A 144,179-nucleotide genomic window follows, 5' to 3' on the forward strand; every position below is an offset into this window, starting at 1 on the left:
GCGGAAAAGAGGATGCTTTCAAGAGGGGGCGGGCTTTGTCGGAGTAGTTGGGGACCCATTGGGAATAGTAAGAAAATAACCCCAGGCACCTTTTCAGGGCTTTGGGAGTGTTGGGCAGGGGCAGCTCCCGCAGGGGGCGCAATCGGTCGGGGTTTGGTCCGATTTCCCCATTCTCCACCACGCTGCCCAGTATGCAGAGGCGCGTGGTGTTGAAAACGCACTTGTCCTCGTTATAGGTGAGGTTGAGTTTTTGTGCGGTTTTCAGGAACCTCTCGAGGTTCGAGTCGTGATCCTGCTGGTTGTGACCGCAGATGGTGATGTTGTCGAGGTAGGGGAAGGTTGCCTGCAAGTGGTGGTCATCGACCATGCGATCCATCTCCCTCTGAAAGACCGAGACCCCGTTCGTCACCCCAAAGGGGACTCTGAGGAATTGGTAGAGGCGTCCGTTCGCCTCGAAGGCGGTGTACGGGCGGTCCTCTGGTCTGATAGGGAGCTGGTGGTACGCTGACTTGAGGTCGATGGTGGAGAACACCCGGTATTGGGCGATTTGGTTCACCATTTCTGATATGCGGGGTAGCGGGTAGGCGTCTAGTTGGGTGTACCTGTTGATCGTTTGGCTATAGTCGATCACCATCCGTTTCTTCTCGCTACTCCTTACCACTACCACTTGGGCGCGCCACGGGCTGTTGCTGTGTTCAATAATGCGCTCTTTCAGGAGCCTGTCTACCTCGGTCGCGATAAACCGCCTGTCCTCCCAGCTGTACCTCCTGCTTTTGGTCGCTATTGGCCGGCAGTTAGGGGTAAGGTTCGCGAATAGCGAAGGCGGCTTTACCTTCAGGGTAGCCAGACCGCACACTGTGAGGGGCGGCTGGGACCCACCGTACTTGAGCGTGATGCTTTGGTGGTTGCACTGGAAATCCAAACCCAAGATCACGCTCGCACATAGATTCTTCATGATTAATACTTTAAAATTATCATACACAGTTCCGTTAACGCACAATTGTACCGTGCAGTAACCCAGAATGGTCGATGTCTGGGTTTTATCGGCCATAGAGATGGTACCCTGAGCAGGGACCACCTTTAGGGAGAGTTGTTGTGCCAGTTCAGGGTGGATAAAACTCTCCGTGCTTCCACTGTCAATTAAGCATTTAACCCGGCACCCATTTACCTCGATGTCCACCATTGATTTGGATAGCGGATGCGGCCTGGTCTGGTCCACTGTGACCGATGCCACTGTAGGGCCCTGATCGAGACAAGATGGCGTCCACGCTGTCTGCTCATAAGATGGCAGACCCCACGAGGTCGGGCAAGATGGCGTCCAAGATGGCCGCTCCCACGGCGCACACGCGGCGGTGGCGGGTTTTCCGGCGGTTGGTTTTCCGGCGGGGTTCCCTCTGCACACCTTCCCGAAGTGCCCCTTCTTACCGCACTTAAAGCAGGTGGTGCCTTTCGCCGGGCACAGGTTTCTGGTGTGCTTTGGCTGCCCGCAGAAGTAGCAGTTGGGTCCTTGACGCTTCGCGGCTGTCGTAGGGCTTCTGGGGGGAGAGCTGGGCCTCGCCGGTGTCGGGCTGCCGGGCGGGGAAGATGCCTTCCAAGATGGCGGCGCCCTCGGCGCACACGTGGCGGCGTGGGCGGCGCGGGCTGAAGAGTAGGCGTCCGAGTTTCTCTGGGCCATCTCCAGGGACCGCGCGGTGTCCGCAGCCTGTTTCAGGTCCAACTCCGTTTTTTCCAGCAATCTTTGCCGGATGTGAGTGGAGCTGAGGCCTGTGATAAAGGCATCGTGAACAAGCTCGTCGGTGTACACTGCGGCTTTTACATCTCGGCACTTACAGTCCTTGCCAAGCTTTTTCAGGATGCTTAGGAACTCCTCCACCGATTCCCCAGGTCGCTGTGCGCGAGTAGCGAGTAGATGCCTAGCATACACCTCATTCGTAGGCTGCTGGTAATGCGCCTTTAAGGTGTTGCAGGCGGCCAGGTACGTATCGGCGTCTTGGATGAGGGGGTAAACCCGGTGGCTTACCCAATTCCGTAGCATTCCGAGTCTCATCTTCGCAGTGTCCGTAACGTCTTTGACGGCTGCGGAATTGTCCAGGAAGAATTCCATACAGTCAAACCAGTGTCCGAAGCGTGCTGATGCGTCCGGAGCATGTTGATCCAAATCCAAACGTTCGGGTTTCAGGAGTTGATCCATAGTGTTGAAAATTGAGTTAATAAAATTGATGTGCCTCAATTATTCCGAGACTCGAAGTTAGCAGAACAAAAGTAAGGCTTTTATTAACTCAGAACATAACACGTAAAATAGAGAGATGTCTACCTTCAGGAGGCTGATGCCCGACTGAAGTTAGATTACAAAGGAGCCAGGTATGGGCGGAGCCCTGCACACAACCAGTTCCAGCACATTCCAATACATAATACATGAGGACTGGGGGAAGGGAAAAGACACAGAAAGCAGGCAGTTACAAGACACAGAAAACAGGCAGTGATGAATGGAATATATTTCATCACACACAGTCCCCAACCTCGAAACGTCTTTTTCGAGGTAAGATGCTGTACGTAGATTTCTTAAACTTCCAGAACTCACAGATCCTCCCTGAACTGAAGACCAGCTGCTAGAAGTGGAATATTTAGAACCTCTTTGATGTGAAGCCATTTCTTTCGGAAGCAGCCAAGAAACAAAACGTTAGCAGTCTCCACACCTTGGCAGACAATGAGATGATGGGCTATGACAGTTGTGTCTCTTTGGGCAGTTGAAGTCAAGTTGAAAAGATGCAGTGATAAAGGCAAAGTAAAACAGCTTTTATCTGTGTACCACATGAAAAAGTCGTTTTTAATGTTTCCCTTCTCCTGTCATAATCATAATCATAATCAACTTTATTGTCATTGTTAGTGCACAAGTGCAGTACAACGAAATGTAGGCTTGCGGCTCCTGAGAGTGTACATTTAGATTAAGACATTTAAACATTCAACATACATTTGGCTTGTAATACATTAACATAAACATAACCATAATAAAGTGCATTGGCAGATGTGCAGGCTTTAGAGTTTATTTGTGGAGTTCAGTAGGATGACAGCCCTGGGAAAGAAGCTGTTCCTAAATCTGGTCGTACGGGTGCGAATGCATCTGTAGCGTCTCCCAGATGGCAGGAGGGCGAACAGACTGTGGCTGGGGTGGGTAGGGTCTTTGATGATGGACCGTGACCTCCGTAAACAGCGTTTCTGGTATATGCGCTCTATGGTCAGTAGCCGGGTGCCGGTAATGCGTTGGGCAGTTTTGACTACCCGCTGCAGGGCTTTCCGGTCATAGTAGCTACAGCTGCTATACCATACTGTGATACAGTTCGTCAGGATGCTCTCTATTGTGCAGCGATAAAAGTTAGAGAGGATCAGGGGTGACAGGTTACATCCCTTCAGCCTCCTTAGGAAATATAGGCGCTGCTGGGCCTTCACCAGAGAGGAGGTATTGAGGGACCAGGAGAGGTCTTCCGTGATGTGGACTCCGAGGAATTTAAGAGAATAAGGATTCCCCCAATGTAATGACATTGTAAATGCATTTGTGGAGATTTTCTTCAGTTCAGTATTTCTAATGAAATCTTAAAAAGCTTCCAAAGAATCATAGAATCATACAGCACAGGAGGAGGCCATTTAGCCCATGGTGCCTGTGCCGGCTCTTTGAAAGAGCCCTCCAATTAGTCCCTCGCCCCTGCTCTTTCCCCATAGCCCTGCAAATTTTGCCTCTTCAAATATTTATCCAATTCCCTTTTGAAAGTTACTATTGAATCTGCTTCCACCGCCCTTTCAAGCAGCGCATTCCAGATCATAACAACTCGCTGCGTTAAAAAAAATCTTCTCATCTCTCTCCTGGTTCTTTTGCCAATTACTTTAAATCTGTATCCTCTGGTTACCGAGCCTTCACAGAATCACAAAATCACCACAGTGCAGATAGAGGCCATTTCGGCCCATCGAGCCTGCACCGACGCATATCCCACCCGATCCCCGTAACCCCTACACCAACACATATCCCACCCTATCACCGTAACCCCACGTATTTAATCCCCCTAACACTAAGGGTCAATTTATCATAGCCAATCAACCTAACCCGCACATCTTTGGACTGTGGGAGGAAACCGGAGCACCCGGAGGAAACCCACGCAAACACGGGGAGAATGTGCAAACTCCACACAGACAGTCGCCCGAGGCCGGATTCGAACCCGGGTCCCTGGCGCTGTGAGGCAACAGTGCTAACCACTATGCCACCGTGCTGCCAGTGGAGACCGTTTCTCCCTATTTACAATATCAAAACCCCTCATAATTTTGAACACCTCTATTAAATATCGCTTAACCTTCTCTGCTCTGAGGAGAACAATCCCAGCTTCTCTAGTCTCTCCACATAACTGAAGTCTCTCATTCCTGGTGTGTGATTTCACTAGAAGTATTGACCAACTCGGAGTTATGTGCACCTCTCCTCTCTCCATCATCCGTGGCAGAACCTTCAGCCAACTTAGCCCTGGAACCTTCTCCCTAAACCCCTCCACTTTGCTACCTGTCTCCCCCCCCTGACTCCTCCAAACCTGTCTCTTTGATTATCTCCCATAATTCTTCAAGTTATTGCTTCCACTCTCCCTCCCTTTTTCTTCTCCTTTGTAAAGGACCTGAGGACGTTTACTACATTAAAAGCGCTGTGGTGTGAATTTTGCAAGACGCCCAAACTGATGGGAAGGTCTTGCACACAGCTGGTGGGGACTGCGAGATCATTGGGCACTGCCCGTGATTTTCTTGACATTGATTTAGTGATCTCTGAGGCCTGACTGTGAGGCTATGTTAGTGCGCTAGAGTTTAGCGAATGTTATCCTTATGTAAATGTAAATTGCTGTTGACCACCACAACAATAACTTGCATTTATATAGCGCCTTTAATGTGGCAAAAATGTCACACGGTATTTTACAGGATCGTTATCAGAAAAATTTGACACATAAAGAGATAGTAGAACAGGTGACCAAAAGCTTGGTCAAAAAGGTAGGTTTTAAGGAGCGGCTTAAAGGAGGAGAGAGAGGTAGAGAGGCAGCGAGGTTTCAGGAGGGAATTTTTTTAAAATTCATTTATGGGATGTGGGCATCGCTGGCAAGGCCAGCATTTGCCCATCCAAGAGCTTAGGGCCTGGGCAGCTGAAGGCATGGCCGCCAATGGTGGGGCGAAGGAAATAGTGGATGCACAAGAGGCCAGAATTGGAGGAGCGCAGATATCTTGGCGGGGTTGTAGGGCTGGAGGGGGTTACAGGGATACGGAGGGGCGAGGCCATGGAGGGAACACAAGGATGCAAATTTTAAAATTGTGGCTTTGCTGGACTGAGAGCAAATGTAGGTCAGCGAGCACAGGATTAACAAAGGCAGACGTCGATGACGAAGTCCATCACCGCCTTCAGTGTGCCAGTGCAGCCTTCGGTCGCCTGAGGAAGAGAGTGTTTGAAGACCAGGACCTCAAACCCGGCACTAAGCTCATGGTCTACAGAACAGTAGTAATACCCGCCCTGCTGTATGCCTCAGAGACATGGACCATGTACAGCAGGCACCTCAAAGCACTGGAGAGGTACCACCAACGCTCCCTCCGCAAGATCCTGCAAATCCATTGGCAGGATAGGCGCACCGACGTCAGTGTTCTCGCTCAGGCCAACATCCCCAGCATCAAAGCTTTGACCACGCTCGATCAGTTCCGATGGACGGGTCACATTATCCGCATGCCCGATACAAGACTCCCAAAACAAGTGCTCTACTCGGAGCTCCGGCACGGCAAGAGAGCCCCAGGTGGGCAGAGGAAACGCTTCAAGGACACCCTCAAAGCCTCCTTGAAAAAGTGTAACATCCCCACCGACACCTGGGAATCCCTGGCCCAAGACCGCACAAAGTGGAGGAGAAGCATCTGGAAAGGCGCCAAACAGCTCGAGTCTCTTCGTCGGAAGCCAAGCGCAGGCAGCGCAAGGAGCGCACGTCAACCCAAGCACCCCACCCACCCGCCCCTTCAACCACCGTCTGCCCCACCTGTGACAGAGACTGTAGGTCCCGCATTGGACTCATCAGTCACCTGCAAACTCATTTTTAATGTGGAAGCAAGTCATCTTCGGTTCCGAGGGACTGCCTAAGAAGGAGAACATGGTAACACATGTACACAGAGAACTTTTAAAATTAAATGTTGGTGGCATGTATTTTCTTTATTTGTTGTGACCAAGCCAGAGCAGTGCTGCACACCAACAACAACACTGAGCGTTCTTAGCAGAGAGAGAAGCAGATGACTGATGTAGACTAAGGATATTAGGCTAAAAATGGCTGCTGGTGATAACAGTGGACAAATAGTCAACATTCATCTGTCCGCTATTTTAACCAACATGCCTTAAAAGAAAAGCAAAATACTGCTGATGCTGGAAATCTGAAATAAAAACACTCAGCAGGTCAGAAAGCACCTGTGGAGAGAGAAATAGAGTTAACGGGCAGGATTTTCATTGGGCCGTGGAGTCGGGATTGGAGGCGTGTGGGGGGTTAAAATCCTGAAATCAGGGGTCCCGACCCCATCCCGCACCCAAACCCGCCTCCGTGCCAGTTTCAAAGGAGGCGGGTACCCGCCCCGCATTGGGACCCGCCTACCCGAGGCGGGAAGGGATTAGTGTCAATTAACTGCCTGTTAACAGGTAGCTAACAGGAAGTTTTTAGCCTAATCCCTATTTTTAAGGTTGAAGTGTGGGATTCCCGACGGCTCCAAACAACGCCAAGTTAGAGGAGGCGGGCCGTCGGGTTGAAGGACTTGGAGGGGTCGAGATGTTGGTGTTCAGGTGAGTGATGTGTGCATGAGTGCAAAGGTAAGTGTGTTTGGTGTGTCTAAAGTGATTAAGGAAGTTTAAATGACTTTTTATTACCTTTTCAGCCTTCCTTCCTTTAGGTCCCGGGAGTCCCTCATCTCACCGGCACAGAAAGCAGAATGGCTGCGAACTGTCAAAAGTGAGCCTGCAGCTTTCTGTGCAGGAGAGATTTCTAACTGAGTCTGTGGAGAAGGACTCAGGTTAGAAGTAAGACTGTCAGTGTTTGACAGCTTCAAACAGCTTTCAAACACTGATAGTTCATCAGTCAAAACCTCTTGACAGATGAAATTTCAGTCTGTGACGTCCCCTGTTGCTGGGTGGCCCTTAATTGGCCTGCTGAGCCCGCTGGGCTGGCTCAACAAGGTCAATCAAGTTAAAATTGCATGGATTGGCCGCATCTCGATGGAGGCGGGACTACAACCCCGAAAGTTGTAGTCCCGCCTCCAACCCGACTCCTGAATGAAAATCCTGCCCCTCGTTTCAGGTCGATGACCTTTCTTAAAGCAGATTCTTTGCTTGTTTGCTTTGTCAAGTGCAGACACCAAAAAAAAATGATAGAGGAAGCTTGGGCACAATGCTATTCTGAATGGGGCCCGGGGACGGAGACAGGGATCAGGGTGGGGCGGGTGAGCACCCAATTTTTTCTCAACGTTGCAGCTACTGTGTTTTTTTAGATGCTACTTGGGAGTGGGGCAGAGGAACATTTGCTGTAATATTTCCCTCACCTGATCAGCCATCTTCATAAGATGAAAAGTTTTACAGAGAATTTACAGAGAATTAACACCTATCTTCTATAAACCTGAATTTTTTGCAGGCGGGTCGGTAACCAGAGGGCACAGATTTAAGATAGTTGGCAAAAGAACCAGGAGAGAGATGAGGAGACTTTATTTTTACGCGTCGAGTTGTTACAATCTGGAATGCACTGCCTGAAAAGCCGGTCGAAGCAGATTCAATTGTAACTGTTCAAAGGGACTTGGATATATACTAGAAAAGGAAAAATTTGCAGGGCTACGGGGAAAGAGCAAGGGAGTGGGACTAATTGAATATCTCTTTCAAAGAGCCAGTACGGACAGGATGGGCTGAATGAGCTCCTTCTGTGCTGTATGACTCTATCATTCTATGATAATAGTATGCAAATTAAATGTTGAATATTCATAAAAGGGTTTAAGTCTCCATAGGATTTCTGCATGTTCATACGACAAAAATATAACCTTTGGTGTAGTTCGGTCATGGTGCAAAATGCTACTGTAGTCCTGAAAAGATTAATATCGCCCTTCACTGCTCTCTTCATAGTGATAATAATAGACTACGGATTGTCAAATGTCTTTATTTTAATATGTTTTACACATATTTATTTCAATACAAATTGTTGGTGACATGGTTGGCTATGTGCTTAATGGCCAACATGGTTTCTTCACATGTTGGCTTGATTTGAGATTCGGGCAACAGGAAGCCATATCTGCCAGTGTCACGGAGTTCAAAGGTGAAGGAATACTTAATCCCCAGATCATAGGCCCAATCATCTGAACCTCCAGCTGCAAGATCTGCACAGAAAGACAACGCATAAAATATTAGCACTGAGATGACTCCCATCGGGTAAGTTTGCATCCCCTGTGCAGATGGACTAAATCCTCAAGTTGAAAGCAGAAATTGCTTGAAATGGACACCGGGTTAATCGGCAGCCTAATAAGTGCAAAGTTAGGTTAATGTGTCAGGTGGGAACAAAGGGGGTATTTTAAACCCCCACCCCCGCTCCCGCCGGGTGGGAATGGTGTGGCTGGGAGGTTAAGATGGCGGCGGGGGGCGGGGGTGGGGGGAGTATGTGCTGCGTTCCTGATGTATTTTCTCCCCTACTGCCTCCCACTTCATCCTGACTTACCTGAAATCAGGCACGGGAAGGCAGGCCGCCCCGGAGGATCAGTGGCCTAATTAACACGGCAAAGTCATGTCCTGGAGACGTCACTGGGACGCGACTCCGCCATTTTAATGGCAACCCGACCATGGCCTGCATGGACAGGTCTGCCAGTGAAAGCTGTCGGTAGGCAGCATCCTGCCACAGGAGGCCAAGGCAAGTGTTTTTATTATTTTTTAAAGGTTTCTTGAGAGCCAGGTGGGAAAAGTGCTTCTCCTGGCCTACAAGAATCCAACAACAACAACTTGTATTTATATAGCACCTTTAATGTAGTAAAACGTCCCAAGGCGCTTCACAGGAGTATTAAAAAACATATTAGGAGTTTGCACATTCTCCCCGTGTTTGCATGGGTTTTCTCCGGGTGCTCCGGTTTCCTCCCACAGTCCAAAGATGTGCGGGTTAGGTTGATTGGCCATGATAAAAATTGACCCTTAGTGTTAGGGGGGATTAAATACGTGGGGTTACGGGGATAGGGCTTGGGTGGGATGGCTGTCGGTGTAGGGACTGGGTGCTAGGGTTTGGATGATCAGCCATGATCTCGTTGAATGGCGGAGCAGGCTCGAAGGGCCGAATGGCCTACTCCTGCTCCTATCTTCTATGTTTCTATAAAAAAATTGACACCGAGCCACGCAAGGAGAAATTAGGGCAGGTGACCAAAAACTTGGTCAAAGAGGTAGGTTTTAAGGAGTGTCTTAAAGGAGGGGAGAGAGGTAGCGAGGCGGAGAGGTTTAGGCAGGGTGGTCCAGAGCTTAGGGCAGAGGCAACAGAAGGCACGGCCACCAATGGTTGCGTGATTATAATCAGGGATGCTGAAAAAGGCAGAATTAGAGGAGCGCCAATACCTCGGGGGGCGGGTTGTGGGGCCGGAGGAGATTACAGAGTTAGGGAGGGGTGAGGCCATGGAGGGATTTGAAAACAAGGATGAGAATTTTGAAATCAAGGCGCTGCTTAACTGGGAGCCAATGTAGTTCAACGAGCACAGGGATGCCTTGGACCTCCCCTGCCCTATGCTTTCCCTACCCTCGCTCCAAATCACGACCTATACCCATCCCACCCCCTTCCTCACTTACGTCGCTGGGGACCGTTTCCATGGTTCCCTGGTGGCGGCCTGACCTCTGCCGGTGTTGACATTGTCCCCACCAGGTTCAGGCACGAGTCCACGTCGAGACATTCAAATGAGGCCTGGGAGTTAAAATGCCCCGGGCCTCCTGCTCGGGGCAGGGGGGATGGGTGGGGCGGGGTGAGGGGGGTAGGGGCAAAGATGGATTGTGAGCATTAGACACCAAAAAACAGCTGATTCATGCTGGCTTAAGAGTTCCGTCTAACACTGCTGTTTAATGTTGGCCTATTCTAATTAGAATGGCACAATTGGCAGGTAAGGCTGGGACTCAGAACTCATTTCATTGGAGATTTCTTGCATTTCTACTTGTTCGATGTATCTCTACGACAACAACAACTTGTATTTCTATAGCACCTTCGATGTGTAAACAAGAGCACTTCACTATCAGGATAGATAGGGAAACGGAAGCTGAGCGGTGGAGGGAGAGATTAGGATGGGTGACTGGCAGCTTGGACAGAAAGCTGGGGGTTTTAACGGAGGAGGGGCAAGTAGAAAAGTGGGTAGATTTAGGCGGGGGGTTCCAGAGAGTAGGGTCGAGGCAGCTTAAAGCTCTGACACCAGTGGTAGGGTGAAAGAAAGAGGCTGCACAAATGGCCAGAGTCAGGGGATCAAAGTGTGCAGGATTGGATATTAGGCTGGAGGAGGTTGCAGCGATAGGGTGCGATGAGGCTGTGGAAGGATTTGAAGATGGGGATAGGGAGCTAATGTACGTCAGCGAAAACACAGGGTAATAGACGAGTGGGACTTTTTACTATAGCAAAATACTGTGGATGCTGGAAATCTGAAATAACAACAGAAAATGCTGGAAATACTCAGCAGGCCAGGCAGCATCCATGAAGAGAGAAAGGGGGGAAAATTCAGTTGGTAGCGCCACCCGCTAGCGCTTTAAGAGGGCGCTAAGTGGGGCGCAAACCAACTAGCGCCCGGGCGCGGCGATATCTGCGCCTCTCGCGAAATTGACCGGACATTTTGCGGCGGCACTAAATACTACCGCCACGATCTCCTGCACCGGCAGATCGTGACGTCAGTCGAGTGCGCAACGCCCCGGACTGGAAATTGAGTGGCGCCCCCTGCCTTAACGCCTGCCGTTAGCAACAACAGGTTGAGGGGAGCGTTTTGCAGTCGAGAAGGGACTGGGGGAGCGCTATTTAAAGGCGACCGCTTCCTGCCTTTTTTTGTTGGTGACATTTTTGCACCATGCATTCTGAGAGAGAGAGACTTCTGGAGAAATTCTACATTGTGTGAAGGAGTTTTGCATACTGAGCAGCACTTTGCAGGTTCATTTTGATTTGCTCTTCCTTGTATCTACAGTATTTAGAAGAGACTGTGGGGGCTGCAATCTGAGCTCTTTCCCATGGTCTCTCCATTGTTCTTTCCAGCAGAGTTGATGTACAGGTCTCTCCAGGCCGAGACTCAAGGCTGCAATGAGCAGGGTGTAGATGGAGACCAAGATAAACCCTCTCCTTTAAGATAAAAACAGAAAATGCTGGAGAAACTCAGCAAGTCAAGCAGCATCTGTGAAGAGAGAAACAGAGTTAACGTTTCAGGTCGATGACCATTCATCAGAGCTCCCCTTTAAGAACTGGCCGGCACCAGTGTGTCTGTGTTCCATTGCTGTCTGACATCACATGAGCTTCGCCAGCGCTGTGAGGTAGCGCCTCGCTCCTTGGCCTTTGCGCCTTAAGACAGATGTGAAGCACCTGATTTAGCGCTCCAATCACCTCCAGGGGCGATAAAAGCCAAGTTTGCAGTCGGAGGCGATAATTAGCGCCAGGCGCTAATCTTTGCGCCCGGCCGATAATTGCGCCCCAAATGGGGCGATACCAAATTTCTCCCCCAAAGCGTTAATGTTTTAGGTCTGAAACGTTAGCTCTGTTTCTCTCTCCACGGATGCTGCCTGGCCTGCTGAGTATTTCCAGCATTTTCTGTTGTTATTTGGGACTTTTTACTGTCTGATTCACTGTCACTTCTCTTCCTGGCATGCCACTTTTGAAGATGTTCTATCTCCTCTGGTGAAGGATCTCCCTCGAAGCATGAACCTATTTACCTATCTCAGAAATAACAACAGAAAATGCTTGAAAAACTCAGCAGGTCAGGCAACATCCGTGGAGAGAAATTTGAGTTGACGTTTCGGGTCGAACCCTTCTTCAAAACTGGAAAGAAAAGAAGATAGATCGGAGGCAGGGCTGCGATCGGACAAAAGAATAAAAGAAACAAAAGAAGTAAAAGAGACAATAAAAGGTATTAGAAGCTAGACGAGATGGTAATAGGCTGAGATTAGGTGTAAAGTGTACTGGCAGGGCAAGAGATAGCTGCCAGGTGTGAGAGAGAAACAAAAGGAAAGGGGGGGGGGGAAAGGAGTGGAAAAATTACAAGAAAAAATGAAATAGGGGCCGAGGTTATGATCTGAAATTGTTGAACTCGATATTGAGTCCGGAAGGCTGCAGAGTGCCTAATCGGGAGATGAGGTGCTGTTCCTCAAGTTTACGTTGAGCTTCCGTGGAACAGTTTTGAAGAAGGGTTCGACCCGAAACGTCAACTCAAATTTCTCTCCACGGATGTTGCCTGACCTGCTAAGTTTTTCCAGCATTTTCTGTTGTTATTTCGGATTTCCAACATCCGCAGTATTTTGCTATCGTACCTATCTCAGATACTGGCTGCCCTGCTGTGTATTTCCAACATTTCCTGTTAGCAGCAACATCTTGTATTTAGGCGCCTCCTTTAATGTAAATAAATGTCTTAAGGCGCTTCACGGGGGTGTAATTGGACAAAAATGGACACCGAGCCAAAGAAGGAGATATCGGGACGCGTGACCAAAAGCTTGCTCATAGAGGTGGGTTTTAAATAGTGCGTTAAAGGAGGAGAAGGAGGGGTTTAGGGTGGAAATTCCAGACTGTGGGGCCTAGGCGGTTGAAAGCAACCATTCATTTATATAAATGTTATTAATGTTTTATCTGCTTGTTCAAAATGGTGAATAAACATAGAAAGAAAGGCTTACATATGGTGGTAGCTCCAGGACCATAGGTGTATCGTGTTCCATACAGGCTGGCCAGAGTGCTAATTGCCTCTTCAGCAAGTTTATTCTGGAACACAGAACACCAACAGGAAATGGTTATTTGCACTTGTCATTTCTAAAGTAATCAAGCACTAAACAAAGGTCCCAAGTTTGCTTCATAAGGACCTTAGCAAAACATGAGTTCAAGTGGTGAGTAGAGAAACGTCCATCCATTACCAGTGCCAAGACCTTCTTTCTCATGAATGAGGGACATTCCCAGCATTGCCCCAGTAATCTAGACCAACTCACAGTGACGTGATCGTCAAACCATCACGTGTGGGATCTTTAACATCCAGCTGGACGGATAAGTAGGAGCTCTAGGAGCTCCTCGAGAGTGCGGTACTTCACTGAAGTACCAGCCTGGATTATGTGTTCAAGTCCTGGAATGGGGCTTGAACCCACAAATGAATGACTCAAAGGCAAGACTGCTACCAGTGAGCCTAGCTGGCAGTCAATGTTAGAGTTAAGTTCACAAAATGCCACTTTTATATGCATTTTTTAAAAAGATTTTCTTTAGTCTAATGGTCTTCTTACAGTTTTTTCCCCCATTACACTAGCTTTCCCTTATTCTTTTTGTTCCCAATTTGCTCCCCTATTTTTTTCCCTCATGTTCTGAAGGATTGTGACTCATCTTGGGCGACAGTTCCAGCCGCCATTTTGTTACCTTGACCAAGTGGTTATTCCCATCTAGCAGCCGATAGATTGCATGTTAGCAGACAACTCAAGCAGTGGGGGCATCGCAACCAAACCTGCCCTCCCTCAACATTAAAACACATTACTTTAATGTAGCGATACATATGGTGTAGAATAGAGACCAAGAATGGGACTCCTGGTTGATTTCCCTCCCCTGTCAAGACCAGAGACACTGAGGCCAACTGTAGTCCCCAATCGATGCCCCGACTGAGACCAGTTCACTCATAAAAACATTAGAAATAGGAGCAGGAGTAGGCCATACAGTCCCTCGAGCCTGCTCCGCCATTCAATAAGGTCATGGCTGATCTTCTACATCAACTTCACTTTCCCGCCCTACCCCCATATCCTTTGATTCCCCTTTGCGTTCAAAAATCTATCGATCTCAGTCATGAATATACTCAACAATTTATCATCCCCAGCCCTCTGGGGTAGGGAATTTCAAAGATTCACAACCCCCTGAGTGAAGAAACTTCTCCTCATCTCAGTCCTAAATGGCTGACCCCTTAACCTGAGACTATTACCCCTGGCTCTAGACTCTCCAGCCAGGGGGAAGAGCCTCAGTCGAGGCCAAGGACTATATTTCAAACCTTTCTGGCCTGAGTGATTCAGTACCACATCAAGTGGCGCATTGCCCCGCTGAGCCATCAGATGAGTCATTTTCCTTGACTTCCTATCTGACATTTGCAAGATTTTTCCTTCCCTCTTTATGTCCTATCCCCTTGCTACACATTGGCTGACCAAGCACCTGTTCCCAGGTGGGGCATGAACGTAGCCCTAGGTGTCTGGGCATCTGGCTTGTCCTCCTTCTGCATGGGGAGGAAGCATCTTTGCTCCTCAGATCTTCCTGATAACTGGGGGCGGGGGGGGGGGCGGGGGAGGTGGTGGCGTGGAATGCATTGTGAAAAGGGAGACGTGCACCCAAACTGAGAAGCTACCACTCCACCATCAACTGGAGCCTAATGTCACTCGGAGAATACAAGCCTAAGTTTCAAATACTTAAATACTGGCACACATAGCACAGTCTGTGAAGTACCAATGTGCTAAGACACATACCAGTTCATTGTGATTTGGCACTAAATTGTAGGTGTAGGAGTAAGGGAAGAGACACATCTGAGAGTACGAGTGTATAGTGAGGTAAGCCTTGATGCTTTCCTTGTGGAGACGGATGAAGTTTGCAACAGCCTGGACCTCCTTCTCAGATTCGATTTTAGGGCCACAGTACGTCTCAGAACACGGGTTCCTGGAGGCACCGACAGCTGCAGGACACAAATGGGACAGTTAGCAGTACATATGATGGTCCCAATTTACCCCGACTCTGTAATATAGCCCTAACACAAACAGAAAGTACTGGAAATACACAGCAGGTCAGTCAGCATCAGTAAAGAGAAGAAAGACAGGTCAACATTTCCAGCAAAACCTTTGTAGTAACCTGGGAGGTTATGAGTAACCTTATCCACCAGGTGGTGCTGTGGCAATTGCTCTCCTGAGTTAAGTCTGATCTGTACTGGTTGTACTCTTTGTTTTTGCTGCCTCATGGCAGAAGCTTTTATGTGCAAGTGTTGATTAAACCATGTTAAGGAGTTAACCTGTGTCTGTCTCCATCTATGGCCACCTCAAGATACCACATATGGCGACGAGAATAAAGGACGGAAGTGTTTTGGAGTATTCGGAAGAGGTGCTCGGGTTGGTTAGCAAACTAGTCGGAAAAGCACGAGGCTAGGCCGTGGGAGTCGAAACGGAGTTTGATTTTTTGGCTGAAGTGACCGGACTCCAAGGATGGCAGGAACGGCAGGCTCCGTGGCACCTTTTGACAGCAAGTCGCAGTCTTGGGAGGAGTATTGTGAAATACTGGGCCATTTTTTTATGGCAAACTGGGTGGACAGTGCTGAAAAGAAAAGGGCCATTTTACTGAGTTGTGTGGGAGCGCAAACCTATACACGGATGAGGAATCTGCTGAGCCCGGAGCGGCCAGGAGAAAAATCTTTTGACGAGTTGGTGAGTCTACTAAAGAATCATTTCAATCCGAAACCTAGTGAAATAGTACAGAGATGGAAATTCAATTCGAGGATTAGGAGGCCGGAAGAAAGCGTTACTGAGTATGTGGAGGAGCTTCAGAAGCTCGCACAGGACTGCAATTTTGGAAATGCGCTCAGAGTCATGTTAAGGGACAGACTAGTATGCGGAGTTAACGACGACAGTATACAGCAAAGGTTGCTGTCAGAAGAAGGATTAACGTTTGAGACAGCACTTAAAAAAGCACAAGCCATGGAGATGGCTAACAAGGACATTAAGGACTTAAACAGTATGAGCAAGGAGAAATGGAGTAAACCAGTGGGAGGAGCTGTTTTCAAGATGGAAGCTGGCGCGAAAAGTCCACCAGTCGGGGTTGGGGATTGCTACCGATGTGGCGGGACGAGCCATTATGCAAAGGACTGCAGGTTTGCAAAGACAAAGTGCCACAATTGTGGAAAAATAGGGCACTTAAAGAAAGTCTGTAAAAGGGCAGTGAGTGAGAGAAGCAGTGCTAAAGGGGCAAAGCATGCTAAAGGGGGAAGGGAGAAGTACACAAAGCGGGCAAATTACATACAAGAGGAAGAGTCTAGTGAGTCTAGTGAGGAGGTTTTCACTATATACAGTATAGACACTTCAAGGCCCAACATACCCCCTCTCACTGAGTATTTGATAGTGAACGGAGGTCAAGTAAAGTTTGAGATTGACACCGGATGTAGTGTAACCATAATGTCGCAGACTGAGTACGCCAAGCTATGGGGGGAAGCAAAAGTACCAGAGCTAGGTACATGCCCCATTAGTCTCAAAACCTACACAGGACAGAAGGTGGACATTTTGGGGGTGGCCAAAGTACAAGTGGAACACAAAGGAGTCACCAAAGAGCTTACGGTGGTAGTGGTAGCAGGGTCAGGGCCAAACCTGTTAGGGCGAGGGTGGATCAGTGAGTTGAGTGTGGACTGGCAGGCAATGAATAAAATGGAGGACAGTACAGAGGCACTGCAAGAAGTGCTGATGAAGCATGAGTTAGTGTTAAAGGACGAACTGGGCATCTTAAGGGGAGCCACAGCCAAGATTCATGTAGCCAGTGATGCCACGCCTCATTTCTTTAAACCAAGGTCGGTACCTTTTGCAATGAAAACCAAGGTTGAGGCGGAACTAGATCGCCTGCTAAAGGACAAAGTAATAGAACCAGTGAAATTTTCAGACTGGGCAGCACCAATAGTCCCGGTATTGAAGCCCGACGGTATCGTAAGGGTTTGTGGTGACTATAAGTTAACAGTGAACAGAGTATCATCACTGGAACAGTACCCCATTCCGAGAATGGAGGACATGTTAACATCGCTCGCTGGGGGAGAAAGATTCAGCAAACTGGACATGAGTCATGCGTATCAGCAGATATTGCTAGATGAAGAATCAAAAAAGTTTGTCACGGTGAACACGCACAAGGGGCTGTTCATGTATGCCAGGTTACCATTTGGTGTCAGTTCTAGCCCAGCAATATTCCAACGGACTATGAAGGGCATTCTGCAGGGCATTCCAAAGGTGGCCGTGTACTTAGATGATATTCTGCTAACAGGAAGTGACGATCAGGATCACTTAAAAACACTGGACAAAGTGCTACAGCGGCTGGAAGAGGCGGGGCTACGCCTGAAACGGAGTAAGTGTAGTTTCATGGAGAAGGAAGTTACATTCCTGGGACATCGGGTGGATGCCACAGGCCTCCATCCATTACCAGGGAAAGTGCGGGCAGTGCAGGATGCACCGGCACCCACCTCAGTGACTGAACTGAAAGCCTATCTAGGGCTCCTGAATTATTATAACCGGTTTCTTCCAAACTTATCGATGCTGCTGGCACCCCTGCACAAACTGCTGAGAAAGGAGGAGCCATGGCGTTGGGGGCCAGAGCAAGCGAAGGCGTTTCAGCAGTCAAAGGAGCTACTTCAGTCCAACAGGGTGTTAGTGCATTACGACGAGAAGAAGGAGCTGATAATGTCCTGTGACGCATCACCCTATGGAGTGGGGGCAGTGTTGGCCCACCGCATGCCAGATGGAGCGGAAAGGCCCATCGGGTTTGTTTCACGCACGCTCACAGCTGCGGAAAAGAACTATTCACAGCTTGATAAAGAGGGGTTGGCCATTATATTTGGAGTAAAGAAATTCCATAAGTACATATATGGGAGGAAGTTTGTAATCCGTACTGACCACAAGCCTCTTATTAGCTTACTGAATGAGATGAAAGCGGTGCCTCAAATGGCATCATAGAGAATAATGAGATGGGCAGTAATACTAAGAGCCTATGAATATGTGATCACGTACAGAGCCGGCAAGGAAAATGGGAACGCGGATGCTCTCAGCCGCCTGCCCCTCTCAAAATCTCCTCGCAGTACTTCCCCTGAGGAGCACGTCCTGATGCTGGATCAGGAAATCAGTCCCCTGATGACTTCAGCGCAAATCCAGGGCTGGACAGCCAAGGACCCTGTTCTGTCAAGGGTCCGTGAGTATGTGTTGAAAGACTGGCCAGATCACCGTGAGGGACCGGAGTTCGCGCCGTACAGACAGAGACAGCACGAGCTCAGTGTCCAAGATGGATGTGTGCTATGGGGAGCACGCATCATAGTCCCAGAGCGGGGACGCTCTACTTTGATGGAACAGTTGCATCAATCGCACCTAGGAATGACTAGAATGAAAGGACTGGCTAGGAGCTACCTGTGGTGGTCTAACTTGGATGCTGAAATTGAGTCAAAGGTAAAGTCATGCACTATATGTCAGGAACAGAGGAAAGCACCTGCCGGGGCACCACTCCATCCCTGGGAGTGGCCCAGCAAACCCTGGAGGAGAATTCACATAGACAATGCGGGACCTTTTATGGGCAAAATGTTTTTGGTGCTGGTTGACGCTCACTCAAAGTGGATTGACGTTTATCCAGTGAGCTCTGCAACGACTGATGCCACACTGAATTGTCTCAGGAACAGCTTCAGCACACATGGTATTCCAGAAATGATTGTATCCGACAATGCACAGTGTTTTGTAGTGAAGGGAGCAAAGAATTCATGGTAAGGAATGGAATCACACATGTTACCTCGGCTCCATGTCACCCAGCCTCAAATGGGTTAGCCGAGCGAGCCGTGCAGACTTTTAAGGAGCTCATGAGGAAGAGCTCAGGTGACACCCTGGAGACCAAGCTCAATAGAGCCTTGTTTAGTTATCGTATAACACCCCAAGCTACCACGGGGCTTTCTCTGGCTGAGTTGATGATGGGGAGAAAGTTGCGGTGCACGTTAGACCTGATACACCCAGATCTCAAAAGCAAGGTTGAGACAAAACAAACAAACCAAAAAGCGTACCATGACAAACATACTAAAGCTCGCCATTTCGCCATAGGGGACTCTGTGTACACCCGGAACTTTGGTTATGGACCTAAATGGATACCAGGACTAATCCAGGACATTACAGGACCTGTGTTGTACTCCGTGTTACTAGGGGATGGTCGAGGGGTTTGTCGGCATGTGGATCAGCTTTTCAGCCGGCAGCAGGGAGAACTGCCTCAGATGGAACAAAGGGCAGTAGAGGAGGCTGTTCCAGGACCCAGCACGGCTTATAAGGTGCCAGTGGACACTGGTACTGCCAGGCCACAGCGGGACAGAGTAAAACCAACATCAGAGACTACTCCAATCTCAAGTGCGAATGAATCTGAGAATCCACCACAAGTGGAATTAAGACGTTCACAAAGGATTCGCAAGCAACCAGAAAGACTTATACAAACCTGTTAAATTAGTCAGGGGTTAACCATGGTTAGAGCATACTGGTTAATTAAAACGTAGTACCTAGTAAGGGTTATTGTTTAAGAATTGCATACGGCAATCTTAAGGGGGGAGGAGTGTAGTAACCTGGGAGGTTATGAGTAACCTGATCCACCAGGTGGTGCTGTGGCAATTGCTCTCCTGAGTTAAGTCTGATCTGTACTGGTTGTACTCTTTGTTTTTGCTGCCTCATGGCAGAAGCTTTTATGTGCAAGTGTTGATTAAACCATGTTAAGGAGTTAACCTGTGTCTGTCTCCATCTATGGCTACCTCAAGATACCACAACCTTTCTGAAGGGTTATACCTTAAACATTAACCTGCCTTTTCACAAAACCTCTGTAATTCACTGCTGAAACATAGAAACATAGAAGATAGGAGCAGGTGTAGGCCATTCGGCCCCTCGAGCCTGCTCTGCCATTTAATGAGATCATGGCTGATCATCCAAATTCAGTACCCTGTCCCTGCTTTCTCCTCATATCCCTTGATCCCTTTAGCCTTAAGAAATATATCTAACTCCTTCTTGAATATATTTAATGAATTGGCCTCCACTGCCTTCTGTGGTAGAGAATTCCACAGGTTCACCACTCTCTGGGTGAAGAAATTCCTCCTCATCTCAGTCCTAAATGGCTTACCCCTTATCCTTAGATAGGGAAGGGAAGTATTAGTGTAAGCATAAGAACATAAGAAATAGGAGCAGGAGGAGGCCATTCGGCCCTTCGAGCCTGCTCTGCCATTCAATAAGGCCATGGCTGATCTTCTACCTCAACTCCACCTTCCAGGTTTACTGGTATAATAATGTTTTTTCTTTACAGTTTTTTTCTCCTGTTGCACTAGCTCTCTCCTAAGTAATAAGCAGAATTATGGTTGTTATAATGTACATGTTAACTCCCAGATTTCTTTACTGCCTTTTCCTTTGCTTACTTCAGTAATGATGGTTACAGAGCTCAAAAAACCTCCTATTCCCAGTGAATGCACTGGAGTAATGGCAGCTCAGGAGATCCCCTGCAGTCTCTTCACTCTCTTGGTTATTTTCACTGGTGAGATCGCAGCTTTTACTCTGTTTATGGGATGACAGTGGGAATTTTTTTTTAGTCTTTGCTTAAATATGTAGTTCCACTAAATGGGGGTGAACTTCTGTGGGGGATCTCCAACCGTTGTAACTTTGGCTGAAGAGGTGCAGGAATCCCGGGAAAACGCCTTTGAATATATTCGGTGCATTGTATTCATAGTCAAACAGGATTAGCTCAAATCGACAAAGTACGTAGGGATAGAAGTTCTTCTTGGACAGTGGAACAAAACGAGCAATATTGTATTGACCGCCTGTTATACACCCCGCCCGTTATTCAGTTCCATCGACATCAATAGAACTGACTATCAAGCGGGGCGAATAAGAGGCGGCCGAAACGATATCATCCGTTTAGCTTTACCGCTCAGGTTGAATTTCTGCCCCCTTAATCCTGATTTAAAAATTCTTACAAAAAGGTAGAGGGCATATATCTGAAATAAAAACAGAAAATGCTGGAGAATGCTCAGCAGGTCAGGCAGCATCTGTGAAGAGAGAAACAGAGTTAATGTTTCAGGTCGATGACTTTTCATCATATACCTGTTCCATGTACGCGCATGGTCGAGAATAACTCCTCTCACCCCCCTCTCCGCCCCCCTCAACCTGCAGAAACTATGAGAAAACTGCTGGCAAAGTACTTACTGCACCAGCTGGCATCCCAGTTCCTATTGGGGTCAACTCCTCGGCAATTGCTACCAGGGATCCTGGAGCGGGTCTTTCTCCACATCCGGTCCTTCAGATAAATGAATAACAAATGAGGGCATGTTATGTACACATACAGTGGATCTTCCACTGTCCACCATAATATGGGGGACTCCACGAGTGGACAATTGGATATATACTTGAAAAGGAAAAATGTGCAGGGCTATGGGGAAAGAGCGGAGGAGTGGGCCTAATTGGAGAGCTCTTTCAAAGAGCTGGCATAAGCACCGATGCCCGAATGGCCTCCATCTCTGCTGTAAGATTCATGACACTATGATAATGGGAATCGGTGGAGTCCCCAAACTATGGTCTTACCCTTGGTGTGAGAATGGAGACAAATACTTTACAAATAACAGAAACCGAATTTAATCTTTCTTGGGTGGTTTATGATTTTGGTCAGCTGACATTGACCGACGATAGTTGTGACAGATAGTGGAGGTTCCGTTGAACGTGTGGAGAGAGAGCAATTGAATCTTTCTCAAGCACAGTCATCATATATTTACTGTGAGCGTGCACAGAGAACGATGAGGACTCATATGAGGCAGTGCTTGTGTGTGCGCACACGATTGTGTGTGTGTGCGTGTGCATGTGTATGACATAGAAACATAGAAGATAGGAGCAGGAGTAGGCCATTCGGCCCCTTGAGCCTGTTCCGCCATTTAATGAAATCATGGCTGATCATCCAAATTCAGTACCCGGTCCCTGCTTTCTCCCCATATCCCTTGATCCCTTTAGCCTTAAGAAATATATCTAACTCCTTCTTGAATATATTTAATGAATTGGCCTCAACTGCCTTCTGTGGTAGAGAATTCCACAGGTTCACCACTCTCTGGGTGAAGAAATTCCTCCTCATCTCTGTCCTAAATGGCTTACCCCTTATCCTTAGACTGTGACCCCTGGTTCTGGACTCCCCCGCCATCAGGAACATCCTCCCTGCATCTAGTCTGTCTAGTCCTGTTAGAATTTACAAGTTTCAATGAGATTGACCTCCAAGATTGGGGCCAGGAAGTCCCAACTGTTCGAAAACCTGTGAAGCTACAGAAATCCCAGGGCAATAAATAAGGGGTCGACACCTGGAGCAACTGGTCTCTGCCTCTTTTTCCTGACCTTCGCTTCTGGGGAAATGAGCACTCCTGGAGGCACAGGTTAGGATGTACCCTGAGATTTTAAACCAAACCTGCTAAAATATATTTGACTGCAAAATTCTTTGCCTCCTCTCTCTCTCTTCTCCTTCCCTTGACTTGTACCCTCCCAGGAAACAAATCAAAAACAAAATCAGTGATTGACTTCTCAAGGGAAAATGGACAGAATCGTAGAATAAATCCCCAAAAGACTGGTATTAATCCTGGAAAATCCTGTAATCCCATGGAATAGTAATGGAATTATTCGGTCACCACAAGGCAATATGCCTAATTACAAATGAATGCTCAAAACACCGATTAAAAAGTCCAGAATCCCATGAATTAAAAATGGAATTTGAGTTATTCAATTGTTATAAAAGTGACCTTTAGAAGCTTCCCACAACAGCTCCACAGATACAGGAAACTCATTTGTGACTACATCTTGGAGCTGCTAAGCATTGATACACCAATACACTGACCGATCTGCTAGTGCAACAACATGCCACTCCATAGTAAGTTGTGTAGATGGGGCCAGATGCATAAACCTCTCACTCTTTTTTGAATACTGTGAACATACTAGTACAGGTACCTACATTAGACCAGGTGTAGGAGTAACCATCAACATTAATGACTGGGACAACAAGGAAGTCCATGGTATCCAGAATTTTGGTAATGGTGCGATCCGATCCATAGGTATTAACAACCTAGAGGGAAGAGGGACATGTTAGCTACACATCAAAAGCAGCTCTTACACGAAATAGAGCTTTAACTCAAGAACGTAGGATTTCAGAACTTAGTTATTTTTACACAGAAACACCTTCTGACCTCTCTCCCAATAAATCAGGATTTCATTCCAGCAGCTAATTTCCCTTTTTAAGCAAACAAATAACGTATTCTGTGAAAGAACGAGCAATTGTGCATTTTAAAATGATGCATACTTTTGAATAATGAAAAGTAAAATGTTAATCGCTCTAATTAATAATAATGGAAGTTTTAAAATGCTGTCCCACGTTGTGTCTTCAGACCCATGCATGGCAGTTACTGACCTGCTCAACCACACCCTCACCACCACCTTTGATGCCCCAGTCACGATTGAAACAATTACTCTCTCTCACCCTGGCCATTCCCCCTGGTACGGCCCTCATCTTCACTTCCTTAAGTCCAAAGGACGCAGACTTGGACTGATATGGCGGACAACTAGTTTAGTCATTCACCGCCAGATCTGGCTGGACCACATAAAGCGTTATCGGGTCCTGCTCTCGTCTGCCAAAATTGCTCACTATTCCAGAATCATTCTGGAATGCAAAGATAAACCCCGGCTTCTATTCTCCACACTAACCATCTTCTTAAACCCCTCTCCCCTGTCTCCTCCATCCTCACCTCCGACAACAAGTGTGAGGAGCTCATGGACTTCTTTATCTCTAAGATTGAGACCGTGGGTTCAGCTGCCTCTGCCACTTCCTTTCCTTCCCCTAGCCCACCAGGCCAAACTTCCTCTAAGGTTTCCCCCTGCCCTAGCCCTGAACTCACATCTTTCTCCAGTTTCTCTCTGATCTCCCCTCATGACCTCCCCGCGTTCATCTTGTCCATGAGACCCACTTCCTGCTCCCTCGGTCCTATTCCCACCAAACTGCTGACCACCCAACTTCCTTTTCTGGCTCCCATGTTAGCTGATATTGTTAACAGTTCTCTCTCCTCGGGTACTGTCCCCCTCTCCCTCAAATCTGCTGCCATCACCCTCTCCTCAAAAAACCAACCCTTGACCCCTGCGTCCTTGCAAAGTAATGCCCCATCTCCAACCTCCATTTCCTCTCCAAAGTCCTTGAACATGTTGTCGCCTCCCAAATCCGTGCCCTTCTTTCCCAGAACTCCATGTTTGAATCCCTCCAATCAGGTTTTCGCCCTTGCCACAGTACCGAAACGGCTCTCATCTAAGTCACAAGTGACATCCTTTGTGACTGTGAAAGGTAAACTATCCCTCTTCGTCCTTCTTGACTTGTCTGCAGCCTTTGACACGGTTGACCACTCCATCCTTCTCCAACGCCTCTCCACCGTCGTCCAGCTGGGTGGGACTGCACTCGCCTGGTTCCATTCTTATCTAGCTAATCGCTGCCAGAGAATCACCTGCAACGGCTTCTCTTGCCGCGCCTGCATCGTTACCTCTGGTGTCCCCCAAGGATCGATCCTCGGCCCCTCCTATATCTCATCTACATGTTGCCCCTTGGCGACATCATCCAAAAACACAGCATCAGTTTCCACATGTACGCTGATGACACCCAGCTCTACGTCACCACCACTTCTCTCGATCCCTCCACGGTCTCTAAATTGTCAGACTGCTTGTCCGACCTCCAGTTCTGGATGAGCAGAAATTTTCTCCAATTAAATATTGGGAAGACCGAAGCCATCGTTTTCGGTCCCCGTCACAAACTCCATTCCCTCGCCACTGACTCCATCCCTCTCCCTAACATCTGTCTGAGGCTGAACCATACTGTTCGCAACCTTGGTGTCATATTTAACCCTGAAATGAGCTTCCGACCACACATCCGCGGCATAACTAAGACCGCCCATTTCCACCTCCGTAACATCGCCCATCTCTGCCCTTGCCTCAGCTCATCTGCTGTTGAAACCCTCTCCATGCCTTTGTTACCTCTAGACTTGACTATTCCAACACACTCCTGGCTGGCCTCCCACATTCTGCCCTACGTAAACATGAGGTCGTCCAAAACTCGGCTGCCCGTGTCCTAACTCGCACCAAGTCCCATTCACCCATCACCCCTGTGCTCGCTGACCTACATTGGCTCCCGGTTAAGCAACGCCTCGATTTCAAAATTCTCATCCTTGTTTTCAAATCCCTCCATGGCCTCGCCCCGCCCTATCTCTGTAACCTCCTCCAGCCCCACAACCCTCCGAGATATCTGCGCTCCTCTAATTCTGCCCTCTTGTACATCCCTGATTATAATCGCTCAACCATTGGTGGCTGTGCCTTCTGTTGCCGAGGCCCTGAGCTCTGGAATTCCCTCCCTGAACCTCTCCGCCTCTCTACCTCTCCTTCCTCCTTTAAGATGCTCCTTAAAACCTACCTCTTTGACCAAGCTTTTGGTCACCTGCCCTAATTTCTCCTTATGTGCCATGGTGTCAAATTTTTTGTCTTATAATACTCTTGTGAAGCACCTTGGGATGTTTTACTACATTAAAGGCACTTTATAAATACAAGGTGTTGTTGTTGTTATAAGCCTGTCTTCAGACCCATGCACAGTAGGGTGGACAAGCATGTCTTCAGATTCATGCACAGTAGGATTGACAAGCCTGTCTTCAGATCCATGCATGGTGGGATTGACAAGCATGTCTTCAGATTCATGCACAGTAGGATTGACAAGCCTGTCTTCAGACCCATGCATGGTAGGATTGACAAGCCTGTCTTCAGATCCATGCACAGTAGGATTGACAGCCTGTCTTCAGATCCATGCACAGTAGGATTGACAAGCCTGTCTTCAGATCCATGCACAGTAGGATTGACAGCCTGTCTTCAGATCCATGCACAGTAGGATTGACAAGCCTGTCTTCAGATCCATGCATGGTAGGATTGACAAGCCTGTCTTCAGATCCATGCACAGTAGGATTGACAGCCTGTCTTCAGATCCATGCACAGTAGGGTTGACAAGCCTGTCTTCAGATCCATGCATGGTAGGATTGACAGCCTGTCTTCAGATCCATGCATGGTAGGATTGACAGCCTGTCTTCAGATCCATGCATGGTAGGATTGACAAGCCTGTCTTCAGATCCATGCACCGTAGGATTGACAAGCCTGTCTTCAGATCCATGCACAGTAGGATTGACAAGCCTGTCTTCAGATCCATGCATGGTAGGATTGACAAGCCTGTCTTCAGATCCATGCATGGTAGGATTGACAAGCCTGTCTTCAGATCCATGCACAGTAGGATTGACAAGCCTGTCTTCAGATCCATGCATGGTAGGATTGACAAGCCTGTCTTCAGATCCATGCACAGTAGGATTGACAAGCCTGTCTTCAGATCCATGCACAGTAGGATTGACAGCCTGTCTTCAGATCCATGCATGGTAGGATTGACAAGCCTGTCTTCAGATCCATGCACCGTAGGATTGACAAGCCTGTCTTCAGATCCATGCATGGTAGGATTGACAAGCCTGTCTTCAGATCCATGCATGGTAGGATTGACAAGCCTGTCTTCGGATCCATGCAGAACAACTATTGTAATCTGGAATATCATTCGAATGGAAGATTTTAAAATTCAGAATTAAAGGGGTTTCCAGGATTCTTCAGCCTTTTCAAAGACTTCATGGAAAGATCCCAATACTGCAGCCGTTGAAGTTCACGATGATGTATTTTTTGGCAGTGGGCTTTAGCTATTTATCGTTTAACCTTCTGAGGTTTGCAGCAGTAGATGTGACTGCAGTCGGATGGAAAAAAAGAACATTCCATTGAAATAACCCCTCTGATAAATATGCCAAAGTGCATCACATCCAATGAAGGTGTCACTGATCACCTTATGCTCATCTGGCTGCAGACCTGATAGAGTGTTTATTTAGCGATGCTACCACATGGCAAAGCCACATTAATATAACTTGACACAAACTGACACACTTGGAAATGTCAAGTTATATATGAGGTGTAATTCATAATCCTTTTAAAATAATCCATATTAAAATTTAAACACCTAAAAATTTTGTACTAACCTCTTGCACGAACCACTGGCAAAATGCTGGAGAAATCCACTCGCGAGCATGTATTCCACAGTCCATGAAGATCGCAGGTTTAGAGCGACCTGTTTTCGTTCCGATCTTTAACAAAGGAGTGAAATAAATAATTAAAAATCATTTGTTTTCACACCACAGGAATGTAGGAAACTAAGAGCTGGGTGTGAAAAATGGCCATTCACCCAACCCAGCTCGCTCTGCCATTTCAATCCACGCAGCAGACCTCAGATCACTTTAACCTTCCTCTTCCTTAGCTTCAAGCACATAGCCCGAAGCCCTTCTTCCTCCTGTTGTGTAAGGAGCGATTCCATTTCTTTTTCTAAAATGCTTCAGTCAAAGTTACATTCACTCTGGAACCTATTCTGTAAATTAGCCACTGTAAATCCTCAAATTGCATTTAGTTCAAGGCATCCTTTAGTTAGATCAGATACCTTAGTTCTCTTTTCCTGGTCAAGTACAGAATGAGTCCATTGATTTTCTTCATGATTTTTTTAACAGCTTAGATTATGTCTGTCTTTTTCCACCAATGAGACCAGATTAAGTTCCGTTAACCTGTTACATAAATTTTCATCTGTGAAAATACCTGACGTAAGAAAACTACTAGGCACTTGGTCTAAGCGTTAAACAAAGCTTTAATCAACTGTTTTACAACATGGAGGTCTAGTTGTGTCCTTCACTAGTTCCTGTTAAGAATGTCCTGCGCAAGCTGGGCCCGTGCCTGAGTATTTATACTCTCCCTAGACAGCGCCACCCGCAGGCCGCTCAGTATTATTTCATAAGTCTTTCTTTCATGAATGTCTGATTTATGTCAATACCCATTGAAATAATTCCAGCTACCTTGATGGCATAGATGGGCCGTCCTTCATAGCTGGTTCCAATTTCCGTAGAAGACATTAGGTTTGAGTTTCTGGCAACGGTGCTGGCAATCCAGGCATTGATCTGTTTCAGGTAAACAAATAACTTCTTAAAATGTGAAGACAACAAGTGATGATTTGGTAAGCGAGAATCCACAACACCCATCCCCCAACACCCCAAATGCCCTTCAGAACTGTACCTGTGGTGTTAGCTGTGGCTCACTGGGCAGCACTCTCTAGGTGGGAGTGGCTAGGAGTGATCAGGTGTGACTGGTTGCCTAATTGCAGCTGGGTGTTGGAAGAAGTTTTGTAAAAGGTTGGTGGAGGGTATTGGGGTGTTGTTTTCAGGTTTTAGGGCCTTTTTGGCCCACTAAAAACAGCCAGATGGCTGCTGAGGGGTCCGGAGTGCCGGGCCCCTCAGAGGACAATATACCCGAGAGGAATTTTATTAGGGAAGAAACTGTGGCAGGAAGGGGAAAAAAAAGGCCCAAAGATTTGGGCCGGGACCTCAGGAGGTTTGGTAAAGAAAATACAGTGGTGGTGCAATGTGAAGATAAGAAGATTCGAGCCTGGGATATAATCCAGGCAGTTCATGAGGACTGTGGTGAGGGAAGCTGTTTTGCCTGCCGACCAAAACCAAATGTGAGATTTGAGGTGACGGTCAGTGGCCGTGAGGAGGTGGAAAAACTGCTGCTCAGCCTGAAAGTTGGGGAGAAATTTTTGGAGGTGACCCTGCTATATTCAGAGGAGGTGGTGGTTTCATTTTTGAACTTGCCTGTGTACATCGAGGACGAAGTGCTGAGCAAAAAGTTGGAGTCGTGGGACATTAAAATTTGTTCCGAAGTAAAGAGGAAGTACTATCCGGGAACACGGGTAGCAGACGGAACCCGGTATGTAAAGGTGCGGTTCCCAGAGGGGGTGAGGTCTTTGCCTTACAGTATGAAGTTCGAGACACTGGAAGGAGTACAGTACTTTCGTGTGCTGCACGACAACCAAGTAAAGGTGTGTTACTATTGTCTGGGACATGACCATCTCGTAAGAAACTGTCCTGATTTGTATTGTTACAATTGTGGTGAGTCGGGACATATCGCACGGAGCTGCAAGGCGGAGAGCTGTGGGGTGTGTCGTAAAGGCCCCACCCACTGTGAGTGTGTGGCAGAAGGGAGCGAAATGAGTGATGAGGAGATGGGAGAAGGAGCAGGAGAGGAGTGTGGAACGGCCGGAGGTGCGGTGCAGTCGGAGGACACAGCCGGTAAAATGAAGGAAAAAGGTGCACAGGAAGAGGCAGAGGTTGGCGGAGCGGAGATCGAGATGGAGATGGAGATGGCGGAAAACACGGCGAGTGCTATGGAGGGGAACAAAGACAGCAGCGGGCAGCAAGGGTCGAGTGCAGACTCGAGCCTTAGTGCAGTTCAGCTTCCCCTGGGGAGCCTGGTGTCTGTGGGGGGAGAGGAGGCAGGAGCGGGGTGTGTGGTGGAAGTGAGTGGGGAGTCGGATATTTTGGTGAGCGGGAGGGGGCAGGGCGGGGAGAGGGTGCAAGAGGCAGGAGCCTTAAAGGGACAGCAGAATGGGATCGGCGAGATAGAGACGTCATAAGGGAACAATTTAGGTGCGCCATTGTCCCATGGAGTGAGGGAACAAGGTGCAAGAGTCAGAGGTAGAGACGTGGTTGAAGGGGGCAGCACAGTGGGAGAAACTGCGATAGCAGGAAGACTATGGGAGATGAAGTATCTGACGGGGAGCAGGATTATGTATCTGACGGGGAGCAGGCACAGGGGGTTGCAGAAGAGCTTGAGTGTGAGGAATTAGAGGGGGACAGAGACATGGAAGTTGGGGATGGGGTAGCATCATGTGGAAAGGGAAAGGTTAGTGAGGGGCAGAAGGAGGGAGAAAGGGCAGCTCCTGGGTCCAAACTTAAGGCAAGGAAGAGGCTGAAACAGCAGGGAGGGGTCAAACAGGAGGGGAAAAAGAGCCAGAGGCTGCAGGAAAAAGCAACAGCTACCCGAAAAGTTGAGAACGAGCATGAGAGGAGGGAAGAGCCTGAGATTAAATGATGGGGAGATTATTGGGCATACTTCCCTTCTTTGGAGCCATGATTACATTGGTCTCGATCAATGTGAATGGACTGAGGGGTGAGAAGAAATTGCAGCAGTTGTCGCAGGGTTTTAAAGGCACGGACTTGTTGTGTCTGCAAGAAACCTTTTGGGATGAGGATATTCTAGAAAGAGTTCAGAAGGTTTGGAAGGGAGAGGTGTTTGCAAGTTGTGCAAACAATAACCGTAGAGGGGTGGCTGTTTTGGTGAGTCCGTCCATAGAAGAGAACGTTGCCTTGGTGGACAAGGACACTGAGGGGAGATTTTTACGGCTAAGGGTAAAATTGGAGGGATTTAATTGTGATCTCTTTAATATCTATGCACCGAGCGACCATTGCAAGCGTCGTGAATTTTTTCGGGGGTTATTCACTGAAGTGGCAGAGGTGGAAAATCCTTGTATAGTGGGGGATTTTAATGTATTTTTATCTCGGATGGACATTTCTGCCCAGATGATCTTTAAGGATGATAACTCCAGAGGGATGATTATAAAAATGATGGCAAATTTAAATTTGAGAGACTTATGGAGGGACCGGAACCCCATAAAAAGGGAGTTCTCCAGAGCAGGTTGGGTGGGTGATGTTTTAAAACAGAGCCGAATAGATTTTGTGTTAATGCGGGAAGGGTTAAGTTCGGAGGTGATGGAGATTTATTATAAAAAAATATTTTTTAGTGATCACTCGGCTTTGGTTCTTAGAATTAGGAACAGCAGAGTTAAGATTGGTTCAGGGGTGTGGATTTTAAACAATCAATACCTGAAGGAAAGTGCTTATAAAGAAGGGATTATAAAAATAATAAAGAATGCTCGGAAGGAACTTTCGTTCTTGAAAGAAAGAAGAGTTTGGTGGGACAATTTCAAATATGAGGTAAAAGTTTTTTCGGTACGTTATGGGAAAAAGAGGGCGGCAGCTAACCGGCATCGAGAAGAGAATATAAACAAAAGGTTTACGGATGTCTGTAAAGCAGTTGACGGAGGGGATAAGGGAGTTGAGACTAAGTTCCGGGTGCTAAAGGAAGAGTGGGAATTATTGCAAGCTGAAAAATGCAAGGGGGCCATTCTCCGTGCAAAGGCTAGAGATGCATTGGAGGGCGAAAGATGCACTAGATATTTTCTAGAGCAAGAGAAGCTGCGACAGAGATTATCGTTAATTGAGGAGTTCAAGGTTGGGGAGAAGATCATTCATGAAAGTGAGGAGATTTTGGAGGCGGCTAGCAGCTTTTATCAAGAGCTATATACAAAAGAAGACATTTCCAATTTGGAGATGGAGAAGGTTACTGCTTTTATTGAAAAGGGTTTAAAGGAGGATGAGAGAAGCATGTGTGATAAAGAAGTAGGATTAGCGGAAATAAAAATAGCAATAAGTGGAATGAAGGGGGGGGGAAAGCCCAGGGTCCGATGGACTAAGTGCAGAATTTTATAAGGAATTTTTCGAGATTTTAAGTCCATTGCTCTTAGGAGTTTTTAAGGAAATTAAAATTGAGGGAAGCCTGGCCCCATCTATGAGGAGAGGTATCATAAGCTTAGCTTATAAAAAATAAAGGGGATAGACGGGATCTGAAGAATTGGAGGCCCATCACACTATTAAATGTGGATTATAAGATCTTGGCGAGGGTTATGGCAAATCGTTTGAAGGAGGTGTTACCGGAGATAGTTTGGCCCTCTCAGTCCTATGGAGTCATAGGCCGGGACATCGCAGACTCTGTGGTCTCAATCTGAGATGCGATAGAGCTCATGGAAGAGAGTGGGAGGGAGGCTTATGTATTAAAGATAGATCAAGAGAAAGCCTTTGATAGGGTCTCTCATGAGTTTTTATTGAAGGTTTTAGAAGCATTTGGTTTCAAGGAAAATTTCATTCAGTGGATAAGGATTTTTTATTCAAACATATTTAGCTGTGTTAAATGTAATGGTTTTTTATCTAAGTATTTTCCGATACAGAGATCAGTGAGACAGGGTTGTCCCCTGTCCCCACTGCTGTACACATTGGTAGCAGAACCATTAGGTTACATGATGCGAAAGAAACAAGGTGTAGTTGGGATTGTGGTACCCAGTTCCGGGCTGGTGTCGGTGATACACCAATATGCAGATTACACAACCTTAACATTGAGAAATGGGGAGTCAGTGAGGAAAGCTATGGAGGTAGTGGAGGAATATTGTAGAGCTTCAGGTGCCAGAGTGAATTATAGTAAGTCCCAATGCCTGGTTGCAGGGAGGGGTACGGGGGAATGGTTGGGGGAATGTCCCTTTAAGGTGGTGGAGGTTTTGGAAGTTCTGGGGGTGCATATGGGGTGCAAGAAAGACAGGGAAGAAGTGGATCGATTAAATTGGGAACCGAAGGTTATGAAAATTAAAAAGATTTTGGGAAGATGGGAAAGAAGGTGGTTGAAAGTGCAAGGAAGAGCGACAGTGGTGTCTGCTCTCCTGTTATCTAAGCTATGGCACTTATTGACAGTGGAGGATATTCCTGAGTGGGCAGAAAAGTCCATCCGAGAGGCTTGTGTGAGGTTTTTATGGGAAGGGAAACCAGCCTTGGTGGCTTACAATACCACCATTGGATGGAGAAATCAGGGAGGACTCAATTTCCCAGATATTGATTTGAAGGAAAAATCCTTTAGAATCAAATGGGTGAAGAGATTTCTTCAGAAGTCAAATACAAGTTTTTGGAAGAGTTGTTTTGAGCATTTTTTAAAACGAAGTGGGATAGGAGGGCAGGGGATATTGTATATGGAATACAATAATATGTTTCTGAAATCGATTAAGCTTCTCCCTAGGTTTTATAAGGGGGTTGTAGAGACTTGGGCTCAATTTTTAAAAAGTGTGCAGTTTACGCCCAAGTGGGCTGAGGAATTTTTAGAACAGCCCTTATTTTTGAATAGGTGGGTCAACATCGAAGGAGAGGTTTTATTTAATCAAGCTTTTATAAAAGCTGGGATTATATCGGTGAAAGATGTATTATACGAGGTGATTCCAGGTTGGTTGCCGGAAGCGATAGTGAGGGACATGGTGTGGGAGGAGGATCAGGAGGTAGAAGGAAAAGCAATAGGAATCATGTATGAGAAGATTGTGAGGGCAATGCCACAGGATTGGATGGAAGAAATAAATGCGGAAATCTCCAAAGGAAGTAAAATGCGTCCTGCTTTTCCAAGCTTTGTACTGGAGAAAGGGGGAGAGTTAGTCCAATTTGACATCTGTAATACTCGAGATTTCTATGAGGTATTCAGAGAATGGAGATTCAAGACACCTGCTGGTCAGGAGTTTTGGCAGAGTATATACCCACAGCTGGACTTCAACAGGATTTGGAAGGGAGTGTGGGCGAATTTTAAATGCCCAGAATGGATTGAACTGGATTTCAAATTGGCTCATAACCGGATTTTTACCATGACGGTCTTGTGCAAGATTGGACGAGTGGAGGGGGCAACTTGCCCAGTGTGTGGGACACGGGTTGAGACTCTGTCCCATTTACTGGTGTTATGTCCGCAGTTAAATGACTTTAAATACTATGTTCGGCAGTTGTGTGAAGCTTTTTTGCTGGGTGGGGACCGAACAGCGAGAATGGGAATCCCGTGGGACTCAATTTTGAGATGGGGATTGCAGGAGAGTCTGCCAGAGTCTAGCGGAGCAGCAATTAATTTAATGTTCAGTTTGGCTAGATTCGTGATTGTGCAAAGAAGGAATGCTCTGTTTTTTAAGGGGAGGAGAATCAATCTAAAAGAGTATTTTAAATATAAGCTAAAAGACCATTATAAGGCTCTGTGGATGTTTTATTCAGAAAGGAATTTAAGGACAGTAATTTACAACCAATTTTTAAAGTACAATCGATTAATATATGTTACAGGTGATAAATTAAACTTCAGGTTTTGATGTTAAAATGTGGTGGCGGAATGGCTGTGCAGGGCAGTGGAATTGATTTGTATCATACAATGTAATGATCACGATGTTGTAAATGTTCTTAATGTTCAATAAAGTACCATAAAAAAAAAAAGTGGGTAGCACTCTCGCTTCTGAGTCAAAAGGTTGGGGGTTCAAGTCCCACTCCATGGGACTTGAGTACAAAATCTAGGTTGACCCTCCAATGCAGCAATAGCAGATGTGGCATCTTTCAGACGAAATTTAAACTGAGGTGATATTTATTGTTACAAAAAGAAAAGACTGCAGATGCTGGAAATCTGAAATAAAAACAGAAAATGCTGGAGATACTCAGCAGGTCAGGCAGCATCTGTGAAGAGAGAAACAGAGTTAACGTTTCAGGTCGATGACCTTTCGTCAGTTAACTCTGTTTCTTGCTTCACAGATGCTGCCTGACCTGCTGAGTATCTCCAGCATTTTCTGTTGCTATTTATTGTTTCCCAATCTCACAGTGATCTATACTACTTGGAACACTGAGGGCTTGATATTACACTGCTGAATAATAGGTATGAATGCTGAGTGCATCTGAAATTCTCTGGGCATCAACTCATTTACTGTACAAGGGTCAACGCCTCTGCTGAAACAGCAGAGAGAGAAATTTCGGACAAACTCTTTGGGGGGACAAATTGGGTTGGTTTGCGCCTCTCGTTAGCGCACCCAGCGAGAGTCATGCAACTAGGCATTAAAAATCGCATCGGGGTCCTAATTATGTTGTAGGACCTCGACATTTGCCTAATTTATGAGGCCCTCAGCAGCCTGCGGAGAGTGTCTCACACACCTCCCAAAACCCGGGAGTTAAATTGGTGGTGGGCGGGAGTGCAGCGCAAAGGAGGCGGTAAGGACCCTGTCCCTATTTTAATCCCCCCTCCACACGTCCCATTCACGTTGAGCACGGGTGGTTAACATTGGGGCTTTACATTTATAGAGCACCATATCATGACCCTCCAATATGTCTCAATGTACATCACATACAGTTTCCTCCGCGGCACTGTAACCTCCAATTAAATTAGGTTGGTCTTTCCCTAATACAGGATCCAACTATCCTTGCTTTCATAAAAGCTGGTATAACAACCGCCCCCCCCCCCCCCGCTTCTCCCTATCCTAACATGCTACTGCCAAAGATATCTCTAAAGTGTCTATCGCAGCAATGGTTACACTCAACCTAGCCAAACAGGAACATGGTCGTAGAGCAGGGGGACGGTGTCTCTAGAATAGATAAGATGAAGATGTACCGTATCCATGTCATTGTACTTTATGTAACTGTGCTGAGTAGCGGAACGCTCCTTATTGTCAAGCTGTTGTTCAATCATCGCCTGAAGGTCTTCAATTAAAACTCTGGAGGCGGGGGTGGGTGGTGGGGGGGGGGGAAAAGAGAGAGAAAAAACCCAAAGTGTTACACTCATGGCTGGCTTCAGCAGCAGCACCTGAACACTAAAACACTGGTGGCTCGATAATACGTACTCATATTCTAGTCCGCTCTCCTCCAGCAGATCCTGAATCTTTGCTACGTCCTTAGCACCCACCCGGAAATCCACATCGGTGTTTACAGCCACTTGGTCAACGGAATCGGGTCGCCAGAAGTCAACCTGGATAAAAGGGGGGAGAGGGAGAGAGAGAGAGAGATGTTTAAGTCATTTTACTGGAGAAGGACCTTTGGAGATGTTCAAAGCTTGAGGGCTGATGTCGTACCTTTGCAACGTGGGCCAGACCCCTCACAAACCACACTGCCCGTTCACTCGTCGGCTTCAGGCGGAATACTTTCTCCCTTTGCGAGAAAAAAAAGCAGAGCACAAACAACAAGCAGGAACCAGTGAGTCAAACCCATTACACTTGCAAGCTTTTATCATGATACGGCACACTCAGGGGAGAGCTCTTACCCATTGAACTGCTGCGTGGCGGGATCAGCCAGGACGGCAGCAACCAGCCCGAGGAGGCAAAGCAGCTTCATCTTTCTGACCATGCCAATTGCCCTGCTACTGCCTTTTATACGCTGGAGTGGCACTATCGCTGTCAGCAGTGGCCTGACCAGGCGTGCTGTCATTTGCTGCTATAGTGGGATTTATGACTTCAATGACCTTGCGGTTGCCTTCGTTGTGAGAATTAACACCTCTAATCTTTATAATGGGACAGCAATTGGCACCTCTAGAACTACAATTTCATCAGCCAGTGACTGGGCGGCCATTCTACACACGCAAGGTGGAAATCAGGCACAGTGTCGCTTTTTAAAAATTAGTTTATGGGATGTGGGCGTCGCTGGCAAGGCCAGCATTTATTGCCCATCCCTAATTGCCCTCGAGAAGGCTCTTGTTACAAGACAGCTCCACGCACAAGTTCAGTCAAGAATTTTAGGTAGAGAAGCTGGGATCCAAATGTATCAGAATGTTAGCAAGATTTACCAGCGTTAGAAAGTGTCCCTGAATCCAACTTAAACTCTTGTAAGCCTGCTTTCAGACAACATGTTGAGAACGTTTCATAGAGTCTTACAGCACAGAAGGAGGCCATTTGGCTCTTTGAAAGAGCTCTCCAATTAGTCCCACTCATCCTGCTCTTTCCCCACAGCCCTGCAATTTTCTTTCCTTTTCAAACATTTATCCAATTCCCTTTTGAAAGTTACTATTGAATCTGCTTCCACCGCCCTTTCAGGCAGCGCGTTCCAGATCACAAAAACTCACTTAGTGAAAATATTTCTCCTCATCTCCCCTCTGGTTCTTTTGCCAATTATTTTAATCTGTGTCCTCTGGTAACCGACCCTCTCGCTGCAGTCTGTGTGGTGAAGGTACTCCCACAGTGATGTTAGGGAGGGAGTTCCACGATTTTGACCCAGCGACGATGAAGGATTGGCGATATATTTCCAAGTCAGGATGGTGTGTGACTTGGAGGGGAACTTGGAGGTGCTGATGTTCCCATGCGCCTGCTGCCCTTGTCCTTCTAGGTGCTAGAGGTCGTGGGTATGAAAGAAAAGAAAGAAAGACTTACATTTTTATAGCGCCTTTCACGACCACCGGACATCTCAAAGCGCTTTACAGCCAATGAAGTACTTTTGGAGTGTAGTCACTGTTGTAATGGGAGTTGCTGCCGAAGAAGCCTTGGCAAGTTGCCGCAGTGCATCTTGTAGATGGTACACACTGCAGCCTTGGTGCGCTGGTGGTGGTGGAGAGAGTGAATGTTTAAGGTGGTGGATGGGGGTGCCAATCAATGAAGCGGGCTGCTTTGTCCTGGATGGTGTTGAGCTTCTTGGGTGTTGTTGGAGCTGCACTCATCCAGGCAAGTGGAGAGTATTCCATCACACTCCTGACTTGTGCCTTGTAGATGGTAGAAAGGCTTTGGGTGGTGGTGAGTCACTCGCCACCCTAAGTTTGTACGTGGACAAAAGCCTCTTCTGCTATAGTTAACCATTGTGGCATTCCCGTCAGGTGACGCTAGGGGGTGGAAGAGTCGGGGCCAGAAGAGGTCCAAAGAGGTAAGTTTTTCAAACAATTTTTAACGTGGCCCTCACAGGGAAAGTTTTGGCCTTCCCAGTCCCGGGCTCCTTCCCTTCCTGATCGTGAGTTCCTCCAGAAACCTCCTCCTCATGACTGCCGGGGACCGTTCCTTTCTTCCCGGCCGGCGGCCTCCTGCCATCCAGCGTTGCGCTGTCGCTTGCTGGACAGCTGAACGTTTAGCGCGGGGGGGTGCGATCCTGGTCTGGATTCAGGCCTAAACCCGAAATGGTGCCCACAGGTGCTGTTCGGCTGCCCAGTACAGCTGATCCCCACCAGGTGTACCAACTCACGATGATCCACTGGGCATCTACTAGGCCGAGGTTATGGGAAGCCTCCAGCATTGGGATTCCCAGTCCTGGCCTCACCCCTGGCCTTGGCAGAAACAGATGGACATTTATTCCATTGCTGTTCATGGCACCTTGCTGTGTGCAAATTGGCTGCCGTGTTTCCTACGTTACAGCAGTGACTCCACTTCAAAAAGTACTTCCTTGGCTGTGAAGAGCTTTGGGATGGCCTGTGGGTGTGAAAGGCGCTATAGAAATGCAATATCTCTCTTTATATATAACACATGACTCAAGTAATGGAGGCAGTTCACAGTTATACGTAATGATAGAACATTGAAATATTTTTATTCAAGATAACTAGTGATAACAGAGGTAACACTTTATTTAAAAGCTGTGTGCTTACAAAATGCAATAGCAAACAGAACCGATACAATAAATGATCATACACACCAAGATTTTACACAAGTCGAAATATTCTACAGTTGAAAGGTTAAAAGATGACACACTGCGCTGTACTGAATAAAGTTCCATGAGGTGATTTCCCGGACGCAAGAGCAGTCACATAGTTATTGACACAATGACATGCAAATCTAGCTGTCTCCCTATCTTTCAGGGTGAGCGCAGTGATCCCGGGGTCTCAGCCGGGCGCCTTGCTCAGAGCGTATGTGGGCTGGAGAATTGACCTTTACAAGCGGCCTCCACACACAATGGGTTTGAGCGGGTAAATCGAGCGACGAGACAGGCTAATGAATTAGCTTATTGTTTGCGGTCTTTAGGGGAAGGGAAAGATCCAAGGCTTGGCTCATTTGCACTTTAACCGCATTTCACCTGCTCTCTGTTGCTAGAAGTAACACTGAGAAAAATGTTAATACTTTAAACGTGCGTCACAGAATTTCACATCGTATGAGTGAAAACACTATGGCTTGAATTTGCTCGGCTGAGCATGTCACCTAAACGCATGGTTCAGCAACTCAGGGTTAATTTGCCAAACGTATGTACCTGTTTTGCATATTGTATGCTTGTAGTATCTATTAGGTTAATAATCTAAAATAAATTGAACACAACAGCGGGGGTGGCGGGGGGGCAATGCTCAATTGCTGGATTTGCACTTGGCAGGCTGGTTTTTGATTGCGCTTCAGGAGATGTCTGAAGTTGAAACTGGGCACCAAAGACTGGGGGAGATTTCAAGGCCTCCTGCCCAGCCGAAACACAGCCGTAAAAAAACGGTGGCGATTGACTTACCGCCTTGTTCCCGCTGTGGCTGTGGCTGCGCAATCTTCCCCTGGGCCTACCGCCGGGAGGCAGGCTAGCCCGCCTGAGTCAGGGGGCAGGCCCATTTAATATACACATTGGGGGCTCATAACTTACGTAACATAACGCACTCCTGGCTGGCCTCCCACATTCCATCCTAGGTAAACTTGAGGTCATCCAAAACTCGGCTGCCCGTGTCCTAACTCGCACCAAGTCCCGTTCGCCCAACTCCCCTGTGCTCGCTGACCTACATTGGCTCCCGGTTAAGCAGCACCTCGATTTCAAAATTCTCATCCTTGTTTTCAAATTCCTCCCTACCTCTGTAATCTCCTCCAGCCCCACAACCCCCCGAGATATCTGCACTCCTCTAATTCTGCCCTCTTGAGCATCCCTGATTATAATTGCTCAACCATTGGTGGCCGTGCCTTCTGTTGCCTAGGCCCTAAGCTCTGGAATTCCCTGCCTAAACCTCTCCGCCTCACTACCTCTCTTCCCTCCTTTAAGACGCTCCTTAAAACCTACCTTTGACCAAGCTTTTGGTCATCTGCCCTAATTTATCCTTATGTGGATCGGTGTCAAATTTTTTGTCTTATAACACTCCTGTGAAGTGCCTTGGGACGTTTTACTATGTTAAAGGCGCTATATAAATACAAGTTGTTGTTGTTGTTGTAGGCCTCCATTTGCAATTGCCGGCAGTGTTGGTGATCCAGCCAGAGAGGAGACAACAAGTAAGTTTTACTTTATTATTGTGGGCCCACAGTGCTCCTCTGGGATGCACGAGACCAGCCTGGGCCTCTGCTGCACCAGATCCTCTGCCCACCAACCACCCCCATTCCCCACCCCCGAGGTCGGATCCCCCCTCCCTCGGACCTATCTTTTTCCTAGCCTGGAGGCCGGGCCGGAACGGGCTGCTTGAAGTTGCGCCGGCCCCCCGAGCTGGTGGGGTGCCCCGGGTTGGGGGGTGGTGGCGGCGGGTGGCGGGGGGAGCTCGCTTTCTGCCTGCAGTCCATTGGCTGAATGCTAATGAGGTCACTCCTCTCAAAAATGAAGTGGGATTCCCGCCAGGAGAGGGCACCCTCTGCTGACTGGCCGCCCAATGTCTCTCCGAGATCTCTGCGGCGCGTTCCTTCAATTCCGGCCTCTTGTGCATTTCTGATTTTAATCACTCCTCCATTGACGACCGTGCCTTCAGCTGCCTAGGCCCTAAACTTTGGAATTCCCTGCCTAAACCTCTCTGCCTCTTTACCTCTCTCTCCTCCTTTAAGACGCTCCTTAAAACCTACCTCTTTGACCAAGCTTTTGCTCACTTGTCCTAATATCACCTTATGTGGTCAAATTGTTTCTGATAAATGCTCTTGTGAAGCACCTGGGGATGTTTTTACTATGTTAAAGGCGCTATATAATTACAAGTTGTTGTTAGTGGTTTTAATGAATTTCATCAGCAACAAAGAAAGCATCAGAACTCAAGCCAGGTTCTCAGGCCCTGCCTTATCTCCATGCCTTGCCTGTATCCTGTCCCCTGCCTGTTTTGGATGTTGGCCAAAGGTGGAAAACTCTAAATACTTTCTCTTGTCAAATTTTATATGGAGATAGCAACACACTTTGGAAATTCAGGGGGACCAGCATTCCTGGAACCCTGCTCCACCATCAGGTCAGGTCAGTCCAGCTTACAGTGACTCTGTCTCAACTCCCTGCAGTTGGTGATTAAAATAATGTCTATCCCACAGAGGGCCAGCACCTATCCACTCTGCATGGGGGGCCAGATCTGTTCCGGCTGAAGAAAGTATTTAAAAAAAAAAGAATTGTTGCTGGTTCTTGGTTGCCACTTTCCAATCGATTGGCACTGGGAAACCAATATGGAGCCCCTACCACCATAGCGATAAAAGTAAGTCCTCCTGCTTCACTTTTCCCTTGGGTCCGAGTAAAGGTGAAACTGGTGTTTTTTTGTCGGGGCGGGGGGCGGGGGAGAGGTATTCTTGCTAGTCCCCCCTCTTTGAGTTGATGTGAAAGAGGTGATGCAAGGAACGACTTTCTGTCACAATTTGCCAACTTCAAAAAAGGGCCAGTTGACCAGTGGACTTGAGTTCTGACGAAGGGTCATCGACCTGAAACGTACACTCCGTCTCTCTCTCCACAGATGCTGCCTGACCTGCTGAGTATTTCCCAGCATTTTGTGTTTTAATTTCAGATTTCCAGCGTCTGCGGTATTTTACTTTTGGCCTGAGTCTCTCTTGTGCCCAGCCAGGCCCAGGAATTTTCGGGGCCGGCCGCGTTTTGCGGACAACATATTTTGTTTACTGCTTCTCTTCGGTTGAATTGCTGAATTCACAACGAAACGGATTGCGGTAGAAGGTTGCCGACTTTTACCTGCAGTTTTATGTAAAATACCGGCCCACGGTCCAGTCCTGACTCAAACAGAACGCATCTCGGTCGAACGTTGTCAAGCGCTGCCCATTTTTTTTTTGACCATCGAGTTACACAGGCTACTGTCTGTGGAGAAGTGTAGAGTACGTTATTATTTATAAAAAATAGATGTTGAGGTTAAAGTTATGAATTGAAATAGCGTCCCGAGGGCTCAAGTTAGCAAGTGCACCGGGCGAAACAGAGGCAGGGAGTTGCTGAGTTAGCCGGAGAGTAGACGTGTCCAAAACTGGCCCCAGCACACTTCTTCCAGGCAGGCAATAAAAAAAGATAGCCCATGTTCCCAATCCTGATTGCCATTTCATAATTCCCTGCTGGAAAGTTCATTTGTGCGGACATCGGACGAGAAACGCGTTGGGTTCTGCTGTGATGCCTCGGCATTTTGACTCACGCATGAAGACTGGCCTGTTGATCAAAGGACCGGGACCAGTACACTGCTCCGCTGGGACCCAGGGACCCCAGCAGGTAGTAGCACTTTGAGGAGAGGAAAGAAAGACTTGCATTTGTATAGCGCCTTTCACGACCACCGGACATCCCAAAGCGCTTTACAGTCAATGAAGTATTTTTGAAGTGGAGTCACTGTTGTACTGTGAGCAACGCGGCAGCCAATTTGCGCACAGCAAGCTCCCACAAACAGCAATGTGATAATGACCAGATAATCTTGTTTTTGTTATGTTGGTTGAGGGATAGTTGCAAATGGGGAGTGAATCACAGAATTACGGGGCAGATTTCAATTTTAATCTGGCGGCAGAACTTTTGGCTTTCTTGCATCACTGAAAAAGGTTGCCCTGCACTCCGTTCGAACTCGCCATCGATTGCATATATCCGTGATATTATTGTAGCACTTTTTTGGAAATCCTGATGGTCTGGTGATGATGCCCTGATAGGAAGGGCAGCTTATATCTTGCTTGAGGGGATTGACTGCTTGGACATTGCATTGAGGGAGTCTATGGTACGGTAAGATAAAGAACTCATTTTGGTCGACAGACTTGGGTGGGACCTTAACTCGGGGGGCATGCACCTCATAAGAAGGAAGAACTTTTCTCTGAAGTTGCGGCCAACTAACCCGTAGAGAATAGGGTTCAGGCAACTGTTGAAGTAAGCCACGCAGATCGTGAAGGGTATGGAAGTGTCAACAATTTCAGGAATATGGCAATTTTTGATAATGTCCAACCGGGAAAGCAAGTCCAAGAAAGTGAAAACTTGGAATGGAAGCCAGCACAAAATGAACGACACCACGACAGCCACAATCAGTTTAAATGCTTCATTACTTGCTGGCTTGCTTCTTTCAATCTGGTAGGCCTGCACCAGGCTCTTGATGATTAGGGAGTAACAGATCAAAATAATCAGCAGCGGAATTAGAAACCCTAGAAGGGTCTTCAACAAAGCCATGCCAAATATCCACTGCTTGTCTGGGTAATGAAATGCACAGATGGTTTTATTCCAGCTGTCGTAGTGAAAGACATCACGGAAAAACGTGGCAGGTAGGCTCGCTAAGCCAGCCAGTATCCAGACAAAGACGCAAACCATCCGAGCGTGGACTAAGGTGCGCCTGGCCCTCGATTTCATGGGGTGCACGATGGCGAGGTAGCGGTCGATACTGAGATAGGTGATCAGGAAGACGCTGGCGTTCATGTTCAGCAGCAGGACGGTGGCGCTCATCTTGCACAGGAAGACACCAAAGGGCCAGTGGTACTCCATGGCTGTGTAGGCCGCCCAGAATGGCAAAGTGATCACAAAGATCAGGTCGGCCAGCGCCAGGTTCAGCAGGAAGATGTTCGCAACCGTCGTCAGCTTCAGGTAGCAATAAATGATGATCACGGCCATGCTGTTTCCCAAAACTCCCACCACAAAGATGATGCTGTATATGACAGGGATCATAAGGAAGATGTAATCGTGCCTCCCACCACTTATACATTTGGTCAGGTTGGCCTCCACTGAGGCATTACCCATGGAATTGTTCGGCATGGCTTCTCCCATGTCCTGTGCAACGTCAGATGGTAAGTTGTGAAATAGGCTGGAGTTTTTGGCCATCTGCATCCAGTTCATGTCTGGGATCTATAGGTGGAAAGGGTATCATGTAAGTAAATTCATACTGGCCAATAAAATTACACTGTCTATTTCCCTACATGGCAGCTTCAGGGGAATGCATTGGTCCCAGCCACTTAACAGAGGACTATCTCCTCCCAGAAGATGAAATGCTCCAGACAGCTCAACATTGGACAGCTGTCCTCACGGAGAGTACTTTAGTCCAGTTCGTTCACCTCCAGGTTTACACGGTGCCCCATTTAAGGGAATCGAGGGATATGGGAATCGGGCGGGAAAGTGGAGTTGAGGTAGAAGATCAGCCATGATCTTATTGACTGGCGGAGCAGGCTCAAGGAGCCGAAGGGCCTTCTCCCGCTCCTAATTCTTATGTTCTTACTCTCCAGTGACTTCAGTGGAGAGTAAAGTCGGGCAGGGTGTAAAACCAGCGTTCGATCTGTTAGTTTCCCACCGGGTGAGTTCGGTTAAAATGATCACCTCATCTCCACACAGCCTCCTTCAGGAAGCTGGAGCAGACCAGATAATTCAGTTGAGGTTATTGGTGTAGATTTGGCACTCTCACCTAAGCTTCCCTGAGGCGGCCATATTAGTCCAGAGCTACAGAGGTCTCCACAATTGCCTGATAGAAGTCCTTGAAATGAGTTAGGAAATCTTGGATTGTTTTCTCTTCCTGAGGTAAAATGGAGTGCTATTGCAAGGATATTCCCCCTAATGACCTGATTGATTAGTGACAACACAACTAATGAGAGTGTTAGGTATCCCTGGGATTTGAACCTGGGGCCTTTGCTCTGTAAAACTTCCAATGTGTTCACATTTCTTGCTATGCTTGCAAACAAACCTCGCTAGTTTTAGAATTTAGTGAACAAACGGTTAGGATCATACTGGTGGATTGGTGGAAAATCCTTTTACTTCTAAAAAAAATTCCTACTTTGTTTCCTATATTCAACGATGTTAGGAATGAGAGTGGTTGAGTGTTGAATGTTGTCAATTCTCAGGACAGAATGAATCACCGGTCTAAGTGGTTATTTAGTTTTTGATCAATTTTCATCAGCTGTCAGTGAGCGCGCTGCAGTTGATGTACAATGACTTTAGGAAGGATGTCAGAATCTTGGAGAGGATGCAGAGGAGATTTACCAGAATGAAACCAGGGATGAGGGACTTCAGTTATGTGGAGAAATTAGAGAAGCTGGGATTGTTCTCCTTAGAGCAGAGAGGGTTAAGGGGAGGTTTAATAGAGGTGTTCAAAATTATGAGGGATTTTAATAGAGTAAGTAAGGAGAAACTGTTTCCACTGGCAGGAAGGTCGGTAACTAAAGGACACAGATTTAAGATAATTGCAGTGCTATGAGGAAAGAGCAGGGGAGTGGGACTATTTGGATAGCTCTTTACAAGAGCTGGCACAGGAACAATGGGCCAAATGGCCTCCATCTGTGCTGTAACAGTCTAAGGATAAGGGGTAGGCCATTTAGGACAGAAATGAGGAGGAATTTCTTTACCCAGAGAGTGGTGAACCTGTGGAATTCTCTACCACAGAAGGCAGTAGAGGCCAATACATTAAATATATTCAAGAAGGAGTTGGATATATTTCTTAAGGCTAAAGGGATCAAGGGATATGGGGAGAAGGCAGGGACCGGGTACTGAATTTGGATGATCAGCCATGATCGCATTGAATGGCGGAGCAGGCTCGAGGGGCCGAATGGCCTACTCCTGCTCCTATCTTCTATGTTTCTATGTAACATTCTCTAATTTCTATGATTTTAAGTTTATTTAGAAATAGCCTAGAAATTCACTGGCACCCCCAGTCTCGCCAGGGCGCCGGAAGTACCGCCCCCGGAAGGAGTCACGAATGCCCGCTGGAAATTCAGTTTCAGCGCCCCAGACGGAAGCACAGCGCTACTCGAGGCGCCCCGCATCCCTCTTGGGGCGCTGCAACTGAAAATTGCAGCGCAATGTGCCACAGCGCCACACGCTGTGGTACTGCAGGCCTTCCTCTCCTTCTTAAAGGGGCGGGGCCTGCTGCAGCGCAATCGGCGATCGCGAGTGCTGGCAAAAGAGCCCGGCACCGAGGAGAAGTGCCGGGCTCCTGGGACACAGCCGGCACAACGCGGGGGTGGAGGGGGGGCGGCTGGGCTCAGGAGGCCGGGGACGGTGGCGCGGAGAGGTGCTGGCAGGCTGCCAGCAAAAAAAATGGCCGCCCCGCACCTCAGCGCCTCTACCGCCGCAGGTAGGCCCCCCTGAACTGGTCGCAGATTGCGACCGGCGTTAAAGCAGGGGGCGCTACCAAATTTTGCGATTGGAGCGGTAGCGGGGTGCTGCGCACACCGATGACGTCATCGGTAGCGGCGCAGCGCTAATGGCTAGCGCCGCCATTAGCGTCCCGCTAAATTTAGCGGGAGGCATGGCCAGTGGCGTTAAACCCACTAAGTGCCCTCTTTGGCTGCTAACGGGTGGCGCAGTCCACTGAATTTTTAGGCCAATGTAAAATTGCGTCTGTGCCAGAATATAAACTTTTTAAAAAAAACTCTCTGATGTATTAATATCCTTCAGTGTTAGGATGCCTAAATGTTTACATCATATTCTAAATATGTCATTTTTAATACAACCTGTTGTCACTTATACTAATTAAATGCCCTTCAACGATATCCCAGTGCTTGAAATGCCTGGTTGATAAAAGTTTTACGCTGATCAGATACTTTCAGCAAATTGTCAACCATCATATCCAAGGCATTTTTATTTGTTGAATATAATGTTTTAATTGGAGGACAAGCAGCTCTGGGATTCAAACCCACCGCTATCTCGTTGAGAAACCAGTACCTCTCCTCACTTCTCCAAAATTACATTATAGGGCCACTTACATAGAACTCAACTTTGAATTACCAGTAAGAACTTGTCAGGCACGTCTATCTTTAAGATTAATGAAGTGGGCAGAAGGTCTACGATTAATGACAGGCTGGAGTTTTCAGTATCTCGGGAATTTTTGCGTTAAACTAGTGTCAAAATGTCACTATAATTTATAGGTGCAACTCTGTGGCATACGCGGAGTGTAAATTCCTTCCCACAAATGACCCATAAACCCAAACTGATATTATACTTAAGGGTGTAATATGTCCATAATTCAAACAAAATGCAAAGCTGATGTGAAAATAAATGAATGTTTTTCCTTTGCCGACAGGGGACTGTTAATCTGCAGTACAGCCAAGTTCAGCATTCATTTGATTTTATATGTCATTAAGGAAAGAAAATAACACCACAGACGAACAGCACAAGCACTGTACAAGTGCCTGGCAGCCCACAGCCCAAGCGTAATCCATCTTACTGATGTCTCATTCCTTCTTGCTTAATAAACACTGCAATACTATACAACTCTCTGCGGTAAATGTGTATCCACTGGGATTAGGCAAATTCAACAATGCTTATTCCAAGATCATAGATTTGAAACATGGAGGCTAACAGTGAACAACAGCCCAAAGTTTCCTACACAAAGCTAGATTGCCCCTTAGTTCATATCACAGGAAATAGTGGCGTCAAAATTTCTGGAGTCCCACACTGTATCCAAAAGTGCAGTTAGTCTGGCCCAATGGTGACGCTGTAACAAGTTCTGGGAATGGGTCATTAACATAAAATTTTTTTTGCCTGTGTCTTTTAAGGCACCCCTCGGGCATCTGTCCTGTAGGGTGCCAGGAATATCAGAGCAGCACCTCACCACTCCGTCAGGAGGCCAGGACTGTTCCATCTTCTTAGACAGCACCTCCCAAACCTGTGACTCCTACCACCTAGAAGGACAAGGGCAGCAGGCGCATGGAAACACCACCACTTGCAGGTTCCCCTCCAAGTTACACACCATCCTGACTTGGGAATATATCGCCGTTCCTTCATCGTCGCTGGGTCAAAATCCTGGAACTCCCTCCCTAATAGCACCGTGGGAGCACCTTCACCACAGGGACCGCAGCGGTTCAAGAAGGTGGCTCACCACCACCTTGTCAAGGGCAATTAGGGATGGGCAATAAATGCTGGCCTTGCCAACGATGCCCACATCCAGGAACGAATTTTTTAAAAATCCGAAGTTGATAATTGCTGCTTTCCTAATGGCAATTGATCACCTTGGAATCAGTTGCCATCATGAAACTGGCATGAAGAACTGGTTAAGTAAATGTGCCTGCTTCATGCACGTGTACTTTCCCTTGGCCTTAGTAAAGGTAGAAGTGGCAGGATTTCCAGAGTAGGGTTGTCATCCTGCCAGTCCTGCCTCTTTGAACGACAACCCGTCAGGGGGGGGATGGGCACGAGAAGCTTCCACTCTGCTGGCGTTGGACTAACCCAACTTTTAAAAAAAACAACGCCTCGCACTTATGTAGTGCCTTTGACTCTAAAAAACATCTCAAGGCGCTTCACAGAAGCATAATCAAACAAAAATGAGCACCAAGTCAAAGAAGGAGATATAAGGAAGGGTAAGCAAAAGCTTGGTTAAAGAAATGGGTTTTAGTGAGGGTCTTAAAGGAGGAGAGGGTTACAGAATGGGTGTAGACCCAGGGCTAAATTCTGGCCCTCCCGCTGGACTTAAGTCCTCCTGCCCTCCTAGACCCAGGAATTTCAGGGCCAATGACCTAAGTTTAGAATCAATGGCTGTACAATTGGTTACACAGACCTGCTATAAGTCAAACTGAAGTTGGTTGCCCCTGGAAGCATACCCCAGAAAAGAACCAGAACCTTCAGGCGAGGAGCAGAGATGAGAAGTTAAAGAAACTTTTCTTCTAAGAGATGGCGGGATGGAAGAGGAAAAATGATGTAATCGCACCCACATGGTCTTTGTGAGTGATCACAGAGTGTTGTAGCCAGAAGGACGAGAAAATAGATTGCAGCAATTGATCAGGAAACCATCAGCTAGTTGACCGAGCACAAGACTCGCCCGCCCATTATAGAAACTGTCCAATTTTTATTTCCATTGAAATCAATGGGTTGAAAATCAGACGAGTTCTAGATTGGGGCGTCAATTTACTCCTCCACATTGACACCCAGGCTGTGAAGTTGAAAATTAACCCCCAATGACACGAGAATAAAAGAAGTGCATGTATTCGTGAAAAATGATATAACTTCCGTGGCAAGAAAATTAATTACAATCGTCAGGAGCTTCCATGCTTCCTCTATTGGTTTCTTGGCAGAAGTGGGATGGGTGGAGGAGGAAAATGGGATGGAGATGCATTCCCCCATGTTTCCATCCATTCTCACACAGCTTCCAATGAAATGGCGGGTTGAATGTACTGGAATGATCTTCAAATCATAGAATCATACAGCACAGAAGGAGGCCATTTGGCCCATCGTGCCTGTGCCGGCTCTTTGAAAGAGGTTTCCAATTAGTCCCACTCCCCTGTTCCTTCTCCGTAGCCCTGCAAATGTTCTCTTTTTAATAACAGAGATACATCACCCAACGTATTTGCCTTCACTTCACTCATAACAGGGTTGGATGTGTTGACTTCAATGGGAAATGAAAATAGGACGTGTTGTAAAACAGGCCGCCGATTCGCCATCGCCTGTTTCGCGCTGTTGCCAAAGACCATTAAAAAGCAAACTCATTTCATATGAATGTGTTAAATGCCTGTGCACTAATATCTAACAGTGTCATTTCTGGGCTGCACTGTTTAAAAGAGAAAGTGGATTTTATATAACCAGTGTACATGGGGCCTCAACCCCCCATCCTCCGCACACCCTCGGAGTACTCTTTGACCTCTTGTGAAAGTGATGGACGGTGCCCTTTATGGGGCTTGGCATGATTAACGTGCTTTAGGTCTGCCTGAAACAAGTCCCCTCAGAGGTCTTGCTGCCAGTTACCTTATCTGGAAAGTTCTTCACATCAACAATGCGAAGGCTTCACACAAATGCGCCACACTGTTGGCGATAAATGCAGGAAGGTTCCTCGGGCAACGTTCAAAGGTCCAGTTATCTCAAGGGCTTTTGGTACATTATTCATGTGAATGTGCGAAAGACTGTAATGGAAAACAGCTGAATAAATGTCACGCTCCAAACAATTTGTACTTATTTAGGACTAAGCTGCCAAACACAGTGTGGAAAAATGGCTTAACTTAATAGTTCACTTATAAATGGTTCTCAATGCACCATAACGCTCTGAAAAAGTGATCACCTGTATTTCCTAATGATTAATCATAGATTCTTTTCTGTATCTCAATATGGTCTGAAAGTTATTAAAGAAAAATTTTGATGTGATATATATTGTTCTCCCTTTTTCTTTCTACAGTCTAGTACATACATTTTGAAACTATTTTTGGTGTTGCGCTATGGGAGAAATATTTTTAACCTGTAACAGTTTTCGGACTATTTCAGTTCTAGCTTAACAGGAGAAGGCAGCCTTCTGTTCCGTTTCCTGTTAATTACCCAGCCCCTGTTTGCCTGAGTGAGATATTTCTGGCCCCTTCACTCACATGAAACAAAAGTTAATAGATATGGGGCCGGATTTTCTGTGGTGCAGCACCATTGAATGTTATTTGTAGTGGCGGTGTCAAAGTAAATGATAGCCAAATAAATACCGACTACTATCGCCAACACCACTCTGCCTGGCGTTTAGATACCGTTCTGGTACAGTGTGAACAAATCTTATTGAGTAGTTTTTGCCTGCTGTGTATTGTACACTTCAGGAGCTAACATTGGGACATAACTGAGGTATATGGTGGCTGCAGTGTATCTTTTATGTGAATTCTGGCATTTTATGAGCATCACTGGCAAGGGGGATGGTAATCTCCAAAATAAAAACAGCCCTATTTCTGTAACCTCTTCCAGTCCTACAATCCTCCGCGAACTCTGCGTGCCTCCAATTCTGGCCTCTTGTGCATCCCCTACGCCCTTCGCCACACCATTGGCGGCCGTGCCTTCAGCTGTCTAGGCCCTAAGCTCCGCAATTTTCTCCCTAGACCTCTCCGCGCTCCCACCTCTCTCCCCTCCTTTAAGCTGCCCCTTAAAACCTTTCACTTTGACCAAACTTTTGGTCACCTGTCCTAATGTAGGACTACATAGGATATACGGCACAGAAACAGGCCATTCGGCCCAACCAGTCCATGCCGGCGTTTATGCTCCACTCGAGCCTCCTCCCGTCTTTCCTCGTCTAAATCTATCAGCATAACCCTCTATTCCCTTCTCCCTCACATGCTTGTCTAGCCTCCCCTTAAGTGCATCTTTAGTTTTCACTTCAACCACTCCCTGTGGTAGCGAGTTCCACATTCTCATCACTCTCTGGGTAAAGAAGTTTCTTCTGAATTCCCTATTGGATTTGACTACAGGAAACTTTCGATTAACCGGCCCCTAAATAACCAGAATGCTCTATCCACCGACAAAATTCAGGAGTCGGTTCAGATTAATTTTTTTACTTTTATTACTTTTTTTACTCCATTTGTTGCTGTGCAAGGGTGTAGCTGAAGCTGTTGCTAAGCTACAGAGACGCTTGCAACTTGTGCCGATTGTTTTGAAGCTGCTGAAGCAACAGGGTTTGTTGCTTTATACGGAGCTCTGAGCTCCGTATCTTTTACTATAGCGTTCAGTTATCCGGAATTGTTGATGAACCGGCACCACGTCGGTCCCGTCCGTGCCGGATACCAGAAAGTTTCCTGTATCTTATATTGATGTCTCCTTCTTTGGCTCGGTGTCATTTTTTGGGGGTCGTTTTACTATGTTAAAGGTACTGTATAAAAGCAAGTTGTTGTTGTTGATGCTAGAAATATTCAGTTCTGCTGAAGGTTACGCTCCCAAAATGTCCTAATCTGTCTTTTCTCTTTACAGATGCTGCCAGACCGGCTGCGTACTTCCAGCATCTGTTTTTATTTCTGCTTTCCAGCGTTTCGGCAGCATTTTTTTCTTCTTTTTCTTTTAACCACCTGCAGATGTTTAAATTACAGTGGCTGAGCCTTTAAAACGGCTGCCGAGATTCCAGGACAACATCATTGACCAATTATTTTCTCCTGAGAGTTCTGGCACCTATTTGTGGGAAGCTGTGCTGGGATCCTGAGCAGGTGATTTGGCCTCAAGGGGAGAGCTTCTGGACTGTGAGGGAACCAGAAAAATACCGACAAGAAAGAAAGACTCGCATTTACGTAACGCCTTTCATGGCCTCAGGACATCCCAAAGCGCTTTACAGCCAATTAAGTTTTTTTTTTGAAGTCACTGCTGCAGTGTAGGAAAGGCAGCAGCCAATTTGCGCACAGCAAGGTCCCACAAACAGCAATGTGATAATGATCAGATAATCTGTTTTTAGTGATGTTGGTTTGAGGGATAAATATTGGGGCCAGGACACCGGGGAGAACTCCCCTGCTCTTCTTCGAAATAGTGCCATGGGATCTTGTATATCCACCTGAGAGGGTAGAAGCTCAAGGAACAGCACCTCATCTTTTGATTAAGCACTCTACAGCCCTCTGGACTCAACATAGAGTTCAACAATTTCAGATCATAACCTCGGCCCCTATCATATATATATATATTTTCTCTTTTTTTTAATCCACGCTTTCGTCTGGGCTTTTTTCTTTCCTCCCATATGGCAGCTGTCCTTCATTCTGCCAGGGCCATTCACACTTCATCTAGAGCCATCCTTTGTTCCTTGAATATCTCTTAATGTCTCTCAATGTCTCTCAATCTCTCCTGCTTTCTATCCTATCACTGACCTTCCCTTTTGTTCTTTCATCCCCTCCACCTTTTCCCAGCCCCCACTTGCTTAAAACCTATCCCCTTTCCTGCTTTTTTCCAGTTCTGACGAAGGGTCTTCGACCTGAAACGTTAACTCTGTTTCTCTCTCCACGGATGTTGCCTGGCCTGCTGAGTTTTTCCAGCGTTTTCTGTTGTTATTTCGGATTTCCAGCATCAGCAGTATTTTGCTATCGTATCAGGGTAGAAGGTGTCTCGGCTTAGCGTCTCATTCGGCAAGGGAAGATAAAGAATGAAATAACGTATGCCCATGTCTGTAGTGGACATCTGAGGTTCTAGTCCTGGCATAAATGAAGACATACTACCCACCTTGGCAACGATCCTGTAGGATCCATTGTCAGCCCAGTAGGTGTTAATAAATGTTCCTGAGCTAATGGCATACATTTCACTAAGCCAATTTTGAGCCATTTTCACTGCCGCCAGCCTTTAACATTTTGCTGGTGGAAATTCTTCCAACTTAGTCCAGCAGTTGCTTAGCACTGCATCAAGAAGCTCACTGATGTTCTATCAGGAGAGTTGGGGCAATTCATAATCCTTCCCAATGGAAGCATACACACAAAGTGAGTGAGAGCTATCCACTTCTACAGGCTTGCAGTGTGCCCACAGATGCAAGGAGCGATTGATGGAATGTACGTGGCACTCAAAGCCCATTATGACAACCTACTCAGTTTTATGGATTTCAACTGAAAATTTCAAGATCGATAGAGTTTTGTTAGGTAAGGGTATCAAGGGATATGGATCAAAGGTGGGCAAATGGAATTGAGGTACAGATCAGCCACGATCTGACTTAGTGGCAGAAAATGCTCGAGGGGCAGAATGGCCTACTGCTGTTCCTATGTTCCTAATAGGAAAGGCTTTCATTCTATCAATGTCCAGCTGGTGTGCAATGCCAAGCACCTTATCCTACACTTCAATGTCAGATACCCAGGAAGCTGCCAAAACAGTTCCATCATGCGGCAATCCACTATGCCAGTCCTCGTGACACATAGCCATGAATCTGGATGGTTGATTGGAGATCAGGGCAATCTTGTGCAGTCCTGACTGATGACTCCAGGCTTCGACGGACAGAAAGGGATAACAGATACAATGAGGCCCATCCCACTGCATAAAGGTCATGCAGCAAACTATAAGAGTTCTCAAGTTTTTCTTAGGTGCCTAGATAAATCTGGTGGAGCCCTGCAATATAATCCAGCAAAAGCCTCAAGAATCATTGTAACTTGCTGCGCTCTACAAATATTGCAATAAAGAAAAGTTTGCAGCTTCCGAAAGCTGACGGGGATGATGATGATGAAGAGGGGGTGGAATGGCCTCTCTCCCCACGGGATGAGGAGGGTGCACAGGATGTGGGACAGGACAGCCACGAGCCAGAGAAAGGAAGGATGCAATTGTTAGCCCAGTGCTTTCAAACAAGATTGGTTCATTCGCCAAAAATAAATCATCTCACACCTGCCTGTTCACCTGCCACACCCTCACAAAGTTCTGCACTGCCAAAGACTTCTGCCAAGTTCTTTCATAAAACAGAAGTCAACATTTCCCCTGCCAACATCCCAGCCTCCAAAAGATGAAAGCATGCTTAGAAATTAACTCAGAGCCCCTTGTACGCAAGCCGTGTTTACTTCACAGAACAACATATTCTCCAAAAGGTGCCAAAAATTCTAATCACTACAAATTCTTCGAACCCTTTGTCTACCCTTTGTGGCAGTTAACTTACTGATTCCTAATCTACTACTCCTACGAGGTGCTACCTGAGTCAAATAAAGTTGAGAGAGAGGTAGGTTCTCCACTTTTACCAACTTTCTGTTGCCCTCCTCTCCTCCAACCTTACCATCTGCCATAGGTTGCCCTGTCTGCCCACACTAACCAGCGCCTCCTTTCCATGGTCTCTCAGGGGTTTCAGCACTGCTGTTCCTACCCTGGTTGTATTTCTTTGGCACTAGTTGTGGGCCATCATTTCCTTTGGAGGGAGACAAGACAATGTTAAGGACATGCGAGTGGCATCAATATTCTTCCCCCATATGAGTGCAGGTATTTGTTTGAATATCCTTGTTGGCCTTGTGGCAACAATGTGAGTTGCCAGAGTGGGTTTGAGTAAGGAAGGTGATGAGCATTTCCCAGATTTTACCAACCTTCTCTTGCCACCTCATCGCCAACTTTATCTCTGCCACAGGTTGTCCTGCCTGCCCGTGATTTGCAGCGTCTCCTTTTCGAGCACTGCTGTTCCTTCTCCGGTTGTATATCTTTGGCGCTGGCTGTAGGCCATCTTTTACTTTAGAGGAAGAGAAGACAATGGTAAGGGCATGAGTGGCATTGACACTTTCCCCCATACAACTGCATACAACCCATGATGATGAGATATGGAGGGCTTTAAGTCAAGCGTCCTTGAAGACTAGCTGTAGCGCTTGTAGACAGCAATGTGAGTTGGCAGAGTGGCATTGAGTAAAGTAGGTGCTTAAGTGTTTTCAGAGATTGTTCTTTGAAGAATTGCGATCCTCTGACACCCAGATACTGACAGAGAAATAGTACGAGAGGTAAGGAAGTGAGGGAAGGCTGTCTAAGTGGTAAAGGAGTGGCAAGAGTGCCTAACCTTACCTTAGCTACCCTTGTGAGCTCATTAAACTTCTTTCTATACTGTGTGGCAGTTCCCGGGGTGCTGGAGGTAGCGCTGACTGTTTCGACCAGCTCCTTTGCAGACAGCCTGGGGTGTCCTGACCTCAATTCCCAACAATCTTGTTCTTTTAGCCCTGACTTCTACCAAAAGGATTTCCAGGGAAGCATCCAAGTATCCGAAGACTAGACTAGCGCACAAGATTAGAGAGGTCAAAACCCTTTTGTTTGTTATTTTGGTTGTTCATTATTCTCGATAGTCCAATTTCAGTTTTGTCTGCACTGTTTTCCCAATATTAATTGAACTTATTTGAAAGAATTAGCTGCATCATTCAAGCTATTAACTGAGCAGCTTCTACAACATTTCTGAAGTCCTTGGATAGAATGAGTTAGAGTAGAGGGTGGTGCAACGAGTCATGATTTCAAGAGATTGAGGATACAGGGAGGAGAAAGATTGCTAATGATAAAGATCTGTGGCTCCCTTAGAATCCTCTTATCATTTTTTGTATTGTGTCACAAGTATGGAAAGATTTATTTCAGAGAAACATGGGGCTGGAATTCCCTCCCATTGAGCGGAGGAGCAGGAATACTATCCACCGACATCATTCTACCACTAACCCCCTGCAATTTCCTCCCAGGCTCCTCATTTGCTATGCGGGCCGTGATAATACAACTCCTGTTAAGGTTACTGCTGCTGGAAGTGTGGAGGGGGATACTGTTCTAATTCGGGTCTCTTGTGCATCCCCGATTTGAATTGCTCCACCATTGGCAGCCACACATTTATGTACATAGGCCCCAAGCTCTGGAATTCCATCCCTAAACCTTTCGCCCTCACCACCTCTCCCTCCTCATAGAAACATAGAAACATAGAAGATAGGAGCAGGAGTAGGCCATTCGGCCCCTCGAGCCTGCTCCGCCATTCAATGCGATCATGGCTGATCATCCAAATTCAGTACCCTGTCCCTGCCTTCTCCCCATACCCCTTGATCCCTTTAGCCTTAAGAAATATATCCAACTCCTTCTTGAATATATTTAATGTATTGGCCTCAACTGCCTTCTGTGGTAGAGAATTCCACAGGTTCACCACTCTCTGGGTGAAGAAATTCCTCCTCATTTCTGTCCTAAATGGCTTACCCCTTATCCTTAGACTGTGACCCCTGGTTCTGGACTCCCCGACCATCGGGAACATCCTTCCTGCATCTAGTCTGTCCAGTCCTGTCAGAATTTTATAAGTTTCAATGAGATCCCCTCTCATTCTTCTAAACTCCAGCGAGTACAAGCCCAATCGACCCAATCTCTCCTCATACGTCATTCCTGCCATCCCAGGTATCAGCCTGGTGAATCTTCGCTGAACTCCCTCCATGGCAAGAACATCCTTCCTCAGATAAGGCGACCAAAACTGCACACAATACTCCTTTAACATAGAATCATAGAATGGTTACAGCACAGAAGGAGGCCATTCAGCCCGTCGAGCCCGTGCCGGCTCTCTGCAAGAGCACTTCAGTTAGTCCCACTCCCCCGCCCTTTCCCCGTAGCTCTGAAAAAAAAGTTCCTTCTGGTACTTATCCAATTCCCTTTTGAACGCCACGATTGAATCTGCCTCCACCACCCTTTCAGGCAGCGCATTCCAGATCCTAACCACTCGCTGCATAAAAAAGTTTTTCCTCATGTCGCCTTTGGTTCTTCTGCCAATCACCTTAAATCTGTGTCCCCTGGTCCTTGACCCTTCCGCCAATGGGAACAGTTTCTCTCTATCTACTCTCTCTAGACCCCTCGTGATTTTGAACACTTCTATCAAATCTCCTCTCAACCTTCTCTGCTCTAAGGAGAACAACCCCAACTTCTCCAGTCTATCCACGTAACTGAAGTCCCTCATCCCTGGAATCATTCTTGTAAATCTTTTCTGCACCCTCTCTAAGGCCTTCACATCCTACCTAAAGTGCGGTGCCCAGAATTGGACACAATACTCCAGTTGAGGCTGGACCTGTGTTTTATTAAGGTTCATCATAACTTCCTTGCTTTTGTACTCTATGCCTCTATTTATGAAGCCCAGGATCCTGTAAGCTTTTTTAACTGCTTTCTCAACCTGCCCTGCCATCTTCTATGATTTGTGCACATATACCCCAGGTCTCTCTGGTCATTCACCCCCTTTAGAATTGTACCCTTTAGTTTATATTGCCTCTCCTTGTTCTTCCTACCAAAATGTATCAGTTCGCACTTTACTGTGTTAAATTTCAGCTGCCACGTTCCACCAGCCTGTCTATGTCCTCTTGAAGTCTATCACTATCCTTCTCACTGTTCACTATACTTCCAAGTTTTGTGTCATCTGCAAATTTTGAAATTGTGCCCTGTACACCCAAGTCTAAGTCATTAATGTATATCAAGAAAAGCAGTGGTCCCAGAACCGACCCCTGGGGAACACCACTGTATACCTTCCTCCAGTCCGAAAAACAACCGTTCACCACTACTCTCTGTTTCCTGTCACTTAACCAATTTCATATTCATGCTGCCACTGTCCCTTTTATTCCATGGTCTTCAACTTTGCTGGCAAGCCTATTCTGTGGCACTTTATCAAACGTCTTTTGGAAGTTCATGTTCACTACGTCAACCGCATGGCCCTCATCAACCCTCTCTGTTACCTCATCAAAAAACTCGATCAAGTTAGTTAAACACGATTTGCCTTTAACATATCTGTGCTGGCTCCCCTTAATTAATCCACACTTGTCCAAGTGACTGTTAATTTTGTCCCAGATTATCGTTTCTAAAAGCTTCCCCACTACCGAGGTTAAACTTTCTGGCCTGGCGTTGCTGGGTTTATCCTTACACCCTTTTGACATCCTTTTCTTCTTGCTCCTTAAAGCCTACTTCCTTGACCAAGCTCTGTCCTAATATCTCCCTATATGGTTTGGTGTCAACTGGATTTTGTCTGAAGCACAACCTGTGAAGCACCTTGGGACGATTTACTACATTAAGGCACTATATAAATGCACATTGTTGTTGTTGACACTTCAGTGCAGTACCGAAGGAGTGTTGCATCATCAGAAGATGTTGCTTCCGTTAATATATTCATGCAGATGGCAGCTTCGAATTTATCAGGATGGGAGGAGGCTCATGTGGAGCATAAACATCGGCATAGACCAGTGGGGCTGAATGGCCTGTTTCTGTGCTGTAATTTTTATGTAATTCTGTGCGCGTTTTATTCGGCAATGTTGGAAACGCAAACAGTCCGTCAGTACTACGATAGAGTGAGAACCGTTGCCATAGAATATCAAAAATAACAACAGAAAATGCTGGAAAAACTCAGCAGGCCAGGCAACATCCGTGGAAAGAAAATAGAGTCAACGTTTCGGGTCAAACCCTTTGTCAAGACTCTCCACGGATGTTGCCTGGCCTGCTGAGTTTTTCCAGCATTTTCTGTTGTTATTTCGGATTTCCAGCATCCGCAGTATTTTGCCATCGCCATGGAATATCAATATTGGACCGGGCTTGTCTGTTTGATGATGATCATGCACCAGTATGGTATGCACATTGACGGCGCGAAGTTTGGTTATGCCCCGTTTGGGGGCGGTAACCGAGTTAAGGCCGGACCTTTAGCGCCTGGCGCGGAAGTACTGCCCCGGCCGCTAAATTTGGCTTACCGCCCCGCACAGGAAGTGGAATGCAATGTCGGGCGCTCCACTTCCTGGAGGGGCAGTAACCGAGGCGATGTCGGTGCGCTGCCGCGTTTTAATACCCCTCCCCTTCAGTTAAAGGGGAGGGCCATTGCGCACTCTGCAGGGCCTCCGATGGCCCACAGTAGGTCACCAGGGCGATGCGGTGCCAGGCTATGCGATGGTGGCCAGGACCATGCCACGGCTCACCACGGAGCGCCGACCTGGAGGTCGGTCAAAAAAGGAAGATGGCGACGCGGGTTGCGGCCACACCTTCCCTTAAAATAGCACCCTGCGAGCTGAGGTCGGCCTGGTTCGCAACCCGCGAGGCTAACGCTGACATCGCCCGTGGCAGCCTCGCGGGGCACAGCCGAATTTCTGCCGCGGGGCAGTAATTGGCGCTAAGGGGTTGCGGCGCACGGCGATGACATCATCGCGATGCAGCGGCCAGGAGCGCTACCGGCGGAGGTGCGGCGCTATCGGGTAACGCCTCAGCAACGTCCCGCCGAATTTCTTGGGAGACGCTTTTCTCGCCCCACGGGCGATAACCTTTTTGTGCCCCGTTAGCACCCCCTGGAGGCGCTAACAGCAAGTGCAAAGGAGCCGAATTTCTAGCCCTCAGTGAGTGTTTTGTCTACTGACGTGAAATATTGACTTAATCTGTTGAAATGTGAGTCATAGCACTGATGACTATAAACAAATGTGATCATATACTATGATCACTTATAGAGCTTCCTGTACTTTGCTAAGTATCATTGTTTCATATTGGTTTAACTGTATCATTTAAAGACATTCCCTTAATCATCGAGTTATCACAATCTTTCAATTAGGCACCCAGTTTGATTCAGATAGCTCCAGCAAGCGGTCTGAAGATGGAGTTTTGTAAGCAGAGGCTGAACTGCTTCATAGAAAGTTGTTTTTAAACCTTAATAACGTTATTCCTTCTTTCACTTAATCTGGCATTGTGAGTATAGCCCTAAAACCAGTTCAAATAAGTCACTCTTTGTAGAAAATACAAACCAATCACAATTGAATAATAATGTTAAAAAGTATTAAAAAGAGAATGAAAGCTAAACATCTTCTGCTATTTGTTCTCCCTGAGTTAACGAGGCCTGGAGAAAAGCAGCTCCCCATTTGCAGAAATTCCCAACAGCGATCAGGTCCGATTTAGATCCCTTCCCCACAGAGGAAGGGACAGGCAAAGGTTACAACTGTCCTCCAAACCCCAGATTCTCTGTGAGCAAAGCCGCAGGAAACCAGTTACTATGAGTGAGTGACCATCGGAGTCCGTGGGGTAGAGTTTCTACTTGTCCCCAGGGCATAAAACAGGCTTTGTGGATCGGCTGCCCGGTACAGAAACTCCCGCTTTCCCATTTCCATTGATTTCAATCGAACGGATCATTGGGCGGTCCCGAGGGTCGCCAACTCTGGTTGGACGTAATCCTGGTGGTTTCATCATGTGACTTCCTGCACCCAACCGCCTCACCCCCACACACCCAACCGCCCCGCCCCCACACCCCCAACCGCCCCGCCCCCACACCCCCAACCGCCCCGCCCCCACACCCCCAACCGCCCCGCCCCCACACCCCCAACCGCCCCGCCCCCACACCCCCAACCGCCCCGCCCCCCACACCCCCAACATCTCCGCCCCCACACACCCAACAACCCTGCCCCCACACCACCAACCGCCCCGCCCCCCACACCCCCAACCACCCCGCCCCAACACCCCCAACCGCCCCGCCCCAACACCCCCAACCGCCCCGCCCCCACACCCCCAACATCCCCACCCCTACACCCCCAAAATCCCCGCCCCCACACACCCACCCCCCCAACCGCCCCGCCCCAACACCCCCAACCACCCGGCCCCTACACCCCCAACAACCCTGCCCCCACACCCCCAACAACCCTGCCCCCACACCCCCAACATCCCCGCCCCCACACCCCCAACCACCCCACCCCCACACCCCCAACCGCCCCGCCCCCACACCCCCAACCGCCCCGCCCGACACCCCAACCGCCCCACACCCACACACCCACACCCCCAACCGCCCCGCCCCCACACCCCAAACCGCCCCGCCCCCACACCCCCAAAATCCCCGCCCCCACACCCAAAACAACCCTGCCCCCACACCCCCAACATCCCCGCCCCCACACCCCCAACATCCCCACCCCCACGCCCCCAACCATCCCACCCCCACACCCCCAAACGCCCCGCCACCACCCCCCAACATCCCCGCCCCCACACCCCCAACCACCCCACCCCCACACCCCCAACCACCCCACCCCCACACCCCCAACCACCCGGCCCCTACACCCCCAACATCCCTGCCCCCACACCCCCAACCGCCCCACCCCCACACCCCCAACCATCCAGCCACCACACCCCCAACCACCCCGCCCCCACACCCCCAACATCCCTGCCCCCACACCCCCAACATCCCCACCCCCACAACCCCAACTGCCCCGCCCCACAGCCCCAACCACCATGCCCCCACACCCCCAACATCCCCGCCCCCACACCCCCCAACCGCCCTGCCCCCACACCCCCAACTGCCCCACCCCCACACCCCCAACCGCCCCGCCCCCACACCCCCAACTGCCCCGCCCCCACACCCCAAACCACCCCGCCCCCACACCCCAAACCACCCCGCCCCCACACCCCAAACCACCCCGCCCCCACACCCCCAACTGCCCCACCCCCACACCCCCAACCGCCCCGCCCCACACCCCAACCGCCCCGCCCCCACACCCCCCAACCATCCCGCCACCACACCCCCAACCACCCCGCCCCCACACCCCCAACATCCCCACCCCCACAACCCCAACCGCCCCGCCCCACAGCCCCAACCACCATGCCCCCACACCCCCAACATCCCCGCCCCCACACCCCCCAACCGCCCCGCCCCCACACCCCCAACCATCCCGCCACCACACCCCCAACCATCCCGCCACCACACCCCCAACCACCCCGCCCCCACACCCCCAACTGCCCCGCCCCCACACCCCCCAACCGCCCCGCCCCCACACCCCCCAACCATCCCGCCACCACACCCCCAACCGCCCCGCCCCCACACCCCCAACTGCCCCGCCCCAACACCCCAAACCACCCCGCCCCCACACCCCCAACTGCCCCGCCCCCACACCCCCAACCGCCCCGCCCCACACCCCAACCGCCCCGCCCCCACACCCCCCAACCGCCCCGCCCCCACACCCCCAACTGCCCTGCCCCCACACCCCCAACCGCCCCACCCCCACACCCCCAGCCGCCCCGCCCCCACACCCCCAACATCCCTGCCCCCACACCCCCAACATCCCCGCCCTCACACCCCCAACCACCCCACCCCCAACCGCCCCGCCCCCCACAACCCCATCCCCATCCCCACACCCCAACATCCCCGCCCCCACACCCCCAACATCCCTGCCCCCACACCCCCAACATCCCCAACCCCATAACCCCAACATCCCCACCCCCACACCCCCAACATCCCCACCCCCACACCCCCAACATCCTCACCCCCAACATCCCCACCCCCACACCCCCAACATCCCCACCCCCAACATCCCCACCCCCACACCCCCAACATCCCCACCCCCAACATCCCCACCCCCAACATCCCCACCCCCACATCTCCACTGCCAATCACCTAAAATGTTCATCCTCGTCTTCCCCCACCAATTGGAAGTCAAATCCGATTGGATGATTCTAGAGTGTCTGTCATACTGTTTTTTTTCCAATCTCGAATGTTTTTATAATTAACAAATAAAAGTGTTCAAAGAAAGTTGAAGAAAAACATTTATTTATACAACGCCGCTATGATTTTTCTCCTGGGTTTCTCCGGAGTCCTGGAGATTAATCTTGAATTCCAGGAGACTCCAGGGCAATCCTGGAGGGGTTGGCAATCCTAACGGTTCCGATAACGGGCGCCCGCTTCACAACTTCCAGTTTTACTCCTGGACGGCGCGTCAAAAGTCCACCAAGTCTATCTAGATCATGACCTTCATCGTCGCTGGGTCAAGATAGAAACATAGAAACATAGAAGATAGGAGCAGGAGTAGGCCATTCGGCCCCTCGAGCCTGCTCCGCCATTTAATGAGATCATGGCTGATCATCCAAATTCAGTACCCTGTCCCTGCCTTCTCCCCATATCCCTTGATCCCTTTAGCCTTAAGAAATATATCCAACTCCTTCTTGAATATATTTAATGAATTGGCCTCAACTGCCTTCTGTGGTAGAGAATTCCACAGGTTCACCACTCTCTGGGTGAAGAAATTCCTCCTCATCTCAGTCCAAAGTGGCTTACCCCTTATCCTTAGACTGTGACCCCTGGTTCTGGACTACCCAGCCATCGGGAACATCCTTCCTGCATCTAGTCTGTCTAGTCCTGTTAGAATTTTATGTTTCAATGAGGTCCCCTCTCATTCTTCTAAACTCTAGCGAATACAAGCCCAATTGACCCAATCTCTCTTCATATGTCATTCCTGCCATCCCAGGTATCAGTCTGGTGAACCTTCGCTGCACTCCCTCCATGGCAAGAACATCCTTCCTCAGATAAGGCAACCAAAACTGCACACAATACTCAAGGTGTGGTCTCACCAAGACATCCTTGCTCCTGTACTCGAATCCTTTCGCTATGGAAGCCAACATACCATTTGCCTTCTTAATCGCCTGCTGCACCTGCATGCTTACCTTCAGCGACTGGTGCACAAGGACACCCAGGTCTCATTGCACTTCCCCTTTTCCCAATCTATCTGCCTTCCTGTTTTTGCCACCAAAGTGGATAACCTCGCATTTATCCACATTATACTGCATCTGCCCAATCACCCAACCTGTCCAAATCATACTGGAGTTTCTCTGCATCCTCCTCACAGCACACACGCCCACCCAGCTTTGTGTCGTCTGCAAACTTGGAGATATTACATCTAGTTCCCTCGCCTAGGTCATTAATATATATTGTGAATAACTGAGGTCCTAGCACCGATCCCTGCAGTACCCCACCAGTCATTGCCTGCCACTTGGAAAAAGACCCATTTATTTCAACTCTTTGCTTCCTGTCTGCCAACCAGTTCTCTATCCAAGTCAGTATCTTACCCCCAATCCCATGTGCTTTAACTTTGCACGCTAATCTCTTATGCGGGACCTTATCAAAAGCCTTCTGAAAGTCTAAATACACCACATCCACTGGTTCTCCCTTATCTATTCTACCAGTTACATCCTCAAAAAATTCCAGTAGATTAGTCAAGCATGATTTACCTTTTGTAAATCCATGTTGACTTTGCCCGATCCTGTCACTGCTTTCCAGCTCTGCTATTACATCTTTTATAATGGACTCTAGCATTTTCCCCACTACCGATGTCAGGCTTACCGGTCTGTAATTCCCCGTTTTCTCTCTACCACCTTTTTTAAATAGTGGGGTTACATTAGCTACCCTCCAATCCATGGGAACTGTTCCAGAGTCTATAGAATTTTGGAAGATGACCAGCAATGCATCTACTATTTCTAGGGCCACTTCCTTAAGTACCCTAGGATGTAGATTATCAGGCCCTGGGGATTTATCGGCCTTCAGTCCCATCAATTTCCCTAACACCATTTCCCATAGATCCTGTGACTCCCTCCCTAACTGCACTGCGGGAGTGCTTCCACCACTCAGACTGCAGCGGCTCAAGGCAGCGGCTCAGCATCATCTTCTCAAGGGATGGGCAATAAATGCCGGCCTTGCCAGCGACGCCCACATCCCCAGAAAGAATTTTTAAAAATGTACTGGTTCTGATTTTCTGCATCATTCATAAGTTTTCCCTGATATGTGCAGATCTGGAAGTTGATGCGCAGAACATTTATTTCTTGGAATTTTTGACTTCTTTACTGATACTGCTTTGCTTGACCAATCAACATGTTCGGTAGCGACGCAGCACAGTGATTCTTGGATACACTGCGCCAAGGAAATGCAGGTCACAGGGCGCACTTGAACAATTCTCCCCCCCCCTCCCCACCCTGCCCGCTGCCCCGCAGTCAGTTCCCACGTTCCGGGCCTCCCCCTAGAGAGGAAGGAAAAATATCAGGCCGTATTTTGCGACCCCCACGGGTGCATAGGAGGTGCGTACACGCCTGTCGGGGCCTCACAAGTGCTGGTTTCAGGCAGGCGAAGCGCATGCGCTGAAAACCGGCACTTGCGATCTGTCAAGAATCTTCTTGTTAGATCATCCGCCTGTCCTGGAGAAAGGCCTCCGCGGGGGGAGAGTTCTGCTTTCAGCACAACCTCCGCCCACGGAAAACCTTTAAAAATCTTACGCCTGGTAAAAGCAGGCATAAGGCCTCCTTTTACCAGCATAAGAGTTTGAAAAAAAAAAAAATTTTTTTTCATTCATTTATAATTTAAAAATACTTTAAAAAAAGGTAAGTTTATTTTGGCCCCGTAAAAAACTTTAATTATTTTTTTCAAAAAATTTAATTTGTTTAAAATATTTAATTTAATGTAATTTTAACTCATTTTAAATACATGATTTAAATTTTTTTTTTAATGTTTAGCTGTTTTTTAAGTGATCCCCATTCATACTTTTGACAGGTCTGTACATAGAGAGCTGTCAAAAGTGTGCAGGGGGATTCCCTTCTTTGATTGGTTGCCTATGGCCCACGTGATCCCAGGGACGCTCGCGAACCGCCTGCACCCCGGGATACCTGGGCCTCTGCGCATTTCGTAGAGCAGAGGCCCAGGATCGCAAGTCTCGGGACCTACGGAGCCAGCGGGCAAGTGCGATGAATATCATCCGAGTATTTCAGATGAGACGTTAAACTGAGGCCCCGTCTGCCCTCTCAGATGGACGTAAAAGATCCCATGGCACTATTTCGAAGAGGAGCTGAGGAGTTATCCCCGGTGTCTGACCAAATATTTATCCCTCAACCAACATCACTAAAACAGATTATATGGTCATTATCTCGTATGTTGTTTGTGGGAGCTTGCTGTGCGCAAATTGGCTGCCGCATTTCCAACATTGCAACAGTGACTACACTTCAAAAAGTACTTCATTGGCTGTAAAGCGCTTTGGGGCGCCCGGTGGTCATGAAAGACGCTGGATAAATGAAAATCTTCTTTTAATCTCGTCCTCCCTTCTCTGCTTACATTGTCCTGCAATATTGAGTATAAACCACCAGGTGGCAGACTATTTCCAGCACAACAACAACTCCGTCGAAGATATTTGCGGCCAGCAGTAGCAAAGAATAAAGCTGGCAGCTTTACTACAGCCTAAGGACTGCTCCACTTCCAGGAGCAGGTAAGTATAGAGAGAAGTGCTCTCCGTATGAAGTAACTTCCACTGTTATATAGAGCAGCAACCTCCAGATGAGATAGTCTATTTTTAAAATGGGCTACCCAAAAATTTGTAAAACGTAACTCTTATTTTTAAAAGCACACTTTTTTTAATAATCAGGCAGACATTTGTGGTAAAATGTGGGCACAGTAGCCTAATAACACAAGTGCCAGGCAATGACTATCTCCAACAGGCAAGAGTCTAAACACCGCCCCATGACATTCAACGGCATTACCATCGGCGAATCCCCCACCATCAACATCCTGGGGGTCACCACTGACCAGAAACTTAACTGGACCAGCCACATAAATACTGTGGCAACAAGAGCAGGTCAGAGGCTAGGTATTCTGCGGCGAGTGTCTCACCTCCTGACTCCCCAAAGCCTTTCCACCATCTACAAGGCACAAGTAAGGAGTGTGATGGAATACTCTCCACTTGCCTGGATGAGTGCAGCTCCAACAACACTCAAGAAGCTCGACACCATCCAAGACAAAGCAGCCCGTTTGATTGGCTCCCCATCCACCACCTTAAACATTCACTCCCTCCACCACCGGCGTACCGTGGCTGCAGTGTGTACCATCTACAAGATGCACTGCAGCAACTCGCCAAGGCTTCTTCGGCAGCACCTCCCAAACCCGCGACCTCTTCCACCTAGAAGGACAAGGGCAGCAGGTGCATGGGAACACCACCACCTCCAATTTCCCCTCCAAGTTACACACCATCCTGACATGGAAGTATATCGCCGATCCTTCATCGTCGCTGTGTCAAAATCCTGGAACTCCCTCCCTAACAGCACTGTGGGAGTACTTTCACCACACGGACTGCAGCGGTTCAAGGCAGCGGCTCATCACCACCTTCTCAAGGGCAATTAGGGATGGGCAATAAATGCTGGCCTTGCCAGCAACACCCACATCCAATGAACAAAAAAAAAAATTGGTCCTATACTCTCTGGAGTTTAAGAAGAATGAGAGGTGATCTCATTGAAGCATATAAGATTCTGAGGGGCATTGACAGGGTAGATGCTGAGAGGTTGTTTCCCCTGGCTGGAGTGTCTAGAACTAGGGGTCATAGTCTCAAGATAAGAGGTCGGCCATTTAAAACTGAGATGAGGAGGAATTTCTTCACTCAGAGGGTTGTGAATCTTTGGAATCCCTTACCCCAAAGGGCTGTGGAGGCTGAATCGTTGCGTATATTCAAGGCTGAGATCGATAGATGTTTGGACTCTAGGGGAATTAAGGGACATGGGGATTGGGCAGGAAAGTGGAGTTGAGGTCGAAGATCAGCCATGATCTTATTGAATGGCGGAGCAGACTCGAGGGGCCGTATGGCCGACTCCTGCTCCTAATTCTTATGTTCTTATCTCCAGTCGGAAGGATTTTGGGGACCGGCCAGACCGCCTTGTTTCTCTTGGTGCCCCCAGCCTGGGAACTCAGTCAGCGGTTGTTCCAGAAACTATTGGTGGGAAACCGGGAATGTCACCCTTCGATCAAATGGGCCTACTGTAGATGCAGGGCTGCAAATTTCTTTCCTTCAGATACTTATCCAATTCCCTTTTGAAAGCCGTGATTGAGTCTGCCTCCACCACCCTCTCAGGCAGTGCATTCCAGATCCTAACCACTCGCTGCGTAAAAAAGTTTTTTCTTACGTCGCCATTGGTTCTTTTGCCAATCGCCTTAAATCTGTGTCCTCTGGTTCTCGACCCTTCCGCCAATGGGAACAGTTTCTCTCTATCTACTCTGTCCAGACCCCTCATGATTTTGAACACCCCTATCAAATCTCCTCTCAATCTTCTCTGTTCCAAGGAGAACAACCCCAGCTTCTCTAGTCTATCCACGTAACTGAAGTCCCTCATCCCTGGAACCATTCTTGTAAATCTTTTCTGCACCCTCTTTAAGGCCTTCCTCAAGTGCGGTGCCCAGAATTGGACACAATACTCCAGTTGGGGCTGAACCAGTGTTTTATACAGGTTCATCATAATTTCCTCGCTTTTATACTCTATGGGGGAAAAATTCAGTATCGCCCCGTTTGGGGCACGATTATCGGCCGTGCACAAAGTTTAGCGCCTGGCGCTAATTATCACCTCCAACTGCAAACTTGGCTTTCATCACCCCTGGAGTTGATTGGAGCGCTAAATCAGGCGCTACACACCTCTCTTAAGGCGCAAAGGCTGAGGAGCGAGGCGCTACCTCAGAGCGCTGGCGAAGCTCATATGATGTCAGTCAGCAATGGAACACAGACACACTGGCGCCGGTCAGTTCTTAAAGGGAAGGGTTGATCTTGCTCTCCATCCACATCCTGCTCATTGCAGCCTTGAATCTCGGTCTGGAGAGGCCTGTACATCAAATCTGCTGGAAAGAACAATGGAGAGGCCCAGGGAAAGAGCTCAGAGTGCAGCCCCCACAGTCTCTTCTAAATCGATACAAGGAAGGGCAAATCAAAATGAACCTGCAAAGTGCTGCTCAGTATGCAAAACTCCTTCACACAGCGTTGAATCTCTCCAGAAGTCTCTCTCTCTCTCTCTCTCTCTCAGAATGCGTGGTGCAAAAATGTCACCAACAAAAAAAGGCAGGAAGCGGTCACCTTTAAATAGCGCTCCCCCAGTCCCTTCCTGACAGCATAACGCTCCCCTCAACCTGTCGTTGCTAGCGGCAGGCGGTAAGGCAGGGGGCGCCACTCAATATCCAGTCCCAGGTGCTAGCGGGGCGTTGCACGCTCGACTAACGTCACGATCTGCCGGCACAGGAGATCGTGGCGGTAGTGTTTAGCGCCGCCGCAAAATGTCTAGTTAATTTTGTGAGCGCCACAAACATCGGTGCGCACGGGCGCTCGTTGCTTTGCGTCCCATTAGTGCCCTCTTAAGGCACTAACAGGAGGTGCAAACCAACTGAATTTTTCCCCCATAGCTCTATTCATGAAGTCCAGGATCCCGTAAGCCTTTTTAACCGCTTTCTCAACCTGCCCTGCCACCTTCAACGATTTGTGCATATATACCTCCAGCTCTCTCTGTTCGTGCACACCCTTTAGGATTGTACCATTTAGTTTATATGTCCTCTCTTCATTCTTTCCACCAGAATATGTCACTTAACACTTTTCTGCATTAAATTTCATCTGCCACGTGTCCGCCCATTTCACCAGCCTGTCTATGTCTTCCTGAAGTCTAGCACTCTCCTCCTCACTGTTCACTATACTTCCAAATTTTGTGTCATCTGCAAATTTTGAAATTGCGCCCTGTACACCCACATCCAAGTCATTAATATATATCAAGAAAAGCAGTGGTCCTAGAACCGACCCCTGTGAAACACCACCGTATACCTTCCTCCATTCCGAAAAACAACCGTTCACCACTACTCTCTGTTTCCTGTCACTTAGCCAATTTCGTATCCATGCTTCCACTGTCCCTTTTATTCCATGGGCTTCAACCTTGCTGGCAAGCCTATTATGTGGCACTTTATTAACACCTTTTGAAAATCCATGTAGTGGCCGCGTATAAATAACACACGGACTGCAGGAGAACGGTAATAACAGGTGTTTACTGAACAGAGGGTATGCTGGAACTAACTGTACAAATTACTACACGGTGTTATATACAGGTGTGGTCACTACTGGTACTGCAGTATACAGGGGCTGTAAAAGATAGTTCCTCTCTTAAAGGTACATACATTACAATTCCTCCCCTTTTAGATAAACAGTACATAACATTCATTTAACAATTAAATAATAACTAATTACAATTACAATTTTCTTTGTACTATATACATCAGCTGAAAGTAATCATTTATAAATTCAGTCTTTGAGGAGGCTTCCTGATCCTGTCTGGATAGCGCCTTTCTCGAGTATCCTGTTCTTGCGGCGGAGTCGATTCTGGCTCATTGTTATTGGTTGGTTCGTCAGCTTCCAATACCACTGATTCTGAGGTAGACGCAATCTGTACATCGGGTTCATCACCAGGTGCATATGATCGTGACATGGGTTTGACTTGTTCCTGTGACTCTAGAATCTGGTCAGCATGGCGTCTCACGATGCTCTCTCCAACGTCCACTGTGTACATTAGTGGTCCCTGCCGTGTGCATATCGTTCCTGGCTGCCATTTTTCTGTTCGGTAGTCGCGGGCCAAGACTGGCTGCCCTATCTTGAAGCTCCTGGTTGGCTTCTCATTGACGTGCTGGAATTGCTTATTCTCAACATCTCGTCTTATGTTTGGTTTGAGCAAATCCAGGCGACATCTTAACCTTCGGTTAAAGAACATCATGGCTGGAGCTTGGTTGGTGATTGCATGTGTCGCATTCCAGTAAGCAAACAAGAAATTATCCACCTTGTGTTGCAGTGGTATGTTGTCATTATACATCGCCTTTATTGCTTTTTTAAAGGTTTGAACAAACCTCTCAGCCAATCCATTTGTGGCTGGATGATATGGGGCGGATGTGTAATGCTTTACCCCATTATTCCTCAAAAACCTCCGGAAATCCTCGGACACAAACTGTGGTCCATTGTCGGAACAAATCTGTTCTGGCAAGCCAGTCCTGGCGAAGATGGTCCGTAGGACTGCAATAGTTTTCTCCGTGGTGGTGGAGGACATTTTGATGACCTCTGGCCATTTCGAATGTGCATCCACGGCGATTATAAACATTGAGTCCATAAATGGATGAGCAAAATCAATGTGTACCCGTTGCCATGGAGATGAGGGCCACTCCCATGGGTGTAGCGGGGCCTGTGGTGGAGCGTTTTGGACTTTCTGGCATCCTGTGCAGCTCTTGGTCATTTCCTCGATTTCTTTATCGATTCCCGGCCACCACACAAACGCCCTGGCTAGGCTCTTCATTTTTACCCCTCCCAGATGACCCTCATGAAGCTCATTGAGCACTCTATCTCTCAACTTGGGTGGAATTACCACTCGGGATCCACACATCAAGGTCCCCCGGCACACTGACAGCTGTTCTCTCCTTGGCGAGAATGCTGGCAACAGTGAGTCGCCATGTGCTGGCCATCCCTTCACCGTCAAATCATAGACCAGAGAGAGTGTCGGGTCATTTCGGGTTTCCTTCTCTATACTTGAGTTTGTAACAGGTAGACATTCGACTATGGTCGAATGGAATATCTCAACAGGGTCCACTGCAGGTGCTTCCTCCACCGTAGGCAGCGGCAGGCGCGACAGCCCATTAGCGCTCCCATGCTGTTTCGTGCCCATATACTCTATTTTGTATTGATGTGCCCCTAGAAAAAGGGACCATCTTTGCAGCCGTTGCGCCGTCATCACCGGAACGCCCTTCTTTGGGTAAAAAATGGAGACAAGAGGCTGGTGATCAGTCAGTAAGGTGAATTTCTGCCCGTGCAGATAGTGATTGAACTTCTTCACCCCCCACACCAGGCTGAGGGCCTCCCTGTCAATATGGGCGTAGTTACGCTCGGCTGAGGTTAACGAGCGTGACGCAAAGGCTATTGGCCTCTCTGAACCATCAAGAAATTTGTGCGACAGCACCGCTCCAATGCCGTAGGGAGACGCATCACATGCCAACCGAATCGGTAGTGTTGGATTGTAGCGAGCCAATACTTCTTTTGAAGTGATTAGGCATTTACATTTCTGAAAGGCACGCTTACACTCATCACTCCATTTCCATGTTACTCCAGTTTGCAGCAGGGCGTTCAGTGGGTGCAGAATTGTAGACAAATTTGGCAAGAACTTATGGTAGTAGTTCACCAACCCGAGGAACGACCTCAGTTGCGACACATTTTCCGGTGCTGGAGCCTTGACTACTGCCTCAATCTTGTCTGGGGACTTATGTAACCCCTCTTCATCAATCACGTGGCCACAATACGAGATTTGTTTCCTGAAAAACTCGCATTTGGGGCGGTTGGCTCGTAGCCCATATTCTTGTAATCTAGTGAGCACCTGCTCCAGGTTGGCAAGGTGTTCACTGTCATTTTCGCCCGTAACCAGGATGTCGTCCAAATAACACTGGGTCCCCGGGATCCCTTGCAGGACTTGTTCCATCGCCCTCTGCCAAATAGCCGGAGCTGATGCTACCCCGAATACCAGTCGGTTGTATTGGTAAAGACCTTTGTGAGTGTTTATCGTGAGGTATTTTCTAGCTGCTTCTTCTACCTCCATTTGTAGATACGCTTGGGCCAGATCAATCTTTGTAAAATGTTTCCCTCCAGATAGTGAGGCGAAAATATCTTCTATCCGCGGAAGTGGATATTGTACTGTGTGAAGGACTGGGTTCACAGTTACCTTAAAGTCCCCACAGATGCGAACCTTCTTTGGCTCCCCAGGCGTGCTGCTCAATGATTTCTTCATTACAGGAACGATGGGTGTGGCCCACTCGCTCCAGTCCACCTTGGACAGCACACCTGAACGCTCCAGACTCTCCAGCTCTGCTTCGATGGCTGGGCGGATCGCATACGGTACTGGTCTGGCCTTAAAAAATTTGGGGTTTGCGTTATCTTCAATTTTTATCATTGCCGTTACGCCTTTTAGAGTCCCAAGTCCTTGCTGGAACACCTCTTTCGCGTCAGTTAGAATTTTTGACAATCGTCCAGGTGTGACATCGTCACCCTTTTTGTCAGCCACAGTTAGCGCCTGAATGGAATGCCAATCCAATTGTATTTTTCGGATCCATTCACGTCCCAATAATGGTGGTCCTCCATCTTGTAGTATATATAGATACACTTTCTGTGTTTCCTTGCCGTTGTATTTAACGGGCACCCTTATTTTTCCTCTGGGGTAGACTTTTTGCCCCGTACATGTCTTCAAGACAATGGACGTGTCCTTCAAGGGTATGTGTGAGAATAGCCGCTCATAGTCTCGTCGATTCATGACTGTTAGGGCTGATCCTGTGTCCAATTCCATCTTTACTTGGGACACTGCTATCATGAGGGTGACCCAAATGGTTCAGTGATCCTCCTTTGCGATCACGTTGTGTAACTTTAGACAACTTAGTCTCCTGCTCCCGGAGTCATTATCACTCTTCTGATCTTCTGAACTACTGTCCGTCATCTTTTGTACTTTCTTGTACTTTTCCTTAGTAGTTCGTTTAGTGTTGGTTTTCTTTCCCGACCTGCAGACTCGCGCTATGTGTCCCACTTTTCCACATTGCCTGCATACTTTGTCCTTAAACCAGCAATCCTTCTGGTCATGGGTTGTTCTGCCGCAGCGATAGCACTTTTCTGCTCCATATGCCATTTCATTGGTGCTATATTCTTGCGGTTTCTGTTGTATTTCCGCAGCTCCCCCTGCTGCTGCTTCGTAGGATACTGCAACGCTGAAAGCCTTTTCTAGCGTCAGGTTCTTTTCCGAAAGTAGTAGTTTCTGGGTTCCTTCACTCTGGAGCCCGCAGACAAACTTATCCCTTAAGGTATCTGCCAGTCCTGCTCCGAACTGGCAGTGTTTCGATAACTTGCGTAGTTCCATAACATAGTCAGCATTACTTTCATCTTTGTGCTGGTTTCTTTTATGGAACTTGAATCTTTCTGCTATCAGCAGCGGTGTAGGGTTTAGATGTTCCTGTAAGATATTGACAATCTCTTCAAAGCTTTTCTCCATTGGTTTAGCTGGGGTAATTAAATTCCGCAATAGGCCGTACGTTCTCGCACCCATCAAATTCAATAATACCGACGCCTTCTTTTCATCGGCCACCTCATTTGCCTTGCAGTACACTTCAATTCTTTCCACATACGTGGTCCAGTCTTCTATTTCGTTGTCGAAAGCAGTGATGCTGCCACTCTTCGGCATCCTTGGGTGGTTTAAAATGGCGCCTCCCGTGCTTTTCCTTCTTCCCCAATGGATTAAAATCGCGCCTACCACGCTTTTCCTTCTTCCCCCGCTGCTGCCAACGCCGCTCCTAGCGTTCTAAATAGTAATGGCGGCGCCTCGCGGCTTTCTGCGCGTCTCTCTTTTGTTAATTAATTTTCTTAGTTTTATTCTTCTTTGACGCTGTCCACTGCGCGTCTCTTTTCCTTCCCCCTTTTTTATTTTCTTTAACGCTGCCCGGCTCTTGAGCACCGGCGGCGCCCTGTGCGCTCCACCCTCTCTCTCTCTTTTTCTTCCCGACGACGCTGCTCGGCCCCCTTGCAGAGCCGCTCGATCGAGCTCTAGCCCACCGCAGTCCGGGAAGTGTCAGCGCACTACCTGCTACCAGCCCGATTTGCTGGAACACCTTGACTGGAGAACCAAGCCCAGCTCTCCACAGCCTCCCCTGCGATTCTCTGAACTCCAATGGATCACTGGGCGGTTGCCCGCGGTCGACGCCCGTTGCCCTGGCTTCGACCTCCAAGAAGCTTCTTTTCAGGGATGGATCCCCGTGAGGTGATGCAGTACTGCAGGTGAGTTCGAACCTGCTCGTCGCCACTGTAGTGTCCGCGTATAAATAACACACGGACTGCAGGAGAACGGTAATAACAGGTGTTTACTGAACAGAGGGTATGCTGGAACTAACTGTACAAATTACTACACGGTGTTATATACAGGTGTGGTCACTACTGGTACTGCAGTATACAGGGGCTGTAAAAGATAGTTCCTCTCTTAAAGGTACATACATTACACACGTCAACTGCATTACCCTCATCAACCCTCTCTGTTACCTCATCAAAGAACTCAAGCAGGTTAGTTAAACATTTGTCTTTAACAAATCCATGCTGGCTTTCCTTAATTAATCCACACTTGTCCAAGTGACTGTTAATTTTGTCCCTGATTATTGTTTCTAAAAGCTTCCCCACTACCAAGGTCAAACTGACTGGCCTATAGTTGCTGGCTTTATCTTTACACCCTTTTTTGAACAATGGTGTAACATTTGCAATTCTCCAGTACTCTGGCACCACCCCCGTATCTAAGGAGGATTGGAATATTATGGCCAGTACCTCTGTGATTTCTTCCCTCAATTCCCTCAGTAGCCTAGGATGCATCCCATCCGCTCCTGGTGACTTATTTACTTTAAGTGCAGGTAGCTTTTCTAATACCTCCTCTTTATCAATTTTTAGCCTATCAAGTATCTCCACTACCTCCTCCTTTACTATGTCTATGGCCGCATCCTCTTCCTTGGTGAAGACAGATGCAAAGTACTCATTTAGTACCTCAGCCATACCCTCTGCCTCCATGCGTAGGTCTCCTTTTTGGTCCCTAATCGGCCCCACCCCTCCTCTTACTACCCTTTTACTATTTATATGCCTATAGAAGACTTTTGGATTACCTTTTATGTTGGCTGCCATTCTATTCTCATACCCTCTCTTTGCCCCTCTTATTTTCTTTTTCGCCTCCTCTGACCTTTCTATATATAGCCTGATTCTCAGATGTATTTGCAACCTGACATCTGTCATATGCGCTTTTTTTCTGCTTCATCATATCTCTTTTGTCATCCAGGGAGCCCTGAATTTAGTTGCCCTGCCTTTCCCTCTAGTGGGAATGTACCTCAACTGTACCTGAACAATTTCCTCTTTAAAGTCAGCCCATTGTTCCATTACAGTTTTGTCTGCCAATCTTTATTTCCAGTTTACCCGGGCCAGATCCGTTCTCAACCCACTGTAATTGGCCTTCCCCCAGTTCAACATTTTTACTCTAGTTTGCTTCCTGTCCTTTTCCATAGCTAATCTAAACCTTATGATACTATGATCACTGTTCCCTAAATGTTCCCCTACTGACACTTCCTGCACTTGCTCCACCTCATTCCCCAGAACCAGATCCAGAAATACCTCCTTCCTCGTTGGGCTGGAAACGTACTGATCAAGAACGTTCTCCTGAACACACTTCAGAAATTCTTCCCCCTCTCTGCCCTTTACACTGTTACTATCCCAGTCTATATTAGGATAGTTGAAGTCCCCCATTATTACTACTCAATAATCTATTCTATGTGTTGATAACTCTTTATGCGAAGAATGTCCAGACATTAGTTCTAAATTTGTCTTTTTCCAGTTTGTAGCGGTGTAGTCTGGGTTTAACTTAAAGTAATGTTCTGCATTTACTTTTCTGTGTCCATTTCCATCTGATATAACTCTATGACTAGGCCTGACTTCCCTTGATTGTAGAGAGCGGAGGTGGAGCAAATAAAGAGCGTGGCAGAGCAAGGCCTGAGAGCAGAGGCAGCGGACCTGAGTGGGACCTGTGAAAGAAAAAAATATCCAAGTGGGACATCACAGGAAAGCAGCTAAAGAACAACAAAAAAGGAGTGACAGGAAAGCAGGGAGGTGATTGGTTGGTTAGTATTTCTCTCTTTTTCTTGGGCATTGGTTTAAGTTAAGAGCCGGGATTAAAAACTAAATGTTCAAAACTTAAACACTTAATTAAATACATTAGAAATGGCAGGGCAGGCGATGTGTTACTGCTGCAACGTGGAGCTGGTGGACACTATTGAGGTCCACGGCGACCACATTTGCAGTAAGCGTTGGTTGCTCGAGGAACTTCGGCTCCGTGTTGATGAGCTGGAGTCTGAGCTTCAAACACTGAGAACATCAGGGAGGGGGAGAGTTACCTGGACACTGTGTTCCAGGAGGCAGTCACACCCCTTAGATTAATTCATTCAAATTTGGTCCGTGGTCAGGGACAGGTGTGTGTGACTATGAGCGAGGCAACTATGGGGACCCAGGAGGTAGTGGTGGAGGAGCCTCAGCCCTTGCTCTTGTCCAACAGTTACAAGGTTCTTACTCTCTGTGTGGGAAAGAGCAGGAACTGCAGTGAGGATGAGCAAACTGACCACAGCACAGTGGTACAGGGAGCCATTCAAGTGGGGGGAGCAAAAAAAAATGTGATAGTGGTAGGGGACAGTATAGTTAGGGGGATAGACACTGTTCCCTGCAACCAAGAGCATGAGTCCCGAAGGCTGTGTTGCCTGCTAGGGTAAAGGACATCTCCTCTGGGCTGGAGAGGAATTTAGAGTGGGAGGGGAAAGATCCAGTTGTCATGGTCCATGTAGGTACCAATGACATAGGTAGGACAAAGAAAGAGGTTCTGCTGAGGAAGCATGAGCAGCTAGGGGCTAAATTAAAAAGCAGAACCACAAAGGTAATAATCTCTGGATTATTACCTGAGCCACGTGCAAATTGGCATAGGGTAACTAAGATCAGAGAGATGAACGAGTGGCTTTTAGATTGGTGTGGGAGAAATGGGTTTCGATTCCTGGGGCACTGGTACCAGTACTGGGATAAGAGGGAGCTGTTCCGTTGGGACGGGCTTCATTCGAACCAGGCTGGGACCAGTGTCCTGGCGAATCGAATAACTAGGGCTGTAGATAGGGCTTTAAACTAAATAGTGGGTGGGAGGGATACGCTGAGCAGAAATTTAAAAAGTCAAAGAAAAATGAGAAGGCAAAAGTGCAGGGTAGTGATAGGGGTAATGATAACCAGAGTGTGACAGGAAGGGACAGAGCATATACACATAAGAGTGCATCAGAAAGAGGGTCAGAGTAGGGAAAAATGGTAAAAAGACAAAAGTTAAAGCTCTATATCTGAACAGATGCAGCATTCATAACAAGATAAATGAGTTGACAGCACAAATAGAAATAAATGGGTATGATCTGATAGCCATTACAGAGATGTGGTTGCAAGGTGACCAAGGTTGGGAACTGAATATTCAGGGGTATTTGCCATTTTGTAAGGATAGGCAGAAAGGAAAAGGAGGTGGTGTAGCTCTGTTAATAAGGGTTGAGATCAGTGCAGTAATGAGAAATGATATTGGCCAAGAAGATCAAGATGTAGAATCAGTTTGGAAGGAGATAAGAAATAATAAGGGTAAGAAGTCACTGGTGGGAGAGGCCCCCAAACAGTAGCCACAATGTAGGACAGTGTATAAATCAAGAAATAATAGAGGCTTGTAAGAAAGGTATGGCTATAATCATGGGAGATTTTAATCTTCATATTGATTAGACAAAGCAAATTGGCAAAGGTAGACTTGAGGAAGAGTTCTTAGAGTGTATATGGGATGGTTTCTTGGAACAATACGCTGTGGAACCAATCAGGGAGAAGACTGTTTTAGATCTGGTAATGTGTAACGAGGCTGGATTAATTAATGATCTCGAAGTGAAGGATCTTCTTGGGAAGAGTGATCATAGCATGGTAGAATTTAAAATTCAGTTTGAGGGTAAGAAAGCTAGGTCTTAAACTAGTGTCCTGAACTTAAACAAAGGTAATTACAAAGGTATGAAGGCAGACTTGGTTAAAGTGGACTGGGAAAATATATTACAGGGTAAGACTGTAGAAAAGCAGTGGCAAACATTTAAGGAGATATTTCATAACTCTCAGCAAAGATATATTCCAGTGAGAAAGAAAGACTCTAAGAGAAGGATGAACCATCCGTGGCTAACTAAGGAAGTACAGGATGGTATCAAATTGAAAACAAAAGCATACAATGTTGCGAAGAATAGTGAAAGGCCAGAGGATTGGGAAATTTTTAAAAACCAGCAAAGGACAACTAAAAAAATGATAAAGAGTGAGAAGATAACTTATGAGAGTAAGCTAGCAAGAAATATAAAAACAGATAGTAAGAGCTTCTACAGGTACATAAAAAGGAAGAGAGTAGCTAAAGTAAACGTTGGTCCCCTAAAAGATGAGTCTGGGGAATTAATAATGGGAAACAGGGAAATGGCGGAGACTTTGAACAAATAATTTGTATCGGTCTTTATGGTAGAAGACACTAAAAGCATCCCAATAATGGATAATCAAGGGGCGACTGGGGTGAGGGGGGGGAACTTAAAACAATCACTATCAATAGAGAGAAATTACTAGGCAAACTAATGGGACTGAAGTTGGACAAGTCCCCTGGACCCGATGGCCTGTATCCTAGAGTCTTAAAAGAGGTGGCTGCAGAGATAGTGGATGCATTGGTTGTAATCTACCAAAATTCCCTGGATTCTGGAGAGGTCCCAGCGGATTGGAAAACCGCAAATGTAACGCCCCTATTTAAGAAAGGAGGGAGACAGAAAGCAGGCAACTATCGACCAGTTAGCCTAACATCTGTCATTGGGAAAATGCTGGAGTCCATCATTAAGGAAGTGATAGCAGGACATTTAGAAAATCATAATATAGTCAAGCAGAGCCAGCATGGTTTTATGAAAAGGAAATCATGTTTGACAAATTTGCTGGAGTTCTTTGAGGATGTAACGAGCAGGGTGGATAAAGGGGAACCAGTGGATGTGGTGTATCTGGATTTCCAGAAGGCATTCAATAAGGTGCCACGTAAAAGGTTACTACACAAGATAAGAGCTCATGGGATTGGGGGTAATATATTAGCATGATGAATAGAGGATTGGCTAACTAACAGAAAACAGAGAGTCGGGATAAATGGGCCTTTTTCAGGTTGGCAAACTGTAGCTAGTGGGGTGCCGTAGGGATCAGTGCTAGGGCCTCAACTATTTACAATCTATATTAATGACTTGGATGAAGGGACTGAGTGTAATGTAGCCAAATTTGCTGATGATACAAAGATAGGTGGGAAAGCAAATTGTGTGGAGGACGCAAAGAATCTCCAAAGGGATATAGATAGGCTAAGTGAGTGAGCAAAAATCTGGCAGATGGAATTTAATGTGGGAAAATGCTAGGTTATCCACTTTGGTAGGAAAAATAAAAAAGCAAATTATTATTTAAATGGGGAGAGATTACAAAATGCTGAGGTACAGAGGGATCTGGGGGTCCTTGTACATGAATCACAAAAAGTTAGCATGCAAGTACAGCAATTAATTAGGAAGGCAAATGGAGTGTTGGCCTTTATTGCAAAGGGAATGGAGTATAAAAGTAGGGAAGTCCTGTTACAACTGTACAGGGCATTGGTGAGACCACACCTGGAGTACTGCGTACAGTTTTGGTCTCCTTATTTAAGGAAGGATATACAGGTACTTGTTTTGGAGGCAGTTCAGAGAAGGTTCACGAGTTTGATTACAGAGATGAAGGGGTTGTCTTATGAAGAAAGGTTGAGCCGGTTGGGCCTATACTCATTGGAGTTTAGAAGAATGAGAGGAGATCTTATTGAAACATATAAGATTCTGAAGGGACTTCACAGGGTAGATGCAGAGATGATGTTTCCCCTCGTGGGGCAATCTAGAACTAGGGGGCATAATTTCAGAATAAGGGGGCACGCATTTAAATCGGAAATGAGAAGACATTTCTTCTCTCAGAGGGTCGTGAATCTTTGGAATTCTCTTCCCCAGAGAGCTGTGGAGGCTGGGTCATTGAATATATTTAAGGTGGAGATAAGGGTTATGGGGAGCGGGCAGGGAAGTGGAGTTGAGGCCAAGATCAGATCAACCATGATCTTATTGAATGGCGGAGCAGGCTCGAGGGGCCAAATGACCTACTCCTGCTCCTACGTCTTATGTTCTTATGTACGAAGAGGTGTTTAAGATGATTAAAGGATTTGACAGGGTAGATAGAGAGAACCTATTTCCTCTGGTGGGGGAGTGTCTAGAACAAGGGGGCACAACCTTAAAATTAAAGCTAGGCCGTTCAGGGGTGATGTCAGGAAGCACTTCACACAAAGGGTAGTGAAAATCTGGAACTCTCTCCCCCAAAAAGCTGTTGAGTCTAGATTGATGGATTTTTGCTAGGTAAGGGTATTAAGGGATATGGAACCAAGGCAGGTGGATGGAGTTGAGATACAGATCAGCCATGATCTAATTGAATGGCGGAACAGGCTCGAGGGGTTGAATGACCTCCTCCTGTTCTTATGTTTCTACGTTCCTTCCTATGTTCCTATGACATTACCTCTCAGTTGCCTCCAGTTAAGATTGAAAAGCGTTCTCCAGCCTTCCCTCATTACTCCGAAGTGAGGGGTCGATCTTATGACTCTATTCTGCACTGTCTCCAGGGTCTGACTGTCTCCCTTGTACCCGCTGACATAATTTGTTATTTTTTTCTTGCTGGGAAGGGACAGGCACCCATGAAGGATGCTTGAGGCTAGGTCAGTGTGCTCATTTCAGAAGTAACGGTTTTCTGTCAAGGGAAGGTATTAGGAAGGATAAAATCAAATGGGCCAGAGGTGCTTTCGAATCCAAAGCTATCATCTGAAATAAAATGAATGGCTGCTTAGTTGTAGAAAGCTCATTTTCAGTTAACCCTTTAAGTATTGAGGTTGGTACCACAAAGCTCAATGCTAGGACTGGAAACTACATTTGTGGGGGGGGGGAAGAAAGAAAGAAATAAAGAAATAAAGAACTTGCATTACAGCCAATGAAGTACCTTTGATGTGTAGTCACTGTTGTAATGTAGAAAATGCAGCAGCCAATTTGCACACAGCAAGCTCCCACAAACAGCAATGAATTAATGACCAGATAATCTGTTTTAGTAATGTTGGTTGAGGGATAAATATTGGCCCCAGGACACCGGGAAAAAACAGGGTTCGGTTGTGATACCCTCCACAATCCAATAGTACAACAACACCCACTGTCTAGGCTCACACATGAATAATGGCCACTTGAGTGAGATAGTGGAGAGCCACGATGCCCCTTTAACCAGACCCAGTGTGAATCACTACCTTCAGGAAAGGAAGGGCCGGGGGAGCAATCCGAGGTGGGAATGATGATCCCTTATGAGAAGAGTTTGTAATAACGAGGTGTGGTTCTGCAGCTCTTCACAGACGGCAAGCCCTTTTGCTTCATAAAATACCAAAGGTGAGCGAGAGCGGCTGGAGAGCGCCAAACCTCGGGAGATTTCACAGGTGAGCGAGAGCGGCTGGAGAGCGCCAAACCTCGGGAGATTTCAAAGGTGAGCAAGAGCGGCTGGAGAGCGCCAAACCTCGGGAGATTTCAAAAGTGAGCGAGAGCGGCTGGAGAGCGCCAAACCTCTGGAGATTTCACAGGTGAGCGAGAGCGGCTGGAGAGCGGCAAACCTCGGGAGATTTCACAGGTGAGCGAGAGCGGCTGGAGAGCGCCAAACCTCGGGAGATTTCACAGGTGAGCGAGAGCGGCTGGAGAGCGCCAAACCTTGGGAGATTTCACAGGTGAGCGAGAGCGGCTGGAGAGCGCCAAACCTCGGGAGATTTCAAAAGTGAGCGAGAGCGGCTGGAGAGCGCCAAACCTCAGGAGATTTCAAAAGTGAGCCGGTGCTACAATGGACCGGTGAGTGTAAAGAAGTAAAAAGTAATCGAAGTGTGACATCACCAGAAAGCAAGTAAGTGATTGGTTGGTGAGTATTTCTCTCTTTCTCGCTTTTTCACATACTTAATTTTTGTGGTTTATAGTTTCTAAGGTCTCTGTTGTATAGCGGGGAGTGCTAGTAAACAAGGGCCCTTGAGTATATCATTTAATTGTAGTGTACTTGGTGGTATTGATTTGATTTAATTTAATTTGAATTAATTAAAGGGTAAGTCATGGCAGCACAGCTCGGCCCCATGGCATGCTCCTCCTGCACTCTGTGGGAAATCAGGGACACTTCCTGTGTCCCTGACGACCATGTGTGTGGGAAGTGTATCCAGCTGCAGCTACTGGCAGATCGCATTGCAGCACTGGAGCTGCGAATGGATACATACTGGAGCATTCACGATGCTGAAGACATTGTGGATAGCACGTTTAGGGAGTTGATCACACCACAGGTAAAGGCTGCACAGGCAGGAAGGGAATGGGTGACCGCCAGGCAGAGTAGTAGGCGCAGACAGGTAGTGCAGGGGTCCCCTGTGGCCATCCCCCTCTCAAACAGATATTGCTTTGGATATTGATGGGGGAGATGGCTTATCGGGGGAAGGCAGCAGTAGCCAAATTCCTGGCATCATGGGTGGTTCTACTGTACAGGACGGGAGGAAAAAGAGCGGGAGAGCTATAGTGTTGGGGATTCTATTGTAAGGGGAATAGATAGGCGTTTCTGCGGCTGCAAACGAGACTTCAGGATGGTATGTTGCCTCCCTGGTGCAAGGGTCAAGGAGGTCTCAGGGTGGCTGCAGGGCATTCTGGAGGGGGAGGGAGAACAGCCAGCTGTCGTGCTGCATATAGGCACCAATGATATAGGTAAAAAATGGGATGAGGTCCTAAAAGCTGAATATAGGGAGTTAGGAGGTAAATTAAAAAATAGGACCTCAAAGGTAGTAATCTCAGGATTGCTACCAGTGCCACGTGCTAGTCAGAGTAGAATTGAAGGATATTTCAGATGAATACGTGGCTAGTGGAATGGTGCAAGGGGGAGGGGTTCAAATTCCTGGGACATTAGAACCAATTCTGGGGGAGGTGGGACCAGTACAAACTGGACGGTTTGCACCTGGGCAGGACTGGGACGATGTCCTAAGGGGAGTGTTTGCTAGTGCTGTTGGGCACGGTTTAAACTAAAATGGCAGGGGGTTGGGGACCTGTGCAGGGAGACAGAGGATAGGGAAGCAAGGTTAGAAGCAAAAGACAGGAAGGAGAAAAGCAAAAGTGGAAGGCAGAGAAATCAAAAGTGTAAATCAAACAAGGCCACAGCAAATAATAATTCTAAAATGACTAAGAGTGTTAAAAAAGCAAGCCTGAAGGCTTTGTGTCTTAATGCGAGGAGCATTCGCAATAAGGTGGATGAATTAGCTGCGCAAATAGATGTAAACGGATATGATATAATTGGGATTACGGAGACATGGCTCCAGGGTGACCAAGGCTGGGAATTCAACACCCAAGGGTATTCAATATTCAGGAAGGACAGGCAAAAAGGAAAAGGAGGTGGGGTAGCATTGCTGGTTAAAGAGGAGATTATCACAATAGTGAGGAAGGATATTAGCTCTGATGATGTGGAATCTGTATGGGTAGAGCTGAGAAATACCAAGGGGCAGAAAACATTAGTGGGAGTTGTATACAGACACCCAAACAGTAATGCTGAGGTTGGGGATGGCATTAAATGGGAAATTAGAGACACGTGCAATAAGGGCACAGCAGTTATCATGGGTGACTTTAATCTATATATAGATTGGGCTAACCAAATTAGTAACAATACTGTGGAGGAGGAATTCCTAGAGTGTATACAGGATGATTTCCTGGACCAATATGTCGAGGAACCAACTAGAGATCAGGCCATCTTAGACTGGGTATTATGTAATGAGAAAGGATTGATTAGCAATCTTGTTGTGCAAGGCCCCTTGGGGATGAGCGATCATAATATGATAGAATTCTTCATTAAGATGGAGAGTGAAGTAGTTCACTCAGAGACTAGGGTCCTGAATTTAAATAAAGGAAACTACGATGGTATGAGGCGCGAGTTGGCTAGGATGGATTGGGGAACGTTACTTAAAGGGTTGACGGTGGATAGGCAATGGCAAACATTTAAAGATCACATGGATGAACTACAGAATTTGTTCATCCCTGGCTGGCATAAAAATAAAACAAAAAAGGTGGCGCAACCGTGGCTAACAAGGGAAATTAGGGATAGCATAAGAGCCAAAGAGAGGACATATAAATTGGCCAGAAAAAGCAGCAAACCTGAGAATTGGGAGCAGTTTAGGATTCAGCAAAGGAGGACAAAAGGATTAATTAAGAGGGGAAAAATAGCGCATGAAAGTAAGCTTGCGGGGAACATAAAAACTGACTGTAAAAGCTTCTATAGATATGTGAAGAGAAAAAGATTGGTGAAGTCAAGTGTAGGTCCTTTGCAGTCAGAATCAGGGGAATTTATAATGGGGAACAAAGAAATGACAGACAATTAAATACATACTTTGGTTCTGTCTTCACAAAGGAGGACACAAATAACCGCCCAGAGATGTCGGGGAACATAAGGTCTAATGAGAGGGAGGAACTGAATGAAATCAGTATTTGTAGGGAAATGGTGTTAGGGAAATTGACGGGATTGAAGGCCGATAAATCCCCAGGGCCTGACGATCTACCTCCTAGGGTACTTAAGGAAGTGCCCCTAGAAATAATAGATGCATCGCTGGTCATCTTCCAAAATTCTATAGATTCTGGCACAGTACCCATGGATTGGAGGGTAGCTAATGTAACCCCACTATTCAAAAAAGGTGGTAGAGAGAAAATGGGGAATTATAGACCGGTAAGCCTGACATCGGTAGTAGGGAAAATGCTAGAGTCCATTATAAAAGCTGTAATAGCAGAGCACTTGGAAAACAGTGACAGGATCAGAAAATGTCAACATGGATTTACAAAAGGTAAATCGTGCTTGACTAATCTACTGGAATTTTTTGAGGATGTAACTGGTAGAATAGATAAGGGAAAACCAGTGGATGGGGTATATTTGGACTTTCAAATGGCTTTTGATAAGGTCCCGCATAAGAGATTAGCGTGTAAAGTTAAGGCACATGGGATTGGGGACAAGGTATTGACTTGGATAGAGAACTGGTTGGCAGACAGGAAGCAAAGAGTTGGAATAAGCGTGTCTTTTGCCGAGTGGCAGGCAGTGACTAGTGGGGTACCGCAGGGATCGGTGCGAGGACCCCAGCTATTCATAACATATATAAATGTTCTAGACGAGGGAACTAGATGTAATATCTCCAAGTTTGCAGATGACACAAAGCTGGGTGGGCGTGTGTGCTGTGAGGAGGATGCAGAGAAACTCCAGTATGATTTGGACAGGTTGGGTGATTGGGCAGATGCATGGCAGATGCAGTATAATGTGGATAAATGCGAGGTTATCCACTTTGGTGGCAAAAACAGGAAGGCAGATTATTATCTGAACGGCAATAGATTGGGAGAAGGAGAAGTGCAACAAGACCTGGGTGTCCTTGTGCACCAGTCGCTGAAGGTAAGCATGCAGGTGCAGCAGGCGGTTAAGAAGGCAAATGGTATGTTGGCCTTCGTACCGAGAGGATTCGAGTACAGGAGCAAGGATGTCTTGCTGCAGTTGTACAGGGCCTTGGTGAGGCCACACCTTGAGTATTGTGTGCAGTTTTGGTCACCTTATCTGAAGAAGGATGTTCTTGCCATGGAGGGAGTGCAGCGAAGATTCACCAGACTGATACCTGAGGTGGCAGGAATGACATATGAGGAGAGACTGGGTCGATTGGGCTTATATTCGCTGGAGTTTAGAAGAATGAGAGGGGATCGCATTGAAACTTATACAATTCTAACAGGACTAGACAGACTAGATGCTGGAAGGATGTTCCTGGATGGTGGGGGAGTCCAGAACCAGGGCTCACAGTCTAAGGGTAAGGGGTAAGCCATTTAGGACAGAGATGAGGAGGAATTTCTTCACCCAGAGAGTGGTGAACCTGTGGAATTCTCTACCACAGAAGGCAGTTGAGGCTAATTCATTAAATATATTCAAGAAGGAGCTAGATATATTTCTTAAGGCTAAAGGGATCAAGGGATATGGGGAGAAAGCAGGGACAGGTTACTGAATTTGGCTGATCAGCCATGATCTCATTAAATGGCGGAGCAGGCTCGAGGGGCCGAATGGCCTACTCCTGCTCCTATCTTCTATGTTTGTGTGGGATGAAATTTCCGCAGCCCCACGCTGCCACTGGAAGTGCAGCGGGGCAGGACTTCTGGTTCTCAATCCGGCCTGATGGTGAGCCTATCTCAAAACCCAGGTTATGTGTCGTCAACATAAAGGAGGCCTTACAGGGGACCAAGAACACTAGCGGGACACCTTGTCGCTCCGTCAGGGGACCTGGAACACTGGAGGGACACCTTGTCGCTCTCTCAGGAGACCTGGAACACTGGAGAGACACCTTGTCGCTCCGTCAGGGGACCAGGAACACGGGAGGGACACCTTGTCGCTCCGTCAGGGGACCTGAAACACTGGAGGGACACCTTGTCGCTCTGTCATGGGACCAGGAACACTGGCGGGACACCTTGTCGCTCCGTCAGGGGACCAGGAACACGGAAGGGACACCTTGTCGCTCCATCAGGGGACCAGGAACACAGGAGGGACACCTTGTCGCTTCGTCAGGGGACCCTGGAATACTTGGGGGACACCTTGTCGCTCCGTCAGGGGACCAGGAACACGGGAGGGACACCTTGCCGCTCCGTCAGGGGACCAGGAACACTGGAGGGACACCTTGTTATCCGTCAGGGGACCAGGAACACGGGAGGGACACCTTGTCGCTCTGTCAGGGGACCAGGAACACTGGAGGGACATCTTGTCGCTCCGGCAGGGGACCAGGAACACGGGAGGGACACCTTGTTGCTCCGTCAGGGGACCAGGAACACTGGAGGGACACCTTGTTGCTCCGGCAGGGGACCAGGAACATGGGAGGGACACCTTGTCGCTCCGTCAGGGGACCAGGAACACGGGAGGGACACCTTGTCGCTCCGGCAGGGGACCAGGAACACTGGAGGGACACCTTGTCGCTCCATCAGGGGACCAGGAACACTGGAGGGACACCTTGTCGCTCTGTCGGGACCAGGAACACTGGAGAGACACCTTGTCGCTCTGTCAGGGGACCAGGAACACTGGAGAGACACCTTGTCGCTCTGTCAGGGGACCAGGAACACTGGAGAGACACCTTGTCGCTCCGTCAGGGGACCAAGAACATGGGAGGGACACCTTGTAGCTCCGTCAGGGGACCAAGAACATGGGAGAGCCACCTTGTAGCTCTGTCAGGGGACCAGGGCCGTTTCAGTCAAAAACTGTATTTAAAAAAAAAACTTGCTGAAATTTCTTGGTTGCAGCTTTCCTACCGGCAGCTGATTCCTCTGCCTTTGATTGCTGCTGGGGAAACTGGCGAGAATCCCCTACCGCCTGCAGTGGGGAAAGAGTTAAACTGACATCGCTGGCAGTTTCACTGAATAGTGTAAGGAAGACAGGGACTAACATGAAAGACCACATCCATAAAGATTCGGTCAAAGATAGCTGGCCTTTGGAGAGATATAAAACAATTAAATGGAGACAGGATGTCAAGCATTTCAACTGCCCATAAGAACTTTATTACCTAGGTTACATTCCAAGGTATCTTTTAATTAGCATTCAGCAGTTTGAGTGATTGATTGAGGAGGCAGCTTATACATGTTTATATTAAGATTCGTAACCAATCCGTGAAGGTGCATGCAGGCCAAGATCCAATCAGGTGGCAGGAATGAATTTAACATGAGGTGGCCATGCTTATTGTAATGTATAAAAATGTAGTGTTTTCTGTAACAATTTGGAAAGGTCTGGCTAAGACAGAGCGGACTGTCTCCCCACCGGTGCAATAAAGACAACTTGACTATCGAGCTAAAACCTTGTGTTGAGTGTTGGTTTAAAATGCTCCACAACACGCCCTATCGGTTAAGTAACTACTCCTGTTTCAGATCGGTTGCACTTTCCCTTGAATCTAGTAAAAGCAGAACTGACGAGATTTCTGGCGGGGAGTGGAGCCAGCCCGCCAGCCTCGCCTCTTTGAGCGACGTGATGGGACGGGACGGGCACAAGAAACCCCGCCCCACCCATTCTGGTCGGAATTTTCCCAGTTAAATAAACAGGGGAGCAGAGCCAGTGAAACCGGATCCCACACCAATCTCCCTGCTGGAATTAAGTCATCTTTATGCCCTCCCAGGCCCAGGAATTTGGGGACCTAGATATTTAGAATAGTGCAAGCGCCAATATAAGGCACAATAAACATGCCTTGTTTAGTGGTACATTGACACTTTTTAAACAGATACACTCTGCAGTAAGCACCAGATGTGTCGTTTCTCCATGAAGTCACGTCCCTGTATAAATCACCACTTACACCACAATAAAAACAGATGCCTGGTACTTCGCAGGCAAGCAGCTACATTTGGAGAAATGTAATTTAAAATTTTTTATAAACGACAATTTGTTGACAATTGTTTCTTATCTTGCCAATAAATAATGAATCGAAGAGTACCGATGCACTTTTAAAAATACAGGCCTGCTTTAATTTGAATGCTCTGTTTATCTTGCTCGCAGCAGTAATAATATTAATGCACTGTGTCATTTTTGAAAACAGTGCACCTTTTGATGCCACCCTTTTCATTCGCACTCTCAAAAGGTGCTACTGCCCTCTCAACTACTTCCGTCTCTTGGCCACACGTGCCGCTTCTATGGTAAGCGGGTTCATACATGGCGAGGGTTGAAATCCCTTGCCCAGGGCAGAGAATTGGGGGAGCGCTCCTCCAATTCTGGCCTCTTGTGCATTCACGCTTTTAATCGCTCCACCATTGGTGGCCGTGCCTTCAGCTCCCTTGGCACTAAGCTCTGAAATTCCCTCCCTAAACCTCTCCGTCTCACTACCTCTCTTTCCTCCTTTAAGGCGCTCCTTAAAACCTATCTCTTTGACCAAGCTTTTGGTCGCCTGTCCTAATTTCTCCTTATGTGGCTCGGTGTCAAATTGTGTTTGCTAATGCTCCAGTGAAGCACCTTGGGACGTTTTACTATGTTAAAGGCGCTATATAAATGCAAGTTATTGTTGTTGTTGTTCACATCCTTACTGGATCTTTACGCACTTTCCAGTGAGGGTGACTGGAGTAGACACTCAGCTGACTTTCTTCATCCTCTTTCTAGCCTGGATTACCGTGCCCCAACCAATACCCTGGCTGAGATCAGGTAACCTCCCAAAATGAATTGATGCTGGGGTGTACTGTGGCCTATGTTTGAGAGCAGACTAGAGGATTCACTTCCTCATCTCTCCTCCCTCTCTGCAGGTAAAGTTTGGTTATGTTTCATGGCAAGATCACTAACTCCCTGTGTGGGAAATTGGAAGCTGTATCTTAAATACGTTTCCTTGGTGCATCTTCCTTAGAACATCGCCCGTCTCCGCTCCTGCCTCAGCTCATCTGCTGCTTAAACCCTTGTCATGCCTTTGTTACGTCTAGACTTGACTATTCCAGCGCACTCCTTGGCAGTCTCCCACGACCTACCCTCCATAAACTTGAGGTCATCCAAAATTCTACTGCTCGTGTCCTAACTCGCACCAAGTCCCGTTCACCCATCACCCCTGAGCTCGATGACCTACATTGGCTCCCGGTTAAGCAACGCTTAGATTTTAAAATTCCCATCCTTGTTTTCAAAATCTTCCATGGACTCGTCCCTCCCTATCTCTGTAATCTCCTCCAGCCCTCTGAGATATCTGCGTTCCTCTAATTCTGGCCTCTTGAGCATTCCCAATTTTAATCGCTCCACTGATAGTGGCCGTGCCTTCAGCTGCCAAGGCCCTAAGCTCCGGAATTCCCTCCCTAAACCTCTCCGCCTCATTACTTCTCTTTCCTCTGTTAAGACACTCCTTAAAATCTATATCTTTGACCAAGCATTTGGCCATCTGCTCTAATATCTCCTTATGTGGCTCGGTGTCAAATTTTGTTTGATAACGCTCCTGTGAAGCACCTTGGGACATTTAACTACATTAAAGGCGCTATATAAATACAAGTTGTTGTTGTTGTGTATCAATGTGCTACACTAGCATACACCCTAGGAAAAATCAATGTACTGTCTGTGTCTTTGGTTTCAAAACTGGCTGACAATAACGCCTTGCATGGAGAAATTAACTGTGGACACAATGGCCGTAATTTTCTGGGGTCCATGCGGGCGCGATCGGAGGCGGGTCAGGTGGGAAATTCGAAATATCTTGCAGCGGGTCGGGAACCCGCCGTCATCCCGCCCCCACGCGCCTTTCCCTCGGGTGCATTTGCTGGCGTGGCAGCAACCCAAACAGCAGAGGCGGGCGAACTAATATAAATCATTATTAGGTACTTGTCAGACCCTTAAGAGTTTTTCTAACCCTACCTTTCAAATTTCACTGGATAACCACGGGAATCACGTGGTTCAGGAACCACGTCTGTCAACCTGAGGCGGAAGTTGAGTGGCCATTGATCCAGCTGATTAGTGCACAGCATAGAAAGTACAATAAAAACTCCCACCTCAAAGCTGATCACTTTCCTCAGGCAGAAGCTGTTGCTGACTGCATTGCCAGCACAGACTTAGCTTTCTATAGGCTGCAAGTGTTTCCAACAAAGTCGCCATCCAGTCTCACCTCATTGCTACAACCTATCACACCCTTGACAGATTGCTTCTGTCATCTCTACTTGACCAGCCATCTATTCCATCACCATGGGTGCCGTCCATACTGTCACACTTTGATCCTCAGAATCGGACCACAATGAGCCCCAACACCAGCAGCACCAGGCACACCAGCAGCACCGACAACAACAGCACCAACCTTCACCTCAACCACCTGATGCTACACAGGACAGAGGGCATCAGCGCAGGGCTGCACCACGCCGGAGGCGATACCGCCAACACAGGGTATACAGGCAGAGGATGAGCTTCCTCAACATGACTGAGCAGCAGTGCCAAAGGAGGGTCAGGCTGTCGCAGTCATTTGCACATTGCTGGAGCAAGACCTGCAGCCCAGAGGAGTGGGTGGACATGCCTTACCAGTGGCTGTCAAAGTCACCAGCGTCCTCAACATCTTCGCCTCAGTGCCGCCGGTCGCGCTTTTAATATGATAAGGCAGGATCTGGCCAAAGTGGACTGGGAGCAGCTACTTATAGGAAAATCCACATCAAGACAGTGGGAGACTTTCAGAAGGGAAATAGAGAGAGTACAGCGCCAACATGTTCCTGTAAAGGTCAAGGGTGGGACCAACAAGCAAAGGGAACCTTGGATGACAAGGGATATACAAAAATGCATTAGAAATAAAAGGGGGGCTTTTGGCAGTTACAAAAGGCTAAAGACGGAGGAAGCACTAGAGGAGTATAAAAAATGCAGGGGCATACTTAAAAAATAAATTAGGAGGGCGAGGAGGGGCCATGAAATAACACTGGCGAGCAAAATAAAGGAAAATCCTAAGATGTTTTATAAGTATATTAAGGGCAAGAGGATAACCAGGGAAAGGGTAGGGCCCATTAGGGACCAAAGTGGCAATCTGTGTGTAGAGCCAGATGATGTAGGCGGGGTTTTAAATGAATTTTTTGCATCTGTGTTCACTATGGAGAGAGACGATGCAGACATAGAAATCGGGCAAGGGGACTGTGACATACTTGAACATATTAGCATCGAGAGGGAGGAGGTGCTAGCGGTTTTAGCAGGCCAAAAAGTGGATAAATCCCCAGGCCCGGACGAGATGTATCCCAGGCTGCTGTGGGAGGCAAAGGAGGAGATTGCAGGGGCTCTGACACAAATTTTCAGAACCTCTCTGGCCACAGGGGATGTACCAGAGGACTGGAGAACAGCTAATGTAGTACCACTATACAAGAAGGGTAGCAGGGATAAACCAGGGAATTACAGGCCAGTGAGCCTAACATCTGTGGTAGGGAAATTATTGGAAAAAATTCTGAGGGACAAAATTAGTCTCCACTTGGAGAGGCAAGGATTAATCGGGGATAGTCAGCATGGCTTTGTCAAGGGTAAATCATGTCTGACAAATCTGATTGAATTTTTCGAGGGGGTGACTAGGGGGGTGGATGAGGGAAATGCTGTGGATGTGGTTTACATGGACTTCAGTAAAGCTTTTGACAAAGTCCCGCATAGGAGACTGGTCAAGAAGGTAAGAGCCCATGGGATCCAGGGTGCCTTGGCGCGTTGGATCCTAAACTGGCTGAGTGGCAGGAGGCAGAGGGTGATGGTCGAAGGATGCTTTTGTGACTGGAAGCCTGTGTCCAGTGGGGTAGCTCAGGGATCGGTGCTGGGTCCCTTGTTGTTTGCGATCTACATAAATGATTTGGATGAGAATGTAAAAGGTATGATCAGTAAGTTTGCAGATGACACGAAAATTGGTGGGGTGGTAAATTGCGAGGAGGAAAGCCTCAGGCTACAGGACGATATAAACGGGTTGGTCAGATGGGCGGAAAAGTGGCAAATGGAATTTAACCCTGAAAAGTGCGAGGTGATGCATTTTGGACGGACAAATAAGGCAAGGGAATACACAATGAGTGGTAGGACCCTAGGAAGTACAGAGGGTCAGAGGGACCTTGGTGTACATGTACATAGATCTCTGAAGGCAGCGGAACAGGTAGATAAGGTGGTTAAAAAGGCATATGGGATACTTGCCTTCATTAGCCGAGGCATAGAATATAAGAGCAGGGAGGTTATGATGGAGCTGTACAAAACGCTGGTGAGGCCACAGCTGGAGTACTGTGTGCAGTTCTGGTCGCCTCACTATAGGAAGGATGTGATTGCTTTGGAGAGGGTGCAGAGAAGATTCACCAGGATGTTACCTGGGATGGAGCGCCTCAGCTATGAAGAAAGACTAAACAGGCTGGGGTTGTTTTCCTTGGAGCAAAGAAGGCTGAGGGGGGACCTGATTGAGGTGTACAAAATGATGAGGGGCATAGATAGGGTAGATAAAGAGGAACTTTTCCCCTTAGTAGGGGGGTCAATAACAAGGGGGCATAGATTCAGGGTAAGGGGCAGGAGATTTAGAGGGGATTTGAGGAGGAACTTTTTCACCCAGAGGGTGGTTGGAATCTGGAACTCACTGCCTGAAAGGGTGGTAGAGGCAGGAACCCTCACAACATTCAAGAAGCATTTGGATGAGCACTTGAAATGCCATTGCATACAAGGCTATGGACCAAATGCTGGAAAATGGGATTAGAAAGGACAGGGGTGGATGGGCGGCGCGGACACGATGGGCCGAAGGGCCTCTTTCTGTGCTGTAAACTCTATGACTCTATGACTATGAGGCTCTTTCCAGGGATCTGCAGCAGCATCTCGCAGTCGGCCGCCCACAGATGCATCACACAGGTCACCGCTGCCCTGTTTGACAAGTCAGCCAATTATATCAACTTTGCCACTGATGAAGCCAATGTTACTGAGTGGGCACTTGACTTTGCCACTCTGGCTGGCTTCCCACGGGTGCAGGGCGTCATGGACTGCACACATGTGGCCATCAGAGCACCCCATCATCACTCAGGAATGTTTGTCAACCGCAAGGGTTTCCTCAATGTGCAACTGGTCTGCAACCATAGGAAGATCATCATGCATGTGTGCGCCAAATTCCCTGGCAGCTGCTATGACTCTTTTGTCCTGTGCCAGCTCACCCTCCCTCAGCTCTTCGCTCTTCCAAACAGACTTTCTGACTGGCTGCTTGGAGACAAGGGCTATCCACTGAAGACGTGGCTCATGACACCCTTGAGGAGGCCAAGTACTGAGGCCCAGGAGAGATATAATGAAAACCACATTTCCACAATTCCACCAGATGTGTCATCAAGCAGACAATAGGCATGCTCAAAATGCGCTACAGATGCCTTGACAGATCTGGAGGAGCCCTTCAGTATGCACCAGCCAGAGTCGCCAGAATTGTCGTGATTTGTGGTGCATGAGGAGCATGGCACTGAGTACCCAGCCTCTTCAGAGGAGGAAGAGGAGGAGGAGAAGCAGGAGGAGTATCAGCTGGAAAGCGAGGAGGAGCAGGAGGAACCTGTGGTCTCGATCCCACCAGCACCCGAGCACATTGCTGCCCGGGGAGCCAGGGATGGGCTCATCATGGCCAGATTTACTTATCTTTACACATTACACACCTATGGCTGCCACATGCTGTGCCAGGTTGGCACCACACCATAGCAACACCATAAAACATCCCTACAATGACCAAGCCATTCCTTTTACACTCACCACCATTGCTGGAGGTAACGTTATGTCTCACCATTCACTCCAACTCACTAAGCCACTTCCAAAGGTGCACACAAATTTGTCCAAGACCGGAAGGTGGTGAAAATAAAGATTTTTATGTGTGACATTACAGTAACGGAAACTTTACAGAATCATTTAACAAAACACCCAAGTAGCTGCCCTTGTGAATCTACTTGTGTTTCATCTTTCTCTTACACGTGATTCTATGAGGTGCTGCCTCTGTGGCTTCAGCAGAGGTAGAGGCAGGCTGCTGACTCCCCTGCTGTGACTGCTTAGACGCTTTTGGCGGGCGTCCTCTGGGTTTTGGAGCCTCTGATGGCCTCGCCAAAGTCTGCTCCTCCTGCGCCTGTGCAGGGGCAGACTCAGCCATCGCCATCCGAGGAGACATCTGGGACTCTGACTGAGGGGGGCAACAGGGGAGAAGTGTGAGCACTTTGAGGGGAGTCCCCACTTCCATGTCCCCTCTCAACATCATCCCTCTCATGGGCCACCCACACATCCCTGCTAGCAAGGTGCTAGAGAGCACATTGCTGCACAGCAGTGGGGCCATGAAGACCCACATCTACATTGACATCCTCCTAGAGAGGAGGTCTATGAGTCTCTGCCATCTATTCTCCATAGAGACCATGTGCTCCTGTGAGTGGTGCATTAGCTGCTCCATGCAGTTGGCCATCCTATCCATGGAAGAGCCTACAGTCACCATTGCCTGCGACATGGTGGTGCTCATGTTGGAGATGAACTTCTCCATTCTCTGCACATTTGCAGACATTGCGCTCGCAAAATCTGTCGAAGTCTCCTGCACTTCTTGCTGCACCTCCAGGAACGCCCTCTTTCTGGATGGCCCCCGAGGCTCAGCGTCTGCATGCAGCTGAGCAGAGCTGGGAGTGTCCTGCACCCTCCGGCAAGGAGTCTCCACTGCTGTCCCTGTCTCCACCATCTGCTCTTGCTCACTTGTGAGTTGTGAAACACCAGGTGACAACAGTACTCTATCTCGCGTGGCACCCACCGAGGTGTGCGTATCTGCGCTGGTGCTGGGTGTGCTTATGTCTGGTGACGGTGCACCCTCAGAGGCTGGAGGCTCCTCTGAGGAGTCGTCTTCCTCTTCCTCCTGGACAATGGGGGGAGGCTCTTGATGGACCTATGGGAGAGTAAAGTGATGAGTTAGATATGTCATATCAAGAATGGGTACAGATTATGCACATGGTGATCATTCAGTGGCTGCTGACATCAGACCCCATATGAGTGACTGCTGTATACCATGCAGCTGTATGATATGTAATTCTGTCACCAGGTTACTAAGATGTCCCCCTCTCTCCGTCTCCCACCTCCAGCTGCTCGGCGAATCCCGATACTTCTAATGCAGCCTCCTCTGCTGATGTTAGGGTCGCCAATGATGGGATCCCACCTCCGGTTCTCCCCCTTTCCCTCTTATTGTGGGCTCTCTTTTCCCGCAAGGAGGGAAAGAAGAGAAGGTTGAGTGAGAGCTATGGAATGAGTGTAAGGAATGGATGGGTTACATCTTTAGAGGGTGACTATGATGGAGTGGTGTGCCAAAGCCAAGTGACCTCCTTGTGTGTTGTTAGTTGGTATGATTGCATTAGGATGAGAGTGAGTGTGAGGGGTGGCTAGTCAGATGGGGATGTGATAATGTAGATAGAGAGAGAGGGATGGGTGGACGTGCAAGGTATGTTGGTGTGAGTAAGGATGTGCAGCAGCAGGGTTGGGAAGGCAGAGTGATGGGGATGTGATGAGAGGCACAGCTGGATGAAACTGAGTGTGGCTTTATACTCACCTTTCCTGATCTGGTGAGGTCATTGAAACATTTGCAGCACGGCGCCCAGTTCCTCCTGACCACATCCCTGCTGTTGACCTCCTCTGCTATTTGGAGCCAGGCTCTCTTTGTCTCCTGGGGAGGTCTCTTCTGCCCATTAGAAGGGAAGAGGACCCTGCATGCTGTGACTCCCTCCACAAGCAAATAGAGGGAGTCATCGGAGAACCTGGGTGCAGCCCTCTGTCTCAGTGTAGTCATTCTCTTTCTAGCAGTACAATTGTGCAGTGTGCAGCCTGCACACTCCTAGATGAACCTTCAAATGCAATGTGGCCGTGGCTCCTTTAAATAATACCGGCTGAAAACACATCAGACCCGCACCATTTAATTGGGCCGGGAAATGCGTAGGGCGGCCTTAATAGGCCCCATTAACGCAAAGTCGATCTGAGGAGCGGCATGGAATCAGGAACGGGGTCGCGACCTGCCACACCGGCCGCCTGCACCCAACCCGCCTGGGTACGGAAAATTCCGGCCAATTTATTAGCTAGGCTGAATAAGAACAGAAGAAAGCATGAAATGAGAAAGGGTCATTTTTCCCAACATGTCTGATCCTTTCACTGACTTGTAGGGGTAGATTTTGACTTTGTGCGATAGAGTAAAATGGGTGATAGTCAATGGAAGAGATGCAAAACGGGCTGCCGATTCGCTATCACCCATTTTGTACTATTGCACAATGTCAAACTCTAGCCAGTACAGTCAACCCTATTATTGACTTTACCCATTTCATCGCCTGAAAGGAAGTTCTGCATTAGTACTCCTTGATCCCTAAAGATAATCGAATGGAATTCCAGAGTATCAGTCTGCCCCTATATCTCAGTGTCACTTGGAAAAGACAATGGGCCAGAAATTCCAGGCCAGAAGCGTGAGTACGGTTGGCTTACTCACGCTTCTGGCCGTTGGAAATGCCGGCGTTCAGCATGAACAGCGCATGCGGGGAACGCCGGCATTTCCAGACCTCGAGCGCGTGCGACTGCACAGGCAGCGCTTGCGCAGTGAACTTCGTGGATTTCATTCATGAAATCCGTGAGGTTAAGTCCTTAGAAGTTACACTGAAAAAAAGCAAGTGTAAAGTGGTTCATTGGCTGCGGAGGAAGATATATTTTATCGTGGAGCTTTTGAAATGCAATATTTTTGTTTGGGAAAGGGAGGGAAGTTATTTTAAGAAATTTTAAGTAAGTTTTAAAGTTAAAATTTTTTTTTTTTTTTAAAGGGTTTTCAGAACGGTAGGTAGAAGGAGCAATTGTGGCTGTGTGAATGGAATGTGAGAATGAGTTATGTATGTATGTCCACATATATTCCTTTACGTATATGTATGTATGTTTTATATTCCTTTACTATGAATGTATGTTTTTAATTATGATTTTCCAATAAGTTACTTTCTCTGAAAGTCATAATTAAATAATACATTCATACACATAAGTAAAGGAATATATACATAACACGCAAAGGAATATATACAGACATACATACTTTCAGAAGCTCCACGATAAGAAATATCTTCCTCCGCAGCCTCTGTAGCAACTGTACCCATGCTTTTTTCATGTGTAAGTTGTAATGACTGGACCTCACTGAAAGCATTAATGAAAGCGGCGAATTATACTGCGCACGCGCTGCATGTGCAGCCGCACGCGTTCTGCCTCTGAACCCCTTCGTTCAGAGGACAGGAAATGCCGGTTTTCCCCACATGCACTGTGCATGCTGAAAACCGGCATTTCATCCGGCCAGATGCGTAAGTACCCCGACCGTACTAGCGCATTTGGAAGGGAATTATTGGGCCAACATTTTACATGTCAATAAAATAAAAAATTTAACACTTGCACGACTTGCCCCCTCGCATCTGCGACTGAGGGTCCAAGGAGGTGCATTGCGCAAGAGGTCATCATCGGACGTATCCTCACACTGTTCCCTTTGGGGAACTGTATGAAGTGGTGGAAGGATTTATGGCCGTGATTAACGCTCATTCCGTGACCGTAACCATCTTTGAACCAACCATTAGGGTGGTTAGTCCTATGGCGGGAGGGTTTTACGGGCTCCCACAACCCATCTGAGGGGGGGGGGCCACCAACACCCACGGACGCAAGTATCCCGCTGGATGTCCACCCAGAATTTAAAGTTGGAGCTCCGACTCCACTTGCCGGGACTGTCTGGAGTGGGGTTCAAAACCCTACTCCTTCTGGCCCAGCGGAGGGGATGCTTACTGCTACGCAAAAGGCCCACTCCGCACAAAAGGTGACACCCATACGTTTCCTGCGCCTTTTCCCTCCCCGTGACTGGAGCCCTATGCTGCCATTTCACGTTGCTAATCGGATTGGGCGTTTGTCATAGCGGTAGGATCCCCGCCGCTGGGCCAGATCAGGGTAGGGTTTCGAACCCCGCTCCAGACAGTCCCGGCAAGTGGAGTCGGAGCTCCGGCTCTAAATTCTGGGTTGACATCCAGTGGGATATTTGCGTCCGTGGGTGTGGGTGGCCCCCCCTCCTTGTATAGCTTGTGGGAGCCCGTAAAACCCTCCCGCCATAGGACTAACCGCCCTAATGGCTGGTTCAAAGATGGTTACGGTCACGGAATGAGCGTTAATCACGGCCATAAATCCTTTCACCACTTCATACAGTTCCCCAAAGGGAACAGTGTGAAGACACATATGACGACGACATTGCTAAATAAATAAATGGAATTAAAAAAATTCTTTTAGGGCTTTTAAAAGTCTTTAAATTGCTTTAATTCTCTTTAAAACTACTTCAGATTACTCAAAATAATGTAAACATTTTAAAAATTTTATAAAAGTTACCAAAATCTTGAAAAAACTTCCAAAAACCTATTTAAACTGCTGCTTTGCATGTAAAAAAGCAAAGCAGCTTGACAGAAACATTGGGGGCGCGTCCAGTGAAACTGAGACCTCAAGGGGCGTGTCTCACTTACACTGCACGCTCCTGGGTCCGCGCTGGCTGCACTCCTGGGCGGCGTGACGTCATACGCTGCCCGGGATTCTTGTTTCAGTTTCTGGAAGTGCAGGCGTCCCTGGAGCTGATCGGCAGGAGCACGGGGTAAGTGCAAATACGGGACTTGCACGCGCTGCAAGCCCCGTTCTGGAATTTCTGGCCCATTGCCTGCAATACTGCTGGAGGAATTTTTCACCAATAAAGCATCCCTTGACATTATTTCCAAGGACAGAATAAAGTGTTAACAAAACAGCCAGGAACATAAAAGAGCTGTTAAGTAATGTGACAATTGCATAATCCGACTAAATCAAGCAGAATGTTGATTCTGTCGGTTTGATGACCTTGATATTTATCTGTATCCCTTTAAGACACAACTTATTTCCTAACCAGATACTTATCTAGGCCACGATTTTCCCTACCTCGGCGGGTCCATGGCGGGCAAGGTCAGTGGCGGGTCCTGCCTCGCTGCTGGCTCCATCCCGGCCTCCGACCTGACTTTCCCCTGATTGGGCTTGTTAAGCCCGCCCAGCGCGTTTCCCGGTCCAATTGAAGGAAGCGGGTCTGATGATGTCATCAGCTGGTTTCCTTAAAGGGACCATGCGCAAATTTACTTTGACATTTGTGCTGTCAGTGTTCTACAGCATTGAGGTGCTGCAAACACTAACAAGCACTGCACAGAGGTTCACGGCTGCAGCCAGGCTCTCCCATGACTCCCTTTGTATGCTTATGGAGGGAGTCACAGCACACACGGAGGTCCTCTTTCCTTCCAATGGGCGGAAGAGACCTCCCCAGGAGACCAACGCAGCCTGGTTGCACATTGCACAGGAGGGCACTGTAAGAATTCGCAATAATTTACAGTTCTGAAGATTCATTTTTTTAATTAAAGTATCCCTGGGCAATGTGCTTTTAAATTTCCAGGGATAAAAATGGCAGTCACACCACATGGCCGAATGACAAAAGAGGCTTGGAATGCAGCTTTCTGTGTCTGGAAGTAAGGTTCGATGAAGACAAAGGACAATGCTTTGTTTACAAAGCAACTGAATGTTATTAGCATTTGTTTGTATATCGAGTGGAGGACATCTAAACTGCAGAAGAGACTTTTGTATCTTGAATGGGAAGCGTTAACATTTGAATGGATTTTAAATCACCCCAGTACTGGACAATAGAGCAGTCGTATCTCCCTTTTGTTTCAGCACAGGGAGCTCCAAAAATCACATTAACTCAATCCAACCACTTTGAGTTAGCCTATCACAGCTTTCTCTTGTGTATTGGACCCTTTTGGGTGGGGAATATTGCACACAGCCTTGCAAGGCAGAATGGGAGGGGCTCACCAGATATAAAAATAGGGCTGAGAAGCCAGCTCGCTCTCTTGACTTCCTGGGACCATAGGTGAGCTCTCTCTCTCTCACTTCGCTGGACCACATGTGAGCAGAGTTTCTGACTCCTCAACAAGGCAACTTAGCAGGAGTTAAGGGGGGATGGTGATTTAAGGGAATTGCTAAGATTGTTTAAATAACATTGTAGCCATTGTATCCCTCATTTTCGCCGTCTGCCTTACCCCATTTTAAGCAATTTTACTGTAATTACTGTGTGCGTGTGGGATAGTTTGATATTTTGATTGTAGTTTCTTTTAGTTAATAAAGCTTGATTTTGTTCTCTCATCCAAACCACTTGTTCCGTTTTAATATCATTAATTATAAGTTCCTCCACTCAGAACTAAAGGAGGGGTAGCGATTCAAAACCGCTGTTTGTAAATTGGTTTAGAGTGCAGCAGCAAAAAGACTGCTGGCCAGGTAGATTACCTTAAGCCAGTTTAAAAGAAGCCCCCCCGGAATCCTTACAATGGCGAGCCAGGTAGGAGTGGAGGCAGTTTTTGATTTAATAAGTGGTCTGGATCTGGAGAAAGCATCAGCTCTTGATTCTCTCATTGTTTGCAGTATGTGGGTAGCCCTGCAGATGTTAGCAGCAGCGTATAGGCTGACCTATTGGGGTATAGGTGGCTGGGTTAGGAAGGGTGTGAAGAGAGAGCAGGAGGAAAGGTTTAGGGAAGCAAAGGCAGCTTATAAGCTGGCCTGCGCCCTAAGGTTTGAGGAAGCAGATCATGGCCCCTGTAGGGCAGAGATAGAAAGCCTTAACATGGCTTTAAAGGCATCAAAGGGAATGACTTGCATGATCAGCCCGAAGGCAGGTCAGCCGGATTTTACTGGCAGCCCAAATCAAACCGCCCCACAGGCAACACCCAGGGAAAGGCTGGCTAGGGAATTAGAGATCCCAAGACAGCAGCCCACAGCTCCGGGTTTTGAGGAGCTCTGGCAGCAAGGAGGGGTGGACAATGGGGTGGTAGGAGAACACCAGCAGATCCCGCTAGGCAGGCGGGGACCAGGACCAGTGTACCCCCTCCAACAACGGAGGTATGGTCCGCCCGTGAGGAGTGAGCCTGAGAATAGGAATCCTCAGCCCACAGCATGTTTGAGTTCACAGGCAAGCACTGTGGCTTGTGTGGGGGGAGGAGCCATTCATATTCAGAGTAAGCTGTTTAAGCCAGGGAACAGGAAAGGAGAGTTCTGGGACCCCTGTAGAGCAGATCCAGTAGCAGAAATCCGAGACAAGGGAGGCACACGGGATATTTTTGGCCCCAGACGAAAGGCAGGTCCAAAATTCCCCAGTTAAAGCCACCTGGGTGAGGGAACATGAGTTTGCTGTCCATGCAAGTTCAAGTTCACAGCCTACAAAAACAGGAACTGCGACTTGTTTCCAGGGAAGAGCAGACAAACCCAGAGAGAGATTTGCACCGGCAGGCTGCCAGGTACATTGTACAGTGCGGGCTATTTGGACATGGGGGAGAAGGTTCCCAGCCAGCTGGGGCTGTGACCCAAGCTCAGGGTCCGCCAGCCAAAGTTTCCCCCATAGAGACACCCCTCAGAAGGTCTCAGCGAGTGCCCCAGCCTAAGAAAGCATGGTCACCCACTTTACAGTGGAGTCGGGCGGTCTCCCGAGCCAGGGAAAAGCCAGAGAACAGGGGTCCCCACTCAACAGCCATAAGCTGCGAGGGACCAGAGACAGGAGGCAGTCCAGCTTCGCTGCAGCCAGCAGCAATCTGTGACAGTGCCAGACATTAGACTGGCCATCCGGAGACGGGCGGCATTTGTATTATAGCTATGTGTGTGTATATAGCGTGCTTTTAAGGTGTATTTTAAGTTTTGTTGATTTAACTAGTTTTAAGTTAAAGTTTAAAGAGTTTAAGTTTACATGTGTGCCGAATGTTTGTGTTTTGGTCCGAGGTCGAGGGACCCGTCCATGTCTCCACCTAAGGCAGCAGGTCAGTGAGACCTGGCTGCATGTCCTTTTAAGTTTTTGTAGGAGATTGGAAAATGAAGCAGCCATGTTCGCCCAGCCCGAGCTGGACATCGAATGAAGATACGGAATGTTGGGGATCACCTCGCCACTGGACGAATCCAGGAGACCCCGCAGTGGTCTTCGGGAAAAACCGGACAGAGTCCGGAGGAACTTGCCTACTCCTCCTACGGGGAGGAGATGGCCCCAGCTGGGTGGGGCATGGCCCCCAACCCAGCACTATCCTGACCGAAGTTCACTTGCGGGAGACCTCGCTGTCGAGGAGTCACGATGGGGAAGCGCGGGCGCCTGGTCATAGGGACGCATTCCTCGGGGGTGGGTGGTGATGGCCCGGGAATGATTGTATAGAGGAGGGGGGAGACCCAAGAGTCGCGTGGGTGCGGTCGGGGGAGGGAGGAACTCACCCGGGGGCCCACGGGCAAAGAAGATAAGTTGTGGCTGGGAAGGATGAGTGGGTGGCCGGATCAGTGTGGGGCCAGGGAGTGCCGCCACACAGGCACCCATCATTTTCTGCAGCCAGTCGAGGGAAGACGGGAGGGGGAGGGACTGGGAGTCAGGAGATCCCATACTCCCCGGTCTCGGTCTGTGCCAAGGTAAATTTTAAACGTGAGGGGTACCCCGCCTCCACAAAGGGACAAGGGAACAGTTCGGGGCTGGCGGAACAGGCTGGTCGGTAAATCCATTCTGCCTGTTTTAAAGTTTAAGCTGATCAAAGGGGGGTGGAAGGTACTTTCACTGCCCGAGTGGGAGGAGCAATACCCACTCGAATTTCGCGACCCATCATCGGCACGTGATGATCGGGGTTCATTTAAGCATGTTGTTTAATGATTTTTTTTTTGTATTTTGTGTTGCAGCCCCAAGTTGAGCAGAGGCGTCGGATCCTCTCCGTGCTTGGGACCAGTTTGTGACAACTCCAAGTTGAGCAGAGGCGTAGGACCCTCTCCATGCTTGCGATAATTTTTGAGTACATTGTGTAACTAAGATTGCAACATTTTGTAATAACTTATGAAAAAAAAGTGATTGTAAATTTGGTTTACACTGTATAATTTTACAAGCGTGTAGGGGTATGAGACCACTTATTGAAAACTGAAGTATCTGTAAGATGCCTACCGTACCATGGTTTTTTTCTGGAATTTAAGGGGAATAGACGGGACGGGGATCAGTGGCAGATAGCTATTAGGTAAATACAGGGGATGGTTGTTTGTGGGGGGTCAGAAATCATTGCTCATTTCTTCAAGAGGATACTACAAGCAAGCTGGAAGTGTCCAAGGGCGGACTGTAAGAATTCGCAATAATTTACAGTTCTGAAGATTCATTTTTTTAATTTAAGTATTCCTGGGCAATGTGCTTTTAAATTTCCAGGGATAAAAATGGCAGTCACACCACATGGCCGAATGACAAAAGAGGCTTGGAATGCAGCTTTCTGTATCTGGAAGTAAGGTTCGATGAAGACAAAGGACAATGCTTTGTTTACAAAGCAACTGAATGCTATTAACATTTGTTTGTATACCGAGTGGAGGACATCTAAACTGCAGAAGAGACTTTTGTATCTTGAATGGGAAGCATTAACATTTGAATGGATTTTAAATCACCCCAGTACTGGACAATAGAGCAGTCGTATCTCCCTTTTTTTCAGCACAGGGAGCTCCGAAAATCACATTAACTCAATCCAACCACTTTGAGTTAGCCTATCACAGCTTTCTCTTGTGTATTGGACCCTTTTGGGTGGGGAAATTTGCACACAGCCTTGCAAGGCAGAACGGGAGGGGCTCACCAGGTATAAAGATAGATGCTGAAGCTATCTCGCTCTCTTGACTTCCTGGGACCATAGGCGAGTCTCTCTCTCTCTCTCTCTCTCTCTCTTCCTCTTCCTCTTCGCTGGACCACATGTGAGCAGAGTTTCTGACTCCTCAACAAGGCAACCTAGCAGGAGTTTGGGGTGGTGATTTAAGGGAATTGCTAAGATTGTTTAAATAACATTGTAGCCATTGTATCCCTCGTTTTCGCTGTCTGCAACCCCCCTGTTATATAGTTTTACAATTTCACTGTGTTCGTGTGGGATAGTTTGATATTTTTGATTATAGTTTCTTTTAGTTAATAAAGCTTGATTTTTTTCTCTCACCCAAACCACGTGTTCCGTTTTAATATCATTAATTATAAGTTCCTCCACTCAGAACTAAAGGAGGGGTAGCGATTCGAAACTGCTGTTTGTAAATTGGTTTAGAGTGCAGCAGCAAAAAGACTACTGGCCAGGTAGATTACCTTAAACCAGTTTAAAAGAAGCCCCTGGAATCCTTACAATCACAAGCAAGGATGTCATCAGGAGGACCAGGCTGCAGTGGCGCAAATCTTTCACTGATCTCAATAGATCACGAAACGTTACTGCAAAGCCACACTCAACCTCATCCTGCTGTGCCACTCATCACATCCCCATCACTCTGTCTTCTCTACCCTACTCCTGCACATCCTTACTCACACCAACTTAACTTGCACCTCCACCCATCCCTCTCTATCTACATTATCACTTCCCCATCTCACTAGCCACCCGTTACACTCACCCTCATCCTAGACCAATCATACCAACTTACACCACACAAGGGTAGGCACTTGTGTGTTTTAGCCAATGTTCATGTGAAGTTTCTGTTAATGTGCTGTCAAACATTGAAATCTTTATTTTGAACACTTTGCGTTCTTGGACAGATTTGTGTGCACCTTTGGAAGTGGCTTAGTGAGTTGCAGTGAATGGCAAGACAGAACAGCACCCCCCGCAATAGTGATGAGTGTGAAAGGAATGGCTTGGACATTGATGGGATGCTTTATGTTGTTGGTGTGGGGTGGTGCCAACCTGACGCATCATGTGGCAGCCAGGGTGTACAGCGTCAAGTGAAGTAGATCTGGCCATGGTGAGGCCATCCCTGGCGTCCCGGGCAGCAATGTGATCGGGTGCTAATGCCCTGTGTCCTGTGCCACATCAGGTGATTGCGGAGAAGGTTGGTGTGGTTGTTGGTGCTGCTGGTGTACCTGGTGATGCTGGTGTTGGGGCTGATTGTGGTCAGATTCTGAGGACCAAGGTGAGAGAGTATAAACCGTACCCATGCTGATGGAATAGATGGCAGGTGAAGTAGAGATGACAGAAGCGATCTGTCAATGGTGAGAGAGGTTGTTCCAATGAGGTGACACTGGATAGAGAGTTTGCTCCAAACACTTGCAACCTGCATAAAGCTCAATCTGTCTTCCAAATGCAGCAAGCAACAGCTTCTGAGCTTGGAAAGTGAACAGCTGTGAGATGGGAGCTTTTATAGCACATTTCAAGCTGTCAAGTAATGAAATGATTCCATGGCCATTCAACTCCCGCCCAGCTTAACAGACGTGATCCCCGAGCAGCGTGGACCCCATTGGTGAGCTGGTAAATTCCAAAGGTGAGCTCAAAATTGCTGTTAATCCTCTGTTAACAGGGTCATAATGACCTGAATTGCCTCCCCTGCCGCTGTGTGTCGGGTCTGTTCAGCGCTGACAGACCCGACATTTGGTAAAGGCGCGTAAAAAAACAATACTTTCCCACCTGACCCACCACCGATTGCATCAGCTGACCCACTGGAAAACTCCCCCCTTTTGAAAGACTTAAAAGACTCAGCTCCAACGGCACTTGTTGGCACTCGAGTTGACAAACTCACCATTTTGTGAAGAAACATGTTTCTTCTAATCTTCACTGTTGTGTATGTACCTTTAAGAGAATAACTGGTCTCAGACTGCAGTACCAGCAGTGACCACCCCTGTATAAAAGGCGCTAGAGAGCCTCTGTTGTTTAGATTCATTTATGCCTTTCACCAGTAAAGTTCTGTTTGTTTTCTCTCCTGCTAGTCCGCGTCTCAATCATTCACGGACTTAACACTGGCGACGAGTTAGAAATGAACTTACCTGCAACTCAGCAGCAGCTCCGACGATGTTGTTGAAGGTCGGAGCCAGAAGAAAGAAAGAAAAAAAATAGGCCATTGATGCTCGAAAAACAGGCGTCGACCATCAATCATCGAGTTCAAAACTTGCAGGAGTGACTGTCCAGAGCCAGGCTGGGTTCCTCGGTCCGTGGTTTCCCAGCTAATCGGGCTGGTGGCAAGTAGTGCTCTGATCCTTCCTGGGCTGCGGCGGGCTGAAGCTCGATCGGGTGGCCTTTCAACGGGGCCGGGCAGCGAGTCGGGAAGCAAGGAGAGAGAGAGAGGGTGGAGCACACAGGGCGCAGCCGGTGTTTCAAAGCTGGGCAGCGTTCGGACCTCAGAAGAGGGAGGGAAGTGTCCCAGAGGGTCCGCTCCACGACGGGAAGATAATAAAAGAAAACGAATTAATATTTAACGCGCAGGAAACCGTGGAAAGCAGCGCTAACAACAGCGGGGAAGAAGACAAAGCGCGGGAGGCGCCATTTTGTTAAATCGGGGAAGAATGCAAAGCGTGGGAGACGCCATTTTAGATTTGCAAGATGCCGAAGACTGGCTGTATCACTGCTTTTGATAATACATTAGAGGACTAGACCACGTATGTGGAAAGAGTCGAGGTACATTTCGAGGCAAATGATATAGCGGAGGGGAAAAAGGCATCAATATTGCTAAACGTAATGGGCGCTAGAACGTACGGCCTATTGCGGGATCTGATTACTCCAGCCAAACCGAAGGCGAAGAGTTTTAATGAAATTGTTGCTGTTCTACAGGAGCACTTAAACCCTGCACCGCTGTTGATAGCAGAAAGATTTAAATTCCACAGGAGAACTCAGCACAAAGATGAGAGCAATGCTGAGTATCTTATGGAACTACGCAAGCTATCAAAGCACTGCCAGTTCGGAGCAAGACTGGCAGATACCCTACGGGACAAATTTGTCTGTGGACTCCTGAGTGAAGGAACACAGAAGAAGTTACTCGCAGAAAAAGAGCTGACGCTAGATAAGGCTTTCAGCGTGGCAGTATCGTATGAAGCAGCAGCCAGGGGAGCTGCAGAAATTCAACAAAAACCACAGGCATACGGCACCCACGAAATGACACGGGGATTTGCAAAATGTTATCGCTGCAGCAGAACTAACCATGACCAGAAGGACTGCTGGTCCAAAGACAAAATATGCAGACAATGCGGGAAGATTGGACACATTGCACGAGTTTGCAGGTCTGGGAAGAAGACCAGTGACAACAAAAAGGCTACTAAGGAACCATACAAGAAAGTACAAAAGATGACGGACAGTAGTTCCGAAGACCAGATGAGCGATAGTGAATCCGAGAACAGGAGATTAAGCTGTCTCAAACAATGTAATCGCAAATGAGGATCACCGAACCATTTGGGTCACCCTCACGATAGCAGGGTCCCAAGTTAAAATGGAATTAGATACAGGATCAGCGCTAACCGTCATGAATCGACGAGACTATGAGCGGCTATTTTCACACATACCCTTGAGAGAGACATCCATCATCTTGACGACGTATACGGGGCAAAAAGTATACCCCAGAGGAAAAATAAGGGTGCCTGTCGAATACAATGGCAAGAAAATACGGAAATTGTATTTCTACATACTGCCAAATGGTGGACCACCGTTATTGGGATGGGAATGGATCAGGAAGATAAACTTAGATTGGCATTCCATTCATGCAATGACGGTGGACAGTAAAAAAGATGAAGACGTCACTCCTGGACGATTGTCAACAATCTTAGCTAACGCCAAAGAAGTATTTCAACAAGAACTGGGCACGCTTAAAGGCGTAACCACCTCGTTAAAAATAGAAGAGAATGCAGTTCCCAAGTTTTTCAAAGCGAGACCGGTACCATATGCAATTCGTCCAGCTGTCGAGGCAGAGCTGGAGAATCTGGAGAAGGCAGGCGTGTTGTCTAAGGTTGACTGGAGCGAGTGGGCGACACCCATCGTTCCTGTCATGAAGAAAACGTTAAGCAATAAGTCCGGAGAGCCAAGGAAGATTCGCATCTGTGGGGATTTCAAGGTGACGGTGAACCCTGTCCTTCACACAGTACAATATCCTCTTCCAAGGATAGAAGACATCTTCGCCTCACTGTCTGGAGGGAAGCGTTTTACAAAAATTGACCTAGCAGAAGCATATTTGCAGATGGAGGTTGAAGAGTCCTCTAGGAAGTATCTCACGATAAACACTCACAAAGGTCTTTACCAGTATCATCGATTGGTATTCGGAGTAGCATCGGCTCCGGCGATATGGCAAAGAGCGATGGAACAAGTCCTGCAAGGGATTCCGGGGACTCAGTGTTACTTGGACGACATCCTTGTAACAGGTGAAGATGACAGTGAACACCTTAACAACCTAGAACAGGTGCTCACTAGACTACGGGAACATGGGCTGCGAGCCAACCGCCCCAAGTGCGAATTTTTTAAGAAACAGATATCGTATTGTGGCCACGTGATTGATGAAGAGGGGTTACATAAGTCCCCTGACAAAATTGAAGCGGTTGTTAAGGCCCCAGCGCCTGAAAATGTGTCGCAACTGAGGTCATTCCTCGGGTTGGTGAATTACTATCATAAGTTTTTGCCGAATTTGTCGACAATTCTGCATCCACTGAACGCCCTGCTACGAACGGGGGTAGCATGGAAATGGAGCGATGATTGTAAACGTGCTTTTCAGAAGAGTAAGGACTTAATCACTTCGAAGGAAGTATTGGCTCACTACAACCCAGCACTGCCAGTCAGGGTGGCGTGTGATGCGTCTCCCTACGGCATTGGGGCAGTACTGTCACATAAATTCCTTGATGGTTTGGAGAGGCCGATAGCTTTTGCGTCACGCTCGTTAACTTCTGCCGAGCGTAACTACGCCCAGATTGACAGAGAGGCCCTCAGCCTAGTGTGGGGGGTGAAGAAGTTCAATCACTATCTGCACGGTCAAAAATTTACTCTACTAACCGATCATCAACCTCTTGTCTCCATTTTCAACCCTCAGAAGGGCGTACCGATAATGACAGCACAACGGCTGCAGAGATGGTCCCTTTTCCTAGGGGCACACCAATATGACATCGAGTACAGGGGAACTAAACAGCATGGAAATGCTGATGGATTGTCACGTCTACCGTTGCCAACGGTGGAAGAAGAAGACCTTGCAGTGGATCCAATGGAGTTATTCCACTCGACCATAGTCGAATGTCTCCCTGTGACGAATGCAAACATAGAAAAGGAAACACAGAATGACCCGACACTATCACGGGTCTATGATTTAACGGTGAAGGGATGGCCAGCACATGGCGAACCACTGCTGCCAGCATTTTCGTCAAGAAGAGAACAGCTGTCAGTGTGCAGAGGAACCTTGATGTGTGGATCCAGAGTAGTAATTCCACCTAAGTTGACGGATAGAGTGCTTAATGAGCTTCATGAGGGTCATCTGGGTGGGGTGAAAATGAAGAGCTTAGCCAGAGCGTTTGTGTGGTGGCCGGGAATCGATAGAGAAATCGAAGAGATGACCAAGAGCTGAGCAGGATGCCAGAAGGTCCAAAACGCCCCACCACAAGCTCCTCTGCATCCATGGGAGTGGCCCTCATCTCCATGGCAAAGGGTGCACATTGATTTTGCTGGTCCCTTCATGGACTCGATGTTTTTAATTGCGGTGGATGCACATTCAAAGTGGCCAGGGGTAATAAAAATGTCCTCAACCACCACGGAAAAAACTATCGCAGTTTTACGAACCATATTCGCCAGGAATGGGCTGCCTGAACAGATTTGCTCTGACAATGGACCACAGTTTGTGTCTGAAGAGTTCCGGAGGTTCTTAAAGAACAATGGTGTTAAGCATTACACATCTGCCCCATATCATCCAGCCACTAATGGATTGGCCGAGAAGTTTGTCCAAACATTCAAGAAGGCTATCAAGGCAATGTGTAATGAAGATATACCCCTACAACACAAGGTGGACAACTTCTTGTTTGCCTACCGGAATGCGACACATGCGGTTACCAACCAAACTCCAGCCATGATGTTCTTCAATCGAAGACTACGATGCCGCTTGGATTTGGTTAAGCCAAACGTCCGAAGAGATGTGGAGAACAGGCAGTTTCAGAATATGAATGAAAGGCTGACCAGGAGTTTTAAGATAGGTCAACCAGTTTTGGCCCGGGACTACCGCACTGAGAAATGGCAGCCAGGAACGATTTGTACATGACAAGGACCTCTCATGTATACCGTGGACGTTGGGGAGAGCATTGTAAGACGCCATGCTGACCAGATTCTAGAGTCACTGGAAAACGTCAACTCCACACCACGATCTGATACACCTGGTAATGAAATCGACGTTCCAATTGCAGCTACCGCAGAACCGGTAATATTGGAAGCAGATGAAACAAACAACGACATTGATTCCGACTCAACATTGCCAGAAGAACCTGATACTCCAAAGAGGCGTTATCCAGACAGAATTAGGAAGCCTCCTCAAAGACTGAACTTATAATTGCTTAAACTTAACCAATGTATCTAGCAACAGTAATTGTGATTGTAATTTGTTATCATTAGTTGTTAAATGAATGTTATGTACTGTTTATCTAAAAGGGGAGGAATTGTTGTGTATGTACCTTTAAGAGAATAACTGGTCTCAGACCGCAGTACCGGCAGTGACCACCCCTGTATAAAAGGCGCTAGAGAGCCTCTGTTGTTTAGATTCGTTTATGCCTTTCACCAGTAAACATCTGTTTGTTTTCTCTCCTGCTAGTCCGTGTCTCAATCATTCACAGACTTAACATTCACTTAAGGTTTGTTCATTTTAAACCTGTGCCCTGTATTTCTGCGCTCATAGTCTAAGTTATAAAACATGTCTAACTGATCTATGGCTCTCAGTATTTTAAAGACCTGCAACACATTATTCCTCAATTTGCTTTTCTTTAAAGAACTTTGAACTCTGAAAATCTCTCCTCATAACTAAGTCCCAGAATCACCTTTAGTGCTTTTCGCTAAACCCTCCCCAACTCATCAATGTCCCTTTGAAAGTCGAATGCTCAAACCTGCACACAATACTGTAGAAGTGGCCTCATCGCTTATTTGTACAAGAGTGCAGTCAAATGCCTTCAAAACACAATGGAACATTTGCTCAGCTTTGGAGCAAAGAAAGTTAATGGGGATCTAGTATGTGCTCAAATTTATGTAAGGGCTTGAAGAGTGGGAGATTATTTCTTATGATCAGTGAATTAGTAATAAGGGAAAATACATTCAGGCTTGGTGCTAGAAGCATCAAGGAGGACGTTAGAAGGAATGTGTTCACCCAAAGGGTTATTAGATTATAAAGTTTATTATCACAAGTGGATACTGAAGCTGAAACTGAGCCAATAACAACATTTAAGATGGAATTTAAAACTCAAAGAAGTAAAATGTTAAAGGGAAAGAGCAGGGAAATGGGATCACGGTAGGGAGTCCTGTCAGGGGAGTTAGGACCAGCACCGAGGGGCCTCATTATGTGCCGATATTTCTATGATTCTGTACCAGCTTCGTATTGACTGTGTGCTTTCAGCGAATGGCCAGTAATCCCACTCAAATCCTCTCCTTTGTCGACATTTCAGGGGTAAATTTGTGAGGCTGTGCTCCCAGCGTGGAAACTTAGAAACATAGAAAAATAGGAGCAGGAGTAGGCCATTCAGCCCTTCGAGCCTGCTCCACCATTCAATATGATCATGGCTGATCCTCTATCTCAATACCATATTCCCGCTCTCTTCCCAGACCCTTCGATACCTCACTAATGGTGAGTACAGTAATGGAGTTAGAACTGTGACGCTGTAGCCTGACTTGCTGACGACTGGGACCGGAGCCTCAGAAAATCACCACCAAAAGCCGACTGTGGTACCTTAACTCACCTGTTTAGTGCAGGATTCACTGCCCCAATAGGAAAATTGTTTATCTCAGTGATACGCTTATCAATTACTTCATAAAAGGTGATGAGTCGAAGAAGAGACGATGAGTCGAAAGAAGAGATGAATAAGGCTTTTATTAGCTAAGAAGAGACCATGCTTCTTCGTGAGTGACTGAACAAGTCTGAACGAAACCCACACAGTGGTGGGTGGAGTCAGCTGAGGCATGCCTCCATACACAGCGCCACCCAGAGGTGGCAATATACAATACAGTGGTTTACCACATTCACCCCTTGTTTAATGTGAAGTCCGGCGGGGTGAAGGGTACTACAAGTTAAGTCTATCAGGAGGCCTTGTCTGACGTCCTGATCGTCGTGGTGGCGGCGGTGGTGTTGCAGCATCCGACGTCGGGTCTGGTGTCTGGGTGGTTGGCGAAGATTCCTGGGGCTTTGGCATGCCGTCTGCAGGGGTTGGGTTGGGAGGGGTGGTGGGGGATAACAGTGGTAAGGGGGATAACGGTGGTAAGGGGGATAACGGTGGTAATTCAGGGGTACCCGAGGGTGCGAGATCTCGTATGGAGACCGTGTCCTCCCGCCCGTCTGGGTATGTCACCCAGGCATACTGGGGGTTGGCGTGTAGGAGGTGCACCCGCTCGACCAGGGGGTCCGTTTTATGCGTCCTCACGTGCCTCCGCAGTAGGACGGGCCCAGGAGAAGTCAACCATGCCGGTAGCGAGGTTCCCGATGTAGACTTCCGGGGGAAAACGAACATTTTCTCATGAGGGGTCGCATTAGTGGCAGTACAAAGCAGTGACCGAATGGAGTGAAGCGCTGCAGGGAGGACCTCCTGCCAGCGGGAGGTCGGAAGGCCCTTAGATTTTAGTGCTAAGAGGACTGCCTTCCAAACCGTCGCGTTCTCCCTTTCCACCTGGCCGTTCCCCCGGGGGTTGTAACTGGTGGTCCTGCTCGTGGCGATACCTCTTGTTAGCAGGTACTGCCGAAGTTCGTCGCTCATGAACGATGAGCCCCTGTCGCTATGTATATAGCTGGGGAACCCGAACAGAGCGAAGATGTCATTCAGACACTTGATGACCGTGGTACTGGTCATGTCTGGGCAAGGGATGGCAAAGGGGAAACGGGAGTACTCATCAACTATGTTGAGGAAGTACACATTGCGGTCAGCGGAGGGGAGGGGCCCTTTAAAATCGACGCTCAGGCGTTCGAAGGGGCGGGTGGCCTTGATCAGGCTTGCTCTGTCCGGCCTATAGAAGTGCGGTTTGCACTCGGCGCAGATTTGGCAGCTCTTGGTCATGGTCCTGACCTCCTCGATGGAGTAGGGCAGGTTACGGGATTTGATAAAATGGAAAAACCTGGTGACCCCCGGGTGGCAGAGGTCATTGTGGAGGGACTGCAGCCTATCACTCTGCGCGTTGGCGCATGTACCACGTGATAGGGCATCTGGGGGCTCATTGAGTTTCCCTGGCCGATACAAGATATCATAATTGTAGGTGGAGAGTTCGATTCTCCACCTCAAGATCTTGTCGTTCTTGATTTTACCCCTCTGCTTATTATTAAACATAAAAGCTACTGAACGCTGGTCAGTGAGCAGGGTAAATCGTTTCCCGGCCAGGTAATGCCTCCAGTGACGCACCGCTTCTACAATAGCCTGGGCCTCCTTTTCGACGGAGGAGTGTCTCGTCTCGGGGCCCTGGAGGGTCCTTGAGAAAAAGGCCACGGGTCTGCCCGCCTGGTTAAGGGTCGCGGCTAGGGCGAAGTCGGAGGCATCGCTCTCCACTTGGAAGGGGATGGACTCATCCACCGCGTGCATTGCGGCCTTCGCGATATCGTTCTTGATAAGAGTGAAGGCTGCACACGCCTCTGGTGTCAGGGGGAAGGAGGTGGCTTTGATGAGGGGCCTGGCTTTGTCTGCATAGAGGGGCACCCACTGGGCGTAGTAGGAGAAAAACCCCAGGCATCTCTTCAGTGCTTTTTGGCTGTGGGGAAGGGGTAGCTCCATTAGGGGGCGCATTCTGTCGGGGTCGGGCCCGATGACTCCGTTCTCCACCACGCAGCCGAGGATGGCCAGGCGCTTGGTGTGAAACATACATTTTTCCTTATTGTACGTTAGGTTCAGCCGTTGGGCCGTACGGAGGAAATTTGCTAGATTAACGTCGTGGTCCTGCTGGTCGTGGCCGCAGATGGTGACGTTATCCAAATAGGGGAAGGTTGCCCGCAGCGCGTTCTGGTCAACCATTCGGTCCATCTCCCTTTGGAAGACCGAAACCCCGTTGGTGACGCCGAAGGGGACCCTAAGGAAGTGGTAGAGGCGGCCGTTTGCCTCGAAGGCAGTATACTGGCGGTCCTCATGGCGGATGGGCAGCTGGTGGTACGCTGACTTAAGGTCGATGGTGGAGAATACTTTGTATTGCGCAATCTGATTGACCATATCAGATATGCGAGGGAGGGGGTACGCGTCCAGCTGGGTGTACCGGTTTATGGTTTGGCTGTAGTCGATTACCATGCGGCGTTTTGCAGTGGTTTTAACGACTACAACCTGGGCTCGCCAGGGGCTAGTGCTACCTTCGATAATGCCCTCCTTCAAGAGCCGCTCCACCTCAGAGCTGATAAAAGCTCTGTCCCCGGCACTGTACCGCCTGCTTTTGGTAGCGATGGGTTTACAGTCGCGGGTGAGGTTAGCGAACAGGGGAGGGGGGGGGACTTTTAATGTGGAAAGGCTGCAGGTGGTTTGCAGCGGGCGATTTAAAAGTTGTTGGTTGCAGACTGTGAGTGGGGGGAGGGGTCCACCGTATGCTAGTGTGACACTCTTAAGGTGGCACTGAAAATCCAACCCTAGCAGGACGGCAGCGCAAAGACGGGGCAGGACTAGCAGTTTAAATTTTTGATATTCAGTGCCCCCTACTGACAGGGTCACCACACAGTAGCCGCTGATGTCCATTGACTGGGACTTGGACGCCATAGAAATGCGATGGTGCGTTGGCAGAATCGTGAGGGAGTGGCTACGTACCGTGTCGGGGTGGACGAAACTCTCTGTGCTCCCGCTGTCGATCAGGCAACTGGTGGCGCGGCCGTTTACCGCGATATCCATCATGGAGCTGGATAGATGGTGAGGGTGGCCTTGATCCAGCGTCACGGAGGCCAGTATGTGGCTTAGTGAGTCACTATAGTCATCCGCCGAGACGGTGGTCGGTTCCGGTGACGAAATGGCGGTTGAGTGCGTTGGATACGATGGCGGCGGATGCCATGCGGCCGGGGGTACACAAAATGGCGGATAAGATGGCTGCTCCCACGGCCCGCACGCTGCGCTGCTGGCTGGCTTCCCCTTGCAGGCGTTAGCGTAATGGCCTTTCTTCCCGCAGCCCGAGCAGGTAGCTGTCTTAGCTGAGCAGTGCGCTCTGGGATGTTTTAACTGGCCACAGAAATAGCATTTTTGGGCCTGGTTACTGGGCATCGAAGCAGTTCTTACCGGAGGCTGCTGTCTCGGTTGGGTCGCTGCAGCGGTTGGTGCCGGGGGCGGCGGTCCCGTGTCCCACGGTTTCGATTGCCATGTCTCGGCGCCGTTACGGGGGTATGCCTCGAGGTTTCGGTGGGCCTCCTCTAACGAGAGCGCAAGGGCAATGGCCGTCTTCAGGTCGGGTTCCTTGCTTTCTAGCAGTCTCTGCCGGGTGTGGTCTGACTGGAGGCCCCTGACGAAGGCATCACAGGCGAGTCCCTGCGCGTGCTCCACAGCCGTTACCGCTTTACAATCGCAGTCTCTGCAGAGTGCCAGTAGCGCCCGTGCAAATGCCCCTACCGATTCTCCCGGTTGCTGCCTGCGGGATCCCAAGAGGTGTCGGGCGTAAATTGTGTTCACTGGGCGCGTATATTGCCCTTTTAGTAGCTCGAGGGCCGCCACGTACGTATTAGAGTCCCGGATTAGCATATATACTTGATGGCTCACCTGGGCGGTCAAAATTTTCAGTTTGTGATCCTCCTCTGTAACCTGTGAGATTGCGAGGAAGGATTCAAAGCAGCTCAGCCAGTGTTCAAACTTGGCTGATGCACCCACATCTTGAGGGTCGAGGTCCAGGCGTGGTGGTCTGAGGGCTCTCAGCAATGTCTGCTGTATCCGTTGCTGTTGTTGCTCCTCAGGTGTCGCCATTTAACTTTTAGCTAATAAAATTGATACGCTTATCAATTACTTCATAAAAGGTGATGAGTCGAAGAAGAGATGATGAGTCGAAAGAAGAGATGAATAAGGCTTTTATTAGCTAAGAAGAGACCATGCTTCTTCGTGAGTGACTGAACAAGTCTGAACGAAACCCACACAGTGGTGGGTGGAGTCAGCTGAGGCATGCCTCCATACACAGCGCCACCCAGAGGTGGCAATATACAATACAGTGGTTTACCACACTCAGCTTCTGTGAATTTGTATTCTTCAGTAAAGAAAGACTGGATATTTAAGGTGTCAACTGTGGCTTAGTGGGCAGCACTCTTGCCTCTGAGTCAGAAGGTTGTGGGTTCAAGTCCCACTCTCGCCTCCGAGTCAGAAGGTTGTGGGTTCAAGTCCCACTCTCGCCTCTGAGTCAGAAGGTTGTGGGTTCAAGTCCCACTCCAGAGACTTGAGCACAAACTCCAGGTTGACACTCCCAGTGCAGTACTGAGGGAGTGCTGCACTGTCAGAGGTCAGGTTGACACTCCCAGTGCAGTGCTGAGGGAGTGCTGCACTGTCAGAAGTCATAGAGTCATAACGGCACAGAAGGATGCCATTCAGCCCATCGAGTCTGTGCCAGCTCTCTGCAGAGCAATCAAGTCAGTCCCATTCCCCCTGCTCTACCCCCCGTAGCCCTGCAAGTTTATCCAGTCTCCACTTGAAAACATTGAGTGTCTCCTTTGGGATGAGACGTTAAACCGAGGGCCCGTCTGCTCTCTCAGGTGGATGTAAAAGTTCCCATGATGCTATTTCAAAGAAGAGCAGGGGAGTTCTACAAAAGTCCTGGCCAATATTTATCCCTCAACCAACATCACTGAAAAAACAGATTATCTGGTCGTCATCTCATTGCTGATTGCGGGATCTTGCTGTGTGCACATTTGCTGTTGCGTTTCCTACATTACAACAGTAATTTTCGAAAGTACTTCATTGGCTGTAAAGAGCTTTGTGATGTCCTGAGGTTGTGAAAGGTGCAATATAAATGCAAGTCTCTTTTATAAATGAGTCAATTACTTTTGTGGTTGTATAAAATTTTTGCATCATGGGTACTATTGTTGAACTAAAGCTGTTACAAACAGCAGGTTTATTATCTCTCATGTTAACAGTGATTTTAAAAGAGGCACCGCCTTTATAAAAGCATGTTTCGCAAACCTTTTCTTGCTCGAGAAGCACTGTGCGTTATATATCTCACACACAAGTGAAGCACCCTAACATGATTTTTAGTTTTAAACACAACAAAAAAAAAGTAAACACTTTCTCATGAAGACACTGCCCCTTTAAAGATTACGGGCACAGTATCTCATTTTCTCTTGGGTGTAAAGCTTGCCCCGGTGGAGGGCATAGAAGAAAACTGGACAGGAGGTATCGCAATTCTGTAACCCAACCCATCCGACTTTCTGTCCATTAATTTAAATGGGTGGTAAAATTGGGCAGGTGGTATTACAGACGTGTGAGTGGTGTGACCCTGCCGTGTGACCCTGCCCAATTTTGCGTTCCATGCAGTCAATTCTTTATTTCAAGTGCTGAGAGGAAAATCTGCCCCTAAACATTTTCACTATTCCAGAGAATTTCTACAAAATTTTCAGACCTTTCACAGCTATCTGAAACACAGGGGTGAATTCTTACTTTTACCGCAGCCCATGTTACCCCCCCACCCGCCCGATTTTCGTTTCCATGATGCCAACGATACTGCCCGTTTATGCACGGTGTTAACAGTGAAAACTCACCCCTTACCCAAGCCTCTGATTATGGTTACAGTACTGCCAGTGGGAAATACACACAACTGACATTGTCCTTTACATAAGCACACACTTTCTTTGTTTGGAAATTGCAGCTAATTATACTTTTCTCATCTCGGTAATCACCGAACCCTTCACCGAGCAGAGGCTTGTAGTAAAACCAAAACGTACTCAGGCAGCGAGGTTAGTAATGCCCTCATTCTGTGCCAATCTGCAAAATGTGTCATGCGAAAGGCGCACATTAAACAGAAGTGTTTTAAGCATGAACAAAAAATGCCCCTGTAACAACTGGATCACATTGGTGAGAGCGCAGCTGCCGAGCAACATCAAATGAAGGAATAAATATTTCTAAGGACAGGCACCAGGAAAAGGGATGAAAATGCTGGAAATTACCCTGGCTACAATTCTACAAGAGCGACGGGTAACGAGGGGGCAAATACAGCGCCGGCGTCTTCTAAGAAGAATGTTGACTTCCTTACCTGACCGGTGAGCTATTTGCCCGGAATTCTCAGTCTGTTTGGGCGCCGAGGCTGTCAACTGAAGAAGAGGGGCACATTGCTGCAGGTAGACTGCTGGAAGGGGTGACAGCAGATCTTCATTTATGCTCAGCCTGACAGCCACGGGGAGGAGCGGACACTCCCAGGCGCAGGTAGAGACGAAACTCCCCTCTCCGATTTGCAAGAGGTGATTGACACTGCTGCTCAGAAGCAGTGAGACAATTTACAGCCCAATTTCCTGAGAGCTGTTTGTTGCTGACTGCTGTGGTTCATTTGCTATGCAGCGCTGGTCTCGGGTGACCTGGGCTATGACTCTTATTTCTAGTTTGTTTGTAATCATGTTTTGCGTCAGTAATTAAGTTCTGAGAGTAACGGAAATGATCACAAAATAGGATCTCATGTACTCCAGAAATATCCTGCTTTAACCCTTTAGTCACCAAATCTGTTTTGCAGCACCCAGTTTCTCCACACATCTTACTTACTCACTTTGTGCATGTTATATACTTAAATGATCTAATTGGTTTGATGTACTTATAATGTCTTTTTATTTATTATCTGTTTTTTTTTTACTTCTGTTACCGTAAAACAATAACTTGCATTTACGTTGTGCCTTTAACATTGTAAAATGCGAGAAAAAAAAAGAGGTGACCTGATCAAGGTCTTTAAAGTTATGAAAGGGTAGACGCAGAGAAGATGGTTCCACTTGTGGGGGTGGAGTAAGGTCCAAAACTAGGGGTCAAAATGTGTGCTTCACAGCAGCGTAATTAGACAAAGATGGACACAGAGCCAAACAAAGCCATTTCCTGCTTCCTCCATCAGCTGTCACTGATGCAATCAATAGAAGTAAAAATCGGGTGGTTTCTATCACTGGTGGACGACCCGCAATGCCAGTGTTACACCCGAGCGGCAAGATCGAAATCTGCCCCCACACCTCCACAATGTTCCTGACTTCGGGGAACACCCTCCTTCAACATCTCTGAATTGTCACCTCCCTCCCTGGTTTCAAAAGCCTTTGAATACCCCTTTCTTTTTGACTAGGCTTTCAACACCCCACTTCCCCCACCACCCTCCACCCCCCAATCCCTCTCTTCATTTTCACCGTCCTGCCCCAAGCCCACTCTTTTTTTCACCGCCTTGTAAAGTACTCTGTGATGTCTCGCTACAGAAATTCAAGTTGCTGATGTTACAGCATACATCAGCTGCCAAGATACGTCTGTGCTACTTACTACTGGCGGGTCTCCTGGAGAAAGTTGACTGATTACTCAACCAACAGCACAATGCAGAAAATATCATTGAAACTTTACCGTTTGCAATACTTTCCATATTATCTGTCTACATCTGCACTATCCTCTCTGTGCATTATGCCACGGAGTTGACCCTCCTCTCCCCAGTGTAACACAGAAAAAGGTCAACAACAGACGGTAATTATCAATTTAAGCGCCATTAAGGCTTTTTTTGAAGCAGGGCCAAACTGGATCTTGGCAATCTTCAGACAGTGGGACAAGTTCAAGTCACAAATCATGTAGCAATCTGGTTTTTCGTTAAAGGAACAGATACTCCAGGGCTGGCGGTTGATGTTTCAACTAATCAGAACTTACCAGTAATGTTTGCCAATTGCCTTATATATTGGCTCAGAATTTGTTGCCAAAATAACAGCAAGTTTAATAGTGCTCGCCTTTATTAATGTGCAAATCATGTAGCAATTTGTGGTCTTCCTTCTTCTTAGGCAGTCCCTCGGAACTGAGGATGACTTGTTTCCACATTAAAAATGAGCTAGCAGGTGGCTGATTAGTCCAATGCGGGACCTACAGTCTCTGTCACAGGTGGGGCAGACGATGGTTGAAGGGGTGGGTGGGTGGGGTGCTTGGGTTGACGTGCGCTCCTTGCGCTTGACTTCCGCTTGCTCCCGGCGAAGAGACTCGAGGTGTTCGGCACCATCCCGGATGCTTCTCCTCCACTTTGTGCGGTCTTGGGCCAGGGATTCCCAGGTGTCGGTGGGGATGTTGCACTTTTTCAAGGAGGCTTTGAGGATGTCCTTGAAGCGTTTCCTCTGCCCACCTGGGGCTCTCTTGCCGTGCCGGAGCTCCGAGTAGAGCGCTTGTTTTGGGAGTCTCGTATCGGGCATGTGGACAATGTGACATTGTAGTAAGGAAGAGATGGCCCATGAATTGCGAATTGCCACAACTTGCTGGATGATTTGTGCTGCTCCGCTGTTAGCCTTGCAAAAATGGCAGCGCGCCCTCAACCTCCCTGCTATTTTTAAGAACTTGCTGGAGTTGCATATTAAACTCGCTGCAGAAAGTTGGAGCTGGTACTTAACGGTGTAAGTACCCTTTTAACAACTTAATAATTGTTAAGGTAATGCCAATCAATCTCTCCGGCCCAGAAAGGAAACTATTTAAACTGTTGAGTCTCATTCGCACAGGTAGTAAATTATTCTTAGAGATTTTTTTAAAAATTAATTTTTTCTTACTTTTTCTTTCTGTCTTTTTCTCTCTCTCGTAATCCAATTTTTCTCCCCCTCTCTTTATTTCTCTTTCTGCACCTGATTTAACTATAATTCACCCTATTTCCTTCTCCATGGTTCCTCTGTTTCTTTCTCAATCCTTAAATCTCATTGGATAAGGAGATAGACTGTTGGTCCCATTGTTCACTTAGGTCCCAGATGCCCTGCTGCCCGTTGACCTTGCTGTGCCGTTATCAGCTCGCACTTCCGGCGATTTGCAGGGCAAAAAAATCTTCAAGCTGAAGGGTGAGGGAAAAAGTCTAAATAACGGAGCACGCTGCGAGATGCCCCGCTCCAGCAAAATCTGAGCCATTGAGTTTGTTCTTTGTAGTAAAAGCCCATTTTGTAAGATGCTCCTGTTGTAGATCATGTGGGTAAGCGTCACCAACACGTCCAACTTGCCCCATTCGATTTGTGCAAAGTTGCCATTGGATGAAAACCTCAGAGGAGGGCTTTTAACTATTGGGCAGCTGGCGGGTTGGCGGGGTGGGCGGACCAGCAGCCTGATCCCTACGGTTGGGGGGGGGAGGGGGAGGCCGCACGGTCCTTTTCAAGGAACACGCCTCATTAACATACATCCGACGAGCTGCACATCCCCAATGGGCAGCCTGCTGCAGCCCGCCAGCTCTGAGCCAGCGTGATATTGGGCGGACCGGAGGCTGACCCAACCGGTGGGCCTTCACTGGGGGGGAAAGGGGTGTGCGAAAGAAAGAAAAAAAAAAGAAAGAACTTGCATTTATATAGCGCCTCTCACAACCTCAGCATGTCTCAAAACGGTTTACAGCCAATGAAGTACTTTTGAAGTGGAGTCACTATTGTTAAGTAGGAAACGTGACAGCCAAATTGCGACAGCAAGCTCTCGCAAACAGCAATGTGATAATCTGTTTTTTAGGTGTTGGTTGAGGGATAAATATTGGCCCAGGTCACTGGGGAGAACTACTCTGCTCTTCTTCGAAATAGTGCCGTGGAATCTTTTATGTCCACCCGAGAGGGCAGACTTGGTTTAATGTCCCATCCAAAAGACAGCACCTCTGACAGTGCAGCACTCCCTCAGTATTGGCACTGAGAGTGTCAGCCTAGACTACGCATTCAAGACTCTGGAATCACAGGGGTGAGGGAGCCCTGGTTGGCAGCAGCCCACATTAGTCTTGTGGAGCCCAGTAGAGCACTCCTGCTCCTCCTGGCCCCACATAAATAATTTCAACACTTACCTCTTCAGGCCTCTTCCTCTTGCCCAGCATGCTCCACCCACAGTTGGGTGTTAAAATTGCAACAAATTCCTACCTAGTGTGAGCTACGGGGGCGGTTTACTGGTGGATGGACGGTATGTGGCCACCAGATGGAGACAAAGTCCCCCTCTCACTCCAATTCAGGAAGGCCACACCCACCTCCAACACACCTGAGGCAAATCTACCCATTAGCTCAGGAGTTTAAAAGACAAATTAGTGCGTCCCTTCAGGGCCTGTGGACGGTGCTGGCAGGGGGCTGGTGATAGTGCTGCCATTCGGGGCCAGAGTGCCTGAGGAGAAAGCCAGGACAGGGCCAGGACTGCCATTGAGGACCGGCTTGTAGCTGCCACAGAGAGGGTTGATGAACCCGGGTGGAATATTGTTTGGTTCTGAGAGCCTGGTGTGATCCCTGGACCGGCTGAGAAAGATCCAGTGGTAAAGTAACCCTGGCTTATTGTTTTTTTGAGAAAATGGATTTATTCTATTTGAACGTCATATGTTTTTTGGATTTTGCCAGATGTGAACCTTTTTTCCCCGTTTGCTAAAATAAAACACAGCTAATTGCTGTTTTTCATAGACCAATCTTGTGACTGTGCTTGTGTTCTCCTGTTCCTGTATCAACACACCCTTCAGTCTAGGGTGTGGTTGATCGCAATAGTCATACGATCCTGATTGGCATGGATTCCCGCCTAATTCAGGTAGGCATCTAGACTGCCCAGCGGAAGATCCTGGGTAAAGTGGTGGCGGAGCGGGAACACCTCCATTCTAACTGCGCAACCCTTCTCTGCCTCCCGTCCCCATCTGACAGGTGGAGGGAGTTAAAATCCTTTCTTCCATGGGGGAGATTTTCAGTTTGGGCACAATATCAGCATTGAGCTTGTAGCGCCCAATCAATGCCACAGGATCTGAAGACAGCTTGGGCTGCATTTAAATGATCCCAGCGGGCGGCGAATGGGCTGGCTTCTGCACGGGGCTGGCCGGCAGGAAGTAGGGCCTGCTGGAGGGGTAGCAGATCCTGGGCACTGGGCCGGCGGGGGGGGGGGGGTCAAGAATGGGCTGGCAACTTAGGCCTCAACGCCTGGAAAAAGTGGGACTATGCATTCACTTCACTGCCTGTTTATCTATGAAATTTACAATCAAGGTTCTCTAACCGCCATTAAACAGCCTCCTACCTGTTTTGGGTGGGTGTGCTGGGCACCCATTAAAGGCCTGCCTGAAAATCAGAACAGGTCGCCACCAGAATTTTCCCTGTCTGCCGCACATTTCCTAGGCGAGAAGAAAGAGGCGACCTGATAGAGGTCTTTAAAATTCTGAAGGGGTTTGATAGGGTAGACATAGAGAAGATGTTTCTGCTTGTGGGGGGAGTCTAAAACTAGGGGCTATTAATATAAGATAGTCACTAATAAATCCAATAAGGAATTCAGGAGAAACTTTGTTACTCAGAGTGGTGAGAATGTGGAACTCGCTCCCACAGGGAGCAGTTGAGGTGAATAGCAGAGAGCATTTAAGGGGAAGCTAGATAAGCACATGAGGGAGAAAGGAATATATGCTGATAGGATGAGATGAAGTAAGGTGGGAGGAGGCTCATGTGGCAGATCAACGCTGGTGTAGACCAGTTGGGCTGAATGGCCTCTTTCTGTGCTGTAATTTCTGTGTATAAAAAAAAAAAAAAAAAAAACAGGTAGCTGACAGCTCCCCCTACCCCCAAACTCCTCCGATTTAATACAAAAGCATGGCCAACCATTGCAACCTACTGGGGCATTGTCTGATGAGCATTTTGGACAGGATATTGGGGTGAAGTGAATTAGTGGCAGCAGCCAAGGTGTGAGATACATGGGAAGTGACATGAATCAGTCATTCATGAAAGAAAGTATTATTTCATAAGTCTGAGTGGCCTACGGGTGGCGCTGTCCAGGGAGAGTATAAAGTCATGGGCCCAGCTTGCGCAGGACATTCTTAACAGGAACTAGTGAAGGACACAACTAGACCTCCATGTTGGAAAACAGTTGATTAAAGCTTTGTTTAACGCTTAGACCAAGTGCCTAGTAGTTTCTTACGTCAGGAAGCATCTTACAGGATTACTAAACTAAATCAGCCCGGGACTTGACAGTCTGGTTACCATTATTAATAGGTCCTCGTTGGTTGAACCTGAGTACTGAGCCTGTGGTAATATTGTGTAATAAAATCAAAATCACAGGCACGTCAGTATTACAAATGCCTCTTTAAACTCATATTGCCATCAGAAGAAGCCTCTCTGAGACTTACAGATTCTCTCCCAAAAACAGTCAGGTGACTTCTTGCAGGTTATAATTCCATTCCTAGTAACAACAACTTGCATTTATATCGAGACTTTAACAGACGTTGCACAGGAACGCTATTATCCTTCAATCAACACCATGAAAAACAGATTATCTGTCGTTATCACATTGCTGTTTGTGGGAGCTTGCTGTGTGCAATTTTGGCTGCCGTTTTTCCTGCATTACAACAGTGACTACACTTCAAAAAATACTTCATGGCTGTAAAGCGCTTTTGGGACGGCCTGAGGTGGTGAAAAGCACCATATAAATGCAAATCTTTCAAATAAAATTTGACACCGAGCCACATAAGGAGCTATTAGGACAGGCGACCAAAACCTTGTTCAAAGTGGTAGGTTTTAAGGAGCGCCTAGCGAGGCAGAGAGGTTTAGGGAGGGAATCCCAGAGCTTAAGGCCTGGTCAGCTGAAAGCAGAGTTGTCAATGATGGAGCGATTAAAATTGAGGATGTGCAGGAGACCAGAATTGGAGGAGTGCAGAGATCTTACTTCACAGGAGTGTTTATCAAACAAAATTTGACTCCGAGCCACATAAGGGGATATTAAGACAAACAAAAGAGGTAGGTTTTAAGGAGCGTCTTAAAGGAGGAGAGAGAGGTAGAGATGCAGAGTAGTATAGGGTGGGAATTTCCTTAGTAACAACCTTTATTATCCTTTCTTGAGGATTTCATTAATATCCATTAAATCTTCCTCGGAAGAATTCTAACATATTTATTGTAATTCAAGAAACCTATGTTACTAGAAGTGCTCTCTCTCATGCATGCACATGATGCCTATGCCAACTGAAAGCCAGAATCTCTGCAGAGAGATTGCGCTCAGTGTTAGATACGTTAGCCCAGTGCATCATCCAGTTCCCATCAATATCCTGTGAAGATAAGGTCAGTAAAATGGCACATGCCAAATGTCATCTTACCAATGACTTGTCAGGGGCAACACTTTTTATGGCAATAGATAGTGTACAAGACATGCCATGTGCTCCAGGGTTCGGACTGTTAGGGCGTTTCATGGTGCACCGACAGGCGGTGAGGGATTAGCAGAGTGGTAATCATTTAATGCTGTTTTATGACTGGCTAGGCTAAACAGTTGAGTTTAGGAACAGGCAAGATTACGGGACCTGGATAATTAGTTTATTTGCTCTGGACCTTCTGACTTAGTACTAAGTAGTTTGTCATGGTTGTAAATGGATGGAACTGATAACAGCTGCATGTTCACAATTTATAAGCATCATTATCATAGGCAGGACGTCTGTCCTGGAAACTATAATTATATTAAGAATTAATAAATCATTTTTACAAGAGAGTAGTGAGAATTGCCATTACCTAGGCACGAACTAGAGTTTACGAAAAGGTCGGTTCCATTACATTGGGAGATGTTGAGGGAGGTTGAGTAGCTGGAAGTGCAGACGTATCTCTCTGATAAATCTGTGCTGTACAATGAGCTTTCTTGCTTTCTACTAACAACTTTCTCAAAAGCAATTTGTCATTTTCTGTAGCCTGTTCAAACCTGGCAGTGTCTTTATTACAAGACACTGTAGCACTCCCCATGTAAAAGAATATCTCAAAGCATTTAACAAGAGAGAGCTGGGCACCAAGCAGAAAGTAAAATAATTTGGTGAGAGGGAGACCAAAGGCACAGTTGCAGGCTTTGGATGGTAAAGCAAAATGGTGTGGGGCGAATGTTCCAGATCCTTATGGCTGAAGGATCAATTCCTGATGGTGGATTACAGTCAAGAGGAGGAATCCTAGCTGGTTTTACCTCTGTAACCCAGGGGCTGATGCCATGTGTATCATCCTACCACCACCTCCAGCTAGATACAATCAGCAACATAGCTATATCCTACCACCAACCCCAGCTAGATCCTATCACCAACCCAGTTAGATCCTATCACCAACACAGCTAGATCCTAATTCCACCCTAGCTAGATCCTCCCACTATCCCAGCGAGATCCTACGACCACCCCAGATAGATCCGATCACCAACACATCCAGATCCTAATTCTGCTCTAGCTAAATCCTACCGCCAACCCCAGCTAGATCCTACCGCCTGCCCCAGCTAGATCCTACCGCCTGCCCCAGCGAGATCCTGCCGCCTGCCCCAGCGAGATCCTGCCGCCTGCCCCAGCGAGATCCTGCCGCCTGCCCCAGCGAGATCCTGCCGCCTGCCCCAGCGAGATCCTGCCGCCCGCCCCAGCGTGATCCTGCCGCCCGCCCCAGCGAGATCCTGCCGCCCGCCCCAGCGAGATCCTGCCGCCCGCCCCAGCGAGATCCTGCCGCCCGCCCCAGCGAGATCCTGATTCCACCCGCCCCAGCGAGATCCTGATTCCACCCGCCCCAGCGAGATCCTGATTCCACCCGCCCCAGCGAGATCCTGATTCCACCCGCCCCAGCGAGATCCTGATTCCACCCGCCCCAGCGAGATCCTGATTCCACCCGCCCCAGCGAGATCCTGATTCCACCCGCCCCAGCGAGATCCTGATTCCACCCGCCCCAGCGAGATCCTGATTCCACCCGCCCCAGCGAGATCCTGATTCCACCCGCCCCAGCGAGATCCTGATTCCACCCGCCCCAGCGAGATCCTGATTCCACCCGCCCCAGCGAGATCCTGATTCCACCCGCCCCAGCGAGATCCTGATTCCACCCGCCCCAGCGAGATCCTGATTCCACCCGCCCCAGCGAGATCCTGATTCCACCCGCCCCAGCGAGATCCTGATTCCACCCGCCCCAGCGAGATCCTGATTCCACCCGCCCCAGCGAGATCCTGATTCCACCCGCCCCAGCGAGATCCTGATTCCACCCGCCCCAGCGAGATCCTGATTCCACCCGCCCCAGCGAGATCCTGATTCCACCCGCCCCAGCGAGATCCTGATTCCACCCGCCCCAGCGAGATCCTGATTCCACCCGCCCCAGCGAGATCCTGATTCCACCCGCCCCAGCGAGATCCTGATTCCACCCGCCCCAGCGAGATCCTGATTCCACCCGCCCCAGCGAGATCCTGATTCCACCCGCCCCAGCGAGATCCTGATTCCACCCGCCCCAGCGAGATCCTGATTCCACCCGCCCCAGCGAGATCCTGATTCCACCCGCCCCAGCGAGATCCTGATTCCACCCGCCCCAGCGAGATCCTGATTCCACCCGCCCCAGCGAGATCCTGATTCCACCCGCCCCAGCGAGATCCTGATTCCACCCGCCCCAGCGAGATCCTGATTCCACCCGCCCCAGCGAGATCCTGATTCCACCCGCCCCAGCGAGATCCTGATTCCACCCGCCCCAGCGAGATCCTGATTCCACCCGCCCCAGCGAGATCCTGATTCCACCCGCCCCAGCGAGATCCTGATTCCACCCGCCCCAGCGAGATCCTGATTCCACCCGCCCCAGCGAGATCCTGATTCCACCCGCCCCAGCGAGATCCTGATTCCACCCGCCCCAGCGAGATCCTGATTCCACCCGCCCCAGCGAGATCCTGATTCCACCCGCCCCAGCGAGATCCTGATTCCACCCGCCCCAGCGAGATCCTGATTCCACCCGCCCCAGCGAGATCCTGATTCCACCCGCCCCAGCGAGATCCTGATTCCACCCGCCCCAGCGAGATCCTGATTCCACCCGCCCCAGCGAGATCCTGATTCCACCCGCCCCAGCGAGATCCTGATTCCACCCGCCCCAGCGAGATCCTGATTCCACCCGCCCCAGCGAGATCCTGATTCCACCCGCCCCAGCGAGATCCTGATTCCACCCGCCCCAGCGAGATCCTGATTCCACCCGCCCCAGCGAGATCCTACCACCAACCCAACTGATTACTTCATTTTCTTACAAGTTACATGATTTTGGAGCCCAGGCTTGCCTTCATCTCTTCACTACTTCTTAATTTACCGTACTCTTTTCAACCTTGGGACAGGATAGTCTTGGGACCTGGTCCTCCTCTGTCGGCATTACTTCGCCGCAAATGTCTCGGAAACCTCATTTACGCAAATAAAGAAAGGGCTTCTGCCACACTTCCGGTGAAATAACAGCGGCATGTTTTGAATCAACTTCAATCATTGTGACATTCTCTGACATTAGTGCAGATTCTCAGTTGAGATTACACAATGTACACTGCTTGAATGCTGCTTGGGGTATGTGGCTTAAGATGACTCATTGGGGTAGATCTTGACTTTGAGCGACAGTGTAAAACGGGTGATACCGAATCAGCAGCCCGTTTTACATCTCTCTTGATTTTTATCTGCATTGAAGTCGATGGAAATAAAATTACTTCAACGCATAAAATCAAGATCTACCCCATTAAATGTTAATTGTTCAGTCACGACATGCACCATTTTATTCATATCTGCCCTGATCTGTTCTTGGCAAATAACTATTAGAGGACCAAGGTCTTTGAAACTTTGCATCTATCTTTCTGCTGTTTTATCTAATCTAAATCTTTCAGTCTGTACACCATTTATTCTTGAAAGGACAGCCATCAGAGAACTCCATCTAATGAATGATGTCCTTTATGCCTGGCTGTGAGAATGATGTCAGGACTAAAGATAACGGTTGGCGATGTTGAAGTGAATCCAATCTTTTTGATGTCAGTTTCTGTAACGTTTCTATTTCGGTAAATACTTTTGCAACTGAGGTGACAATGTTGGCGAATGCGAAACATTTTCATTTCCTGCGGCCAGGCATCATTGGGTCAGATGTGGCAACAAAGTGCCTTAAATTCATCACAGGGGTGCACCCATATTGTGGAATGTCACCTTGGTTTGTTAACACTTGTGGTTCATGTGAAATATAGCTAGACAGTGGTTACGGTAACATAGTGATTAAGTTACTGGACTAATGAATTAAAATTCAAAATAATTAAATAAATCTGGAATTTTAAAAGAAGAAGCTAGTATGAGCCATGAAACTACTGGATTATTATAAAAACCCATCTGGTTCACTAATGCCCTTTAGGGAAGGAAATCTGCTATCTGGCCTATATGTGACACCAGGCATTGCTGTGGCTCAGTTGTATTCAAGAAGGCGGCTCACCACCTTCTCAAGGGCAATTAGGGATGGGCAATAAAGGTTGGCCTTGCTGGTGATGTCCACATCCTGTGAATTTAATAAAAAAAAAAAAAAAAAAAGCAACAAGACCCCTAATATGAGCCTCTCCGACTCCACTTCAGCACAACCTTGAGAAACACATTCTGAGATTTGCCAGTGTTGGCAACACGGCTAACGTGTCATTCCAAGGTATCATTCACAGAAGCATAATCAGAAATAAATGGATACTGAAGGAGATATTAGGAGGGACGACCAAAATCTTAGTCAAAGAGGTGGGTGACATGAATCTTGTCATTCATGTGGAAATGACTTATGAAATAATACTGGGCGGCCTGCTGGTGGCGCTGTCCAGGGAGAGTATAAATACTCAGGCATGGGCCCAGCTTGCTCAGGACATTCTTTAACAGGGACTAGTAAAGGACACAACTAGATCTCCATGTTGAAAAACAGTTGATCAAAGCCTTGTTTAATACTCAGATCAAGTGCCTAGTAGTTTTCTTGTCAGTGGGTTTTACAAAGGGTCTTAAAAAGGAAGAAAGACGAAGGGGCAGAGGCGGAGAATTCCACAACATTGTGCCTCAACAGCTGAAGACACGGCCACTAATGGTAGGGCGAAAGGAGGAGCTGCCATTATAGGACAAAGAAGAATCTCTCAGAAGGGGAAATTGGCGTCCTTCCACAACACCAATACACACATCTTAGTGGGTTGACCACCATGTCCACACCCTTCCACGTTTAACCATGGGGGACAGCATGTAACCAGAGGTTAATGTATGATCTAGGAGAGACCGACAGAACAGGTCACAGAAAAACAATGAGCTTTCCTGCATCTGCTTAATGGGGCGCAGGAACTAGCAGATGGGTTTCCTAAATGTGAACCAACTGACTGCCTGTGCGTACTCTGTCATTCCGGTAGGTAAGGGTTAAACAGAAAGGGAGGAAATGAAGATGACACATCTGGAGTTTATTACAGACATCAAATAGTAGGTTGTCAAACATTCTAATCTTATCTGTACTTTATGACCTTGGAAAAATAAAAAGAGTGAGAGATGGTTGTTTGAGAAATATTGTCTGATTTAAAAATTGCAAAGATTCAGCAAATTGGGAGTCCTGCCAAAATATATGCCAAAACCGTTTTAATTCCTTACACTCTTCATTGTCTTTTAAACATTGATTAGAGGTCCATGTACAGGAAACTCTCTCTTAACCGACACCTAAATATCCGGAAATCTCTCTTAACCGGCAAAATTCAGGAGTAGGTTCAGGTAAGTTTTTACTATATATAAGTGGCCGTGTAACCGGGGTTCCTGGATCTGTGGCCGTGTATGGGGCTCTCGTACCTTGGTAAGTATACCTCTCTGTGCCGGATTAAAAAAAAGAGTTTCCTGTATGTTATAAAATCCATATCTCTTCTAAGCGTTCTGCTCTTGAAACAGGTATGATATGGATAAATTCAGCTGACAGCTATTCACATTTGTATTCACGAACGGTCTCTCTCTGCATTGCCTTCTGGATAAGGTGTGAATGGTATTCTCTCTAATTGTGCTAATTAACTTTAAACAGAATTAATAATTAAATGAAACATAACCATTTTAAACGAGAGCCCAGATAAAGGCTAAATTCATAGCAAACACTTTATATAAAAAAAAAAGTAATTGAGCCCATTTTCTTGCTTCAGAGCTGCCAAAAAGACCTCAAGCCATTCCTTGGCTGGACGCCCCTAACAAGATGAGGAGGGATTTATCTGCGGAGCTGCTGCCTAACCCTCTGCACTCCTCACATCGGAGAGGGAAGAGCGTGAGGCCTTAAGGCCTGCTTACTCTGGGCATCCCTCCTAGCGGCCACCTGGCAGGCAAAGGGCCAAGAAATTGAGGCAGGGCTGAGTCTACTCTTCCGGCCTCATTTCAGTGACTGCCTCTTGCCTGCAGCTCTTGCAGCCTGCTTCCCCTTGGGAGGGGAAAATCTCCGAATGCCCCATGGTAATGTAACGGGGCAAGGGCCCAGTGTTGGTGTTTCCTGTGCTTAGTATCTAGGAAACCAACATTTCCTTCGCCCCCCCTTCATTGACGACCGTTTCTTCAGCTGCTTAGGCCTTAAAATCTGGAATTCCTTCCCTAAACCTCTCCGCCTCTCTCTTCTCCTTTAAGACGCTCCTTAAAACGTACCACACCTGTCTTAATGTGTCCTTATGTGGCTCGGTGTCAAATTTTGTTTGATAACGCTCCTCTGAAATGCCTGTTAAAGGCGCTATATAAATGGTATAAAAGGATGTCTTGCTGCAGTTGTACAGGGCCTTGGTGAGACCACACCTTGAGTATTGTGTGCAGTTTTGGTCGCCTTATCTGAGGAAGGATGTTCTTGCCATGGAGGGAGTGCAGCGAAGATTCACCAGACTGATACCTGGGATGGCAGGAATGACATATATGAAGAGAGATTCGGTCGATTGGGCTTGTATTCACTAGAGTTTAGAAGAATGAGAGGGGATCTCATTGAAACTTATAAAATTCTAACAGGACGATGTAATGTATGTACCTTTAAGGGGAGAACTACTTTTTACAGCTCCTGTATACTGTAGTACCGGCAGTGACCACACCTGTATATAAACCCTGAGTAGTGATCTGCACAGTTAGTTCTAGAGTAACCCTCATTCAGTAAACACCTGTTGATCGTTCCCTGCAGTCTTTTGTCTGATTATTGAAGGACACAACATTAAGATACACGGATCTAACATTGGCGACGACGCAGATTCGAACCTACCTGCAACTCTGCATCACCTCCCAGGGATTCGCTCCAGGAGAACAGTGGAAGGAGGTCGAGTCCAGAAGCATAGGCGTCGACCACGGGCAACCGCCCAGTCATCCAGCGGAGATTTGAGCATCGCAGGGGAGGCTGTCGAGAGCCAGGCTTGGCTTTCCAGTCACGGTGGTCCAGCAAAATGGGCTGGCAACAGGTACTGCGCAGACCCTTCCCGGACAGCGGCGGCTAGAGCCCGACCGAGCGGCACAGAAAAAGGCCGAGCAGTGTCGACGGGGGAAAGAGAGAGAGGGCAGAGCGCACGGGGCGCAGCCGGTGTTCAGGACTGAGCGGCGTCAACGGGGAGAGAGGCGAGAGAGAGCAGAGCACAGCCGGTGTTCAAGGGCCGAGCAGCGTCAACGGGGGAGAGAGGTGCGCAGGAAAACGCGAGGCGCTGCCATTGCCACGAGGACCGCAGAGAGCGGCATTGGCAGCAGTGCAGGAGCAGCGCACGAAACCCACAAGGCGTCGCCATTTGCCACGAGGACTGCCGAGAGCGGCGTTGGCAGCAGCGCGGGAGACGCCATTTTAAGCCGCAGCGGGGAAGAAAGGAAAGTGCGGGAGATGCCATTTTAAGCCAGTCTAACCACACCCAAAAATGCCAAAGAGTGGCAGTATCACAGCGTTCGACAATGAAGTCGAAGATTGGACGACATGTCGAACGCATAGAAGTATACTGCAAGGCGAATGAAGTGCCAGATGACAAGAAAGCGCTGGTATTGTTGAATTCAATGGGTGCAAAAACGTATGGCTTACTACGAAACCTAGTAACCCCAGAGAAGCCAGTAGAAAAGGATTTTGAAAACAGTGTCAATCCTACAGGACCACTTAAACCCCACACCGCTGCTGATAGCAGAAAGATTTAAGTTTCACAAAAGGAACCAGCATAAGGATGAAAGTAATGCTGAGTATTTAACGGAACTGCGCAAGCTATCGAAACACTGCCAGTTTGGAACGGGACTAGCAGATACTTTAAGGGACAAGTTTGTGTGCGGGCTTCAAAGTGAAGGAACCCAGAAACGGCTTCTATCAGAAAAGGATCTTACGCTGGACAAGGCTTTCAGCATTGCAGTATCACACGAAGCAGCTGCACGGGGCGCTGCAGAGATACAACGGAGACCGCAAGAATATGGCACAAATGAAATGTCATACAGAACAGTGAAGTGGTATCGCTGCGGCAGAACAACACACGACCATAATGATTGCTGGTTCAAGGACAAAGTGTGCAGACAGTGTGGAAAAGTAGGACACATCGCAAGAGTCTGCAGGTCGGGAAAGAAAACCAGCAGCAAGAAATCTCCACAGGAGAAGTACAAGAAGGTACATAAGGTGACGGAGAGTAGTTCAGACGAACAGAAAAGTGATCGACTCCGGAAGCAAGGAGCTGGGTTGTCTGAAACTACATGTGATCAAAACAGAGGATCACCAAACTATCTGGGTCACGCTCAAGATAGCAGGAGTCCAAGTGAAAATGGAATTGGACACAGGATCAGCCCTAACAGTCATAAACCAAAGGGACTACAAGCGGCTATTCTCACATATACCCTTGAGAGATACAAAGATTGTCTTGAAGACGTACACGGGGCAAAAAGTTACCCCAAAGGAAAAATAAGGGTGAACGTTATATATAATGGCAAGGAAACACCAAAAATGGACCTATATGTATTGCCAGATGGAGGACCACCACTACTAGGACATGAATGGGTCTGGAAGATACAGCTAGATTGGTATTCCATACAAGCACTGACTGTAGATGCCAAAAAGGATGACGACGTCACACCTGGACGACTGTCAAAAATGCTAACTGACGCACAAGAAGTATTCCAGCAGGGACTCGGAACACTAAAAGGCATAACAGCGACGATCAAAATAGAGGAAAATGCAAGGCCAAAGTTTTTCAAGGCCAGACCGGTACCTTATGCGATCCACCCAGCCGTCGAAGCAGAGCTGGAAGGTTTGGAACGTTCAGGAGTACTGTCCAAAGTGGACTGGAGCGAGTGGGCTACACCCATCGTTCCTGTAATGAAGAGGTCGTTGAGTAATACGCCTGGGGAACCAAAGAAGGTTCGCATCTGTGGGGACTTTAAGGTGGCAGTGAACCCAGTCCTTCACACTGTACAATATCCGCTTCCGCGGATTGAAGATATTTTTGCCTCGCTATCTGGAGGAAACCGCTTCACTAAGATTGATCTGGCCCAGGCGTACCTGCAAATGGAGGTAGACGAAGCCTTGAAACAGTACCGCACGATCAACACTCATAAAGGTCTCTACCAATACAACCGGCTGGTGTTCGGGGTAGCATCAGCTCCGGCTATTTGGCAAAGGGCAATGGAACAAGTCCTGCAAGGGATTCCAGGGACCCAGTGTTATTTGGACGACATCCTGGTCATGGGCGAAAATGACAGTGATCACCTCGCCAACCTGGAGCAGGTGCTCACTAGATTGAAGGAATATGGGCTCCGAGCTAATCGCCACAAATGCGAGTTTTTCCAGAAGCAGATCTTGTATTGTGGCCACGTTATTGATAGAGGGGTTACATAAGTCCCCTGAAAACATTGAGGCAGTAGTCAAGGCTCCAGCACCGGAAAATGTGTCACAACTGAGGTCGTTCCTCGGGCTGGTGAACTACTACCATAAGTTCTTGCCGAATTTGTCTACCGTACTACACCCACTGAACACCCTACTGCAAACGGGGGTACCATGGAAGTGGAGTGACGAATGTAAACGAGCTTTCCAGAAGAGCAAAGCATTGATCACACCAAAAGGGGTGTTGGCTCATTTCAACCCAGCACTACAATTCGGTTGGCGTGTGATGCATCACCCTATGGTATTGGAGCGGTGCTGTCGCACAAATTCCCGGACGGCTCGGAGAGGACAGTAGCCTTTGCGTCTCGGTCACTAACCTCAGCCGAGCGTAACTACGCCCAGATTGACAGGGAGGCCCTCAGCCTAGTGTGGGGAGTGAAAAACTTCAATCACTATCTGCACAGGCAGAAGTTCACCTTGCTGACTGACCACCAACCACTTGTCTCCATCTTTAATCCAAAGAAGGGCGTTCCGGTGATGACTGCGCAATGGCTACAAAGATGGTCCCTTTTTCTAGGGGCGCACCAATATGAAATCGAGTATAAGGGCACGAAACAGCATGGAAACGCTGATGGGCTATCACGCCTGCCTCTGCCTACTGCGGAGGAAGCACCAGCAGTGCATCCTGTCGAAATATTTCATTTGACTATAATTGAATGCTTGCCAGTAACTAACGCTGGTATAGAGAAGGAGACCCGAAATGACCCGACGCTGTCTCGGGCATATGATTTGACGGTGAAGGGATGGCCAGCACATGGCGACTCACTGTTGCCAGCATTCTCATCCAGAAGAGAACAGCTGCCAGTATGCCAGGGGACCTTGATGGGTGGAATTGCCACTCGGGATCCACACAAGTTAAGGGAGAGAGTGCTCAATGAGCTTCATGAGGGTCATCTGGGAGGGGTGAAAATGAAAAGCCTTGCTAGGGCTTGTGTGGTGGCCGGGGATCGATCAGCAAATCGAGAACCTGACCAAGAGCTGCTCAGGATGCCAGAAGATCCAAAATGCACCACCACATGCCCCTCTACACCCATGGGAGTGGCCCTCATCTCCATGGCAACGGGTGCATATTGATTTTGCTGGTCCATTCATGGACTCAATGTTTTTAATAGCCGTGGATGCGCACTCAATGGCCTGAGGTGATCAAAATGTCCTCCACCACCACGGAGAAAACGATTGCAGTCCTACGGACCATTTTTGCCAGGAACGGCTTGCCAGAGCAGATTTGCTCTGATAACGGACCACAGTTTGTGTCCGAAGAGTTTCGAAGATTTATGAAAAGGAATGGGGTAGGGCATTACACATCCGCCCCGTATCATCCAGCCACAAATGGATTGGCTGAGAGGTTCGTACAAACCTTTAAAAAAGCAGTAAAGGCCATGTGCGATGACGACATTCCACTGCAGCATAAGGTGGACAATTTCCTGTTAGCCTACAGAAATGCGACACATGCAGTTACCAACCAGGTGTGATGAAATATTCCATTCATCACTCATTGGTATTCTCTGCCTGTGACTGTGGTTGGTTTCAGTTTCATTTCCCTTACCTCAGTTCCGTTTCCTCACCATTGTATTGTACTGTGTGTAGGGCTCCGCCCATACCTGGCCCCTATGTAAGCTGGCCCAGCCTGCATCACATCCAGTACGGCAGACCTCTGGATGGAAGATACCTCTCCTCTGTGTGTTACCTTCTAAGTCAATAAAAGCCTTGTTTTGTTTCGCTAACATCGAGTCTCGGATTTATTGAGGCACATCACCAGGCCCCGGCCATGGTGTTCTTTAACCGAAGGTTGAGATCTCGTCTGGATTTGCTCAGACCAAATGTACGAAGAGATGTTGAGAGTAAACAATTCCAGCACATCAATGAGAAGCCGACAAGGAGCTTCAATGTAGGGCAACCAGTCTTGGCCCGCGACTACCGAACAGAGAAATGGCAACCAGGAACGATATGCACACGGCAGGGGCCACTAATGTACACAGTGGATGTTGGGGAGAACATTGTGAGACGCCATGCTGACCAGATCCTAGAGTCACAGGAACGAGTCAACCCCATGTCTCGGCCATACGTACCTGGTGAGGAACCCGACGTACAGGTCGCATCTACCTCAGAAACAGTAGCATCGGAAGCTGATGAACCAACCGACGACAGGGGGCCAGAATCGCCTCCGCACCAAGAGCAAGACACTCGGGAAAGGCGCTATCCAGAAAGGATCAGGAAGCCTCCCCAAAGACTGAATTTATAAATAGACTATTTTCAGCTAATGTTGCATGTTAAAAGTGTTAATTGTAATTAGTTTGATATTTAATTGTTAAATGAGTGTTATGGTACTGTTAATCTAAAAGGGGAGGAATTGTAATGTATGTACCTTTAAGGGGAGAACTACTTTTTACAGCTCCTGTATACTGTAGTACCGGCTGTGACCACACCTGTATATAAACCCTGAGTAGTGATCTGTACAGTTAGTTCTAGAGTAACCCTCATTCAGTGAACACCTGTTGATCGTTCCCTGCAGTCTGTTGTCTGATTATTGAAGGACACAACATTAAGATACACGGATCTAACAGACTAGACAGACTAGATGCAGGAAGGATGTTCCTGATGGCGGGGGAGTCCAGAACCAGGGGTCACAGTCTAAGGATAAGGGGTAAGCCATTTAGGACTGAGATGAGGAGGAATTTCTTCACCCAGAGAGTGGTGAACCTGTGGAATTCTCTACCACAGAAGGCAGTTGAGGCCAATTCATTAAATATATTCAAGAAGGAGTTAGATATATTTTTTAAGGCTAAGGGGATCAAGGGATATGGGGAGTAGGCAGGGACAGGGTACTGAATTTGGATGATCAGCCATGATCGCATTGAATGGCGGAGCAGGCTCGAGGGGCTGAATGGCCTACTCCTGCTCCTATCTTCTATGTTTCTATGCTCTTCTTCAAATAGTGTCATGGGATCTTTTATGTCCACCTGAGGGAACAGACGGGGCCTCGGTTTGACGTCTCATCCGAAAGGCGGCACCTCCAACAGTGCAGCGCTCCCTCAGCACTGCACTGGGAGCATCAGCCTTGATTCTCTGGAGCGAGGCTTGAACCCACGAACTTCTGACTCCGAGGCGAGAGTGCTACCACTGAGTCATGGCTGACACCGATATAGTTTGAAACACATGGAAAGTTAGTAAATTTCAGAGATGACTTCCTGCACTCACAAAAAAGCAAATTATTATTTAAATGAAGAGAGATTACAAAATGCTATAGTTCAGAGGGGCCAAGGTGGTCTTGTGCATGAAACACAAAAAGTTAGCATGCAGGTACGGCAAGTAATCAAAAAGGCAAATGGAATGTTGGCCTTTATTGCAAGGGGGTTGGAGTATAAAAGCAGGCAAGTCCTGCTACAACTGTACAGGGTATTGGTGAGACCACACCTTGAGTACTGCATACAGTTTTGGTCTCCTTATTTAAGGAAGGATATACTTGCATTGGAGGCAGTTCAGAGACGATTCACTAGGTTAATTCCAGAGATGAGGGAGTTGACTTATGAAGAAAGGTTGAGCAGTTTGGGCCTCTACTCATTGGAATTTAGAAGAATGAGAGGGGATCTTATTGAAACATATAAGATACTGAGGGGGCTCAACAAGGTAGGTGCAGAGAGGATATTTCCACTCATGGGGAAATCTAGAATTCGGGGGCATAGTTTCAGAATAAAGGGTCGTCCTTTTAGAACTGAGATGAGGAGGAATTTCTTCTCTCAGGGTCGTAAATCTGTGGAATTCTCTGCCCCAGAGAGCCGTGGAGGCTGGGTCATTAAATACATTTAAGGCGGAGATAGACAAATTTTTGCAAGATAAGGGAGTGAAGGGTTATGGGGAGCGGGCGGGGAAGTGGCTTTGAGCCCAAGATCAGCTATGATCTTATTGAATGGCGGAGCAGGCTCGAGGGGCCAAGTGGCCTATTCCTGCTTCTATTTCTTCTGTTCTTATGTTTTGCTTCCACCACCCTTTCAGGCAGTGCATTCCAGATCATAACTCACCGCTTAAAACAAAAATCTCCTTGTCTCTCCTCTGGTTCTTTTGTCAATTACCTTAAATTTGTGTCCTCTGGTTACTGACCCCCCCTGCCAATGGATACAGTTTCTCCTTAACATAGAAAACATAGAAGATAGGAGCAGGAGTAGGCCACTCGGCCCCTCGAGCCTGCTCCGCCATTCAATGCGATCATGGCTGATCATCCAAATTCAGTACCCTGTCCCTGCTTTCTCCCCATACCCCTTGATCCCTTTAACCTTAAGAAATATATCCAACTCCTTCTTGAATATATTTAATGACTTGGCCTCTACTGCCTTCTGTGGTAGAGAATTCCACAAGTTCACCACTCTCTGGGTGAAGAAATTCCTCCTCATTTCTGTCCTAAATGGCTTACCCTGTATCCTTAGACTGTGACCCCTGGTTCTGGACTCCCCGACCATCGGGAACATCCTTCCTGCATCTAGTCTGTCCAGTCCTGTCAGAATTTTTAAAGTTTCAATGAGATCCCCTCTCATTCTTCTAAACTCCAGCGAGTATAGGCCCAATCGACCCAATCTCTCCTCATACATCATTCCTGCCATCCCAGGTATCAGCCTGGTGAATCTTCGCTGAACTCCTTCCATGGCAAGAACATCCTTCCTCAGATAAGGAGAACTTGCTTACTCTATCAAAACCCCTGGTGAAAGTACCCGCTCAAAGAAGTTTGCCTGTGTGAATGTGACTGTGTTTTGTGATGTCTCTACAAGTCAGGTGGGATCAGGGCTCCCAACTGACGCAAAGAGGTGCCAAACTGCACAGCCATGCTGACACAGACATACTACTTTGAGACTTGTTCCCGCAGTTTCGGAATTGATCATAGAATGATACAGCACAGAAGGAGTCATTTGGGCCCATTGTGCCAGTGCTGGATGATCCGCCTATTGTGTTGGCACCGCCCGCAAAAAATGAATGTATTTGTGTATCCCAGGCAATGCCCACGAGCATATGTGTGAGATGTTCAGTTGTGTACCCAATGCACCATTTCATACCAAAGATGTAAACAGGCTTAAAATATGGCAAGCAATATCTGTCACGTGGGCCAGAGGGGATGGCCAGGCCGTGTTTTCATGTACGTTCACTGTCGTGTTACCATCTCAGTCACTGATTTTCTTCAACTATCACTGGAGTGACCAAATGTACCACCTGGTGACTGTGAGAAGAAGCAAAGTGGTGGTGGAAGAACAATGAATGGTGCCCGTACATGCATTTGAATGTACGTGTAGATTTACGCCTTGCTCAACTCCACAACAGTGCAAACGGGCCATGAAATTGTGTTCCCCCCTTGCGCTGTGAAAATGGAGCTTCTTTCGGGGTAGTATAAAAGTGGCAGTAGAAAGAACTTCATCATCACTGGGTCTATATTCTGGAATTCTCTATCTAACACCATTCTGGGAGCACCATTACTACAAAGTCTGCAGTGATTATCTGAGAAGGTCAACTATTACTATCTCAGGGCAACTAGGGATGGGCAGTATATGCCACCTTGCCAACATTGCCCACACCCTGTGAACTATAATTGCATTTATATAGCACCTTTCACATCCTCAAGATGTCCCAAAGTGCTTTGCGACCAATGGATTACTTTTGAAGTGCAGTCACTGTTGCTGTGTAGGTAAAGGTGGAAGTCAATTTGCACACAGCAAGGTCCTACAAGAAGCAGATAAATGAATGACCAGATAATCTGTTTGTGGTGATGTTGGTTGAGGAAAGAATATTGACCAGGACACTAGGAGAACTCTGCACTCTTCTTCACACAGTGCCGCAGGATTGTTTACATCTACCCGAGCTGGGAGATGGAGCCTTGGTTTAACATTTCATCTGAAAGATGGCACGTCTGATGGTGCAGCACTTCCTCAGTAATGCACTGAAGTGTCAGCCTAGATTATGTGATCAGTCCTGGAGTGCAGCTTGAACCCACATCCTTCTGACTCAGAGGCAAGAATGCTATTAACAGAGGCAAACTTACACTGGGGCGCGTTCATTTTCATTTTCTCTCCTTTCGTCTATACTTCACTCTCCTGCCACCTGTTCATGTTTTTTTCCTTCTCTCCTTATCAAGAGTATGCCTGTGGGAATTGTCATTTCACACAACTTCTTACCATCTGCTAAGATCAATGCTATTCCCATCTCCCCTAATCCAGATCATAAGAACATAGGAAATAGAAGCAGGAGTGGGTCACACGGCCCCTCAAGCCTGCTCTGCCATTCAGTAAGATCACGACTGATCTTCTACTTCAACTCCACTTTCCCGCCCCATCGCCGTATCCCCTGATTCCTTTAGTGTTTAATTATCATTATAAAGGGTCAACATCGGAGAATAATCCTTGCTTTCTATTCGAACACATAGATTTCCTATTCACGACATTTTCTTTTCGAGTTACTAGTCATGATTCCATCCAATTTACTGTCTCACCACACATCATTGAGATCCTTTGCAGCTGCCTCCTATAAGCACTCCAACTTGACTTCTTCGAGTTCATATTATCATTTATCATGATCCCATTAAGCAAATATCACAAATTGCATTTCTTAATAAGGCCTCCAATACTCCCCAACAAACTGAGGTTAAACTAAACAACCCTTGGAATCCAGGGTCATGTTCCTGCTTTGCAGAAAGTCATGATAATCAAGAAAAAAACAAGACAATTAAATATAACTGTCATGCAGTTCTTGCTAAAACTTTTGTCTTTGGCACTTGTTTGTTGATACAGTCTGTTAATTAACATGCGTTTTCCCCAAGGTTTCTGGAATATTTTAGGTGCTGCTTTTTCTAGAAGCTGTAGTTAGCTTTGCACAACACTATTATACTAAGAGTAGTCGTAACAGCACAGAGAGTGAGGCAAGGAGGACACGGTCAATGTGCTAATTCATCTAATTGCACTGTGGTTGAGTGAAGAAGCTTTTATTAGGCAATAATTTGAGCTAAAGTACAACTTCTAGTTCTACTTGTTTTCTTAATTGCTGCATTTTTTTTTACCAAGTGGGGTTCAATACTTTCCAATTATTATTTCCAACTATAAACTTGTCAGGGTAGAGCACCATGCCCTTCCAAACTTATTATCATGGTATGGTCTCCCATCAAAGCTATAGTTATTATTGACGTTCTTCTCAAATTAGCCCATTGATGCTTCATCTTCTAATTCTTTCCCAATAATTTAGGAGTTCTTAGGGCATGGTCCTCTCTCACACTTGGGGCGTGATTTTACTTACTGTGGCAGGTCACGCTCCTGCTCTGTAAAATTACTTTCCATTGATTGGACTTGCTAAGCCCGCCCAGCGTGTTACCTGGCCCAATTAGAGGAAGTGGGTCTGGTGACGTCATTTCATGACGCGTCATCAGCCAATTTCCTTAAAGGGGCCATGGCCACATTTGTCTTGACATTTGTGCTGTCAGTGTTCTACAGCATTGATATGTTGCAAACACTGACAATGGCTGCAGAAAGGCACAGGGCTGCACCCAGGCTCTCCCATGACTCACTCCATATGCTTATGGAGGGAGTCACAGCACGCAGGGAGGTCCTCTTCCCTTCCCATGGGTGGAAGAGACCTCCCCAGGTGAGTAACACAGCCTGGTTGCACATTACAGAGGAGGTCACAAGCAGGGATGTGGTCAGGAGGACCAGGGTGCAGTGCCGCAAACATTTCAATGACCTCAGTAGATCACAAAACGTTAGTACAAAGCCAAACTCAATGTCATCCTGCTGTGCCTCTCATCACATCCCCCTCACTCTGCCTTCCCTACCCTACTCCTGCACATCCTTACTCACACCAACTTACCTTGCACCTCCACCCATCCCTCTCTATCTACATTATCACATCCCCATCTCATGAGCCACCCCTCACACTCACCCTCATCCTAGTGCAATCATACCAACTAACAACACACAAGGGTAGCCACTTGGGTCTTTTATCCAATGTTCATGTAAAGTTTTTGCTAATGTGGTGTCAAACATTAAAACTTTTATTTTCAACACTTTGCGTTCTTGGACAGATTTGTGTGCATGTTTGGAAACGGCTTAGTGAGTTGAAGTGAATGGTGAGACATAATGATACCCCCCGTAATGGTGGTGAGTGTGAAAGGAATGGCTTGGGCATTGTAGGAATGCTTTATGGTGTTGGTGTGGGGTGGTGCCAACCTGGTGTATCATGTGGCAGCCAGGGTGTACAGCATCAAGTGAAGTAAATCTGGCCATGGTGAGGCCATCCCTGGCCTTCTGGGCAGCAATGCGGTCGGGTGCTGATGCTCTGTGTCTTGTGCAGCATCAGTTGATTGCAGAGAAGGCTGGTGTTGTTGGTGCTGCTGGTGTTGGGGCTGATCGTGGTGGGATTCTGAGGACTAAGGCGAGAGAGTATAAAGGACACCCATGTTGATAAATAGATGGCAGGTGAATTGAGATGACAGAAACATTCTGTCAATGGTGAGAGTTCTTCCAACGAGGTGAGAGTGGAAAGTGGAAAGTCTGCAGAATGTATGCTGGAAATGGAGTGAGAAAAAGCTTCTGCCTGAGGAAAGTGAATATCAGTCAGGTGGGAGCATTTACTGTACATTTGATGTAATCAAGTGGAGCAATGGCCACTGAATTCACACCTCTGCTTGACAGACGTGGTCTGCGCACAGTGGGGATCCCGTGGTCATGAAGTTAAAGGCAAAAGGTAAGTGAAAAAAGGCTGTTAAGCGTCTGGTAACTAGATGCTAATCATTTTAATTAGGTCCCTCGCCGCTGCCTGTCGGGCCTGCTCGGTGCTGACAGACCCAACATTGGGAAAGGCACGTGGCGATGGGTTGACAGTCCCGACCCGCTGTCAAAAAAAAAACACTTCCCACCTGTCCCGCCACTGATCCCGCCTGCTGACACCCTGGAAAATTCCGGCCTTGCTTTCTTCTTCATATCAATGACCCCTCCACTCATTAACCAAACCGTGTCATTGATGATTCTGCTCGACATTCATCAATCACATGACACCAGTGCACAAAACCTCCAGTCCTCTTGCAGTACAATGGGGAATCATTGCTGCTGATCCCCACCAGGCTCTTCAATGGGGCAATCAAAACCTTCTTTCATTCAGCTTCTTTTTTAATTTATTCATTTACGGGGATGTGAAGGTTTAAACAGAGTGCTGCGAGTTGGGTGAGTCAGGGAGTCTTAACTTGTTGCTGAAATCAAACTTTTGTTTGTTTCACATTTACTGTTCCTGTTTACTGTTTAAAATCTAAATTTCCCAGCTTTAAGCAGGGTTATAAAGGGATAGAAACATAGAAACATAGAAGATAGGAGCAGGAGTAGGCCA

The 144,179-nt window shown here is 47.8% G+C and overlaps 2 protein-coding genes across 2 annotated transcripts; both read right to left on the bottom strand.

Moving 5' to 3' along the window:
- Window positions 1–7,999: 7,999 nt before the first annotated feature.
- On the bottom strand, window positions 8,000–37,946 carry LOC147115538 (carboxypeptidase B-like). The gene is made up of 11 exons (XM_085989849.1): window positions 35,780–37,946; window positions 35,592–35,667; window positions 35,364–35,488; window positions 35,135–35,237; window positions 27,892–27,993; window positions 27,034–27,138; window positions 22,914–23,024; window positions 21,140–21,230; window positions 14,678–14,880; window positions 12,875–12,959; window positions 8,000–8,388 (listed from the first exon to the last, which is right to left on the bottom strand). Exons 1-11 carry the CDS (start codon window positions 35,941–35,943, stop codon window positions 8,201–8,203), a joined length of 1,353 nt encoding a protein of 450 aa, XP_085845975.1. The 5' UTR covers window positions 35,944–37,946; the 3' UTR covers window positions 8,000–8,200.
- Window positions 37,947–38,034: 88 nt separating this feature from the next.
- agtr1a (angiotensin II receptor, type 1a) lies at window positions 38,035–118,697 on the bottom strand. The gene is made up of 4 exons (XM_085989848.1): window positions 118,373–118,697; window positions 54,210–54,349; window positions 49,213–49,367; window positions 38,035–43,398 (listed from the first exon to the last, which is right to left on the bottom strand). Exon 4 carries the CDS (start codon window positions 43,387–43,389, stop codon window positions 42,238–42,240), a length of 1,152 nt encoding a protein of 383 aa, XP_085845974.1. The 5' UTR covers window positions 43,390–43,398; window positions 49,213–49,367; window positions 54,210–54,349; window positions 118,373–118,697; the 3' UTR covers window positions 38,035–42,237.
- Window positions 118,698–144,179: the final 25,482 nt, after the last annotated feature.

This window comes from Somniosus microcephalus, chromosome 6 (genome assembly GCF_052327205.1).
Source record: "Somniosus microcephalus isolate GS21.2 chromosome 6, FLI_Smic_1.0, whole genome shotgun sequence".
Lineage (NCBI taxonomy): Eukaryota > Metazoa > Chordata > Chondrichthyes > Squaliformes > Somniosidae > Somniosus > Somniosus microcephalus.

Coding starts and splice junctions, on each gene's coding strand:
- LOC147115538 (XM_085989849.1), bottom strand. CDS start 35,943: ATGACAGCACGCCTGGTCAGGCCACTGCTGACAGCGATAGTGCCACTC. Junction 35,489..35,591: donor GTCTGGCCCACGTTGCAAAG/GTACGACATCAG, acceptor CCTTTTATCCAG/GTTGACTTCTGGCGACCCGA. Junction 14,881..21,139: donor CTGGGATGCCAGCTGGTGCA/GTAAGTACTTTG, acceptor TGTGTCCTGCAG/CTGTCGGTGCCTCCAGGAAC.
- agtr1a (XM_085989848.1), bottom strand. CDS start 43,389: ATGAACTGGATGCAGATGGCCAAAAACTCCAGCCTATTTCACAACTTA.